Consider the following 144,179-nt stretch of genomic DNA (forward strand, 5'->3'; position numbering starts at 1 on the left):
AAAACCTAGCTTTGGGCCCAGACTGTTGGCTTCAGATTCTGTGTTTGCTGTTTCCCTCTATTCTCCTTTCCACATGCTCTGTGTTGGTTCTGGGGTTGAGTGAAAGGTCAACATTATTAGAGTAGAATGATCATTCAGAGATACCAACATAACAGCTCTTCCCTGAGAGCAACTAAGCCCTAGGATTTATCAAAAGTCTGTTGCTATCTTTATGAGTGATTTCATTTGTCTGCGTTAGCTAAATATTGCTAATTAGAAGTTGATACAGAAACTTATGAACTACTCCAGCCAATGAAGACAGACAATTTATTATATACAGCCATTTGTTTGTTTGTTTGTTTAACAAGGTTGTGGAAGTACTTGTTCAAATGCCCTCTCCATATCATGTGCTTTGTAAAGAGCACATATTTTGTTGGTGTCATGGGTGTGTGTGAAAGCTCAACTTGACATAAATGAACTGTGTTGCTGTCCGAGGACTGTACCACTGCTGGGGCCAAGCTGATTTGAATGCCCAGTGCTATCATTGAGGGCCATGGTGTCCTCCAGTCCAGGGTTTCTACTAACCCTAGCCCATGGCCCTGCCATAGTTAGGGTCTGCATGGCTCCTGAGACCATTGAAGGCCATGCTGATGCTGGGGCCATGTTGATGGCCAAGGGTCACACTGCCAAGGTGGCCATTCTGATCTGAGTGACCTGTGCTGCATCCTGGGACCATGGTGATATCCTGGCTCAGTCTGCTGCCTAGGACCATGTCTGGGTATGTGATCCTATCAGAACCAGGGTCTATATTGATGTTTGTAGCCCATGTTGCCACCAAAACACACAGATGCATAGGGTCTGGGATATAACCTATGGCCATTAGGGTATCTGAGGGTGATGTCCAGGACATGGCTGCTGTTGAGGGACATGTCTGGGTCTGCGGCTCTGCTACAGCCAGGGTCTGAGTTGATATCTGTGTTCCCTGCTGCCACCAAGGGTCATGAGGATGTCAGGAGTCTGGCAAGCCACCTGAAACCATGTTGGAGTCTGAGGACCATGCTGCTTCAGGGGTCATACTGATCTTGGTGGTCAGTGCTGCCACCTGGAGCCATGGAGCTGCCAAGACCATATCTGGATCCTTGGCCCTGGGTAATGTGCATGGATGCTGTTACCACTGAGGACTCTGTAGATGCTCAGGGTCTGGTCAGACACCTAAGACCATGTTGGTGCCCAAGGCTCATGATGCCACTGGGGCTATAATAATCTGGGTAGCCTGTGCTACTTCTGGGGCCCTGGTGACACCTGGGCCTGAGATGCTGCTGAGGGCCATGTCTTAGTCCATGCTCCTGGTGCAACTGGAGCCTATGATGACATTTGTGACTGTGTTAGCACAGGGGCTCATTTGAACCACATTGTGTTGAGTCAGCCCCATACTTCACTGACCTTGGGATAGCTGATCCTTCTCCTTGCTGAATATTGTAGCAGGAGAGCTGGTTCCACCCCTTATGGGAGAGCTGGTCCCCCACACTCAGGAAAGATGTTTGCATCTCACTTGGGTAGCGCACTAGATCTGACCCTGTGGTCCAGGATGCAGGTGAGTCAATGCTGAGGGCATGAGAGCAGGAGAGCTGACCCTGCCCTCCATATCAGCCAGTGGTGGCATGGGTGAGAGAAAGATGCCCTCCCCTGTCCCCCATTACTACTTATAGCAGGTGAGGGAACTGTCCTGGGGTCACAAGCTTGTGAGAGTTAGCCCTGACCCTCACTGGCTGTAGCACACAAGAGGGCAGGCCCTGCACCCTGTCCGTGCAGAGGTGACTTTGTGTTCGGGGTTCAGGAGAGCCAGCCCTGAGGGTGTGAGAGCAACAGAGCTGATCCCACCCATTTTCATCTATCATGTGGTGGCACGGGTGAGGGAAAGATGCCCTCCCCACTCATTCCTTGCCATCTCTGGTAGGTGGGAGAGCTGACCTTGAGGTCACGAAAGTGAAAGAATTAGTGATGCCCCTCACCAGTTGCAGTGCACAGGAGAGAGGGCCCTTCACCCCACCCGGGGAAGCACACTAGAGCTGACCCTGTTGTCAGGGGCACAGGTGAGCTAACCCTGGGGACATGAGAGCTGACCCCAACCCACATTTGTATGCCCCCATACAGCAATCAGGAGAGAGGACCCTGCACCTTGCCTGGGCAAAAGAGTAGAGCTGGCCCTGGTGGTAAGATTGTGAGTGAACAGGATCTGAGGACCTGAGAACAGGTGAACTGACCCAGCTCCTTTCTGCAGGCTGCATTGGGTGAGCTAGCTGAGAGAGCTAGCCTGGGTAGTTTCAATGAGGGAAAGCTGGCAGGCTGACCCACCCAGCTACCACGCAGGCCCAGAACCAGTGCTATGAGTTGGCCCACCCCAACATCCACCTCATCTATGAACTGTTGGAGTCGGGGGAGGTGATGAACCTACAGATCCAACACAGCAGGATCTCTATGACACAGGACATCAACAGGATATCCAAGAGGACTCTCAGTGAGAGCCCATTATTGGGGGTATAGCAGAAGCCAGAGACCTAGAGCCAGACCAATGATTCAAGGGAATGAACATCTGCAAGGTAAGCTGTGAGACTCAATCTTTCCTTCGCTCCCTGCCTCCCTGCCTCCCTGCCTCCCTGCCTCCCTGCCTCCCTGCCTCCCTGCCTCCCTGCCTCCCTGCCTCCCTGCCTCCCTGCCTCCCTGCCTCCCTGCCTCCCTGCCTCCCTGCCTCCCTGCCTCTCTCCCTCTCTTGTTGTTTTGCTCTATTCTGTTCAGGTTTTCTTTTGAAATTCTTTGTTGTTGTTGGAGGTGGGGGAGGTTGCAAGGACAGAGGGCAGATGTGAGGGGAAGGGAAGATAACTGATTGAAATGTATGATGTGAAATCCACCAAGAATCAATAAAAGTTTTCAAAAAATGCATCAATGCATCTTCAGTGTTAAATACACATGATGATGTCCAGATAATTACTCTGCTTTGAGTGTGAGTAGTTAAATGTCTGTGTTTCATAGAGTTAAAATCACATACCACATCTGTTAGGTGGTTTTTATTGCTTCTGCTTCTACGGTAGATTTTCCAGCCCCTTGGATAAGTACAAGGAAACCTCATTCTGGCTTTTCTGTCCACCATGAAGCCTCTGCTTATTTGTAGACACTGGTGTCTAATAGGAAGTGGCAGATATTTTTTTAAGCTCAGTATTTTCCAGTCATTACAGTAAAACTGGCCTATTTAAACTTTTCCTGGTTGGTCTCTTTCTCTCTGCTTTAGGGTTTATTTTTTCTATATTGGATTATGTTTGTTTTTGGAGGCAATGATAATGTTACAATTCCGGCCTAAAGTAAAATTGTTCTTTATTGAGTTTGGATAGGATCTCTATTAAGCTAAAAACATGCTTGAAAATATTCATGATCAGTCTGCTTAAGAAAGCACACTCTCCTTCACATTTGGATATTCTTAGAGGCTCCAGTGCACTGTTGAAAAATCTCTGGGCTTAGGGGGACTTATCTTTCTCTTTAGGGATTTGCAGACAAGGTATTGAATTTACTTTAAATCCTGATAACTCACACATGATTCTATGGCTAGTGCATTTTAAGTTTGCTGACTTAGTACAAATAGGCTAGAGAAATTGAAATGAATATAATAATACTTTTACACATAATGAAAGTCTGGAGAATTCAAGGCAAAATGAGAAAATAATTTGGAAAGCAATAACTATTTTATGATAATTATTCATGCTCAAATCAAATTACTTCTGTGTAAGTTTAAAAATGAGATGTTCTATGTAGTTTCTCTTTACTTACCTACTGGGTATATTATTGTTTCCATTAATTAGAATATATTTAATATTGTAACAATTTCAATTTCCATTCAGTACCATCCTGTCTTTGAACATGGAGTGAAAATGACTATTTTTCCCCATTTGCAGAACACAAATTGCATTTAGGGTATTATCCCCTGAGCAGTGCCATTGACTGCAAACAGTCAGTACGTGACATGCTTTGGAGGAATATTGTTGTTTACTATATTAGACTCTTACAGATAAAGATTTTAAGAATTTGGGAACCCATCATTGCCAACACAGCTTTGCTGTAGAGGAACCCTGCTGAGAGAACAGTTATGAAATTTCTGCTGTATCTAGGACATGGACTTTTGTGGAATATCAGTGTGTCTATTTATTGTACCAAACTGATTATTAAGCTTTACTAAGTATCTAAATATTAAATACAACCTTGTCACAATGTAGAACAAGGAAATTCATGAGTATATTAGAGGATTTGGGCTTTATTCCTGGAAGCCAGAATTCTGATTGCAAAAAACTCCACTGCTTTATAACAGTAGCTCTGTCATATAGTATGAAACCTGGTGTGGTCGTTTCTCCAGGATTTTCCTTGTTTTCTCAGCATGATTTTGGCTAACCTGGTTTCTTTTGTGGTTCCATATTAATTTGAGAATTTTTTTTCTATTTTGTAAAGAAAGTCATAAAGATTTTGATTGGGATTGTATTGAATCAGTGAAATATTCTTGATAGAATGACAATTTTCACAATATTAATTCTATCAATCAACGAGAATGGTGGGTCTCTCTGTCTTCCAGTATCTTCCTTAATCGCTTTCATCATAGATTTAAAGACTACACTGCACAGGTCTTTTAGCTGCTTCTTAGGCTTTCTTATAATTTCATTTAGGTTAATGTGTACGGGAGTATTTCCATGATTGCTTCTTGGAGTGCTTGTTATTGGTCGAGAGAAGGCTTACTGATATTTTTTGTAAATTGATTTTATACTATGACAAAACATTTGTTTTTGCTAAAATAACTGATGATTCCTATAATATTTTGGTGGAAACAATGCCATTAAAACCAGAAAGAAGATTGTCCCTACTTCTATTCAACATAGTGCTTGAAACAATATCTGTAGCAGTAAGACAAGAGAGGGTTATTAAAAAGATACAAATAGGAATAGAAGTTAAATGATCATGATTGGTAGATATTGTATTATGCACATAAGATCAAAAAATCCACTAGAAAGCAAAGCCTATGTGCCTCCCAAGGGGTGTGGCATAGCTGAGATCCCTAAGATGGTAATTCCTTGGCTAAGAGGACAATCACTCATGACAATAAACATCATTTTATAAGCTTTCTTATGTACATACATACATACATACATACACACACATTTTAAATGAAATTGTACCATATATTGTACCATACATGTTTCTTCTAATAGTCATGGAATATCTAGCAAAATTCTCAGTGCCAGGCACGTGAAAACCCCCTTCAAATTATTGGTCATGGGATTCCAAGAAACTCCCAAAACAATAGATGCTATTGCCATTGTCTTTCATTACCTCTCAGAACTTGAAGACAAGTTTCTATTGCTGATGATACCATATACTTTTGATAAGGAACTTGGAGGAATTGAGCTGAAACTGACCTGAGAACTTGCTGTCATAGTACTGGAGGATGGCTTGCAAGCTTACAAGTGAGAAAAACAAGTGACAATGACTTTTCCAAAACATACACGTAATGGTGCAATTACATCATTTTTATATTGGGGGTAACTAAAAGCAATCAGGACTTCAAGACCTACTAATTAGGAAGGGAGTCATTCCTGATACTATAAACCAGCTACCCATGGAGGAGAAGACACATGGTAGGGGAGATCCTACTGTTGTCATTTCTTAAATCAACATATGTTCTTACTGTATTCTAAATATATATTCTTAGACCCACAGCTATATCTCTCACCCCTATTAAAGAAGCTTCGTTTTACAACAGATAGAGACTATTATAAACACCCACAAGTGATCAAATGCAGAGAACAAGTGATTGGGTTATCCCCAAACACAACAGATACATCTATAACACATACAACCTCCTATATCTAAGGCTCAAGGAAAAGAGTAGAGGAGGAGGCAGATAGATTGTAAGAAGCAGAGAATCAGGTGGCCTGGTTTGAGGACTGTCTGTCAGACATGACACAGATACTGTACCCAGGATATTTCAACAATATAGTTACCTAAAGAAGACCCACAAAATGACAACACCAGATGTTATGCCAATGTGTATGAAGTCTCATCCCTAGATAAAGAACTACAGGCAGTTCAATCAAAGTGGGGGGATATTAGAAGAGTTGGCATGGGGCGAGAAATGAAAATATCATAGTCATTTATGAAATTCTCAAAAATAAAAATATGAAGATATGCTATTTCCCCCATATGTCATGTATAATGCCAGAAAAGGTGAAAAGTTCCTTTTCTACACATTGTTCTGCTTTCCCTTTCTTTTGGGCATGTTTCCCTGTGAAACCCAACAAAGCCTTGTGGTTTCCTTTGAGACACTGTATGGTAGCAAACGTCAGGAAGGGAATATTGAATGATAGTATTTGTTTCTACACCCCATTTAGCTACTATGATCTTGACAGCACGAATGTAAAAAATGGAAATGCCAAAAGCTTGAAACATCAAGAAGCCTCTTTCTTCAGAGGCCACAGGCCCAGGAACTCTGCCTAGTCCTAAGCTGATGCCATGTGAATTAGAAGTGAGCTTTTATTTTGAGAAGCTACTGGGACCTGAGTGTTATTAGCAGTTGTGATAGATGCTCCACATAGTGCAATACTGGATAATGTGGCTGTGGAGAGCGTGTATAAAGTGTTTGTATGTGCCCCTGTGTAGGTTTAATAGCAGGTGCCACTCCACATGTTTACAGAAATTCAAAGAATAAAAAGATGTTGTTCTGATATTTAATTTTCCCAGTTCCCTGAACAACTACTGGGGAAATTAGTTGCAAAAATGACAACTAGTTTTCTTTCTGATAAGAGATACAGGGTGAAAAAGAACAACTGTGTCATGATGCCCTTCTAAGCATTATAATGTTCTAAATATTGTACTATAAAATCCTCTAAAAATCAGAAGCAATCTATTATCTTTTCTGATTCCCTAAATTTTCCATATTTATTGTTTATCTAAACAATCTGAAAAATTATTTGATAACGAAGATGGGTATTTGGGTAGGAAATCTTTGAGAGCTTTTAAATATTGCAGATTGGTGACTTACAAATAATTAACAAAATATGAAAAGTAAAAATCTCACTTTACGTGTGACTACCCCATTTAAGACTTGAATTTATAAGTGTGTCTTTGGTGTAGTGTAGGTAACAACAAAGTAGGTGGAAGTCCACTAACATATTCAGAGAATGTATTGGACCAGACAGTCATTTGGGGTTGTCAGATGTTGAGGTTGTCTGAACTTATGGGGGTCTTATCACCATCTTAATCTCTAGAGATATCTTCTGAATTATGATCCGTAAAAGAGACACAGCTTCACAGTCTATTTTAACCTGATTTCATGCTCATAATCTTCCCACCTGATCTCCCCAGTGCTGTATTTGTTTGCTTCTTTTTTTTTTTTACTTTTTTTATTTTAATTTTAACTAGCTTGTTTTACATGTCAATCCCAGTTCCCTCTCCCTCCCCTCCTCCCGCACCCCCCCCATCCTCCCACCCTATTGCCATTTCCTTCCACATAGGGGATATCTAGAGGCTGTCATTTCACTCAAGGTAGGGTATTTGTTTGCTTCTATATCAGCACTCAGCCTTCTTCATTAACTGATCTTCATTAGCGTTCAAGAATTTTTTGACTTCTCATACCTTATTATTCTTATTTTTTCCCTCACAAACTCCACAAACCCACATAGTAGCAAAGTAGTCTTCATTTTAATTATATGGGTAATAATAATAAAGTTGACATGATATTTTTTTACTCCTGATACCATTGTGTAGCTACTTCCTCTAAATTGGATACTCCCTCCTGGAGTGAGGAGGGAGACTCCTAAGACTTAGGAAATGAACAAAACCCTCCAAGCTCACCCAGCTCTTGAAATCAGATTTGCAAGTCCTCTCCCCAGGGCCCTGTGATCTATGCCAGCTGCTGAAGGAAGGAGAATCTCCAATTGGTCAAGTTTCTAAGAGCTCAGAGATAGCACATCCATGAGCCATCATCACCCGCACTGGGGTGAGCTTTATGATGATGTCTTTGAGTTACCATATTCCTATTAATACCCTCTCTCTCATACTTCTACAGCTAACCTTAGTAAACTAACTTTCTCATTAAGCTCTAGATCCAGATGAAACTGGTTTATGGGTCTTTTGTTTGTGTGCTATCTTTGAGTCTACACTTTGCTCATTTCTTCCCTGGAAGTCATACAATAGAGGTAACTCAGAAAACCCAGGCTAAAATCATTAAAATAACCTAGACCAATATTAGATTTCATACTCTTTAACCATGTGCTCGTTCTTCTTTCTTTTGCTCTCTCATTATTTGAAAATTAAGGTTGTTTCGCTATAGAAAGCAGAACATTGAAACAGAATTACCTCAGATTTAGTATCATGCTCTAAAACTTTGACATTGACAAAAATTTTGATAGACATAGTAAAGAGGATGTATAGTGAAAAATGGAGAGCACTGCCAAACAAGGTAATTTCCTCATTGATTTGACCACAGTTGAACAGTGGTAGCCTGGAGAAGTATCCTCTAATGAAATGGTGGGTAAGGTAAAATTGGAAGCTGTCTCTTATTTCATGAATGATTTCCTGACTTTTAGAAAATAGCTACTATTTTAATTTACTTGAAACATTTTCCTCAAGGTCTTTAATGTTAATTTGCAGGCTGCTAATTATGCTTTCTTAAGTTTTATCAGTAGGTAAAATCTTCAGAAGACTAAACATTGAGTTTTTTTGTTGTTTGTTTAGTTTCTTAGTAAGTTGTTTGTCCTCATATAAGGAGGCACAGAATAATTAAATATACCTAGCAATTTTAAACAATTTGTGAAAAGCTGTTACAATTTTGAACCTATAGGTGGGCATTACCATATGAATGTGGCTTAGGATGTCCTGGGAAAATGCTTGTGTCTTTTCCACTGAGATTTTACAATTCCTGTATCTCTTCCATTCTGGTCTCAACACATTCCCTCGAACAGTTTGTAAAATGCCTTGTCTCCTTGGCCAGCATGGCTTTCTGGAATGATTAAGAGGCGATATCTTTAAGTGTAACTTTATTATCTGTATGTGAATCAAGGAACAGTTATATTGAGAGATTTAAATGTTATGAAAAGATAAACTTTATGAAGCATACCTCATAAAAATGGATAAATTTTTGTGCTATCTAAAATGAAATGTACATAAACCTAAGGCTTTCTCTCCTTGATAGCTTCTTGAATATAAATGTGTAAGAAGTTAAAGCCTGGAATTCAGGAGCAAATATTCTGCTCTTCACAATTATATCATTCCTCTGAAAGCTAAAGTTATGTTTTCAGCATCTCTAAATAACTTACTTCCTTACTTTTTATCCTAGCTTCACATATTTTTAATATTTTTATTTCAAAATTACATCTGAGAGAGAGAGAGAGAAGAGAGAGAGAGAGAGAGAGAGAGAGAGAGAGAGAGAGAGAGAGAGAGAGAGAGAGAGAGAGAGAGAGAGAGAGTGCAGCTCAGAGGACAATTTGCAAGAGTTGGTTCGTTGGTTCTCTTCTTCCATTATATGAATCCTGGGAATCAAAATTGGATTCTCAGACTTAGTGACAAGTGCCTCTGACCACTGAGCAATCTTACTAAGCCAGCTATGTTCTGAATACCCTACAATTAATTGTTGCTGTGGAAAACTCATTGACTTATGTAATCTCAATTGAAGAAAATAATTTGCTGGGATATTTGGAAGTAAAGTTGGAGAAATGCCCCACTACAAATATTACTGTACTTAAATCTCATGGATTCTCTTTTTCCTTCATTATCATTCAACAAAAGGCCTAAGGAACATTTTGCTTAGTCTTTCCTAAAGACTTGCTAGGTTAAACAATAGTCATACCAATAGTGGAAAGCTGCAGCTGAAAGCAGCTGTTCACTGTCTTTTGTCATGTTCTACTTGATGTACAATGAGACACAATGGCCTTAAAAATGCTGAAGAAAAAAGGACAGTTGGCTCCAGAGCACCAATGGGGGAATACAATGTAGATGTTGATAGCAGACTAAAAGAATTAAGAAAGATGAAGATATCTTGGGAATTTGAAGGGTAAGAATTTGTTTAACATCTCTTGAATGATCCTGCAATAGACTGTGCTATGGAATAACCCTCTTGTACACTGTAAAGATTTGTCACTCGAATTGATTTAATAAAATGCTGATTGACCAGTAGCCAGGCAGGAAGTATAGGCAGGGAAACCAAACTAAGGATGATGGGAAAGGAAGGGCAGAATCAAGAGTCACTGACCAACACTGAGAAACAAGAGGAGAATACCATACTGAGGAAGGGTACCCAATCATGTAGTTAAACATAGATAAGAATTATGGCTTAAGTATGAGAGTTAGCTAGTGATAAGTCTGAGCTATCAGCTGAGCATTTATAAGTAATATTAGGCCTCTGAATCAATTATTTGGGAAGCAGCTACCTGGTATTTGGGAACAGGTGGGTAGGAGAGAAACATCCACTTGCCGGCTTAGTGAATAAGAATAGCAGAGGACCCCAGACTGATAGCTGGGAAACCAGCATAGGATGGATCCAGACCCCCAGAACCATGGGTGTCAGTTAGGAGGCATGGGCAATGTGTGGGGCCTCTGGTAGTGGATCAGTATTTATCCCTAGCATATGAATGGACTTTGGGAGTCCATTCCACATAGAAGGATACTCTCTCAGCCTAGACATATGAGGGAGGGTCTAGGACCTGTTCCAAATGATATGATAGACTTTGAAGATACCACATGAGAGGCCTCACCCTGCCTGGAGAACAGAAAGGGGATGGGATAGGAGGTTGATGAGGGGCAGGGGAGGAGGGGAGTGAGAGGGAACTGGGATTGACAGGTGAAACAAGCTTGTTTCTAATTTAAATGAAAAAAAGAAGAATAGAGTGAGACTATGAAAGGAATCTCTGATCCATGGTCCTGGGTAGAACTCAATTGCACAGCAGAGGCATAGCTACCCTGAGATTCCTCATCCAAAGCAGCACTCCATTTATTCTTTGTTGAACAATTACTTAATTACTCCCAATGCAAATATGCTCTATAATGAACCTAAGGTAGTAGTTGTCTTGGGCAAATGCCAGAAAGTGATGTTGCTTAAGCAAGTGTTTAACAGAGATCACAACTGAGAATTTCAAACTTCCATGAAATTTTTGCTTTGGACCTTTTATTTAGTTACTAAAGCAGAAGGATCAACAGGCAAGTACCAAACAGAATTCGTTACATTTTTTTTATCTAGAAGTAAGATTTATTTATTTGTTAGCTAGTTTGGCTGATAAGGCAAAGGAAAGAGGCATCTATAGCTAAAGTTAAATGGAGAACAATGAGAAATAGGCGTTATTCAAAACTGTCAAAAGAGGAAATTAAAAAACAAAACACAATTTAGTACAAGTGAAACAATTCATATTAAAGTTTTCCTGCTTTGATGACAGCACAAGTAAAAAAGTAAATACAATTAAAACTGATTTACATTTAATCTTTAAATTTAATTTCAGGTATCTACAACCTCAATATGGAATTTAAAACTTTCCAAGTGCCACTTATTTGCTCAGACAGAAGAAATATGAGATGTTAGAATGAGAGAAAAAGCAGGTCCACTGAGGGACCCATGGCTTAGGTGGGGAGAAAGGTGTCTGTATGTGATGAGGGATCCCAGAGAAAGGAAATGTGCTATGCTATTATATAATGAGTATATTTTGTGATAAATACTGAGCTATGTGTCTCTGGGAGCCATCCTCAGTCTATCCTTTCAATACTCCCTGGAAAATTTGTGTCATTTAGTAGTATTTTATTGGCTAGATTCATTGGTTCCTGCTAGGCAGTTAGAGTCTAAGATACTACATCTCTGATATTAACAAAACTCTTTATTGTGAGGCTTCAAATTATTTCTGTTTCCAAGTAACACTTCCTAGGAACCCTGGAAGGAACCTCTCTTCTAAGCCAAAGACACATATCTTTCTCCGTTACTCTTTTGAGAAAACAGAATGAAGGCAGATTCATTATTACATAACTGGAGGAAAGAAAAAACAATAATGTCCACTCTATGGAGCTGAAGTTACACAGAGGGGCCTAATTGAGTCATGGGAGCAGAGAGGACTCTTAAAGGGTTGAAAGGAGCTCAGCATAAAAGTTGTTTCTGCAAGACATTTCGCACTCCCTGCCTTCTCATTGACTTCTGTTTTTTGTTTCTGTTTTCCTTTGTGTCTGTATTTGGTAGCCAGGAGGAAGGATTTTATATTTTTTATGTTATTGAGAAAGTTGTATTATATGAGGTGCTTTTTGTAAGTAAAGAAAGGTAGACCTCCAGAGAAAATAACTACCAAATTTCCATTCCAAATTATGAGAAATTTACCAACACATATTCCTTCCCCAAGGGAAGAAGATGACTTCATATTTATTCTACCTTGTTCCATAGAGGATTAAGACAGTTGCATAATGACTTTAAAAGGGTTATTTTCTGCTGTGTTTTTGGTATTAGGTACTGGAAATATTTTTCTGTCCGTATTGCCAGTGTTCCTTTTTTCCAGCTGGTACCCAGAGTCTTCAGAGACGTGTGAACTAAAAGAGCTTCTAAGGATGGACAGCAGAGTTTCCAGTTACGGAAGTGGGGCAGAGGGGGAGGAGAGGTAGAGCAGATGGTGCTTAAACAGTAACCAATTGAATATGAAACTTATGTTTTCCATTTCAATGTATTTGGATAATACTACTCACGCCTTTGTAAAGCGTTCGGTAATTTACATCTGAACTAAAGGAAGTACCAAATAGACTTAAATTTTCCGAATCAGTCATTTGAAATGAAGCATACAGATAGAATGACATTTTCAAAGACATCACATGTGCTCATGGCTATACAAAGTTTTTGGTCTGGCATATCTGTCAAAACCTGTTTATTATGCTAATACTGTTTTGTTAAAGGTGAATTGCACAAACCTTCTGGGCAATTTACTGAAGGCAAAAACTTAAAGCTAAGTTGACTCATGCTGTAATATTTCACCTAGAAATTTTGCATTCTTTTGACTGCTATTTTAACCTAAAGATTAAGAGGTCATTTATATCTATCTGGATAATTCAATATATTTATAGAAAAAAGTAATGGTGGCATTAGAATTCTAATGAGTTCTCTAAAAGCAAGCCAGATAGCAAGAGGCATTTAACCATTTCATAAAATATAAAAATGTCTAAAATACATAAGTTGTGGCCAATAAGAAGTGAGAAGAGTGAGATTAATTATCGTGCAGATAGTTGGTTAGTATTTTCTAAGCTTTGAAACGCCTCTGTGTATGTGCCAAATAGAGATAGTAACAATTTAGTGGCTCAAGGATGGAACATGGGAAGGGAGAAACCTGGAAAGGCCAAGTGTCATTAAAGGACAACAATTCTGTACAGCTTCGAGACAGTCTTCAAATTAGAAGATAAGGGAAAAGTTTTGAAAACATAATACGGTGAGTTATAAGCCAGTTGTAACCTATATTTTTAAAAGCAGAATTGTATGTTCAGCGGGACTCAGATTTACTCAGTTAAGAGAATATCTGAGAAAAACCAATGTAATGGTTGTGCAGATTGGAGTAAAGAGGAGCAAGGAGAGTAACAAGGGTCCTGTGTGTGGCAGAGATGACGGTGAAATGGAAAGGGGTGTTAATGCAGATGGGGACGAAGACCAAAGAATGACAGACATGTGGTCTACATGTAATCATCAGGGCTTCAGGACATAAGAGGCATCTGAAAAAGTAGGTGTTTCGCAGAAGTGACCTTGTGTCTTTTGTCATTTTGCTGAAAGTAGCAGAATAAGCATCAGATCTGTGGTATATTAATGATTATATCAACTCTCAACTCACCATAGCAAACAATGCCAACAGCAAGAGCCGTGTTACTTAAATAAATTTCCCTCTCTTTCCTCCTCACCCTTCTTTGCGCTCTCCTTCTCTTTCTGAGACAGAGTCAAGCCTGCACTACAATGCTTGGCTTTATACCAAATCCAGAATACTTGGGTAAGCAATCTATCAAATGACCATTGCCTCAAGATTCTATTAAAACAAGCTTCCCTTTGTTAAGAACCTTCTGTTCCTGTGCCTATGAGGACCAGAATGTCAAGAATGTCCTTTTGCTTTGCCTTTACACATGAGGCCCAGTTCTTTTGGAAGTTTATTTTTATAAGTGAAAGAATGATGTACACACATATCTATTCTATGCAGAGAACATCTGTTCCACTTCAGAAAATTAAGACAGCTACATCAAATAACTAACATCTCATTTCCAAAGAACCAAGCATCTGACAAGGACTGCATTCTGCATTCTGTTACTTAAAATGAATAATTTCACAGAATGTCAGTTTTGAAGTAAAAATTTTTACATACTTAGGATGCCCGAGAGAATTATCATCCAATGACTATTCTAACGCTTGGTATATTGCAGCAACCTTCCTATAGATTCTTGGGGGCAGGGGGAAATCTTCTTAAAATACTGGAAAAGTTTGTATTAATATTTTTTGTCTAAGTATACAGTTTTGTTAATCATTTTAGATGATTCAATAGAAACTGTTAATTATTCACTATAGCTATGAGGCAGTTGAAGAGATATGAAAAATACATATTATTTTAAATAAAAATTGAGATGAAGATAGTAAGTACTTTCACCTAATTTTGAATTATATTAAAAGGAATTTAATAGTTTTAAAAAGCATATTGAACTGATAATTGCAACTGGTCATTTCATCTAGCCCTGTACTATCGTTTGGGGAGTTTTCCATTGCTGCCTATAGGTTGATTTCCAACCCACAGAAAACTTAAGGATGAAGGGTGAAATTTTATTATGAGGTTGTCAGAGACCTTCAAACTCTCCAGATATCGGCAGGCTGAAAAATGTCTGCATGTTCCCGGGGTGATTACTGAAGTGAGTTGGTCTTGGGAAATGGCACTGGTACATTTATTTAACTGGGAAGTTAGTACCAAAGTGAGGGGTGCTGGGAAGACAGTGTACACTGAGTTCTTAGTTATTTCTCATGTGTAAAACAAAGGGGGATCCAAACTGATTTTGCAGTCAACCTCTATAGGGAAAGGTCAAATGTCTTAGGAGAATAGTAAGATGACCATAGGTAAGATTTCTAGTACCCCTCCAACTTCATTCTCATTTTTCTTTTTCTTTTTCTTTCTTTTTTGTTTTTGTCTTTGTTTTGTTTTGTTTTGTTTTTTGAGACAGGGTTTCTTTGTATTGCTTTGGAGGCTGTCCTGGAACTCGCTCTTGTAGATCTTGTAGACCAGTCTAGCCTCGAACTCACAGAGATCTGCCTGCCTCTGCTTCCCAAGTGCTGGGATTAAAGGTGTGTGTCACCAGTGCCCGGCTTATTTTCATTTTTCATAGTTTCAATGATTTAGTCTTACATGTTTGCTGTTGTGTTAATTTATGTTGACAGCCATTTGATATAGGTGTTCAATCCATATACTTTAGTTATGAAATACTCATTTGCTTTCTCAAGGGAACCTGTTCTTTGTTCTGTGGCAAAGTTGGACACTCAGCTGGACAGGGACAGAGCAAACACCTTATTTTCCTGCTATAGAATTGTGAGGGAAATCCAAGTTGTTCTTGAAAATGGAAGCTAAGATGGTAGTTTAAAAAGGAAGTCATATTTTTTCCTTTAAATATTAGACAAACTACCCCAGTATTTTTGTGGACAGTTACCAGAAAGAATACAGAAAACAGTTTTAAGGTAGGTATTGAATGTTGAAAGGATTCTTGTCTAAAAATTTTTAAACAAACTAGAGGCATTCCTGTAATTCAGAATGGAAAAATAATGAGAAACAATCAGATATTTTTGAGGATTTTATACATGAGTGCTATAATTACATCATTTCCACCATCTCTCCCTCCCTGCAACTCCTTCCATGTTCTCAGCCCCACAACTACTTCTCAAATTCATGACCTCTTCTTCTCTAATTATTCTTCTCTATCTCTTTCTCTCTGCCTCTCCCCCTCCCTCTTTCCCCCTCTCGCACACTCATACCCTGCATCTTCTTTCCTCCATCCTTCTTTTTCTCCTATCTAGAAAAAAAGGGGATGTGGATATAGGCATAATAGAATAAAAGGATAGATTGTTAAATCTACTTTTAAATTAAAGAGCAACTACTAGTGTCTAATAATCTACATTGTTGTATATTATAGAGGTTCTTTTTCCAGCCTGGCCCTGTGGGCCCCTTTGCTCCAAATGAACACACAGAGACTTATATTGATTATTTAACTGTTGGAAAATGACTAGGGCTTCTTACTGGCTAGCTCTGTCTTAATTATTAACCCATTTCTATTAATTTAAGTATTTCCACATGGTCTTACCAGAGAAGGTTCTGGACCTGTTACTCTGTTTGGCAACTACATGTTTTCCTTTCTGGTGGGCTTTCTCTGCCTACCATTCACAGAATTCTCCTCATCTCCTCACCCCACCTATCCTCCTGCCTTACTGGCCAAGAGTGTTCTGTTCATCAATCAATAAGAGAAACATATATACAGAAGGACATCCCCCATCAATTATGGATTTTTGTATATTGATTCAAAGTTAAGGTTATTGTTGTTATAACATACTGCATACATATTTTTCTATTCTTGTTTAAGGTATTGTATCTAAAGTTTTGGTCCTTGAAAGATATTATTACAAACTGTTTATGATAATTAAGAAATGCAGATTAGTAGCTAGTCATCTTAACAATCAAACTTGTAGTCATGTTAGATATGTTTTCAATGTTGAATACATATATTTTAGGTAGATAAGATGGTCTTCAAACATTTCAGATATCTACAGAATATGGCATTTCAAAGCTTTTAATAGCATAAGGCTTTTCATGATAGTGAGATACTTCTGTTCTTGGAAAAACAAATCTACTTCAGAGAAGATGAAGGACATTGAAAACCCACTATAAGGAGTTTGCTTTATGTGTGGCAAAAAAGCCACTGGGTAAGAAACTGCTCTTGCCTCAACTGCTGACAATATGCTGTTCAAATCAGACAAGTAGGGCATACAAAAAAGTGACTACCGAATTTTGTCAAGATATGATAGGACATTTCTTCAAAATTCTTGCTTTACAGAAAAAAATTTCAGATATTCTACAACTATAGACTGAAGATGATGCCCGAGGTTACAGAGGAACCGTGGGTGACTGTCCTGGCAGCTAGCTGTCTCTTCATTTCTTTAATTTTGGAAGTTTTTACTCTGTACTTCTTCTTACTTAGACAAAATTTGGTCCTTCTTGGGTCTCTGATGGGGTTTCCAGACTAGACATTTATAGGTTTTTGTTTGTTACCAAATTCAGAAAAGAAACTTCCAAAAGAGATGTAAATTTTATAAGGTTGGCAGATATAAAACGTAATGTTCTTATCTAAGAAAATGTTTTAAGGCATAAAAAGATACTTTTGGTTGATAATAGAAAGTGGTTTATGTACAAAACTTTGGACTCACCAAGATAGGATAGATAATAAAATATTTTTCCAGATTTGCCAAATACAAATGGACTGTACAATGTGAATGTAATTCATACTTTACTTGATATAGTTCTTATTGTATACAGTTTTACTGTGTTAGAATTAAAACTTTCCTTTTTATGTAGACACCTGATAATTGCTCATATTGCATATAGTTTCACTGTGTTAGTGTTCAAACCTTTCCTTTTTATTTAGATAATAGTGGGGAATGTAGGATTTTGATCTCATTGTAATCCCTCACGACTATGTTAACAAAGTTAACCTTAAATCTGCTTATAGTTGACAATAATCAGCCATAGAGCACACAGAGGATCCACAATATGGATAGAGAAGCACAGGAATAGATTGGGAGGGTATTGGAAATTTGCAGACTTTCTAGAACTCCCTTTTTTGGTTAGAAAGTGTGGGAGAGAAGTTCAGCTGGTCACTCTCTGCTACTTCTTTGATCTATCAGATTTTCATTCCAATATCTGACACTTAAGTATTTATTGGTAATAGAACACCATGCATAAAAACAACACATGTTTAGAGTTGACCAACTGGAACTACATAACCTATCAAAGGATTCATTCCTGGGAAAGACTGATTCTCGCTCCCTCAGCAGCCAGTGAAGCATGTCTTGATACCCAAATGATAGAGAGAATGCACATCCCTATAACTATCAGTCAAATATCTTTGGAAAATAGGATAATGTCGTGGGTGAGAACAAAGAATCTGAATTTTGTTGTAGTTACCTGACTCCTTAGCTGAGCAGTGTAGTGAATGAACTCCTTAAGCCACACTTTTGTTCATCTAGTTAAATGCGATGAAAGGATGAGAGTGACTTGTATTCAGCAACAGCCATTAGATGTAGTGGTTTCATTGTACTGTTCACAGCCTCTTCAACTCTAAAGACCCATGCCATCTGATTCCAGGAGGCACATCTAAGCTTTCTTTGTCTTCCAAATTCTTGTATCATAAGAGATCTTATTAGGTTTACATGAGGTAAAAGTGCTAACATGTTTTTGTCTAACTATAAGATTTTTCATGTTTCCAAGTTTTAATTAGTCTTAGTCTTACTCTGAAATGTACCTGGACTGAATTTGCTCTGCTCACAGTTTATAGTGCCTGTTAAATCTTTGATTAGATAAGATGGCTATCTAGCCTTTTAATTAGCTCCACAATATTTGCTCATAATACCTAGAAATTAGAAAAGCAAAACAGAGAAAAACACACTAGGTCTTCAGATAATGGAATTCACTGACAAAAATATTTAAAATATTAGCATGTGCCTTAAAAGTGCAAGACAAGAACTTTAAGGGAGGGCCAAATGGTGTTTAAAAATTCAGATTTTTGAGACTTGAAAAATAAATGAATGTAATGAAGAATGGGGTAGTTGCAACACAAAACATCAAATTCATCATGGCTAGCATAGAAGCCCAAGAAACAGAGAAAGAAGTAGACAGGGAAACATTCATAGGACTACATGCCAGAACAGAGGACATAGCTCACTTATTTGATTTCTTCTCTCCTCCCCAAGGTCAAGACTACAACAATCTCATCTCTCACTGATGAACTCATTTAGCAATCTCGTTTATACTAATGTGCCCTTCAGCAGAGGTTAAGAGTGCTGGCTACTCTTCCAAAGGATCTGCGTTCGGTGCCCAGCATTCACATGGTAGCTCCGAGCTATCTGTAATTCCAGGCAATCCAACACTTTCTTCTGACCTCTGACACCAGGTATCAATGTTGTGCACAGACATGCACACTTACAAAGTAAAAATAAAATAATGAAAAGTGTTCTACAGTCATTCTCTGGTTGTCTACTTCTTACTGTCCATCCTTCTTTCTAGGGATAGACATTTGGCACTACAACCCTAATCTATAAACCACATTCTGGCTTTGAAACCTGGAGAAAGTTTTATTCTGTTTTCCAGGCAACTCTGCTAGAACTGCAGGCCTTTCTGGGAGGACTGAGCCCCAATCTGTCTCTATTACTTCAGGTTATCTTTTTCTCTTGCTTTTCCATCTCATTAACTCCCAGGTAACTTTAAGCATATTTTAAGTGTGTTGTTCATATTTGCTGGGTGTTCTCAGGCATATAATACATTTTTTCCAGCCCAGGTTCTTAAATTAGAACAATTCTGTGTTTTTAAATTTTGTTGGGAAAATGTATACAGAATAATTTGAAAGGGCTCTGTGGGCACTGTATATATTTTTTGCATGTCGGTCTCTAGCAATGGCCATAGCATCTTCTTAGCCTGTCCTGAGTTATGCAACTTTTTTTTCCATAGCTCCTGTTAGTTGCCTTCAATACCAATGTACTAAATACAAGAGTAAATCACAATCTCTGTTTCCAATATTTTAAAAGAACTACCTAAACACGTTTAGCCTAAATTTACTTAGTTTTAGCAGAAGTACCATATCACATAAACATGAGGATTCTTAGATAGTTAGCATGTAGCTTAAACTAAGTAAAGATAAATTAGAGGCCACCATTTTCTAACAGTTAAGAGTGGGAAAGAAAACAGCTTGTGTCCTGGTGACCCTGAATAGCTGACAAACTGATGAGTTACAAAGTACATGCAGGAGAGATAAAAAAGAAACCCAGAGGGCCCACAGTTTCTTCTTGATGTCTCTATCCATACTGTTGGGCAGAGTTGAGTGAAGGAATGCTTCAGACTGATTGATGCCTTTGAGAGAGCAAGTCAACCCTTGGGTGCAATTTTCCATTTTCATTCCAGCATTTTATTTCCTGTTTAATTCAAAATTCTCGAGAACTGATTCATGCTTACAGTCAGTTGTTTTTGCAAGCCCAGTGATTTTGAGAGTTTGACTTCTGCAGTGAAGGTTAAAATACAGGAAGGAAATGCAGATTGAAGATGAATACACTGCACGACTTGAGAAAACTGCTGAACATCTCACGCAGAGTCTGAGTTGGGATTTTATTTTTGTCCACATTTGCATTAGTGTCTGTTGCATAATGAATTGCAGAAGATACACTGTTGATATCTGAAAGACTGTCAGCAGCTTTGAACAGAGCCAAAAATTTCTAAATGTAATGTTGTCAGTAAAATAAACTTTCTGTATCAAACAAAATCTAGGCAAGTCTGGATTGTGACATTCGTTTGCCGCATTTGCTGTAACTAATGCATGATAAACATAAAAAGAGAATCCTCTGGGCCACCATGCCCTCAGCATTCCTGTGACATGCCCATTGCTGCATATACTCACATGTGTCTATCACTGTTGGAGTGTGTTGAATAATCTTTACTGTCAATTTGATCAAGTTTAGAATTATCAGGGTAACTAATCTTAGCAAGCCTAATCTTACCATGATCTAAACTGAGTTAACTAAAGAGGGCAATGCTATTCTGTATGCTGGGGTCCCAGACTGAGTAAAGAGGAGAGTGTACACCAGCACTCCCTTCTCTCTGACCATGGATGAAGCACGACCAGCTGCCTCCTGCTCCTGTTGCCATGGCTTTTCCCAGCACAATGGATAAGAATCTTGTTGTGTCTTGATCCAAAACAAACCCTTTCTTCTTTTAAGTTACTTCTTGTTGGATGTTTGTTACAGCAAGGAGACTAGGAACTAATACAGAGTCTCAGTCCAGAGTGTGAGCCTGTCAGCTACTTTTTTTTTGGTTTCCATTTCTGCCACCCATGAACTTTGAGATGGAAGGGTGGCAGGGTGACAGAGTAGTGTCTTACAGAGGCAATGGTCAATTAACTTGTTCCTCCCTCACTTAAAAGTTTTTCAGGTTCAGGAACTTGTTTGGCTTTATCATTAGGGTTTGTCATTTTCTTCTCTTCTTTCTTTGGTTGCTGTCATTCCTTATCTCCATCCTTTTTGTGCTCTTTATTCTGTCTCCACTTTTTTCTTTTTGTTTTCTCTTAGACATAATGAAACCTCTACTTTATACAACATGAATATTTTTTCATCTAGTTTTGGGGTTGGCCCAGATTTTCTAGGGAATTAGTGTTCTTAACTCCCCATTGCTTCATGTCTCTTTTGCAATTACCCTTTTTAAAAAAAATCATTCAGTTCCCATCCCCTTTTTGTCAAAATTGTAACTCTTGATTATGTCAGATAGACACCACATCTTCACCTTCTCAGTAGAAAATACTATTTAAAATAATCATATAATAAAACTTTGCATAGAAACTGTTATGATGGTAAGTCTGTTTTCTCTCGTTCATTTGCATGCAATATCAAAATTTTTAATTTAACATTTAAAGTCCCTTTTTTATAGCTACAGATGTAAGCTCAGCAGCACAGTGATTGCCTAGTATGCATGAGCTCATTTCCCAACAGTGAAAATCTGACGTTTAACACTCAAGGTTGAGCTTAGAGTAAATATGCTATACATGTTTCCTGTGTAGGCACCAGGAGTACATGATTTAAATTGACCATCTGTGGATGTGACCAGTTCTAATAAAGCCATTTCTACCCACTTCATGCCTAAACCTTAGATTTCATAAGTCTATTCTATGTAACAAAACCAAGGTTGCCTTCCAAGTATTCAGATTTCTTTAAGATGTTTGTTCCCTGCCCCTCTTTATGTCCTAATCAGATTTGCTTCATTGGAAAACCACACTCCTAACAGAGAACAACATGTTTCTACCAGCCAGTTTTGAATAACTACTTTCCCTGCTCTCATGACTTCATCGTTGGCCAAAATTTATGAAGTCAGTTGTTTTGGTTTCTGGTCTTTCTGCCTTTAAACAGTAACATACTGGGGATATGCTTTCCATTTTCTAAGGTAAATCATCTCCAGTATACTGCCCATCATCATAGAATATTTGATTTTGAGATATAAAGTAACAAGGCCTCTTTTGACTGTAAGTTATAAGCCATTTTGAAATCTGGATTTAGGTCAGAAGGTTGCTTCTTAACTCACACGACTGAGTGTTTTGCTCCTTAATAGTGTGAAAGTAGGAAGAAGTCAGTTTTCTGACAGCTGTTTCCATCTCTCTGTCCTGATTCCTGCCTTGTTAACTCTCATACAGATTCTGTGTTGGTGCCAAGTCTTTAGTAGCTGACATCCTCATTGCCTAGAAACTACCTCACAGAAGGAAATTGTCTCCAGCCAGCTTCTCTGACACCTTCCTGTACACACTGCCATCATGATCCTGCCTGTCTTTGAGTTCCTTGCTTGCTAAGTAGTTTATTATTTTACTCAGTCAGAACTGGTATCAGTACTAGCCCTGAAGACCTAATAAAAACACGATTCTCATTTGAACTCTCAGTCCTGGAAAGTTGTTTTCCAAGTTGACATTATGAAAAAAGGAACCTTGGTAGTTGATGTTATGAAAATATGAATATTAGTAGTTGATATTAGAAAAAAGGAATATTGATAGTTGATAGTAGGAAAAATGGAATGGCAAGAAAGTGTTTATTCTCTTCTAATTTTTAAAAATGTATACATTTCTTTAGGATAAAATCTGGCTTATTCTAATTAAAACCACACTCACTTTATTTCCTGAAAACTTTGGCTCAATTACTTTAATTTGTAATCAGCTCTGTTTTAACTAGAGAATTGTATTGTAATGGGCTTGCTTTTATTTTTAATATATCTCCCTATTATGTAAAATTTCTGCAAAACTTCAATCTTTCTATCAATGATTTTATGTTCTACAGTTTTTAAAAGACCTTCTTTGGTCACTCCAGTCCATGATCTTCTATTTTAATAGCAGTATACAAACTATTTTGTTGTTTATAAACTCTCTTCATTTTTGTTTGTGCTTTGTGTATTTACTTGCATGCCTTGCAAACTACTACTTGTCTTTACTCTTTTCTCAGGCTTCTGTGTGACATGATATCCTCTAAACATGGACCTATGACAGCATAGACAATAAAAGTAAAGGAAGTGATTATGGGCTGAAAGAAGATAAGTCACCTGCTTAGAAGTTCTGGAGGGGAAAAGCTAGAGCACAAAGACTAGTATACCTATCTAATTGTTTAATGTCTAGAATAGATGTTGTGACATACTAAAAAGCATTAAGAATTTTCAGAAAACATGACATTACCTAAAAGGTAGAACAGTGCCTTTAATTCCAGTACTTGGGAGGCAGAGGCAGGTGAATCCCTGTGAGTTCCAGGGCAGCCTGGTCTACAAAGCTCCACAGAGAAACCCTGTCTCAAAACAAAACAAACAAACAAACAAACAAAAGTTGTTGTTTTGGGTTCCTGTCTAGACTGTTTCTCTTTTGGGTGGGTTGCTTGTTGGGGTGGAGAAAGGTTGCCACAGAAGTCTTCTAAGTCTCCTATTCTCAACTGTGAGTCTGCAGGAGTGATTGACTGTTAATCAGGCAGGGCCTGCTATGTTTTGCTGAGTAGAAACTTCATGTTTAAGGGCACACATGGACTGCACATGAAAGTACAGACTATGATATTCATAGAAATAGAACTCAGTGTAAAACATGCTTACATCACAGCCTAGACTTCACAACAAACATCATAAAGGAAAACCATAGAGGCCATTAGATCATGATTAAAAGATCAAGTCAGCAAAAGGAAATAAAAATTATAAAATTAAGTAACATATACACATCCCATAAACTTTATACAGTATATACAGATCTCAAAACATCATATGGTTCTTCATTAGTTATCAATAAATTTAGGCTTTAATATATTACTTAAAAGATATTTAATAATGGTAAAAAAGAAAAATAATTTTCATAGATCCTCTTTTTTTCATTTTTACTTTTTCTTTCTTTTGCATCTTTAAAATAAGTCTATCATATTCTGCTACATACTTAAAATATGTCTCATACAAAACAATCACTAATTTGTAGCTATAATAAATTATATATTACTTAATGATAAAATCATTACAATAATCATTCACAAGTGGTTTTATGTAGTGATGACATTCCAATTACATAACACTATGTTACTATTCTATTCTCCATATTCAAAATAAGGCTAAAATAAGGTATGGATATATGAAGCAATAGTAAAAATATTACCTTTGATTTCAGATAAATTTTAAATGTCAGCAAGTTTAGTCTTAAAATTTCCTTTTATACAAGATTACTTGTTTTATTGTAGCCTTTGCCTATGTTCAGGTATAGTCTCATTATTGAAAACTGAGAGAAGAAACATTGTAAAAATATATTATAAAGTGAGTTCATTTAAAAAATGTTCTAGGATTGCTCTAAATGTCAGACAACTAATTGCATTGTCTAATATGTGTAGCAAAGAAAAATGTAGGGATTTATGCTAGTCCAATTAGAATAGGCTGACCAGAGTTTTGGAAAGCAATATGGCACTCTTGGATTTTCTTGGCCTGGAGAATGGTTTCTGAAAATTAGTATCTCCCAGCTCTGGACAGATAATTTATACTGGGTTTGTTCAATTGATCATGCTATTATACTTTTTTCAATGCATCAAATTCAATCAGAATATTGATTATGGAGAATGTGTATAAATGCTGAATCTGAGATAGTGGGGTTGGTCCTAATGTATTTTAATGCAGTGTTTAAAGGATGAATGCAAATCACACACAGAAGGTCCTTCAGTCTTATCAGAGCATCTTAATATCTTATATTCAAGGTGCATATTCAAACTGTGTACAGAAGACAAGGTCAGCAAGATGGTTAATGGGAAATGGGGGTGGCCTGACCAATGGAAAATGAAGGTATTTAAGGTGAAAACATGGCCAGTGAAGTCAAAAAGGTTCCCATGTTCTGTGTGCATGCTTCTTGCCATGACTTGGTAGAGAAGGCTACCATTAGGCACAAAGGACAAGAGAGAGTTGTCTGAGTCACAGAAGAGTGGGTTAACTGCTTTTATTCTGGAGACAAGATCTTCTCTATCATCATTTTGACTGGGTTGTTCTAGTGAACAGCATTTCTCTTCCTTTTTCTTCCTTTGGTGGAAAGACCAGCCCTTCACTCAGCCTGTATCAGTAGCTGCGCAACTGTTATCATCAGAAAATCAGATTCAACACACCTTTCTCTAGCATTGTAATTAGATGTCAGTTCTTAAGCATATGATGGTCAATTACCATCATTAAGCACATGATAGTAAATAATATAACATGAGACTTGCATATTATATAAATGTATCACAGAACAGTAGTCAGAAGGCATGAAGCACATGCTACAACATTGAGATCTGTAACACATTTTGTTGAAAGAAAAAGGGAGAGTGATTATTTTTTATAAATTTTTAAACCCAGGGTTATCTAACTGTATGAGATAATAACTATCAGTAAACAAAATTTCCCAAAATATCTTGAAGAAATGCACATTAAACAGATCAGTGTCGATTATGTGAGGTAACAGAACTAATATTTGAGGAAGAGAATAAAAGAATAAATAGTGTAGCATAAACAACGATGCATAGACTAGTAACGACACACCACAGTCTGAGAAATAAATGCCAAATCACCATATGACCTCTTCCAACTAAATAAATGAATGGAGGAAGTAAAGAATAAGGCTAAGTCTGATGAGTGAAAGTCCAAAGTCTCTGCTGTGTTCCCCACTAGGCTTTCAGTGATTAATAAACTTACTCAGATGAAACTCCTTTTGATTTGCAGACTTACAAGTTTCTGTCCCATAGAACAGTCAGAAATCACTTTGTACCCCAATGACTTTAGAATTTGTTGTGCGATTTCCCCTTAGCATCTGTCTGAGGGAGAGGAGACGCTGACCTGGTTTTCCTGTGATACAGGTGAGATCTTACTGATCACACAGCTCAAAAGTAACTCGCAGCTTCTGCACTCTGTTTGATTTGCTATTTGGCAACAGAAAATTACAATAGTGCTGAGAAGAGAAGAAATACAGACACCGTGTCTGCAGGTACCTCTTTATGCTCCATATCACTGTCAGCTGATGACATTGTTTCATTAGCATCTGTTAAGGGAGACTCATTATCCATATGACCTATGCAGAACAAAGAGCTTTGGTTCAACTGTAATTACAAACACTGAAAACCGGAGGCAATGCCCCACGGAGCTCAGGAAAGCAACTGTGCTATCAACTAACCAGGGCATCTGATGCTGTCTTCAAAGTTCTTTCACCGCTGAGTAGCATACAAAAAAAGGGCACTGGAATATAATAACAATTGTGGTGAAGCTTCCATTTGGAAATACGTGTCTTAGTTCACACTGTGACTGGAAAAACATACAGTGGATCTAATTTTTGACCGCACTACATGAGAAAACAACTAACAAATTAATATTAATAGAGTAAGTAAATTACATTTTAGAAATGGATAGCTCCACAAAATCTTAGAATGTTTATGCTAAAGAAACATAGACTTAAATTGTGTTTGATGAAGCTGTTAGATAACACATTTATCACAGTTAACATGACTTTATACTACCAAGGCTACAAATACTGGCTCCATTGTGCATATTCATGTGTTTTAGAGAGTTTGTTTACTTATATTATTTTAACCTTACAGTTTATTGAACAGGAGATATTTGCTCTCAAATCATTTGGAGTTTAGAATATTAAGACTCTGAGCTCACAGGGTTCAGAATATTTTCAGACTACTGAGTTGCTTGAGTGTTTCTTTCGGCTTCTTGTGCTGTGAAATCATGGGCTTCATGGTAAATTTCAGCTATGACCTGGTATAAATCTCTGTTGCTTATACTTGCCTAAAAATAAAATGACCAGGTCTGTTTATACAGACCAAGTCTTTGGAAGACAGGCATACTATGAGGTGATAAATAAATGCCTAATTTGTGACAGTAGGACTAAGACTTTCCTAACAGCAGTGCACTATTGTGCAATTCCAAAAAATAGGGGCCCGTTGTAGGTTTTATAGAATTTGGAGGGCAATAACTACATGAGTCAATGGGAGGGGATACTACACATATGCGTAGACTAAGAGTCCTTTCTCTACTTAATGTGTTGGCTACTCAAGCTACTCACTGTATCATTTGAGGGAATCTGGAAGTTGCATGAAGTGTTTAATATGACTTGGACATATTAATATTTTTCACTCCATGTAAACCGTGATGTGTTTCCCAAGTGTGAAGTCTACCCCACAGCACTGTATTTATGAAGTGCAAAAAGATCCCCCGATGCCAAGTGGTCAGCTTTCATTTAACAGGAGTCTCTGCTTCCCCTTGGCTTCAAGTCCTCAGACTGCACCAGCAAGAAGAGCAGTTCTGTTTCTGCCAAAGCTCTCATTAGGCGACCTCAGCCTTGACCTTCTGGACCTCTGTTGCCAATCAGATATCCTTCAGCAGACAGGCTCAGGAGGCAGGAATTTGGGAGTTGAAATAATCTGTAGTGATATCATCCTCTGCTTCCACTTTCCCTCTATAGAATCCTAGATTCCTTGGTTCACCCACTCACTTCTGTGCTCTGTGACTGACTATCTTGCTTCTCTGTTAGAATATTGATTATTGCTCTTATTTTTTGAACTGAAGCCAGCTCATCAACCCTGTTTTGAGACTCAATTTACATGCTCTTTGTACATACCCTCAGCCATCTTTGAACTGCGTGCCTCTCAGAGGTGAAATGGAGCAGCACGCTTGGAAGGAGTAGTGAAACGAAGGAAATAAACGGCTTAAACAAAATATGCTGCACTGGAGAGATAAGAGAATGTATGGAGACTATTCCGCCAGTCAAGTCTACAGCCTTTAAACTGAGTTCTATAGGGAAAAAAAGCAGAATGAACATGGAGACAAGAACTGCCAAATATGTGTGTTGCAGTGCCCAGGAAATGGAAAGCCCTTGTTAGGGTATGATAGAAATATTACTGCGAAGCTGGGCATAGAAATCCTGTTGAATGAGAATTGTGGAAAGCTGGAAGCCTAACCACTGCAGCCCAGCAGCTCCCTTTAATTGGAAGTGGAGAAGCTTGCTGGCCTGGGTCCTGGAGTTCTGATCTTGGTGGGCAGCCTCCCAAAGGCTGGAGGCAGAAACAGATCTATGCTCCTCCTATGCTGCACACTTAGAGCTTGTCTTTGTCACTTGCTGCTGCACTTGCAAAGCACAGAGTGTAATTGGGGGAGTGCTGCACTGAGAGGACAAACAGGTGGACAGTGATAACCATAGATCAGAACAATTGATCCAGAGCGGTCGTTAGGCTCATGCTCAATGGCAAATTCATTTTCAGCAACACAATGTAACAAGCGTTTGCAGCAAATAGTGAGGAAAGAGTGAGGGAATGCTTAGTTCTAATGAGGAAAATGGCTTTCACATTATGGGAGAGTAAACAAGAGGTAATTAGGTTGCTAATTCATTATGGATGAGAATGGGTGGGCGAACTCATTCCCAGGTCTTACAGTTATATTTAAAAAAATGATAATAGTGAGTAGTCACAGGTGATAGTCTACTACTGTACCTGTAACTGAATTGTGACACAAATCTACAAATTTGGCAATATTGTTCACCCATTTTAAACCCAATAAGTTCTAAGTGTTGTGATGGAGCCAGCAGTGAAATTCACATGCACTATGCCTGCACACTTATCTCATAACCACCATATAATAGAGAATGCATTTATGCATTTACTTACGATTGAAATATTTCAACCCATTTTTGTGGCTCCAGAGTGAGATGTGTCCCATAGGCTCCTGGGTTTAAATACTTGGTTTCTAGCTGCTGGTGGTGGTACAGACAGTTATGAATCCTTCAGGAGGTGGGTCTGGCCAGACAACATGGGTTTAGATATTTTAGAGCCTGACTCTGCTCCCTATCTGCTCTCAACTTTCTGGCTTTGGCAGTAATGTGTCCAGCTGTGTCACACTCCTGCTGCATGTCTTCCCTGCTGTGATGGTCCTTCTATTCCAATGAGCCTAAATAAACCCTGTGTCCCTTGAGTTGCTTTTTATCTATATATGGTCACACTAAGAAGGCAACTAATACATTTATGTACACACATAAGAAAAAAATGATAGTAGAAAATATGAATTGGGTTAGCTTTTTCTAGGAGAATGCCATAGTTTGTATGCTTAGAAGTAAAATGGATGTCAATTTTCACTGAAAGATGGTTCTATTTATAAAACAGGACACTGTGATAGCTGCAGATCATTTGTTCCAATTTTATGCAAAGAACAAAATTCAAAGCTATGAAATATATGAGAACTGTCCTCATACTCGACCATACATTGGAATTTTAGTGGATTTTAAAAATGTATGCCTGGTGCTGCTGGCACACACCTTTAACCCCAGCACTTAAGAGGCAGAGGCAGGTGGATCTCTGTGAGTCTGAGGTGAGCCTGGTCTATAGCGTGAGTTCCAGAACAGCCTAGGCTACACAGAGAAACCCTATCTCTACACCCCCCAAATGTACGGCCTGGTCCCTACTCCAGAGACTGTTTTCAACTAGTGCTGGGTATGTCCTAAACATCTGATGCTTCACAAGCCACCCACGGGTGCCTAATGTTAGCATCTGCTGCACTATTGCAAGTGGGTAGCATCACTTCAAAGTCTAGACATCCATGCAGGAGTCAGGCTGATATACACATCAATATATCAGCAATGACTCATAGCTATGTAGTGACTACTTATAACCTTAAATGTGTTTTAATACTAATGACAGATCTTATGGGTGATTTTTCTCTAAATAATAAAATATGACATGTAAATCCTGTAGTGTTTTTACTCAGTTTAATATCTTCATTGATAATCTCTATGAATATTAAATGATATAATGTTGTCTAACCATCTATAGTTAGGTAACTATATAATACTTTCTATTATTTTCTTGAGCAAAAGAGCATTGCCTTTCACAATCTTACATTTGAGGGAAAAGTACAAAACAGAAAGGGCATGAAAAATTAGAGAATAACTTAATAGAATTGTTCTTTATCCTTTAAGTGAAAAATCAAGAAGCCCTTCTAAACCTCTTTTGCCCTCAGTGCCCTAGCCTTCCTGCACCTTGTCTACTTCCCTCAGTCTCCACGATCTAAACAGACTCTGGAAAATCTACAGCCTACATTCTGTTGACTGTTTTTGAGCTCTCATTTAATTTGGTGACATGTTAGTCACATTGGGTATCCCTCTAGAAAACTTAAAACTGAATCTTTCTTTCTGTGAGGTGTCATGGTTACTCCTGACAAGTCCAAATTCTGCTTTCTTGAAATTAGTCAGTTTTCCCTTTGATCACTTTCCATTATAGCTATGTGCAGGTTTTAGGTTTATGTTTTCTGCCAAGAGTTATTGTTGCTGATGAATGATATATGAACAACTTTTTCACCTAACAATATCACCCACCAATGCAATAATGAGCTGTCTTGAGTAACTGCAGATACGTTGGCTGCATTCTTCTTAGTCTACTTGCTGTTGTTATGATTTAAAAAAGCCACTTGAGGGAGAAAATGTTACTTCATCTCACAGTTCAAGGGCTTAGCATGCTACGGCAGCAAAGGCAAGGCAGCAGAGTCGTGAAGCATTTGGTCATGTGTATCCATGATTAGGAACTGGAGAGATGAAGAGTGATGAATGAGTGTGTGTGCTCATCTAGCTTTCTCCATTTTATACAGTGAGAGACCCCAAACCAGGAAATTATGTCACATGCTTTTAGTTTGAGTATTCTCTCCTCAATTTTCTTAACATGATCAGTTCATGGCCATGCCCAGAGTTGAAACAATCCCTTCACAGGTGTGCTGCAGGCTCTCTCCTACCTAATTCCAGACCCATCACAACCCTTCCTCAGTGGTCCAGAAACATTTATAAATGACTGATTTTTCTCACTGTTATGTAAGATTCATAAATGACTTGCTGTGCACATCCTTTCTTAAGAGGTGAAAATTGAATGGCCATATAGATAAACCAGTTTTAGATTATGAGCTATATTTATTTTCTTTTAAATGTAATATTTATTAATGTCATAGAACATTTTTTAACCTTCAGCCATTATTCACAGGGAAAATTCTTTCCATGCTTTTGTATGTGTGAATGAGTGTGTGTGCTATTTTCCTCTCCCTTCCTAAAAAAAGTTGTGAAATTAATGCTATTATTATCTTTAGGTTTTCAATAGGTTAACAAGAGCATAACTAGAAATTGGTAGAGATGAGGTGCAAATTCCATTAGTCTGACTCCCAAGAAGTAGGCTCTTTACCATTATATCTTATTAATTTGCACACATCGTATGCCCTAACTAATATATATTTCACACTTCACATTTATTCTTGTCCAGCATTTGAATTCTACCCCTGACATTATTGGATCCATTAGTAAGTAGATTGTTTACCTCAGTTAAGAGTTTCTTTCTGGGTGAGGGGTTACCTCATCTGGAAACGTATAAGTAAGGCTTTCTTTGTTCTTTCATTTTTTTAAACAGTCTATGTAAAACCTCATTCCTCTGATGCAATCTGTTTCTTTTGGAGCTCTGCTTCTCTTCTGAATTTTCTTCTCCTCAGCAGAAGTTTCCAAACAGAAAAGTGTCTCTAGAGCTATTTCCACCTCACACTTCCTCATTTTTTAGTAGCTAGTCAAAATCTGACATTTTTATGATTGCCTTTTTAAACATAAAAAATCAGGTTATTTTATTCTTTCAACTTGGTTAGAAATAAAGTACTAAAACTGGAACTATGGTGAAAATGTTTATGGAAAATTTTTTAAAACATTCAGACTAGTATTTATATACTATTAAAGTTATTCTTCCCCAAAGGGAAATTCTTTGTTTACAGTCGATTGTCACCTGTATATCATCTGCCCTGATCCATACGTGCATTTGAGGGAAATTATGTTACTTTCCATAACCACAGATTTCTGCATTACTTCAGCTGGAGATGGAAATTACAGATTGCTTTTCAGGTATTGCTGCAGATCCACAGGGGTTCATTATAGAGTTCTACACACTAGTCAACATGTCCAATTACATTTGGAATGTGCCCCAGTTTCTCCTTTTTTTCTGCCTACCATATGACACTGCTACAAGTGTGATGCCAACCTGAAAGGGGTTGGAGCTAATATTATACTGGGTATAGATATAAAATGTCAATGTCCAAGGCTGCATGCAAAATTTCTATCCCTGAAGGCTGGCTATGTGCTGTGTTCTTTGAAGATAAGGATCACCTTTATTAAACAGCCTTTACCTGTTTGCCTTAGTCTAGAGACAGCAATATTCTGCTGAGTTTATTAAAAATAGCAGCCTTGCCACCCTTACCTTCGCCAGTTGTATTCCCTAGCTATTGTAAGCAGAGCAACAATAATAGATGAACAAAGATCTCTATGATAGCAGTCCCTTGGCTATATACTCAGAAGTGGTACAACTGGATTATGTAAGAGACCTATCTCTCCTCCCCCCTCTTGGCAATCATTAATTGCCTATGGTTCATAATCTAGGGGTGAGGTCCTGTGTGAACTATCCTATTCATTTTGGCATGTTAACTGGTGGTGTCATTTTTTTCAGCCCTTGGTTAAATGGCCATATTGCTGAGATTTTCCTTTTGCAACTTCCCTGTCATATATAGTTTAATTCTTTGGGGCTTAAAATATTTCTGTTCTCTCTTCATAAATGTGTTCCCTGATCTTAGATGCAGGGACTGCATTGTAAGTACACCATCTAATACTAGGCATCCTATGGCCAAGTGTTCTCTGAATTTTGATCAGCTGTGGCATTCTGTAAAAGACTCCATATGTTAAAACAAGAAGCTATCCTTCCTCCTTCCCTTCCTTCCTTCGTTTTTCAGCATAATGATATGGGATTATCAAGGCAGCAGAACAGAGTTGCTTTGATGTCTTACAAGATATTTAAAATGAGGTTTCCTCTAAAACCATTTTGAATTTTACATCCGTTTTGAAACAAAGTCATACTACACAGTCTATCTGGAAAGTCTAGGTTGGTGTCTAACTCCACTCAAACTCATGGCCTCCCTGCTTATGTTTCATAAGTGCTTAGATTACAGGTGCATATGTCGTCTTTCTCTACAAGTCATAGTAGTTATATTGACACATAAACATAGATTTCCTTAGCTTAAATTGTATTAGAGTCTGTGAGGCATGAAAAGTTGTGACTGTATGTTAGCTAATTGTCCAACCTTTCTATTTATTTCTCTTTTTCTTTTATTGAAACTCCTCCCAGTTCCTCACCAGCTCCCCTTCCATCCTGGTCCATATCCTTTCTGCCTCTCATTAGTAAACAGATAGGCACCAAAGAAATAATACTAAAATAAGGTAAAACAAACAATTTGAAATAAGACAAACCAAACAATAGGAAAAGAGTCAAAGGAAAAGTATAAGAAATACATATAGATGTAACCACACATATTCATAGCAATCTCATAAAAACACAAAACTAGAAGACATAATACATACACAAAAGACTTGTAAGGTTAACAAAAATACCCTGATACATCAGTATGAGACAAAGAACCTACAAAGATGCTGTTGAGTTCATTTTGTGTTGGCTATTTACTTATAGGTATGGGACTAACACTCAAGATTGATTTGTTTCCTCAATGAAACTCCTTTACAGAAAACTAGGTTTTCATTTGCAAGTGGTTATCACTTGGAGCTAGCATTTATATGAGGGGTGTGAAAATGTGTTCACTTCTTCTCTATGTTCTAAGACTCCTGGTGAAAATCTATGCAGACTCTGTGAGTTCATTAATTCTTTGTGAATTAACATGTGCTTTGGTCCTCTTTTGACTTGGTATACATTACACTCAGGCATGAGTATTTCATGCTTTCTAAGTCTCTGCACATTGTGTGGATCGCTGCATCTGTTGCTATATGCTGCAGGAGAAACCTTCTCTGATGTTGATTGAGCAATACACTGATCTATGAGTATAGCATAATGTCATTAAGAGTCATTGTATTGCTACATTCTTTTAGCAGAATAACAGTATTTGGTTTTCTGCTAGGTCCTGAACTATGTAGTCTCAGGTTCAGGCTTATGTGAGCAGTGTCAGGCAAGGGTTCCATCTCATGGAGTAGACCTCAAGTCAAATCTGACTTTGCTTGGTTACTCCCACAGTTACACCAGTGTATTTTGCTAGCTTGTGACAATTATACATTAAAGTTTTGTGGCTAGGTTGGTGTTTACTTTTCTTCTTTGGTAGTGTGCTGAGTACCTTGTAGTACCATGAAGATTCCATATGGGTGAAGGATCTAGCTAAGCACGTTATCAACTTCTCTGGGTTCAAAATTGTGAAGGTTCTGTCATCAGTAATAGGGTTTTACTCTTATTTGTGAAAAGCAACCAATCAGTATTAACAATATCTTGGGTTATTTTGGGGTTCCAATTGGAGCACTTTAGCTAACAATTGACAAGATGTGATCCATTCTCAGTACTGGAAGCTACATTTGGTAATGAGAGATATCCAATTAGGGCTCTGTCTCTTCCCTTACTTGGCAAATTCATTTAGATTAACTTTATATATGCATATGTTTTGGGAAACTTCTACTGTTAGGTTTGCTTAGGACCCCTCAAATAATCCTTAGTTTTAGCTGCTCCTCTCTATATTCCCTCCCTTGGTCACAATTTTCCTCCCCTCCCTGTTTGATCCTCTGGTTCCAGCCCCTACTCCCTGTCCTTGATGTGGGTTGAGAGCTACAGTTTTCTTTGGATATAAGGGTAAACATTTAAAATACAGTTGGGAATTATACTGCTTAAAAAAGTGTCACTAGTACTTGCATGGAGAAGATGAGGTAGGCTCTATTATATAGCATGATTCAAAGATATGTTCATGGGGGAAAATAAGGTTTCCCAAATACTATTGTTCTTAAGGTCAGTGTACCCCATCTTTCATTGGCTTGAGTGTTTGAGATGGCTGCTTTTATGAATATATCAGAAAATGACTATATATGACTCTAGTAGCCTTGGGTCTTACATAGATACAAAATGAAGAAAAATTACCTTAATAGATATTCATCTTTCAGTGTTAGGATTATTGTTTCTAGAAAAACAAAAACAAGGTATTTTTCCTATCCTCACATGGCATCCACACAAGATCCTTTATGGAGCTATCTTTCTTCACACTGGCAGCTAGTGTGCATTGGCTGAGTCCTCTAACTCAGTTTAACTTTAGTGTCGTGTGATACACTACAAAACAGGAAGAGTATGAGAACAAATCTCCACCATTTGGAGGATCCATCTTCTGACAGTTCAGGTATTTTAAAGGAAGAAACCCGAAACTGAGGCATTCCTGCTTCTTGGAAGCCAATCCTTAGGGAAGTATTCTCCCAGGGTCAGCACGGAGACTGAGATAGCTGTAGTCCAAGCATATAAGGTTACGGTTTGGAAAGACAGCATTGACAATTGGCACCATTGTCAATGTGGTACTGATTTAGTAGGTGTGAAGGATACAAGGCTGAGGGAGTCTTGCATACTTAAGAGAAGGCAATATGTGGCCAGATTGGAACTCCTGCAAAGGGGCTCCAAAAGGCCATTGCGTAAAGGTGTGAATATGGAGGCTAAGTTGCAGGGGGGGGGTCCAGAATGTTGGAGATGTCAGAACCACAAGCTATCTGCCAAGGAAGGCAATGGTCATAGAATGGTTCTAACCTAAGAGAGGAGGTACGTGTACAGCAGGCTGCGGGGATGAAGGAACTGGGCTACCAAAGACTTTAGGAGCCCAGTTGATTACATTATGTGCCCCAAATGTTGGTCATAGAGCTAGCTGCAGGATTTGCTATTCGCCTTACTTGAGTATGGCTCTACTTAGATTTGACTGAGACTTGCTTTTTTCCAGTGTCTTCCCTTTTGCAATTGGAGTGTTTACCCTGTACCATTATGTGTTGGAAGTATGTAACCTGAATTTTATTTTATAAGATTCATATTTAAAAGAGTTGGGATAGCACAAGTGGGTGCGAGGGACTGGGGGATTACTGTGACTGGCCTGACTATGCTGTTTTGGGGAGGAATATTGACAATTTTGGGACTTCAGACCAGAAGAGTGATTGAACTCTGTGAGCAGGGCTAAATGGCCAATCCTACTAGGAAGTTGAAAGACAATAATATGGAGAGCAGTGTGTACTTTAACAGACCAGTCCAAGAAGCTTCAGAGGGAAAGAATATTAGAGACAATTCTTATGATATATTGACAAATAATATGACTGCTCTCTGTCCTTGTCCAAAAAAATCTGCTAGAGGCTAAATTGAAGAGTTTTAGATTAATGTCTTTAGCAGAGAAGATTTCAAGACAGCCTAATGTTGACTTTGTTCTATGGTTATTAGTGATCACTTTTATACAGATCTACAATGAAAAACAGCAAGCAAGACAATGGCCCTGTGTTTGCCTCTTTCTTCTCTCTGTCCAGAATTCATTCAGTAGAACATCATTTCATTCATGGACTTACAAAGGCTCCCACTCACCCTCACATCTGTCACTGAAATTCCATTGCATTTTAGTCATCTGCTTTATTAAGCCTTTGATTATCTTTTCCCCATATGTCAACACACTGGTGGGGGCAAAACTTTGTGTGTTTCCCAGCATAATGCCTTAAAAATAGAACTCGATAGTCTTTAAGAACACAGTTCTCACTTGTCTGTACCTCTTAACTGTACTCTGTTACTATGCATCTAGGCCCCTTGTACATCATGTCCCGATATCTGGAGGATTTTAGCACCTCATTTCAGACAGAATATGTGCTTCTGCTCTCAGGAGCTTTGTTCTGTACTAAATTGGCACCCTGTCTGCAGTCCCTAGCTCAGCTGCATGTGTAGGTGTGGATACATATGGATCTAATCTTTTTATAAGTGAATCAGAAATAAACCTCATGGTTAAGTGAGAAGCCAATTAAAATAATAGCACAAATTCACATTTGTGTACTTTGGAGATTGTAACCACTTGTATATATAGTTCCTCATTAAATTCTCATAGTTATGAAAAGATAATTATTACTTATCTGAGGGTAATGATTCCCAGAGAATCTAAATAAGTGGATGAAGTTATCCAATTCATAAAGCTTGGGTATTGTTTTCACATCATGTGAAGACTTCCAAGCCAATGCGATTCACACATGTGCTTGGTTCCCAGCACAAAAGGAGAAACGACTCTTAAGATGCTACAGGCATTTTGATGGAACATTCTGCTACACTGCGGTGAAAGAAGGAAAACACCTAGTTAGCTTTGCAAATTGCCTGGAAGCGCTTTAACTGGAAATATATCATTTGGATTATAAAATTACCCTCACCTCTGCCCATATTCACAAGTTTATCTCTTTCCCAGTTGCTCTTCTCAGTTTTCCCTCTTGTAATTTTCTCTTACAATTAAAAGAATACACACACACTGTCTATATATGGCACCCCCATGCACAAAAATTATTGTTAAAAAGAAAAGACAAGGTATATACACACTGCATTTCTATTAATTCCACTGTCAGATGTTTTCAGATCTACACTATACTTCTATACTTCCAAATATATTTATTTTCGTAAATTTTGTAAAATTTTTGTCATGCCAGACCCAGATCAGTTATTTTTATAACTGACTTAATAAAAAAGCTGAAATAGATCTTATGACTCTAAAATGTATTATGACTTTGTACATTCTTTTATAAGACTGGAGATCAATGACCAACCAAACTGACATTCAGGTTGTCAGGAAATTAGAAAAACTAGTCATAAAACAGAAATAAGCTGAGTTGTCCATGGCTAGCTGTATGTATGTATGTATGTATGTATGTATGTATGTATGTATGCATGTATGTATGTATATTCACAAATGGAAACAATTTCACTCAGTCACAGGTACAGGACGAAACTTTCATAAAGTTGAAATTTCTTAACTGAAACAGAGACTTTCCAGGGGACCACATTTTAAGCTTGATTATGGATGCTGGTATTCCCCAATCTGTAGTAGTTTCTCTAACTTCTTACAGAGATGGTGTGCTGTCCTCAATGTGCCTGATATACAGACGATGTGCTGTGCTCCATGTGAGTGATAGAGTGCTATCCTCCATGTGACGAATGGCTGTGAGATTGAGGACCACTCTCCCCTTAGCTTCAAGAACCCTAGATGCAAACAATCTTTACTTCCAGAGTAAGTCTCATTTCTGTTGGTTGGTTACTCCTCAACATGAAACCCTACCTGGAGTATGGTTAATACAATCAATGTCACTGATTTTCTTCTCTCTGCAGGTATCAGTTGTAAATAGCTTCCTGGGTAGAGGTGGGAGTTTATGTCCACTTCTTTACTGTGCTGGATTTTTTGTCTGAGTTGAACTTGTGCGAGTTTTATAGATGCTGTCAGAAATACTCTGTGTGTTCATGTGTACATAAGTCCTATTTGGTATGGAAAACACCGTTTCCTTGAAGTTGTCCACTGTCTGAAGCTCTCACAATTTTTCTGCCTCCTCTTCAGCATAGGACTATGAGTATTGAGGGGAGACATATGATAAACATATCTCACTTATGGCAGGGTACTTCAAATCTCTCAACCTGTACACGCTGTCCAGTAGTGGATATCTATATTGATTACCATCTATTGCAAAAAGAAGCTTCTTGGATGAGGGCTGAGTGATGCAATAATCTATCGGTATTAGGAGTTGTTTCATTGCCACATTCATTTGGTAGAAAGACTATAGCAGGTTTTCTGCTAGCCTATCCTTAGCTGTCAGAGGAATACATGTAAACTACTTTGAGAGTTCTTTTTAACTTAGATAAATGGCCAAAATTAATTAAACAAATGAAACAGATGCCAGCAAGGATTCAAGGAAAGGAGGCACATTTTCTTGGCTGGCGTGGATGCAAACTGGTACATCCTTTATGGAAATGAGTCTGGATAACCATCAACTAATGAATGGAAAAATGAAAACCAGGCACATTTAAACAATAGAATATTATTCAGCTGGTAAGAAAACATGAAATTTACAGGTTAATAAATAGAGATAGAAACAATCACCCTGAGTGAGATAACGCAGACCCAGAACAAAACATTGCCCATTTTCTTTTATATGTGGATATCAGCTTTTATTCTTTGATGTGTGTTCCATTTAAAGTATCCATAAAGGTTAGGTAGCTAGTAAGGGAACAAGGAAGAGTGGAGGATCTTCTAAGGAAGGGGAAATAGGGCATAGGGCTATATATGAGGAGACACAGGGAAAATCAGAACAGGAATATTTTATATAATGTTATTGCTTTTTTATTACTTTTTTTATAAAAAAAAGTTTGCTTCACATGTCAATCCCAGCTTCTTCTCCCTCCCTTCCTCCTGCACCACCTACCAGCCCCCCAGCCTCCCACCCTATCCCTACTCCCTTCCGCATAGGGGATAGCCAGAGTCTGTCATTTCGTTCAGGGCAGGGTCTAGGCCCTTCCCCAAGAGTCCATGCTGAGAGAGCATCCCTGTTTGTGGTATGGACACACAAAGTCCATTTGTATGCTAGGGATAAATACTGATCTACTGCCCAGAACCCCATAGATTGTCCAGGCCTCCTTATTGACACCCAAATTCAGGGAGACTGATCAGTCCCACACTGGTCTCCCAGCTGCAGAACAGGAATATTAAATGAAGAGGGCACTAGATGATCATTTGGAGCACGTGTATGGATCTTAAAAGCTATGACACTGTGTTGCCATCATGAGAGAAAAAGAAAAGTACAATCAACAAAAAGTAACTTTAGCCGGGCGGTGGTGGCGCACGCCTTTAATCCCAGCACTCGGGAGGTAGAGGCAGGCGGATCTCTGTGAGTTCGAGGCTGGGCTGGACCGACAGCCTCCAAAACAATACAGAGAAACCCTGTCTCGTAGAAACCAAAAAAAAAAAAAAAAAACCAAGTAACTTTACTCCCCCCCCCCCCTTTTTCTTACTTTGCCTTGCATCTTTTGAGAGACAGATTATGTTCTGTAATAAGGAATAAACATGTTAAAATTCATCAAACTATTTGTTAATTTTTTAATTATTCAATCTGTTTTTTAAAATTAATATTTATCGTAGTTCATCAAATTGAGAAGACATGTGTATTCCCATATGGTGAAAAGACAAAGTAAAATATGAGATTATGGGCAAATAATTAAGGACTTAATAAAGCAGGTGCCTAAAACACAATGGGAGTTGAGAGAAGTGAGTTGGATCACAGTGAGTCAGGTTAGAAAAGAGAAGGTCATCGTTGCCTTGGATTGAGTAACATCTAGAAAGATGGAGAAGGAGACATGAAGAAGCAACTTCTGTGTGTCCTGCACTGGGCATGGACTGGGTGAGAGATGCTGGGTGACATCTCTCCTTAAATCTAAGAACCTGTCAGTAACAAAGCACCTTTTCTTGGGATGTTTGGATAAAAAAATGTAAATTCATAAAATTATGGATAATATTTGGCTCACCATTGTAAGCCAACTATTTATATTTGGCTTATAATATGATATATATGGTAGCACGTTCACTTCTTCTTCTGGGAAGAGGAAGTAAACTGAAGAAGGGGCAGTGTCATTGACCCTCATCAGCAAAGGTGCCTTGTCAGTTCTAGAGATGAGGATCTCAAATTGGTGGAGAAGCCTGATCCCAGTAGGCACTTGCAGAGGGACCCAGCATCTGAGAGTCCTTGGTAGTGTGTTTACCAGAGCTTAACTGTGACATCTTTCTTCTTTTTTAAAATTTATTTTTCTCACATGTATTACCTCCCCACTCCTTTACTCCCTGTACCCCTGCTACCACCCATAGATGCACTACTCCTCCATTTCCCTTCAGAAAAGAGCAGGCCTCCCAGGGATGCCCATATATGATATGTTTGTGTAGTTGAGTGTTCCTGTAGGACTTCTAACAGTGGGAACAGGGGCTGTCTCTGACTCTTTTGCCTGGTTTTGCGACCATTTTCCTACCACTGAACTGCCTTGTTCAACCTTGATATGGGGTATGTGGCTACTATTATTGTAACTTGCTATAACTGTGACATCTTTCAGCCTAAGGTCTTCTGTGGTTTTTATGTATATTGATGTAAGATTTAAAATATGGCCTGGCTTAAAAAGAGGAACTGTCTTAAAATTTCAGACCCAAAGTAATTAGTTGTAGAGGTTAGTGGAAAACTTTAGGGAGTTGTTTCTCTCCCTCTACCACCTGAGTCTCAGGGGCTGAATCCAGGTCATCAGACTTGGCAACAAGTATCTTTACCTGCTGAGCTATCTTGTTGGTACTTTATACTCTATAAAAATATTATTCAAGACATTTATATTACTGTCTATGACATTTCTGCAAACTCTATTAGAATGCACAAATTAACACTTTGTAATTTAAGGTTACTTTATGTGAATTATGACTAACAGGTTTCATTTACGGCATTTTCATAGATACATGCAAGACATTTTGACTGAGCTCAACTTTGCCTCCATTAGCCTCTCATGTCCTCTTTCTTTCTTCCATTTGTCCATTTCTTATCCTTTAAATCACCCCTTTTCATTTTCCAGTCATTTAAAAATGTTTCCCATGTGAGAGAAGAGGTGATGCTTGTTCTTTTGAGGTTCACTTATTTCATTTGGAATGTTCACTTCTAGTTCCATCATTTTCCAGCAAAAGGCATCTCTGTAACAATAAACAGCACACTTGAAGAGGGTATAGGTAACTATTTATTGTAGAAATTACTTACAAGAGAAAACAGGCAACCAAGGTGAGTCCCCAGCTTTCCCCACAGAACCAGAAGCCAAAAAGAGAGCATGAGTCTCTCCTGCATTGCTTTTTATTATCTCCTCCATATGCACCTCTAGCCATGCCTTGGGCATGGCTAGCAGCACAGTCCTACAGTCTCTTCCTAAAGGCATCTGTTTTTATTAATGGCTGAATCATATATACATATGTAACACATAGTATTATATGCATGTTATCTATTAAATATAAAGTTAAGAATTTAGACTGACACAGATAGAATAGATGATAAAATACTTTCTTTAGATCTTACTAAACGTTAATGGACAAAATATTGTAACGATAGTTCTTACTTGATAATTGTTCTGTTACATGTAATTTGAGTACGTTAAAGTTAAAACCTTTCTTTTTATTTAGATAGAAAAGAGGAGATGATGGGGGAAGTCATTCTGTGTATATGTGAATAAAGCACTGTTGGCCAATAGGAAAGCAAGATAGATGGGACTAGGACTCTAGGAGGATTCTGGGAAATGTAGTGAGGAGAGTCATTGCTATGTGATCTCAGGAAGAGGACTCTGCATCCTTGGAAAGATAAATCCTTATAGAAATATATATTAGTAATTATGGGTTAATAATTAAGCCAGAGATAGACAATAAAAAATAAAGCAAATGGTCAACAGCTTTATAATATAGCGTCCTGTGGTTATTTGGGAGCTGAGACAGCAGCGGCAGGGCCCAAGCGGCTGGTGGGAAGAATACACATTGCATAAAGTAATATATAATTTTAAAATAAAGTTATATATATGAAATCACATTTTTATTATCCATTCCACCTTAGATAAACACTGAATCTGATCCTTTGTGTGAATCTGTGCTTGCTTTATGAAATGGGAACATCAATGTTCTGTTTATGTTTAATTACAATGTCAAGTGAATAAAATCAAAATATTACTAAAATATATTAGGTATAAAAAATCAAGAACTGGAAGCCAGAAAACAATGGGAAATCAATCATGAAAAAAATCAAGAAGAACAAAGATTGCCTCAAAAACTCCATGTGCAAAAATTAATGTGGGAGTGGCTAAGATGGGTTTTAATATGTGAAAATATTACTAACATACAGAAAAAAGAAAAAGAGTAAATATAAGACAATGAACAATAATAAAACAAACAAAAAAGGGGAAAAGGTGTTGGAGTATCTTTTAGGTCTTTGAGAACTGGAGATTTTGCAGGTGTGTGCAGGGGAAGAGGGAACTGAATTTGTAGGTTCCTGTTCTCCTCTCCCTTGCAGCTTTCTCTGCACACAGAGGAACCCTTTCTGACCTCATTTAGCCTTGCTATTCGTTGCCAGGTGGGTTCTTGCATCCCTCTCCTGTGACTCTCAGTTGCTAATACCAAGCCGACTCCCAAGTGCACTGAAGAGGTTTGTGCTGGGGAGAGGGAGCAAGAACAGCATTGAGCACTGAACAGGTAGACGGCCTGTCTTTGCATGTTCAATACCCCCTAAGCATTAAGGACTCAGAAGAAGAGAAGAAGCTGTCTGTGTCAAGTAGTCCACATCAGCTTCATGTCTGGAGACTCTAGCAATGAGTCTCATGACAAGTTAATGGCTTCAGAGGTTTTTACCTCAGTGACATTAGGTTCCACATTCTGAGTGATTGGTCTTCTCACAGGGACAGAGGGCATTACTAACTCTCCATATACACTTCACTGCCTCGGTTGAGCCTCTTGCTACCTATATTTTATAGCTTGTCCAACTCTCCTGTTATCTGCAAACAACCTCCCTGGGCTGTCTCACATACTGGGGCTGCAGAAGGTTGAATTTGGGATTCCTGGATTAAAACTGTTTTCTGTTCCTAGGCTTCAAGGGCAGCTCAGGTTTTGAACAGTGAGTTTCCTCTTGGTATGGTGCCTGACCAGAGCCCCATGGTCTGTAGGAACCCCACTCCATTACTCATTCATCCTGCTGGAGAAGTCAGTATCTGAGAAACACCTGCAACTAAATATGAATCATTGGGACACCCCTGGGATTGCCCCTGTGGGGAGGACTGCCAGTCTCTTTTCATCGGGGCTGCCTGCTTGACCTTTAGTGTGAGGTCTGTTTCTCCCACCTGGCCAGGGAACTGTGTGGCTAGAGCTATTTGCTTTGACTTTCTTTTCACAGCTTTGTCCTGCTGGTTTTTTTTTTTTTGCATTTCCAGCCATCTGTCACTTCTCTCGTGGATTTTTGTGGCTTCTCTTCTCTCTACAATAAAGGTATTTTTTTATCCTAACACATCTTCTTAAACAGATCCTCTGTAGTTAGTGCTCAGTGTTCCATCTTTCTCAGAAGTACCAACATTACTTCTTAAAGAGAGTATTTTTCTACAATTGTAAATTTTTATATTTTGTAAGGAAAAATGATCACTATATCTAAGTTGGTTTACTTCTGGGTCATTTATTGTATTCCATTGCTCTGTGTTTGTTTGTGGCATGCTACTTTTTCCCCTTATGACTTTGCAGTAATCTTGAAATCAGGTATTGTGATCTTTGGAGTTCCTTATGAATTTATACATTTTTCTCTAGCTCATTGAAGAATGTCATTAGAATTTTGATGTCAAACTGTGGATTTCTTTCAGTAATAGTGAATATGGTTGTTTTCACAGTACTAATTCTTCTAATCCTTAAACATGAGACATTATCTTTCTGCTTATAATGTGTTCTTCAGTTTCTTCAGTGTTGGGTAATTTTCATCATAGATATTTTTCACATCTTATGTTTATTCCTAGGTTATCTCAAGATCCTGTGCTACAAAAAAAGATGTCAGTATAACGAACATTGAGGAAGAGAGGAGCTAGAGTTGTCAGGCTAGCTCTGGTCCTTTGGCAATTTTAGTACAGGTATGATGACAACCGGAAGAATAATTAGAAAGTAGGTTAGCCCAGAATATCGATATTGAGCCTTGTCTAGAATCAGATAGTTAGCTCCTTAACTGGCTGTAATCAATGCTTATATTACAGGCTTGGGGAGAGGAGATAAAAGTGGATGTTATATATGGAAAAGATTGATAGGAAACAAAATAGTGTGATGCAGAGCTTCTGGAAGTCTTTAAGGCCCGAGGAGCAGTTCACTGAGGACAAGTGAAGAAGAGCACATGAAATAGCACGAGTAAAGAAGAGCAAGCCTGTCCCAGGGGTGGTCAGTTGTCCCCCATAGATTAAGGAGGGTGCGTTTTCCTCTAACAAAATCTCATGCAAGTGGTAAAGATGGTTTGCCCAGTCAAGACTCTTCCACCTGATACTCCCAACAGAGGTCAGGTGTTGTGAATAGAGAGGCAATAGCTACAGTTACAGCCACAGTGCCAGCCCAGAAGCACTCTGACCCTAGGAGCCAGCAGTTCCAGCAAGGAGAGCAGGGCCAAATCCACCTTTGTCCTTGTATAGATCTGAACTGATTATGATAGACCCACTGAGCTCACAGGGTATGGGGAAATGAAGGGATCTCCATGGGTGCCAAGGATGTACACCTATAGTCAGTTCTTCCAGAGCTCAGGGATTGTTGTATAGCAGTTTCCTCCCCAATAGAAATATTCCATCCTGCTGAGAAACTCCTTAAACTAGAAGTTAACAACTCAAAAGGGCTTCAGGGAGTCCCTGAAACTGACCAGATTCACTAGGAGTTTCCCTGCCAAGAATAAATGATAAAGACTGCTGAGAGTCACTCTCCAACAAGCCATGCTGCAAAGAAGATTCTGAGGCTAGGTAGCTGCCTGGAAGAGGTTTAGACCAACTAAGACACTTAGAAAGGGCATTCTCCAACATGTTGAGCTGCTTTCACGCTGTACAGTGTGCTCCAGGCTCCCAGCCTTATAAATTGCCACCTATGTTGTGGTGGACTTTGGTCCTTGAGTCATTTTTGCTTCTTTTTCTAACCCATCACCCATATTCCTGTTAAGTAACCCCAATAATCTTCATTGATTCACCAAGTTGGGCTTTGGTGTGTCATGAGCTTCCTAGATGGGGGTGAATAGATGTGTGTATTTTGTCTCCCAGGAAAAGTCTTGTCATACAACAGTGGACCTATGCAATTCTGAAAGGATGAGATCATGCTAAATTAATTTTTTATGCTCATGTTGGAAAGGTCATATAGTTTTTTCAGTTAAATATTAGCCTATGAATTGATGATGACTTTGTCTTTGTGTGATCGTGGAGCGCATGTGAATGTGTGTGCATGCATTTGCAAGAGGCTGATATGGGGAGGATTTCCCAGCAAATTTGATTAGGATTAAAGATTTCTTAAGATACAAATCCAGAAAGAGAGGCAAAGTCTAGATTTTGTTTTGGTTTTGTCTTGAAAAAAGTCAAAGGGAAAAACATGTATTTGGATGAATGATGTTACTAATTTATTAAATAGTTATTTAGTTATGAATGGTATCAAAACATATAAATGTTTTCATTAATTTTAGTAAGCTATGGTGTGATTTTTTTATTTGATAAACATGCAAGACAAATTTTATATTGAAAAATAAATTAAGCTGTTCAAGTTAAGTTGAAAGGAAAATAGCACAAGCAATATATCTATGTAATAGAAAGGCATTTTAAGAGTCAATTTTTACAACATAAAATTTACCTGGGTGCTGATGAGATGGCTCAGTGGTTAAGAGAACGTCTTGCTCTCCCAGACAACCTGGTTTAAATTTCTTGCATCCACATGAACTCACAGTCATCTATAACTACAGCTTTATGATATACTGGATCCCTCTCTGGTTCTCTGTGGGAAACTATACATATATATATGTCATACACTCACATATATAGATACATACGTTCATACCAACTAACAAACCTTAAAAATGAAGAAGAAACATTTTTTTGGTTTTTCAAGACAGGGTTTCTCTGTATTGCTTTGGAGGTTGTCCCGGAACTCGCTCTGTAGACCAGGCTGAGATTCACCTGTCTTTGCCTCCGGAGTGCTGCGATTAAAGGCATGTGCCACCAATGCTTGACTGAAGAAGAACCATCTTAAAAATTAAGAATGAAAATTATGTTAAATGCTATTTTCTAGAGTCTTTTACTCACTTTTTAAAACTTAAATCATGCCACATGTGGCTTCGATGCATACTCGATAAACTTGAAGACTATGTAAATTTGAATTTTCACATGATTCTCTCTGCCAAGATTTAGACATGACCCTCAAGATCTCTTTCTTCATATAAGTATGTTTGCGAACCTACTAGAAACACACAGGGAATCACTATAAAAGCTAATATCTTTAAAGCATCTTACTTTTTAGTTCGTGGTACTATTGTGACACCATGTCCTGTTTTAAAAAACCAGGTAAAGTGCTGGAGAGATGACTCAGGGTTTAAGAGCACAAACTGCTCTTCCAGAAGACCTGGGTTCAATTCCCAGCACCTACATGGCAGCTCACTTCTGTCTGTAACTCCAGTTTCAGGGTACCTAGAACTATGGCCAATGCCCCAGGCTGCAGGGTCACTTAACGGGGACCCTGGGGGAAGGAGTGAGAATGCGGGGACAAGAGATGCAAGAGACAGAGATAAGACAGGATTCTGATCAAGTCTCATTTATTAAAAGTATCAACAGGGCTTAGGTAGGGCAGGTGGCAGAAGGGTGGGAGAGCAGAAGTTCTCCTGGGCAGGATATGTTTCAAGGACACAAGTCTGCAGCTGGGGGAGTCTGCACTACAGGCCTTGAAAATATGCTGTACAGGAAGATAAGCAGACACAGAGACATAGAAACTTAACTAAGTGCTAGTCTCTAAGAATACAGTGGGAATATTAAGATGACTTATATTATGCTATCCTTAATTAGGGCCCTCCACAGATCAAAACATGAATGCACATAAAAACAAAATAAAATATTTGGTGAAAAAAGAACCAGGGCTAGATGTGGAGGCACATGCCTTTAATACCAGCACTTGGGAGGCAGAAACAGGAGGATCTCTGTGAGTTCAAAGCCAGCCTGGTCTGCAGAGTAAGTTCCAGAACAGCCAGGACTGTTTCACAGAGAAACCTTGTCTAGAAAAACAAAAAAAACGGACAAACAAACAAAAACCCAGGTAAATAGCAACGTTTCATAATTTTCCAAATAATTTATTACAAACTTGATGTTGCCCCCTTTCCTAATAAACATATTACAATTAAAGAACATTGCATATAATTAGTAAGAACATTTTCTTCACAGAAAAGCAGATGGCAAGAAAGAACATCACCATCGGTTTCCCACTTCTATGTCTGTCAAGAATCTTCTCTCAAATTAATTTTTATGCAGTTCTCTCTTTTAAAAATTAACAGCATGTATCCTAAGTGTAAATAAATTAAATAAAAGTATATTCATTTTTATGAAGTTATAGTGTGGATGTTTTCTAAAATTCTTACATTAGAATAATATTCTTGTAACTGCTACATATCATTTTGTTATATAGCAGCTTTTGGTCACATAAGTTAATTTACCTTGTAGATTTATAAATGGACATTTAGATGTTTTCAGATTATTTTAGGTAAAATGTACACTTTGGATTAAAGGAAACCACCTTTACCTAGGGCACTGGAGAAAGAATGGGTATATTTAAAACACTGTTAAATACTGGTAAACCTCTGCAAATGTTAGACCTTTAATACAAACATCCATTTTTAAAGTATTGGAAGTCAGGTCTGCTTACTTTCTAATTGAGAGTTAAAAGGCAATTCCTTGGTACTCTTGGTGCCTTCAGGTACAGTCAGCCAAATGGCAAGGCAGACTACTGACATGCTGGCATTGTTCTTTTTAAACAGTCCACTAAAGCCATGAAAAACATAGCTGCTTGCTGCCAAAATATGACTCTAGTTCCTAAATGTAGTCCTCCCTTCATGGCTACCTCAAAAATTGTTTTACTTCTAAAAATCTCTGTAGATTTTTCTACTTAGGGCAGAGGAAAGCACATCTCTTCAGAGCACAACAAAACAGGTTCTCATTTTCAGAAAGGAGTGAGGTGTTTGGAAAGAGCTCAGCTTTGCATTTGCATAAGGGAATGTTGCCATGATTGGTTCAAACAGTATTTATATGCAAGAGAGTCATTTATGATTCAGGCAAATTCCCTTAGCATACTCCCTTTCCAGCTACATAAGGAGGGTGTTTGGGTCACTGCTTTAAATTTTAGGAAGGTAATTTTTCTGTTTGCCATTTGGAATCAAAACATTAGGCCCACTAAAAGGCTTTTGTAATGTGTACTCTTCCTGACAGCCTGGTGCCAGAGCCTTGTCAGTCCCAAATGAACATGCAGAACACTATATTAATTATGAAGCTGTTGGCCATTTGCTATGGTTTCTTAATTGCTAGTTTTGACTTAATTATTAGCCCATAATTACTAATATATATTTTTATAAGGACTTATCTTTTCAAGGATGCCAGACTTGTGCCCTTTCCTCCCAGGATGACATGGCGACCCCTACTCTTGACTACATTTCCCAGAATCCTCCTTCTCTCTTAGTGCCGCCTATCTTGCTTCCCTATTGGCCAACAGTGTTTTATTCATTAACCAATAAGAGAGACATATTTCCAGAATGACATCTCCCATCAGGCTTTTCTTTCGTATTCTTGCTTCTTTTTTTTAAAATCTCTATTACAGGTGGTGCAGGCTGTACTATCAGCACAAAGAAAGGAGACTGGAGGTGGCGATATCCCTGAGATCAGCAGTGAGGAAAGGAGTCAACTGAGAAGTCCAAAGAGCAGCTGGTACACAAATGGTGGAGAATGGAGGTGATGGATACAAGTAAGGCTATCAAGGGCCAAAGACGGAAACCTAAAGAACCTAGATATGGATATGCAAGCTTCCAGAGAGCAGACAGGCTTTACACACCGAAGGTCTCAGACACCCTAGGCCTGAGAACTGTAACACCAGCCACTGTCAAGAACTGAGAAACTATTGTGTAGTAATTTTGTCACCCACTGGGGAGGTTTGAATGAGAATGTCCCCACAGGCTCAGATTCTTGAATGCTTGCTCCCCATTTGAGGGTGCCCTTGGGTAGGTTTCAGGACATATGGCCTTGTTGGAGGAAATGGGTCCCTGGAGGCAGACTCTGAGGTTTCAAAGGCAGGTGCATTCCCACCGTGCTCTCTGCTTGTGATTTGAAGTGTGAGCTCACAGCTGTTCCTACTTTCATGTTTGCTGCTTGCTGCCATGCTTCCCCACCAAGACGCACCCTTATCCCTCTGAAGCTGTAAGCCCGAATCAACGTTTTCTCATTTAAGTTGCTTTGCTCATGGTGTTTCATCACAACAACAGGGAAGAAAGGAATACACCTATTGCCCATGAGTAACCCAACAGAACTTACTGGTTCCCCAAGTGGGATTTTGGCGGTATCTTTGCTTTGATTTGTCTTCTCTTCCCTATTTGGGGTAGGTAGATGTTTGAGTCTCTCCAAGAATATAGTCACATAATAGTACCTCACTTTCTTGACCTCCATAAGAGATTTAATATTTCTCACACTGAAGTTAATGATCCCAGCGCCAGAGGCCTGGACAAATAGTGTACAGTACAGGAGGCTGTATGATGCTTCTTTTGGTTGTTGCTGCTGTTGCTCGCTGCTGCCTCAAGTGGAAGATTCCAGAACTGTCTGGTACCTGCACTGAACAAGCTTCCCATCTAACCCATCATTCCTAACTATGTAAAGCAAAAGGCACCAGTCAGCTGACTAGTAACACGATCCACCAGGGCACTGAGAGCTTTCTGTTCTCGTTATTTATGAAGATGTGTAAATTAGTAGTACTTTCTATGCCTAAAAATGGAAACTTATTAAAAGAGATTGCTCAAACCGTTGACTTTACCCCCAAATTGATATCAGTAACTAAGAATGATTTAAGAAGTAATTGAACAAACTGTGAAAACCAAAAGTCAATATCTTGAGCAGATAAAGAGTTCCTCCATTCCAGCCAGGTGTGCTGGTAGCCCTGAATTTGTTTAATAAGCCAACTCTTAGAGCTTTTAAGTTTCCTGTTTTACTGCACTTCTCATGTGCCTTCTTCTGTGTGTCAACTGACACACTAAAAACCCTCAAAGGATGTCTAAGACATAAGGCCTCAATGTGTAGTCCATCAACATGTCTCACGCCAGGCTCTGCTTCCTGTTGGTTGATGTTGTCTGAAGGTAGGTGGTTGACTCCTAGAAATGCCCTCTAGGCTGTTCAGTTATTATCTGTCAGAGCACTGATTCCTTTTTTTTTTTTAACGAGACAGGGTTTCTCTGTATTGTTTTGGAGGCTATCGGTCCAGCCCGGCCTCAAACTCACAGAGATCCACCTGCCTCTGTCTCCCGAGTGCTGGGATTAAAGGCGTGCGCCACCACCGCCCGGCTGAGCACTGATTCCTAAATGGTTCTTAAAACCTTTCTTTCTAAACTCACTGAAGAAGCCGCGAGTTTCATGCTAATGCCACTACATCAACAAAAATGAAAATAGTAACCGAATGGTATTTTCCATCTTTGTATAAAGAATACGAGTAAAGATTTATCTTGTGTAGTTCAAGAGTAGTGAAAACAAACCACAAACAAACATTTCAGAGAAATAGTGCCTGGAAGGGACAAGGTGGGCATGAGCAGGTTGCTTAGGAAATGGGGAGGCATCTCCTGAAGGGGGAGGGAGGAAATAGGAGACCTGTTACCAAATAAATTCATCTAGATAACTAAAAAGCCTGTTGTAGTTCTTAAATGTTCTGCTCACCATTAAAATTACATTCTCAGCTTAAGAAAGGCCGACACCAATGGCAGATGACCTGTGGGGAATAAATGCATACTAAATGACAGACTCACATGGAAAACTGCTCAAAAGCACACCTGCACAATAGTATCTTGCAGTAATTATAACAATAAAACATATGAGATGTAGATCAATGATGCAGTAGTATAACACTTCAGATCCACACTGGCCACATCGTAATGACCAATGGGAAAGCAACATTACTGGGTCACAGGCACAAAGGAATTATTTCTTGGTCTTTATTTTAGTTTTGTATCCCCCAACTCCTTTAGGGCTGAACAATGTTGCCTTAGCAACTGAAGAAAAATATATATTGGACACATCTGTTGTTTATCCTCTATCATCTCAAAACACAATTTGGCTGTGCTGGCATGCAGAGTGATCCTTAATTTAATGAATGTACACAGTTTTCACAGATTTGCTATAAAAAGATCTATCTAAATTAGTTTTCAGGATTTTAGATTAGATGGAGAAAATAAATATCCAGTGCTAATGGAATACATTACCATCATAACTGCCTGATTAAAATTGAGATGTTTACATAGTGAAACCCGATCCAGAAAGCTGCCAAAATGTGCTTTCCATATACAGTAAACAATAGCAACAAGCGCTAAGAAACATGCATTAGCATTAGGGCATAGCTACCCTGGCTGTTCGTCAGATTTCACACAGACTTCTTCTCTTGTCCAATTAATAGATCATGATCGTTCCATTGCCCATCCATTAAGCCCAGCTCAAATATCACTACAGCTCACTTAAGTGATCTGATTGCAACCAAGTCTACTGTTCCCTAACACGTTTATCTTAGAGAGGAAGGAAAAGAAAGTGGGAATTTATCTGAATGTCCACACTGCTGCACTGTCGTTGGACATGTAGGTCAAATAGCCTCCTTACAGTTTTACACATAGGAAAGAGAGACTGAGAGGTGACATAATTCTTACAGGATTCTGTGAGTATCAGTAAGTAGTGCACAAAAGCTACGTACAAGATCACAAACCTGTGATCCAAGCACTTAGGAAGTTGAGTCAGCTGGGTAGTAGTTTCAAGACCAATCTTTGCTACTTAATGCATTCCAGATCAGGATGATGCACAAGCCTTATAAAGGGGGGGGGGAGCAGTAATAAAACAATCAAAAGCAAAAACCAGTATTATGGATTTTTGAGACTGGGCTTCATACACATCATTCTGGCCTCAGATTTCTTAATTCAAGGATGATTCTGAACTCTGGAAGCCTCCCATCTCCACCTCCTAAGTACTGGAATTTGCAGGCTGGGCCAACCAATGTCAGATAATGCTTGTGTTTTACCATGGGAATTCTGCTCTGCACGTCTGTTCTGTGTAAATAATGCACTTTTTGACATCTACTCATTTTGACAAGCTTTGTGTTTTATATGGATACTTAGTTCATTGATTGTTATTGATTTTTTTATCTATTTTATTTGGGGTATATTTTTCTACTATTGTTTTCTTTGTTTTTTAAAGATGTATTTGCTGTTTTGTCCCTCTAGACTTCCTTTGAGTTGGATTTATTATGATATATTTTTGTATTATCTCAAAATTAAGTGCTATATTACAAGTGTATATGCATGTGCTCATGTGTGTCTGTGCTTTCATATGCACACACGCATGTATACAGGTGTATTGCACATATGTGTTCAATACATGAAGGTCAAACTACAGACAACCTTAGGTGTCATTTCTAAGTGTCATCAATCTAGTTTCTTGTTTTTTCATGTTGTTCAAAGACAGGTCTCTCACTAGCCTGGAACTTGCCAGGTAATCTAAGCTGCTGGCCAGGGAGACCTTCTGTCTGACCCTGTAGATTATGATTACACAGATCACCACACCCAACTGTTTTAATGTGGGTGCTAGGGATCAAACTCAGGTCTCCATACTTGTACAGCAAGCACTTTGTTGACTGAACTATCTCCCCAGATCCTCCTATTTTTTTAATAATAGAAAATGTAACATTTTTCTCTTCATTATCCAAATTGAATGTATTAGAGTCTTTACTTGGTTACTATGCAAACAATCTTTTTCTTTTGTTTGTTACTTCATGAGATCTTTATCAACATGTCTGATTTTTATTAGATCTGATTGAGTTTCACTGTATATTATACGTGGCATTTATAAAATGACAAGAGCTGTCTAAGGCTTACGATCCTTGAGAAAGGGCTTCTGTTTTCTTCTGCTGAAAAAAATAGGTTGCTGGTGTATTAATTACTTTTCTGTTTCTGTAATAAAAATGCCATGACCCAAAAAGAGTTACAGAAGTAAGCATTTATATGGTCTATGGTTTCAGAGGGAGAAAAACTTTTTCACGGGTGGTGGAGAGGCATAGCAGTAAGCTGAACTGATTTGCACAATGCTTAGACTTAGTAAAAGAAAAATTCTCAAACATTGATGTGCATTGTCTATGACTTCCCATGTGTGCTGTTATGCTTGATTCCTTCTGGATGAACAGTTTCAGAATGAGTTATTCTGACTCCCAAAGTTACTCAGCAGGGAGACTCCACAGGCCTCTGAAGCCCAGGGTTTCCCTCCTTCTCTGAGGTATTTTCAATGCATGCTGATTGACCATTTGTTTTCCCCGGGTCTTCTCCAGGTTCTTTCTGCTTTTTTCTGCTGTTCACTACATTTTTTTCTGAAGAACGATATGAGCATGCTCAATGGTGGATGGTGTAGGGAGCTGTGTATATTCTGTGCTGTGCTGTCTATAAGACTTAAGAAATCCCCAAAGCCTGGTGTCAGCTTTTGTAGGGTTTATGAGGATGAGTACAGTCTGGCCTGCCTTGTGTGCTTGAGACTCAGGAACTGTGAACTTTTGTGCCATTCTGGTTATTTTGCTGTGCTGGGGGAAATGTTTGAAAGTCAAAATGAGTTCTATTCTGACAGGATTCTCATTCCATGTAATTAGTATACTTTCTTTTGTTTTGTTTCAGAAAAAAATATTATCATTCTTCCTCAAATTGAAGGCCTAATGATAATAATTTTCTTGTCTGCTAGTGTTAATATAATGGCCAGTCTCCTCGGAAAACTCATTGATACTGACTTTCCAAATTTTAAGATGTGTGTTTATAAGTGTCAACTGATGTCACCATCATGAAAACACTTGCCAGACTGGGCCAGGTCACAGGGTCAGGACCTCTAGGAGTCCTTTAGTACAGAAAAATAAGACTCCGTGAAAGCCTGAAAAACAAGCTTTGACTGGAGACTTCATCATTTCCCATCCACTGGAACTGATGTTAAATAAACTAAGAGCTACTGATGTTCTCTGATGGATATGTTACAAAGCAGTATTTTTTTTCATTGGCCCATTGACACACCTGAGTTTAGCAGGCTACACTTAAGAAAATCCAAATAAAAAGTGACTTTAAATGGTATCCAGCCTTGATTTCTTAGAATTTGTGGAAAAGGGTTTTTAAAAAATCATTTCTAAGACAATCGTTGTGAAAACTTAAAACTAGTTAACCCATATAAAATAATCATTGTATATTGATTCACTTTGTTCGCAAAACTAATCTCATAAATGGTTAAATGTTTCTTTCATGACAAAGTACATGAATGACTAGATTTGACAATATAATATTTTTATGGCAGAATTTAATTCGATAAATCAACTCTGTAAACAAGGCCATTGTAGAAAAGCCACAACTGAAAAGAGATTAGAAATTCCACAAGCCTGGAAAGATCAGAGACTGAACGTTTTAGCTGAATAGACAGAGATCCTTCAGCAGCCAGGAACATGAAGTGAAGACCGATGGTAGTGATTTTAGGAAACACTGCACAAGTGACTAATGCCCCAGAATTACACGGGAAATCCTGATGAAGCAGAGTGAAGAATAGTGTTCCCTAGAGACTAGGGGAAAAATAGAATGAATAACTGTTCTCAATAGGTAGACATTTTTCAGCTACAGTAAAGTTTAGAGTTTGGATATGCAGTAGCCAGATGACTAACACTGTACTGTGTATTCACAATGAGGTAGGGTAGCCCATCTCACACCAAACAATCCTACCAAAGCTCTAGAAATAGCAAAACTTACATTATACATTACTATAGAGCTGTTTTTCATGGTCTTTAAATCATTTATTAATTCGTGTGCATTCATTATCTGCATGTATGTCTGTAAACTAAGCATGTCTAGTGTTCGCAATGTCTAGAGAGGGCATTGGGTTCTTTGGCACTGGAATCATAGCTTGTTTGGAGCTACTATGTGGGTTTTGGGAATTGAATCCTGATCTCATGGAAGAACAACCAGTGTGAAACTGCTGAGCCATCTTCCCAATCACCTAGCTCACATTTTTAAGGTTCAGTTGCTTGTCATCAGCTACAGTCTAATAATGTTAAATGGGAAATTTCAGAAACAAGGATTGTATGAACTTTGAACTGTGGGATATTCTGTGTAGCTTTTTGGGTACCTTCACTGGTGTCCTTACTAAGTTGTCTGTAGTAGTATTGATGAAGGGACTTGAAAGTCACAGGACCTTTCATAGCCCAGTTTTGCATGATCCAAAAACAGAAAGATACTGAACTCTGGATAGAGGCTCCGAGTTTGTTGTTTCATATCAGTGAAACTTAGAAGATGCAGATTCTTGTAGGAGAAAGTATTGTAGAAGTCAGCATTATTAAGTGTGGCTACAGAAAAGTGATCAGCTTTAACCCCTTTGCTCATCAGTTCTCCTTTTCTGTCACTGGGTTAAGACTGGGATGGTTTAACACACAGAAACAGTTGACCTGAACAAGGGGGAGCTCTTGGACCCCAGACTAATGGCTTGGAGGACAGCATGGGACTGATCCAGACCCCCTGAATGTGGGTCTTAATGAGGAGGCCTAGGCAATCTATGAGGCCTTGGGTAGTAGATCAGTATTTATCCCTGGCGTACAAATGGACTTTGGCTGCACATCCCACAATGAGGGACTCTTGGGGGAGGGCCTAGGCCCTGCCCTGAATGAAATGATAGACTCTGGAGATCCTCCATGGAGGGCCTCACCCTCCCTGGAGATCGGAGTGGAGATTGGGTGGGGACTGGGGCACCTAGTGGGGGAAGCAGGGGAGGAGGGGAGGGAGAGGAGCTGGGTTTCACATGTGAAGCAAGCTTGTTTCTAATTTAAATAAAAAGAAGAAAAGTGATCAGCTGACAACAAGAGAGAGAATCTCCCAAGGTGGGACATATTTCTGATATAGAAATGTCTGTTGAATTTCCTTTGTCTAGGGGTTTCATAAAGCAATGGAAAAACTGAGATTATCTGAGTTAACACTGGTTAATTCTCCATGTTATCACAGGTCAATCCAGTCGAGAACCCACAGGCTCTGTGTACATACCTATATCCTAAGCAAGGAAGTGATCATGTGCTACAAAACATGTGAGCAACTTTCAGTTGTCATTACAGACCCTTTTCCCCCACAGAAACTTAATAACTGCATCAGTTTTACAGAGCATGTATTCAAAGAAGCTTCTATTTACTTAAAATTGCCTGCAAAATACAAGAGTAATAAATGTGGTAACTCAGGCAGACCAAAAATAAACTGTAAAGTGCATCATTTAAGAGACTTGTTAATTTAACAAGACAAAATTCCATGTTGAGGCTGATAAGATCTGTGGTTAGAGGAGTGCTTTCTTAGTTAATATAGAAAATGCCTTGCAGTATAAAGTTTAGCCATCTATCAGGTATCTTAGACTTGTTCCCTCAGAAACAGAGGTTAGTGTATGCATTTTATTCTAATAAAACTTTATTTGTAAAAGGCAAATTTAGTTGAATCTTTTATAAGACCGTGTTATAAAGGAGCAAACAGTTTTCTACATGGGAAAAATGTTTTACATCTCCTCCATGTCATGATTTTTAGGATTCCAGCAGTTGTAGAATTCCAGACTTACAAATGGTAAAGCTGTCACTTCCTGGAAGACCAGTCACAATGAAGCTGGAGTTCACAAAGAAAGGAGTTGGTAGAAGCAAATGGGGTGCCAACACCAGCACCATTGTGTAGTGGCATCTTGCCTTGCCAGTGAACTTGTAGTAGTGGCCACACACTCTGGGCATGGTTTCAGGTGCAGACATGACCCCTTTAACGTCTTAGGTCGTGGAAAGCATCAGAAGGGCAGAGACTGCATTTTCTGGAGTAGGAAGGCTGCAGTGGTTACTTACTCTCATCTTTGTAAGTTCTTCCCTAATAAAACAGATATTTATCATTTATCTTGGGTCTGGTGAACTCATTTAAACCCTGCCTTCAGCACTGGATGACTAATCAGCAATGTTCTTGACAGATGGTCCCTTCCTAAACATTACATCTAGTTATTTTATGTTTAATTAAACATAGAATACATGATGTGAATTATCTATTCATGTTGCCTCTGAAAATTTGTTCTCAAGATAGATCTGAGCATCTTCAAATTAATTACATAATAATCAGGCTATAGCATGCACTTAGGTGCTAAGTAAGAATCAAGTTATGGTGTAGTATTGAGGAACAAATTTTAACAGTGAAAGTCATCTTCCCCTGTACTTGGGGCACAAGGCAGGTCATGAAAAAGACATCTATAGTCTTCTCACTTCCAAGGTTAATCTGTGACTCAAAGATTCATTCTAAATTCTGAAGTTCCAGGGATTTTCTGTTGTTCAAAATTAGAGGCTTTAGTTTTGCCAAAATTCTGGTTACTATTGTGTATTTTAAGTTATCAAAACATTCTTCATTTATTATCCAAGGATCTTTTAAGAAGAGAATTCCTTGCATAAGGCTATATTGAAAATAAATCATAACTAGGCGTGTACACCACACACCACACACAGTGGTCAAAATGACTACACATTTCCCCTTTTCCTTTAGCTCTAGAACAACATATGTTTTCAGTTAATAGAAAGCTGGTTAAGTTCTTACCTAAGGAAGCACATTTTGGTGATGTGCACTTTCTGAGGCTTCCAAGTCATTAGATCTGCATAAATACAACTTCACTCCAGGCTACTTAGCAGCTGGCAGTGGATTCTGTCACCCAGATTTACTTTCTGATTCTGCTCAGACTTGATGGTTTCTTTTATATGAGGTGAGATTTTGGCTTTAGTCTTGCCATGACTTTGATCTTGCATTTTTCTTTCTAAAAGAGTCCAGTCCACTTGGAATTTAAATGTTTCAAAGACTCTGGATTTCCATAAATACCTTTCTTTTGATTTCAGTTTCAGATTTTGAACTTACTTTTCTACCTAGATGGATTAAATTTTATAGAGAAATAATCAGAATAGAAATACTTGAATTGCTATAATTTTTTTCAGATAATCAGTCTAAATGACAATGAATACTATTGAATTTAACATTTATGGATCAGGTTCTTCAGGGCCACAAACACAGTAGAGTATTCATAGTATTTCACCGAACACATATTTAACTCATGCATAGCCTTCATCTAAGGGAAATTGTTAGGTTGGCTGGAAGTTCTCCCATGTAAGCATTCAGGGGGTTCACAGATTGCTTAGCTTGGGAATCCAGAAGCCCCAGAACAAGATGCCAATGATTTAGCATCAGTTAGAGCCTGAAGGAGGAACAAGACCCAAACAGTGAATAGTTCAGTCTGTGTGCAAAGGTTAAAAAGTCTAGAGTTTGTCAGGCGCTGGTGGTGCATACCTTTAACCCCAGCACTAGGGAGACAGAGGCAGGCAGATCTCCATGAATTCCAGGCTTGAGCAGGGTCTACAAAGCAAGTTCCAGGACAGCCAGGACTGTTACACAGAGAAACTCTGTCTTGAAACACACAGACACACACACACACACACACACACACACACACACACACACCACCACCACCACCACCACCACCACCACCACCACCACCAACAACAACAACAACAACAACAACAACAAAAAACCAACCAGAATCTGAAGCTTGATATCCAAGAGCAATGGACTTAGAAAATGTACTTACTAGCATAATTCCCTCCAACTCCTCCTTCTGCTTCTTCTGGACTCCCAGTCTATTAGATGTTGCTGTCCACACTCAGAGTGGCTCTCCTCCCCAGTATGCCAACCCACATGCCCATCTTCTCTGGAAGAATCTCACAGAGCATCAGGAGTACTTATCAATGTTCTAGGAATGTCTCAGCACAGTCAACCTAACAGCACAGATCAACCATCATACGAGGAGGCAGGTTGAAATACTAAATATAAAATAATGTAGAAATGGTGATATTTAGCAGATTAAAAGTGTCTTTATTGAAAATATGCCATGCACTATAATTATGTTATTTGTTAGAATTCTCTCCTGATCTAAAGATTTTTTGTAATGTTTTTATATAAATTAGAAACATGAATGCTACACATGTCAATCCCACCCCTCCTCCCTTGCCCCTTCACCAATCCCCCAACCCCCCACCCAATCCCCACATCATTCCCCACGGAGGGTGAGATCCTCTTTTTCTAAAGTCTGTCATTTCATCCAGGGCAGGACCTAGGCCCTTCCCCATGTGTCCAGGCTGAGAGAGCATCCCTCTATTTGGAATGGGCTCCCAAAGATCATTCATAAACCATGTTAAACATTGATCTAAGGCCCCAGTGATTTCTGTGGCCTCCTCACTGAAACTACATTCATGGAGTCTGGGTCAGTCCCCTGTTGGCCTCTCAGGCATCAGTCTGGGACTGATCTAAAGAATTTTAAAAATAATCTCCTGGTCACTTCCACAGTAATTTAAATTTTAGTGGATGGCATTTCTAACATGCCTGGAAAACTCTTTTACTTAAGAAATTAAAATCTTCCAAGAGAATGTAAGCCACAGTCAACACTGTGACCCTGGAGGCAACTTATAAAAATGTACCATAAATGGACTTTTGAGTTCACTAGACTGGGGTAGGGTTAGCTCTGTCCACTGGGCCTGCACCAATTGGATTTTCTAAAGGTCAACATTGTTTTTCTCAGCTTCCAAGTTTAACTTCTGCATTTTAGGTATGTTTTTGGTCACCTTGACTTCTAGGAGCTCACTGAAGCATGTCAGCCGGATTGCAGTCTTCTAAAGAATATGCTAGCTGGGCGTGGGTGACACACGCCTTTAATCCCAGCACTCAGGAGGCAGAGGCAGGCAGATGGGATCTCTGTGAGTTCGAGACCTGCCTGGTCTACAGAGTGAGTTCCAGGACAGCCTCCAAAACAATACAGAGAAACCCTGTCTCGAAAAACCAAAAAGAATATGCTTTATATAGCTCACCAAATCAGCACTATCTAACTGTGGTTAAAATCTGGTTATTCTCTTCTCAAACTCTGTCTTGCAACCTGTGGAATTTCTCTGTCCATAGGACATGCCACACTAAGATGGTGACTGAGTATTTCCCTAAACCAAATACAACTGTTTCTGTATGTAGTTGATTCATAATTAAGAATTCAGTGCTTGGATCCTAATATTGTATAATGTGTAAATTGTTCAAGGGCAATGCTGCATTCCTTCACAGAAACATCAGCATTGTGTTCTACTCCACAAGCAGCCCTTAGATCTTTTGCAATATCTCAATAGTGAGAGTGACAAATCTGCATTTAACATGGATTGCTACTCTTTCTGTTGCTACTATAGACTGCTTAAGGTTAGGCAATTTACTAAATAAAAAGTTTATTTGGCTCAAAGTCCTAGAGGTCAAGAAGGCACCCCCATCTTCCATCCCTCCCAAGTTAGATATTTCGCCATCATAAGGCAGCCTTATATCCCTCAGTTTTCAGGACTTCGACCCTGGAATGTGATTACACACTCTCTCCTCTGTGGTCAGTTACTCATATCACTGGACCCCTCCCAACACTTTGTATGTAAGTGAAAAATCTGAAGATTATGAGAGATCACTTTTTAAGACCATATGAGACATTATCAATGAAGGGACCTTAGAGAAAAGATCAGAAAAGGGTTTCCATAAGGATGTAAAGGGGGTCCTCAAACGAAAATTTTATGAGTTAGTGCAGACCGGAGGAGCAAATAAGAAATACAGAACTAAGGGAAACTAAGGGGATGCTAGAGTTTAAACTGTATTGAAAGGGTGAAACAAATGCAGAAATAGAGTTAATGAAAATGAAAAACAAAACAAAACAATGCCTGATTTAAACTGATTCTGTAACAGCCACCGTATCAAAGGATGTCAGAATGAAGGTAGCTATAAGACAAAAGTCGGACTTCCCTGAGAGATCTGTGCTGTGGTGTGTTTGACTTACAGGTTTGGGGAGAAATGCTGAAAAGTAACTGGGGAAAAAATTCTACTAATTGAACACACAATTGTAACTTACACATTTTAAAAACTTTTTTCAGAGTGTTTTTATATATTAAATAAATATTTTCCCCTAAAATGTAGAGTGCCATTCATTATAATATTTGGTAATACGCTAAAAATGACCGTTAAATGTACAGAAATTAAAGAGGGCAAGGATGGATGATAATTTGTGCTTACCTGGTGTAGTTAATGTTAACGCACCACTGGCCTAACTTCAGCAGCTGCACCGCCCCTCACCTGGGGGTCATTGTGGCCACTACATGATCCTACCTTGGGTTCACTATAGCTGCTACACTGCCATTCCTGGGGTTCACTGTAGCTGTTTTACTACCCCTCACCTGGGGTTCACTGTAGCTGCTGCAATGCCCCTTATCTGGGGTTCAATGTGGCCACTGTACTATCCCAGCCTGGTCTTCACTGTAGTTATTTAACTTTCCTCGATGTTGACTCATAGCTGGTTGTAATTAGAATGAAATCTAAATTTATATGTGTACAGGAATTTTTTACTAAAACTTCAGATTATTCTTTCATTGTTTTTATTTCAGATTAATCTTTCAGATACATTTTGGAAATGGAATAATTAGGTTGAAGAGTCTGTTGCCATGTGTCTCCCTAGAAGAATTTGTAAGTTTGTGACAAAAGTCTATGAGAGACTTTTTCCCATTTCAATTTTCTCCTGAATTATTTAGAGAACTTACTAGCAGGACATGGCATATTGATGCTTCAGGAACTCCACTTTGTAGTTCAAAAAGCATAAACTTGTAAGGTCAAAGTTATGTCCTATTTTTATCACTTACCTAAACTTGAAAATATTTTTTCCAGTTCCTCCATCTATATTATAGAAATAATGTCTACTTTTCTTCTTTGTTCATAGCATATAGTATTAATCAAACATTAAAAAGGGTTTTGGAAAGTGTAAAAAACAGCAATCATCTTTAATTTCATTAGAATAAAACTAAAGAAGTTATGCTGTTCTAAGCCAGGTGAATTGGGGCTGTATATATTAAATATATGTAAGTAGATATTTGAATTATAACAGGAGAAAATTGATCTTTGCTCCCATAGAACTTTGGGCTAATTCAATTTTCTTGCATACTGTAGTATTTTCTCATATTTATCTTTTATGTCGTAGTATTTTTAGCAACTTCATCTTTTCAGGACAGCTTATATTTGTACTGAGGAATCTATTGGTGTAACAATTTGAAAGAGGGGAATACTAACTTATCCAGTTGCCAGGAAGTTTTGGTTTTTATTTTTGACTAGGAAAGTCCCGCATAAACGAAGCATATGGATTGAAAGAAATGAACATGATTTTTGACAAAAAGATATTTTTTCCACTCTATAAAAATGAAAAGGATATCAGCAGAACCTTTTAAATTGAGCTTTCTGTTTGGTTAGGAAAAACTTGTTTCCTAAATTATTAATATTAAATAAATAATTATGTGAATGCTATGTGTGATGCGAAGCAGAATAGCAAATTGAATGCTGGAGCTTTTATGACTAGTGAGGATATGTATGAAATCAATAAAGAGATGAGGTAAAGTGTTCCAGGGCTGTGTGCTGCAGGGAATAAGAAGCTAGTCTAAAAAGTGTTCTGGAGAAAGCTTTAAGTATTAAGGAGAAGGGCGATCCTTCTGCAGTGAGGACAAAGTGCTAAATCTATAAAGTTCCATCCTGAACCCACAGGAGAAGGAATGAAATGTAGCCAAGGGCTTCAGCTGTGTTAATAGGAGATTAATCACACTAGATTAGCAGGCTCATAAAGAGTAGAACTTAAGCAGAGCAAACAAAACAATAGAACAGAAAAATCCAAAATCTAACTTGGAAACAAAATCAAATTACATAATTTAGAGTGATTAAAATGCCATAAAACCAGTGTAAGAACTCAAAAGACTGGAAATTTCATTGTTAGTCTTAGAGGTAAAAAATTTCAAATTGTTTTGATGTAAAATAAACAAAGCAAATGATGGGTAAATGCAAAGAAGAAAATTTATTTTTCTGTGTAGAGACAAGCTTATGTGATCATGTATTTATTCTTCAGGGAAGGGCTCAGAAGAAGCTAGATAGAAATTTTGCCAACATGTTCTGTGAATATTTAAAAGATGCATAACGTTGATGGTGGATAATGTGTGTTCATGAAGATAGATCAGGAAATATATAGATGTATGAGTATCCATGTAACCCCGGGGGAATGTAGAGGCACATTTCTCAAAGAAAGTGAATCAACAAAGCAAGCCTTCTCTGTGCAATTAGTTAGGACCCACCGGGTCTCTGACCCTCATTTGAGCATGGGCAGAGAGCACCATGTTAGGCTCCAAATCCGTTCAGGGGGGGCCTTGTGCGTTAAATAATGAGGTCACTAGAAAGTAATCCATTATAAGTCATAAAGACATGTAAATAAGTAGCATATTTAATCAAATACAAATGTCTGGCATGAATATCTCAGAGAGAAACTGTGCTGTTTTAGGCTATCATCTGGGCGTTAGCTTCTGGGCTGGGACACTCACACATCCACAAGCAGTTTGTGAGATGGGGTCATCCACGCTTCTACACTCAGCTCTGGCCTCCGCAGGGCCACATTGCCTCCTTGACATCTGCTTTGTGTTACACCTGGCAAGCTGGATGGCACAAGATTTAGAAGGATGAAGAAGGAAGGGTCTTCTGCTGTGTAAGGCTGTGTTCCTATCTCCTGCTTCAATGGGTATACTTTGAGACACACCCTTGACCCAGGCAGAGGTCAACCCTTCCTGAAGCCCATGAGTCTACTGTAGGTTCTTCATATGCAGTCTCAACTAACTAGCTCACAGGCACCAGGCCGCTTCATTCCTGTCTCAGAAATTCAACTGCTAGTGTTACAAACTACCAAGCTTCTAGATCACCAAGTCCCCATGCTTCTCCATCTGTTTTTCTAGCTATAGGCCTTGGCCTTTGTCCTCCAGTTGGGCTTGTGACCTTTTACATATGAATTTGACTCTTTCTCAGTTATTGGTTTTGTGCTGGCTAACAATTCCTAGGTATCTAAGGAAAGGACAGAATAAAAAGTTACCATACTATAATACTAGTATGGGCTTGAAAGGAAAAAGATAAGAATTTAATAACCATTGAAAGGGGAAAGTAAGGTATTAACTGAAATGTAGGACAGAAATATGTGAGGATGTGAGTTTAGTAAAACCTGCAAATCAAGGTTACCTTGGCTGTCTTTCCCTCCAAATTATATGGTATATGTGATTCATAAACACATGAAAAATTCAAAAGGAAAAAAATGTGTGGACAATGACACAGACACTATATAAACTGTGAAGGAAGTTGCTTTGAGCAAGTCTCCACCCAAACCTTTGTGACGAATGGGAGGAACGTATGTGAATGACTGTCCCACAGGCTAGTAATGTACAGGATGTTTATTTAGCATGACCAAAGTTACTGATTCAAGGATCAAAGAGAATAAACAGTGAAGCACCCAGTGTGCCTCACAGGATCAATCCTTAGCTTTCTCCTGCCTCCCTCTTATTTAAAATCAGGATGTAAATGGCTAAGAAAAAAAACACAAATAGCATTATGCTAGAGAGGATGTGGAGCAAGAGAACACTCCCTTCATTGCTGGTGGGAGTACAAACTTGTACAGTCACTTTGAAAATCAATATGGCCATTTCTCAGAAAACTGGGAATCAATTTATCTCAAGACCCAGCAATACCACTTTTGGCCATATATCAAAGAATGTTCAATCATACAGCCATGACCCTTGCTCAGCTACATTCATAGCAGATTTGTTCATAATAGGCAGAAAATGGAAGCAAACTAGATGCCTGTCAACCAAAGAAAGTAAATTTACACAGTAGAATATTACTCAGCTGTTTTAAAACAATAACATAGGGAATTTGAAGACAAATAAAATGAACTAGGAAAAAAATCATCCTGAGTAAGGTAACCCAGACACAAAAAGAAAAACATGGTATGTACACACTTATAACTGAATATTAACTAAAGTAAAGGATAATCATGCTATAATCCACAGATCTAGAGAGGCTAGGTAACTAGGAGGGCTAGGGATGGGGGGTGGACATGGATCTCCCAAGAAAGAGGAAATAGAGAAGATCTCCTGGTTGGACTAGAGATGGATAGGCCTGAGAACTTGAGGGATCAAGTTGTGGGAATGGTTGAAGGGGAGAGAGATGAGAAAGATGACTGGAAAAGGGGCTTTATAGAGTCAGGTGAAAAATCTATTGCAAGGGAAAATTCCATGAGTTTACAATAATGGCCCAAGCTAAGACTTCTGTGATTAGACTGGTGTCAATCGAAAAACCTTCATCCAGTGACTGATGGAGACAGGTTCAGAGGCCCAAGGCTAAACATTGGGCCTAGCTCAGGGAGTCCTGCTGAGGAGAGGAAGGAGGGATTATGGAGCCAGGGGGGTCAAGAACATTGGAGAAAAATCTGCAGAAATGGTTAGCCTGGCTCAAAGAGTCTAAACCAACCACCAGGGAATCTGCTTAGGACTGACGTAGGTCCTCTGAATATATGTGACAGTTGTGTAGCTTGGTCTATTTGTAGGACTCCTTGCAATGGGAGTGAGGGCTCTCCCTGGTGTTCTGGCTGACTCTTGGGAACCTCTTTCTCATGTTGGTTTGCTTTGCCCAGCCTAAATACAGGGGGAAGTGCTTGATCTTTTGGCACTTGATATGGCAGCTTTGCTGATGCCCATGGAGGCCTGCCCCTTTCTGAGCAAATATGGAGGAGTGGGTGGATTGAGAAGGGTGCAGAGGGAAGGTATGGAGAAGGAGCAGGAGGAAAGGAGGGAGGGGAGGCTACAGTCAGGATGTAAGATTAAATGAAATCATGTTAATGACTTTGTAATAATCTAACTGAATTAAAAATATCAAACTTGTTTTGTTTTGTTGTTGCTGTTCTGAGGAATACTATTTCTGAGGAATTCTATCACATAATTTAGGATTGGGGTTTGTGCTTTGGGTTAGGTTAAAGGACATGACTTTGCTCCAGATTGGATGCCATCATGGAGTGGTTCTAGGATTGGGTGCCAAAAGAGAAGGGTACTATGAAGTCATAATTGACAACTACTCAGCCTTTATTCCTATTATTCGAATTCAACTTTTTTCTTAAAGTCAACATTTTGTTTGTTGCACAGTGACCATGCTTTGGATTGCTTATAGTGTTTTAAATATGACCTTCTCTGATGTGGCTTTTCTGTGAGGTCACTATGTTTAGTGGGGGAACAGAGATGTAAACATCGAGACAGTCATAATTTTAAAAAATGAAGAGGAATACTGGGAAGCTGGACGATGTGTCAATGGGTAAAAGTGCTCAGAAGCATGGTAACCTGAACTCAGTGCCTTGGATTCACACAGGGGAAGATGAGAACAAACTCCTGAAAATTGTCCATTAACTTCTACACACCCATGTCAACTTCAAATAAATAGCCACAAAGTAAATTAAGATAATAAAACAAGGGAGGAGGTATAGAGAAGAATCTTTAATCTACAGTGTCCCCCAACACATAGTTGGGTGGAGAGAGGAATGGGAGAACAGGGCAGAGGAGGTAAAGCAGGGATAATGAATACTAACGATTTGATTTTTTTTATTTTTCGAGACATGGTTTCTCTTTATTGTTTTGGAGCCTGTCCTGGAACTCTTTCTGTAGACCAGGCTGGCCTTGAACTCACAGAGATCCGCCTTCCTCCCGAGTACTGGGATTAAAGGCATGCACCACCAACACCCGGCAACTAAGGATGTTTTAAAAAGCTATATGGGAACTCTTAATTTAACTCTTTTTAAAACTTAAGCACACACACACACACACACACACACACAGAGAGAGAGAGAGAGAGAAAGAGAGAGGGGGGGAGGGAGGGAGGCGGGGGAGACAGTTTAATTGGAATTTCCCTGCCTAGGGATTATGCTCATTTTAGAAGCCATAGGTTGTCAAATTAAAAAAAAGAAAAAGAAAAGAACAGCAACAACAAAAAGCAGTTTTAGGTGTTGGAAACTGTCTCTCAAGCTGGTGTTCATAGATCTTCCAAAGATCTCCCTAAACACAGAATGTTGATATTGCTTTTGTTTGTCCACCAAAACTTGATGGTAAGACCTTGTAACTGAAAACAGTGCATGCTTTTGTCATAGGTCATGGAGAAAGCAAGTTGGGATTGACCCAGAAACTTCTACCTTACTGGCTAGATCACATTAATGCTGGACGTGATATGGAGGCTTCTGGAGAGAAAAGCCATTAACTGTCAGCCATCTGGGAACCCTATGAGAACAATAATGACAGGCATGACAAGATATGCTAATGAATAGAAAAAGTGACAAGGGTGTTACAGGGGTTAGTATCCATGTTCTCATAGGATTTAAGACCCAATTGACAGGAGGAAAGACCTGTCTAGGTACTACGTTTCTTGTCACAAACCCAGGGTTACAGAGCTCATGGACTCTAGGGATGACCCTACTACCGTTATTTTGATAAAGGAATATAGAATCAAACTGCCTTTTAAATTTCAATCTTTCTAGATTAATGCAACTTTCAGACTTCACCAAAGCAGTTTCTATGTGCAGTGAAGAGTAGTTGATACAGAACCTCTCAGTTGGTTAAGCATTGGAGGAAAAGTTTCAGTAAAGCACTTGGCCACAAATGGGATATTCATTCTACACATGTGTCCCTAAGGCTCAGGGACAATTTCAGAAGAGGAGGTAGAAAAAATAAAGATTTTAATAGCCAGAGATCATGGAAGTCTGGAGCCAGTGTCCTGGTCCTGGTAGGATTGCTGTACTCACAAACTCACAACTGTGGTCGCCGTCACAAGATCAAACCAGTCAATCTTACAGTATGGAGTGAGCAGGGTCTTATTAGCCCCTATTCTTAGCTGAAGTGCTATTGGCAGTTGATGGCTTCTAGTGAAGGAACATCCAGTTTTTGTTAATAGTGTGAATTCTAATAGGTTGACCACACTCAAGTGGAAGATCCTACCACCAGGTATGTATGAACAGCACAGATTGAACTCAATGGGTTATTAACAACAACAACAAAAATGATAACAGGAAGTTGAGAAAGTTAAGGATAGGTGAGGATGTGAGAGACATCAGTGGGGAAAGTGAGGGTGAATATGAACAAATACATTGTATATAATATAAAAATGTCTAAAAATCACTAAAATATTATATTAAGTTTTTTAGGAGAAAACACACACACACACACACACACACACACAACATAGATCAAGATGGTCAGGGAGTACTCTTAAAATGAAAACTTCTTTTCTACATGAAGAAATAGTGTCTACAGAAAATAAAAAAGGCTCAAGAATAAATAGATACAAAACAATAGTAGACGTCAGGCAAGAGACATAGTCACATCTTGGTGAATTTACTATATAAGACTTATAAATTCATTATTTGTAAAAGACATGGGAATCATTTTGAAATGCTAAATGACTCCTTTATCATTTCACTGATCCAGGCGCCATCTCTGGGAGGAACAGTCATCATGGAGGAAGATGCCGTCTCCTCTCTTTGGTAACCTTCATGCTGGGTGCCTCACACAAGTAGCAAAACTTCTTCCTGTCATAAAGACACGAGAAACTTAATATTACTCAAGAAGAAATCAATTAACTATGACTGATTACTAGGTCACCCCAATTAATAGGTGAATCTGGGATGAACTTTATGACGAATGACACTGTCAAGTCCTGCCACTAGAGGACTAATTACTGTTTATCTGGAGAACATGTGGGTAATGGGTTGTGTCTACTTGGCCACAAAAAAAGAGTGTTCCTTTATGTCTTAGCGTCTTTTTCAGATTGTCTCTATAATATATCGATATTCTAGTTTAATATTTACTCAAAATTAACGCATTTTTTACTACTTGGTTGTAAGATCAAGACATAGTGTGGTCCACATGGTAATATTCAATCTGTCTATCAACTGTCTGTCTGCCTGTCTTTTTGAATAAGTAATTTACTTTCTTTTCTTTACCTTTCTGGAGAAGACATCTGGGTTGGGAGGAGAGGGAATTTTATTTCTAGTTATATTTTCAGGCCCAAACCTCACACAGGAGCCAAAATGTGTAGGAGTTACACTGTCATCCAGGTCTCACTTTAGAATTCCTTCATGAAATCACCCTTTGCCATCTAAAGAATGTCTATTTAGATACTCATGCTCACACTTTGAAAAAAGACTGCAACTAGGAATATTAAGTAAGGTGATGCTGTTCTTTGGTTCTTTTGCTGTACGTGCAACCTGAAAAGAGCTGTTCTCTGTGTGATAGGTACATCATGGTTGCTGGTACCTTTTGGGATCTTCCCATCACAACTGCTCTGCAGTCAGATGAACACTGTCTTTTGATTTGATAAAACATATTAACCAAAAGCAATTCAAAGATTAAAGGGTTTATTTCATCTTATAACTTTTGGTCCATCATCAGGGGAAGCCAGGTTAGGAACTTAAAGTGGGAACCTGGAGGTAGGAACAGAAGCAGAGGCTGTGGAGTTCTGCTTACTAGCTTACTCCTGGAGGTATGTTCACCCTGCATTCCTACACAACTTAAGACCACTTTCCCAGGGGTGGTGCCACCACAGTAAACTGGACCTTCCCACATTAAAAGAAAATTTAATCAAGTTAGTACCCCATAGACTTATCTACAGGTCAAACTTTCAGAGGCATTTCTCAATTTAGATGTTCTCTTTATCCCCATTCTTGTTTTTTTTGGGGGGGACGGGGAAAATGGCAAATCATATTCAAGTGGCAAGAAATAGAATTGTTAATAAAATCATCAATGGTTATATTTAGAAGGTTAAAATTCTAGCCTCTAAAGACATGGAATCCCAGGTGCATTTTTTCCTGCAAAATAAATAAAAACATTCTGCAACTTTTCTGTGGGGAAAATAAAAGATTATCTCATCCTGTACATGTATAAATTTGTGTCAGATTAACAGCAGCAACAACAACAAAAAGCCCAACAAGCACAAACATATCATAAAATCAGATCAGTATGTTCCCATTTGAAATTGTGATAGGAAAGTGCTGGAAGGTGAATTTACAGTTTAGGCATGGGTTATGACAATTCATGACCTTCACAACGTTCTACATGACTTTGTATTATACAGCTTCCAAATTGAAGCGTTCCTTTCTACAATAAGGAGGGAGACTTTTGAAATTCAGGAAGTGAACAAAACTTACAAGCCTCAGAAAGTAAATGAAATTTATAAGGGCTATATACAGACTCACAAGGCCCCTCTGTAAAATTATAAGAGTAAACAGTTGCTGAGGAGAATAAGAAGTGATTGAATGAAGTGTCTGCAAGTTTGCTGTGTGCCCCCCGGATATAGCTTTCATTGGTCATCATCACCCATGTTGGGTGGATTTTTTGATGATGCAGATGCCTTACAGTCACTGATGTCCCTGTAAGTATCTCTTCACCCATACTCCTAATAAACTGTCTTACTTAACTAGACATATGTGAAATTATTTTTTCAATCTGTTACTGATGCCCTATGTAGAGTGAGCAGATGCTTATTTATGCTTCTCTACAAAAAGTCACACAAACTCCAATGGTGGTAGCCACAGAGGCTGGTAGGTACAGAACTGGTACAATTTTCTGTGCCATACTGAAATGTGTTCATATAGAAGCTATCTATTTTGGATCTTGCTAAATATAAACAAAAACCAAGAGACTCAATTCCTCATGTTTGAAATAAGAGAAGCGCTGTCTTGTGTGTGGTACAATATTGTCACTGGCACTTTCATGGACCTTCCTACACCAGCTGTTCTGTAGTCATATGAACACTTGTAACATGTATTTTTCCTGCCAGCCGCCTGGGTCCCATTGTTGCTTTAGCTCCCAAATAACACACAAGACACTATATTAATTATGAAGCTGTTGGCCATTTGTTATGGTATCCTAGGGTAAGCTTACATTTTCCTCAAACTTCAAATAACTGTGAATTAGAAAAAGAAAGTCTGTTTTGAGTTAAAATGGTAAAGAATTGGAAATCTATCTTTATGAGTTGTATATAAAGAAAGAAGAAAAAATGACGTTGTCCCATCTCTAATATAGAATAAATGGTGTGGGTGGAGGGACAGGCAGATAATGGGACTATGAGAGAGGGTAAGTTTGCAGTGCTGGTGACTTGTCTGTGCACCCAGCTACAGACATAGATCTTACAAAAAAGGTTTAGTGAGAGAAAATAATATTGGAGTATTATTTTTGAGAGATTATGTAAGTGTATCTAAATATTAGGTAATGTCGGAGTTATTAGAACTGGAGGGTATCCGTCAAAATGAGAGTTTAGGTTTAAATACTTATATTAAAAATTTCCAAGCTAAGTCTGAAATAAGAGGAAAACAAATAATTGGTAATAAAGCAGGTGACAAATCAGAAAGCAAATAGATACAGACAGTGAGCACATTAATCACCAGTTTAATTCTGCAGATGATGCCGGGTAAAGTCAAAATTCAGAGCAATTGATTCTTGGGAATCCTTCAACTTTGTAGCTCCAATTCCTTCACTATGAAATATATGCAGATTCATATTGCCTTTGGCCTGCAACTAGCATCCCCTCACCCACAACTGTTTATTCCTACAGCCCCTAGAACTCTCCTGCTTTCCTAGTTAAGCCCTCCACTCCTGCTTGGGTATACAGAAGCTCATTGTCTCGTTTAGTTACCTTTTTCTTTCCTGTGCCACACCAAATCCTCCTCCTCATATACACGATCCCAGTGGATTCTAAGGTAATTGTACTATTTATCATCCTTTGTCCCATTAAATACATATATACTCTTATTCTAATGTCATGATTACAATTTCTGACACTCTGAAACAGAAAGAAATTGGTTAGGGCAAACCTGACTAGTGTTCCTTAAAATTTGAAAGCAGGAAAAATGTGGAAGTGTGTTTAAATGGAAAGAAAAAGGTGAGTACAGGTTAGAAGAAGGGGTGGGTGAGCAATATAACAAAGACATATGGGAATCTATTATTTTATATATTTTCTCTATATATATTCATATACACATTTAATTTGAAAATCCTACATAGGAGTCATAGGTTGCCAAAGCACACAACAATGAAACAATTCTATGTGTAGGATACCTCGTCTAAAGTTGATGGTCACATTCTTTATAGAGACCACAAAACAAACAGGCTATTTCTGTTGCTTTTGATTGTCCACTAAAACTTGATGGTAAGAACACATTGGTGAAGACATCACATACGTTGGTCCCAAGTTAGTAGTGATCATAAAACTTCCTCATTGCTAGGGTATTTTTCATAGTAACAGAAGGTACTATATTAGAAGCTGGGGTGGGGGGTTATCAATAGTCTTACACAGATATGAACCTTGTGAGCTTCAGTAATGATGGTCATAAGTGGATATGCCCAGAGGTGCCATAATGGCATGAGTGTTATAGGGATAGCAAACCATGTTCTTAATAGATATCTGCAGGAGAAAACATGTGTCTAATACTGTACATATGGTCAAGAATCACTAGTTGAGGAGCTCATAGGCCCAAAGAGTGAATATAGTGCTATCATCCTATTAAATGAATGTAGAATCTATCTGCCTCTAAATTTTTTATCTCCACCCATAGCTAAGTGAAGATATCAGACTTCATTCGAGAAGGTCGTGCAGTGGATGGTGGCTAATGAAGAAATTCAGAATTGGCTAGGTTCAGAGAATTGTATTGTATCAGTGGAATACTCAGCCAATGAAATATTTAAATGTGTGCCTTCCAAGGTGCAGATACCATCACAGAACAGGGAGTAGAAAGACTGTAAGAAGTAGAGGTTGGGAAGACCAGAAACAAATAGTGTCTTCCAGATAAGACAGGAATGCTGCAGTCATGATCTCACAGTGCCTCTGATTGCCTATATAGGATCAGGCTGGTGGGCATTTCACTATGGAGGAAGAAGAGTTCACAAGTTCCAATACAACTGAGGAGCTTTTGAAATTTGATGACTTCTTTGGGTTGGAGAATCAGTTTAACGATGTTGGTCCACTGGATGTACATATACCCGAAATATATATGCAGTAATAATTTGATTCAATGAGTTATATAAAGTGAATACGACATGAAATTGGGGTATTGTAAGGAGGTGGGGGTAGATTGGTAGGAGTTGGTTAGAAAGGACTAGTGAAATATCAAAATAAAACTATGAAATTCTCAAAAATTAAGAAAAATTATATTAAAAATAATTCACTGAGGAGGAGGCCTCAGAAATCTCTGGGGCCTTAGGTAGTAGATCAGTGTTTACCATGGCGCATGAATGAACTCTGGGAGCCCGTTTCACATGGAGGGATTCTCTTTCAGCCTGGACACATGGGGAAGGGCCTAGGTCCTGCCCTGGATGAAATGACAGACTCTGGCGATCCCCGCAAAGAGGGCCTCACCCTCCCTGGAGAATGATTTGGGGATTGGGTGGGGGGCTGGAAGGGGACTAGTGGAGGGACAAGGGAGGAGGGGTAGGAGAGGGAGCTGGGATTGACATGTGAAGCACGCATGTTTCTAATTTAAATAAAAACATATATTGAGGGAAAAATAATAATTCACTGACAATTGCTCTGACCAAAGCCTTAGACTATCTAGCATGTTCCTCTCCAGTTCCAGACAAAAGACCTCAACTGGTATTGTTGATCAGGGGAGTCCAGGTAACCTCTCCAGTATAGGTTATTGGCTTTACCCTTGGTTATCTCTCAGAGGTTGAAGACAAGTTCCCTGTTTCTTAAGACACCCTGTACTTTGTACACAGGACTCAAAAGATTCAAGCTGGATTTAACTTGAATAGCAACAGACATGCTAACATAGAAGGGGTAAATCTCATGGGCTCCCCTGGCTAGACAAAGAACTGCAGACAACTAATGACTCCTGAGAGAGGAGAATTCTCAGGGATGAGTACCCTAATTCATTTTTTTGTTTGTTTGTTTTACAAGACAGGGTTTCTCTGTATTGTTTTGGAGGCTGTCGGTCCAGCCCGGCCTCGAGATCCACCTGCCTCTGCCTCCCGAGTGCTGGGATTAAAGGCGTGCGCCACCACCGCCAGGCCCTAATTCTTTTTTTTATTTTAATTTTTTATTTAAATTAGAAACAAGCTTGCTTCTCATGTTAATCCCAGCTCCCTCTCCCTTCCTTCCTCCCCTGTCACCAACCAGCCCCCCACCCAATCCCCACTCTATTCCCCAGGGAGAGTGAGGTCCTCCATGGGGGATCTCCAGAGTCTGTCATTTCATTTCAACCAGGGCAGGGCCTAGGCCCTCCCCCAAGAGTCCAGGTTGAGAGAGCATTCCCTCATTGTGTGATGGGCACCCAAAGTCCATTTGTATGCCAGAGATAAATACTAATCTACTACCCAAGGCCCCATAGATTGCCTAGGTCTCCTCACTGACACCCACATTCAGGGGGTATGGATCAGTCCCATGCTGACCTCTCAGCTATCAGCCTGGGGTCCAAGAGCTCTCCCTTGTTCAAGTCAGCTGTTTCTCTGGGTTTCACCAGGCCAGTCTTGACCCCTTTGCTCATCAGTCCTCCCTCTCTGTCACTTGGTTCCAGGTGTTTAGTTCAGTGTTTAGCTGTGGGTGTCTGCCTCTGCTTCTATCAGTTACTGGATGAAGGTTCTAGGATTGCATATAAGGTAGTTGTCAAACTCATTATCAGGGAGGGGCATTTAAGGAAGTCTCTCCACTATTGCTTAGCAGTTGGTGTCATCCTTGTAGATCTCTGGAAATCTCACTAGTTCCAGATCTCTCCTCAAACCAATAATGACTCCCTCTATTATGGTATCTCTCATCCTGTTCTCCTCTATTCTTCCCCCAACTCAACCTTCCTGCTTCCCCATGTCCTTCTCTCCCCTCCTCTTCTCACCCTCTCTTTCCCCTCTCCGTCTCCCCTACCCCTCATGCTCCCAGTCTGCTCAGGAGATCTTGCTTCATCCCCCTTCTGTGGGGTACCATGCATATCTCTCTTAGGGTGAGTACCCTAATTCTTATCCAATAAAAAGTGGTTGGTCCTGAAAACATATACATATAAGCAACACTACATGGATATAGTAAGTTGAATTTGTATATACTGAATATTCACATACACATATGAACTTACATATATACATACATGCATATTTACATTAAATAAAAAAGAGGTCATCAATCTGAGATAAAGTTATGGAAAGGATATAGGATTAGAGGGACAAAAGGGAAGGAGGAAGTGATGTAATTATATTGTAATTAAAAACTTTTAAATTATTTAAGGAAGAAGATATCAAAGACCATTTTAAAATTGCACTCTCTGATTATCATCAATTAAATATAGCTTTTCTTAATTATAAAATGACATAAGTTTAGAAAAACTATTGAACAAAAGAAAAAACCAAGTCTTCTAGAGACAGTATCTGACTGCATCATTTCTTTGATTCTGTGTGTGTGTGTGTGTATGTGTGTGTGTGTACTTACCTTTAGTGTCACATAGCCTAGTTTATCCTTTAATGGTTTCTTCCTGTGTTGGTATCATTACTAGAAATGACTGAGGACAAGCATTTTAGTTCTAGTTCAGTGTTTTACATGGAACATTTCACTTAATTCTTAAGATAAACTAATGCATGAATATCAGTATTTTTTATTTTGCAGAGAAGAAATGCAGACTGTGAAATTGGGGAATTTATGCAGAGACAAAGAGCTTTAGAAGAAGTGGGCTGTAAATCTGGGCAGTCTGAATCTGAGAGTGTACTTTAGATGACAGATTATATAATTACATGTTATTTAAAATCCTAAAAGTTGTCTCAGAGAGAAATATATTTCATTCTAAGTTACATACATGTCATTTTAGTTCCAAAGAAAACTTATTTCTCATCTTTCAGATGGGAGTTGTGGTGAGGTTTGCCTGGAAGATACTTGGGACCATATTTACCCCATAGTTAGAGTAGGCCCTCTATCCATCCATCATTTGGAAAAGCTATAGTTTTGCTAGTCATGTGCCTTGCACTTTGCCTTGTATAAAATAATGGTGTAATTGTGTAATTAGTAACTACATCTAATTATACAATATTTTTAGAATGACTATGCCCTGAATTGAGTTGTTTGTCAGCAAAATTTTCTATGGATGCCACACAGCAAAGCGAAAGAGGAGGCTTTCAGGCAGTGCCGTATAAATCAAGTTGGCTGTGTCAAACATATCGATGTGATGTTCACAATTAAATCAATACAATACACAGCTAGTCTTGAATTAGTGAACTCCTGATCAACTCTTCCACTCCCTCTGGTATTACTGTTCTCAGCTTTTGCAGATGAAAATATAGGATGCTGAGTTACATTTGACTCTCAGGTTAATAGCCATGTACTTTAGGATAAATGTACTCGAAGAACTGCATGAAACAGGATTATGGTAAATAAAAATAATTATTGTCTATCTGAAATTTAGATTAATTTGGGCCACCAGTGTTTTACCTTACTAATATGGTTAGTGTATCTCCCACTTGAATAAACTCAAGTAGAGTGGTGAGGTTTTAGAGCTTCCCTTTTGACAAAAATGTCAATCTCTCAATTTATTTGTGGCTTAAATTAATTTTAACAATGTTAGGGATTGAACCTATAGCCTAGAGCAAGCTCAGGACCTTGGAATTATATCCCCATTCTTCATTTTCTAAACTTATAAAAAAATGGGTCCCTGTAGACCTTCACTTTGCTCTGACATAGTTTCCTAATACCTCAAATGATCACAAGAGAGGTACAATGTGATTTTTTTTTATTTTACTAACAACTCAGTAATATCTTTCAAAGTGCTCAATAATACTTATAATACAATATTTAGGAAGACAGTGTTAAGGTCAATACTCCATCTTTCACAAAAACTGGAATGTATCCTGCTGAATGTAGAATCTGATGGTGTGGTAATAATACTGAGTATGTCATAGCATTATGTACTGATTTTTTCTAAAGTGTATTTTCATTTATCTTTAGTATTTCACTCCTTACCTTATTTTAGGCCATGCTCATTGAATTTGTCCCTGTGGAAGCAATGTCCTTACCTGAAAATTAGCTCTAAAGTCCTGATTAGATTCAATAGTTTTAGACAAGAATCTATCCTAGTGAGGCTGTATCTCACATGATGAAATCTTAGAAGGTATACAGAACCATATATGGCTTAAGAAACCTTTGTAAGCACCTTGAGGTATACAAGTGACTAGACACTACCCCGAGGAGCTCCAACTCCCAGGCTCCACCTACAGACCATTCTCATGGCCGTACAAGCTTGACACAGTCCCTCTAGATGCAAGCTCCACCCTACAGAGTAAAAAACCCAACTTTACAATTTAAAATCCCACCAATCCGTGGACTTGCCCTAAATTCAGGATGTAACATAGTACCTGTCTCCACCTTGGAAAGCTCTGCCAACCCACCCCCCTCAGCAAACCCTATGTAAACCCTGTCTTCTGCTCAGTTCTCTTCAGTTTCTCACTCAAGCAAAAGGCAGCCACCCTCCTGGGGTTTTCCCTCCCAATAAATCCTTGTGTGAGGTTTATTTGCAGTATGACTTTGTTGTATTCTTTGCCTCTTGTCTTCCGGGTTACCTTTCCCTTCAGTGTTGTAACACTTGCAATGAGGAGGCCTTCCCCCTCAGAAAAAGAATATTTACAATCTCACTTTATACTCTTCCTTTCTAGAACCTAGCTGTTATGTTGTAGGAAGCTCAAAACCTTCAGAAATGTAACATGATCTACAGCCAACACAGGGATGTGGAGAAGCAAGGATGGCATTTATCACATCAAGTCCTCTGACCCTACCCTAAATCCAGATTGCAGACTCTTAGCAAGAACCTTAAGACTGAATCCAGACACTCTGTGTGGCATTGTAATTATCTGTTGTTTCTTTGAAATAATATGTTCTTTTTGACACATATATCAAATTTTGGTGGACTTTGCCATGCAGATCTGTTTATGGCACTCTCATCTGTTCAGCATGTATGTTTCTGTTGGCAGCACTATGATTCCTTTGTCATTATAGCTTTGTGTTATAAACTTAGGCCGAGTGTTGTGGTAGCCCCAACACTGGTAATTCTCTGCTAAGGACAGTTTTAGCTGTGATGGGGGAAGTCCTGTGTATATGTCAATAAAGCACTGTTGGCCAATAAGGAACCAAGATAGGTGGAACTAGGAGTCCAGGAGGACTCTGGGTAGGAGAAACACAGGGAATCAAGATGTAACCTCCATAGGGGTAAGAAGACCGGAAACTTCTCCGGTAAGAGAAATACTTAGATTAACAATTATAGGATAAATACTTAAGTCAAGCAAGGCCAACAGCTTCATAATTAATACAGTGTCTTGTGTGTTTTTTGGGGATTACAACACTGCAGAGCCCAGGCGACTGGTGGGGAAAAACCAAGCTGCTAGCAAGAAAAAGGTTCTCTCTGCAAATGGTTGTCAGGAGCGGGATTGAATTTCGACGTAGAATGACAAAAGCTTTAAAGGAGTTTTAGAAACAAAAGAAAAGAAAAAAGCATGGGTTCTTGGTAGCAGCATTTTTCTCAGGTGGACTCTGTTTCGCTAGCAACAAGCAGTGACTCACACGGCTTACTTAAGGGAGTCTTCCTGACTCAGCATAAGAAAAAAAAAAAAAAAGAAAGCAAGGTTCTTTTAAGAGGCTCTGCTAATGATTGAAAGGTGTGTATGTATAGCTGGAAGTGGCAGTGACTACATCTCTAGGCCGGCAGCTTTTGCTGGATGTCAGCATAGACTGAGACAGTGAGCTGGAATCACGATTACACCCCCCCATCTTGGAAAAACTTCAGTTTAAACAGCCACGGTTTTAGCAGATTAGACACATGGCCAGAAAAACATCAAGATTTATAGTTAAGTCAGACTTGGATAAATAAAAACCTCTAAACATTTACAGTGTGTTTGAAAATATATGTAAAATTGAGAGAGAAAAAGAAACAGCATAGTGGTAAATAGAGAAGCTGGCTGTGGTGGCGCATGCCGGTAGGATTTGCTGCAGAGGCAGAGGCAGGCAGATTTCCAGAGAGACCCTGTCTCAGAGAAATAAATAAAGAAATAAAAGTAAAAGAAATAGAGTGATAGTAATAGATAAATAAATAAGCCACGTAAAGATGGAAAATACACAGAAAGTCCGGAAACTGTATACTATTGTGTTTTTCAGTTTTTTGATTGCTAAGGAAGGAAAAACTACTAAAGTACACTTGATTATAAATGCCGCTGAATTAATTCAACTTATATCTTTTGAAAATGCCTTGACTTCAAAATTTAAGTATAAGGATATGTTACTTTGGAAAAGAGTTTTTGTTTATATTTCTACAGAAAATGAAAAGCTGAGGATTCCTTCCAAACTTCTGTGGTTTGATGAACCATGACCCCCGGAAGCAATGGCCCAAGTGATTCAATATCTGAAACAGCTAAGATAATGGAGCCTTACAGACCCTGAAAATAAGGACATATACATGTTTCTGAGTTTTGTCATGATCCCCATGGTATGAACAGCGCCCCCTTCCAGCACGAAGCAGCTTGGAATGAGCAATGTCCAGATCCCCATATTGTCTATAAATCTTTGTTTTCATTTGAATGGGTTGTTTATAATTGGTTAATAATCACAACCAATCTCTTTTTAAAGGAAAAATGTGATTATGGTATGGAAATGAATACTTTGTATTGGTATGGTTTTTCATTTATTGATACAAATTTAAGGTCAATTTTGTGGCGTGTATATTTCTCCTCTTGATTAAGTATTGTGCTTATACTGATCTTTTAAAACATAATGCATAATTGAATACAGATTATAGATAGTTACTTACAATGGTAAGAACGTATAGTTAGGTAAGTTAGGTTTTCTAGATATACAGAAATATATTTGAGATAGATACTCTTCAAACCTTTCAAAGAACTTCAGAAAATGGCATTTAAAATGGTTTAGGGTTTTTCTTGATAATGAGAAATGTCTGCTCCTGGCACATCAATTACTTCTGAGAGGAAGATGGGCATCGAAAAAACTTGTTATGGAGTTTGCTTTCAACATGGCAAGATTAGGCTTTTGGGCAAGAAACTGCTCTTGCCCAGACTGCTTGACTGTTGCTTTATAAACTGGACATGCAGGATCCACAGGAAAGTGACTGCTGAACTCAAACAATCCTTCAGGGTTCCTGATTCATGGAAGAGTCTGCCGGATACATGAAAATGAAAGACAGACTGCCAATATAGATGGACAGTTTAAAATTTCCTGCTTTGCTGAGAAGTGTTCCAGACACACTGTGGCCTATGGGCTGAAGATGGATCCACCAACATTACAGAGGAACTTCGGGTGACTGTCCAGGTAGCAAGATGTCTCTGTCAATCCTGGTGTTTATATATTATCCTTCTGTGGTCTTTGATGGAGTTGAAGACAGATAGTTATAATTATAGTTTACCTTAGTTGTGATAAAAGATAAGCTACATACAGAACTTTGGACTCACAAGGATGGGATGGATGATATTTTCTTTAAATCTTGCTAAATGTTGATAGACAAAATATTGTAACTGTGTTCTTACTTGATAACTGTTCTGTTATATATAATTTGATTATTTTAAAGTTAAGACCTTTCTTTTTGTTTAGACAGAAAAGAGGAGATGATAGGGAAGCCCTATGTATATGTCAATAAAGCACTGTTGGCCAATAGGGAACCAAGATAGGTGGGACTAGGAGTCCAGGAGGACTCTGGGAAGGAGAAACACAGGGAGTCAAGATGTAACCTCCATAGGGGTAAGAAGACCGGAAACTTCTCCGGTAAGAGAAATACTTAGATTAACAATTATGGGATAAATACTTAAGTCAGAGCTAGCCAGAAAGAAACAAGCAAGGTCAACAGCTTCATAATTAATACAGTGTCTTGTGTGTTATTTGGGGATTACAACACGGCAGAGCCCAGATGACTGGTGGGGAAAAACCAAGCAGCAGACAAGAAAAAAGCATCTCTTTACAAGTCTGGGGTCCATGTGCTCCCCCTTGTTCAGGTCAGCTGCCTCTGCGGGTTTCACCAACGGGTTCTTGAATCATTTGCTTGTCACTCTTGTTTTTAACTGGGTTGCAGAATTTCGGTTTGGTTTTTAGCTGTGGGTGTCTGCCTCTGCTTCCATCAGCCACTGGATGAGGGTTCTAGGATGGCATATAAGGTAGTCATCAATCTCATTATCAGGGGAGGGCATCTAAAGTAGTCTTAATGCCAGTTGGTATCATCCTTGTAGATGTCTGGAAATCTCACTAGTGCCAGATTTCTCCTCGAACCTATAATGACTCCCTCTATTATGATATCTCTCATTCTGCTCTCCTCTATTCTTACCCTGACTCAACCTTCCTGCTCACCCATGTCCTCGTCTCCCCTCTTTCTCCCATCTCCCTCTGCCTTCACCTACCCCCATGTTCCCAATCTCCTCAGGAAATTTCATCCCATTGCCCTTCTCCTGGTTACCATGCATATCTCTCTTAGGGTCCTCCCTGTTTCCCAGACTCTCTGGAGGTGGGATTGTAGGCTGGCAATCCTCTGCTCCATGTCTGAAATCCATATATGAGTGAGTACATACCATGTTTGTCTTTTTGTGACTGGGTTGCCTCACTCCGAATGGTTTCTTCTAATGCCATCCATTTGCCTGCAAATTTCAAGATTCTATTTTTTTTCCTGTGAGTAGTACTCCATTGTGTAAATGTACCACATTTTCTCTATCCACTCTTCAGTAAAGGGGCATCTAGGTTGCTTCCAGGTTCTCACTATTGCAAATAATGCTGCTATGAACATAGTTGAGAAGATGTCCTTACTGTATTAATGTACATATTTTGGGTATGTGCCTAAGAGTAGAATTGCTGAATCTTGTGGTAGACTGATTTCTATTTTCCTGAGGAATCTCCATACCAATCTCCAGCTCTGCATTATGATTGAAAAAGCATTTTTAAACAAAATAAATGTGTCTTCTTTCATGGACTAGCAAGAAGAGAAAGTCTCACCCATCATTTGTTTGTGTCAGTGTTAAATGTCACCAAGATATGTAATAACTTATTTGAAATCAGTGAATAAGTTGCTCTTATTCTTTTGGCATCACGTAAGATTTTTTCTTATGACAAAATTATCATTGTATTGAAAAGACATAGGAATCAAGGGTCCTGTGAAAAAGCTATGATAAAACCTCAAAATATAGCTCAATGGTTTATTTCACACTTTACATACGCAGAAGAGTCACTACTTATTAGAGCCAATTAGAATGGTAGAGTTGTTAGGCAAGCTTCAATTCACATTATGAATGCTATAAGAATTATACAGTACTATAAAGCTGCCCACCTCATTTGGAAACCAATTTTCATTAGATATTTTAAGATTCTTACACTTTAATTTTGTGATTTAAAAGGATGAACTTAATTTGAGGATCTCAGACTCCCTCCAGGATTATAAAAAGACCTTTCCTTAGGAAAAATGTGTGCCATATTATATTAATCCAATATAATTTCAATTGAAAATGAAAGGCTCCAAAATACTTTATGGGTCTTTAAAACTCGTAATTTTGGGCCATTTTTAACATATTTAGTATAATGATCTTTCTCCTCATTGACAATAAATCTTTGAAAGGAGAGTGGTATTCTGACTCCCATACAAAATTCTATTATCTAAGTTTATTGAAACAAAACAAGCAAACAAACAAACCAAAACGGAAGGACTTCTCCCAACAAACAAGGAATACCAAATCATTTTAATTAATTAATTTTTAAATTAGCACACAATATTAGGATTCATTATGGCATTTCAACCAAAGTTTTATTTTGTTCATTCTCCCCATCCCCATGGCCTTATCTCCTATTCCTCTGACTACTCCCATTGTAACCCTCCAGACACTCTTCAACAGCCTTCCACTCTCATGTCTCAGGTGTTCAATACTCCCTTTTCTCTTCTTGCCATCTTCTTTCTGGTTTCATAGTCTATAGCTTTACTCATCCCCCCTTGCCTATATTTCTTATAAACACTGCTTTCTAGGATGTGTGAATTTTGTTTAAGCTATCCTACTTACTATTAAAATTTTCAAGATCCATCCATTTTCTAGAAATTTCACTTTTCCTTTTAGCCAAAGAAAATTCTACTGTGTGTATGTGCTACATTTTCATCATACTTTTGTTGGTAGATATCAACATATATATATATATATATATGTATTTGAAGGTATTAGGGGAATCGTTTGTAGATTTAGCCTTTCTGAACATTCAAGGATTAATATTTTTTTCAGAAAATAAAGTCTCTGACTTATTGCTCCTTTAACTATGTAAAAAAAATAGAGGATCAAAAGAAAGATGTTACAATTTGCAGACTGAATTAATTTTAAAAACACTATGGGAAGAAATATACCTTCATGTATACTAAATAGAGTTTTGTATTCTATGGACCCATTTTGAACTGTTAAAGGAGGGGATCACAAATGTCTATAACTTAGAGTTGATTATAAATGTACTCAACACATAAATAAATTTAGTAACAGAGTAGTAAGTTTCCAGGCAAGTGCAGGGTATTATTTTGTGAAAATTAATTTCATAATAAAATACAAATTCAAAATTATTCTATGCATTATGAATGCTAGTAATGAGGTTCTTGTGTTCTTGGGCTCTACTTCACATTTTATCTTTGCTAATACAGCATCAGTAACAGAAATTATGGTGCTGGGCTCTGGTGAGGTTGCTGCACCACCTTCCTCTGGCTTTTATATGGTGAGGACACAGAATATAAATGCTGGATGACTGTGACTCAGACGTGTGGTCCTTGGATTTAGGCTTGTGATAGCTAGAGCTAGAGCGCCTCATGGTAAGTCCTACTTATCTTCCGTGCTGTGCTCCTCAGTCCTTGTTCAGCTTAGTCAGTCCATCCCAACAAGCTAGCAGCCCAGAGAGTCGCCTCTGAAGTCTACAACACCCCTGGGAAAATGGTGAAATAGTGGAAAACATTTCAGACTTGGGATTTTAATATGAGATATTATGCTTTTGTATCTGGAGTGGGTCAAATGATCTTTAATTTTATGAACTTCTTTAGTTTAGAATGTTACTTTTACATGCAATGGTACTGAGTTCATTCATGACTTCTAATATTTTTATGTAACTTACTTGGGGTTTTGAGATGCATAACTAACCAATTATGTGGATCATGTTGCCTTGTTGTCTTCAAAGATTTCCTTTCTACTTACTTTCCAATTTATATTCTGTTTTTCTTAATTGTCTAAGTCACTGAATAAGTCTGATGCAAATACTTGGAAGACTAGGCTTGGAGAAACTGAATCTGAAAAGTGAGTTACTCACACATGCAGAGATCCCAAGCCTGTAAAGCATACAGTCAAGTAGCATATGGTGGTATGTGTCTACTTGCTCATAGTCCCTGGGAAAGATAACTGAGTACCATAGTGAGTTCATCAGTAGCACTTTAGGGAACTACAAAGAAGATATAATTTGAAAAACAGTGACAACTTATGCATCTACAGTACAAATATACTGTTTCCTCAACCTAAAGATCAATAGTAGAAATGGGAAAATATTTGCTCTTTGGGGATAAGTTGATTGCTTAATAGTTTCATGACCTACAGAGAATAAAAACTCCTAGTAATTTCATTTTACCGATTTAAAATAAGACAGATAACAGTGATGCTCTCTGATAAAAATCCTCACTGGTGTCTAGCACTATGAGGGTGCCAAGTACTTCTAAACACAAGACAAATGCATCCATTTTGCATCCTAGTATCATGTGTTTCAAATCAAAACAGTAACATCTGTGGTTACTCTGGAGGCGGAGGCAGGGCAATCACTTGAGCTCATGCATTCCAGGTTATCCTGGACAACTAGTGAGACACCGTCTAAAACTGCCCTTAAAATACTGGGTTCACTCTTCCTTTGTAGCCCACATTTAAAATCTTTTAAATGCCAGATGTTAAAAATAGGGACTTAATAGGTTTAAACATAACATCAGAATCTAGAATTTTACTTATGGTATTAGTCATATTCATTCACGAAGGGATTGTGTATATTTTAGAAGACTCTAATTTAAGTTCGTGAAACCGACGTTATTTCACAGTAAATTCTTACCACAAAGTTGTTTGTTGCCACTAATGTTTTAAGTGGCAAGTTCAACACAAATAATATGGATTCTTTGGCAGAAATATTTCTTTTCCACTCATTTTTTTCTGGCATTCATTTAACATGCACAGCAAAAGAAGCAAATTAGGTCAACATATATTCTCAGCTTCTCTAAGCACACTGGAGAGCAATAAAATTAACAGAACAGCCATTTCTGTTTACGTTGTCCAGAAGACTTTTTTTTACCAAGGGGAAGGACATTTCAGATGTGCTTAGCAAGAAGAGCTAGACCTTAATAGAGTCATTTTGGGGAATTAAATTCTTTTGAGTTCAGATAATGCCACTATTACTTTGTAACTAAGGGTCATTATGACTCAGGAGGGATTTAGACAGTTGGCTGTTTCTGACTTAGTCACATGATGCCTCAAGATGAAGTGCAAAGGTCAACACACCAGCTGCCGTCTAATTCTTTTCCTTGGAACTTCCCTTTAGGCTCTGTCAAAAGACATTAATGAAATGGGTGAGCTCACCCTGAACTTGACCACTAACTGTACTTGCATAGTAGGTAGGAATTTAAGCAAGACAGTAAAGAATTCTGGGAGCTGCAAACTCTGGGGGGGGCGGGGGAGGAGCAGGAATAGTGTTCCTGTGGGAGGCAGAGAGTTGACAGACTGAGCTGGTGACCGTCCTTGATCATGTCACCTTTTGCTGGCCTGTTCTGGGTTTCAGTGGCGGATTTTGATCACATGGTGGTGCTCTCCAGTTCTTCTGGGACCCACCAGCACACAGCTGCCTTAACTTAAACAGGAAGCACAGCCAGGAGAGTATGGGCAGACAGTAGAAAGATTCCAGAGTTGAGTAATGGTTTTTTAGAGCCTAAAATGTTTACAACAGTTTAAGTATTCTCTCAAGAAAAATTTCTATAAAATTATACATAGAAATCTGATATAAATGGGGATGTTAGCTTAGGAGGAAGTACATGACTATTGAGTTAATATATTAACTGTTGGCAAGTGGCACAAACTTCCCAAAACAAGATAAACAGCATGTATATTTCATCAACTGACTGATGTGTTGCATAACATTTTCTTTTCCCATCAACTACATGCTCTATAATCATATATTAATAGAACAGTGACTTTATTGTATATCATTTATCTAAAAGAGTACGAGAATGTTCAGACTTCCAGAATGGTTTGTTAGAACTAGTTTTTCTATCATTTGCGGTTCTGATGTATAAAACATGATCTGTATATAGACGCCTCAGCTGTCACATGGCTGTGGATTTCTCTGTGAAAATAAAGTAATTCTCATTCCCTTTTGAAAGATTTTTTTCTGACAATTATATTGTATCTGACAATTTGTACTTGTTATAGAATGTAGCCTATCCCTGAAGAAAAAGAGAGTCCTGTTTTTAATTTTTATTCTATTTTATTTTATATGTGGGCGTTTTGTCTGTGAGTCTGGCACCACTTTCGTGTCTGGTGCCTGCAGAGGACAGAAGAGGGCATCAGATGTTCTAGAACTGGAAGAGCAGACGGTTGTGAGTTGCCAGGCAGGTGCTAATAATCAAAACCAGGTCTCCTGGAAGAGCAGCCAGTGCTATTAATTGTTGAGTCATCTGTCCAATCAGGAAATTGTATTTTGACAGTAGCAGTCTAACTTTATGCTTATATTTTTACGTGATTATTCCACAGCCTTACCAAGTTTTCATGACACAGTAGGTCTAGTTCCCATCAGGATATTGGGTATTTTAGTTACTTGTGTCATTGCTGTAATAACAGCAACAACAATAACAACAACTAAGATGACAAAACCAACTTTTGAAGGAAAGGATATGTTTTTGGCTCCCATTTTTAAGGTATGTTCCATTGTGGGGCAGAGGTCATGGTGGCAGGAGCTTGGGGCAGCTGGTCACATAGTACTCACAGGTGTGAAGCAGCTGGGCACACTTCACTCATACTTGTAAAGCAGAGAAGGTTAAACCAATATTCATATTCAGCTAGAATTTCCTTTATGTTGTGCAGGTCCAGCACAAGGAATGAACCAATCACATTCAGGGTCCTGTTTGTTTGTTTGTTTTGGTTTTTATCTCAATTAACCTAAACTAGACTTGTCTCCTAGGTAATTGTAGACTCTGCCAAGTTGACATTCAGTGTTAACCATCACACCAGGTAAATCAGCATAGTGGGCAATGGAATGTTCCTAGAGGCTAGTTACATACTAGGATAGACAAGGATGGATGCTTGTAGAAAGGACTGTATTATACCCTGAAGCCTCACTTGTATTTTTTCCTTAGATGAATATAAATTCTACCAACCACTGCTATACCAGCTGGCATGAAGAAAATGTGGTACCAGAAAGCTTGAAGTGGAACCATATCATAATCTTATCCAACTGTAGTTAATATATCCAACTCAAGTTATTTTTCTTAAGAGTTTTAAAAATTAGTACTGGGCCTAGAGAGAACAAGTGAAAGCACTTATAACTAAAACTTTGACAACCTGAATTTGATCTCCAGAACCCATGTAAGGTAGCAGGAGAGAATCAACCTCACAAAATTTCCTTCTGACTTCCTCATGTACGTCCTGGCTACACACACACACACACACACACACACACACACACACACACACACACACACCCTCTCCCAGCAATAATCCCTTTGGGATCAGTTCTGGTCCAGAAGTCCTGAAGATTTTCAGTTGCTTCGTAGCAGACCTGTGTTTGTTGCTTGTTTAGGCATCTGTGATGGCTTTCCCATTTCTGCTAGGTTCTGACTCCCTGAAGGAACTGCAGCTTCTGTTCTCCTAGGGTTTGTCCTCATGTTCTCTGTGTAGTTCCAACCCTGGATTCACCCACCAACTGTAGATGGGATCCCAGAGGTTCCAGGTCTTTGAACTCTTCATTTATATTAGTTTTCCATTTTGAGCTAGTAGATGGGGCTTTTGTTTTCCTGACACAGCAGATAATAAGGGCTTCTCTAAGCCTTTGATTCAGGGAAGGAAGAAATAAGCAGCAGTCGACAGGCGTAATGGGTGCTGCCAATCAGAGTGAAGGGCTGCTACTGCTACTGGGAACTTAAGAGGAGAGCAGAGCTTGTGAAATAAACCTTGAGATTTGTAAGCTAAAGTCTACTGAGCCTCACCCTTCCCTGCCCCCATTCAGCCAGCAGGTCAGCACACTGGTAAGGAGGCCCACACACCCACTCCCTTGGTGCAGGAAGAAAGTCAGACCGTGAGTTAGAGAAGGTTTTTTTCAGAGCGCGAATCTCAAAATTCTTCATGTTTTACATCAGTGTTGTCACTATTTGAATCATGGCTTTTCGTGTCCATTGCCAAGGATAAATTCACTGAAATCTGTTACCTACTTCATAAGAAACTGTGAGCACATCCACCATCGAGCCGATCCTCAGAAAGTTTTCTTGGGGAACTTCTTTGGGGCTGACAGATTGAGATGGTTCTGGCATTCAAATACAAAAGCATTTTCTCGGGATTTTAAGGCTACTGTGAAGCCAAATCTCCTTCTTATCACAGGCAGAAAAAAGCTCTATAAAAAGCCAAAGGATACCATTGCTGAACCTGGATGAACAGGAGAGTTGATAGGCTTATGACTTCCATTAATGGAGCGTTTCTGCAAGTTTTGAGTGTAGTTGAGAGATACAGGCCTCTTTCTTATTTCTAGTTGAGTCAGAATATTTTATTCTCATCTTCCAAAGGCAATACTTCATTGGCATGGGTAAAGAAATGTATATGTGTACTTTGGAAAAGAGCTCTTCTAAACATTAGAAAATATTTCAGGGTGAATTTGTCTGAAAAACAGAATATGAGGCTTCTGCTCAACAAATAGTAAATAATTCACTGCTGATGGACATGAGGGGTTGGTTTCTTATGGGGGATGTTTAAGTAAGAGTGAAATGATTCCTTGGCAGATGTTCCTTGCCTTGTTGGCTTTTAATACCATCTGACAACCAATTTATTTTTCTGGCAATCCTAGTACAATATACCCAACAATTTTCTTTTCTTCTTCAAAATAATAGTTATTAGCCATAGCTTTTCCTTATCCTCACACATTTTGCCAATTAGGAATATGGATAGGTTTTTTGTTTTTGTTATTCTTAAGAACCAAGAATCTAGAAAAGCAGTGTTCCAGTTTGCAAGACAATGCCAAACATATAAAGTAATGTTTTATATTTGCAAATGTCACAGTTCATTCAAGTGACTAGTTCATTCAAGGTATCATCAATTCATCAGACACATGATAGTGCTAAAGATTGTTGGTCCTGTGCAGAAAAATATTTCATTGTGATAGAGAGGTAGGTCAAATCATGTAGTGATTGATAATTTGCATCATGTGTGTTAAGAAAGTAAGTTGGATGTTGCCAGTTAAACTGTGAAGTATGCTTTTCTTTTGGTGTATTTCAAATAATTTTTCTATACACTTGTATGTTATCCTAAAAAGTATTTGTCTTAAAAAGGTATTTCCTAAAAGAATATTCAATCTTGTTATCGTGGGCATTTTCAGCATGTGGTATTCTTTCTAAAATTGTAATGTTGGCATTTTCTTAAGCATCATAGATGGCATAAAAGTAAAGCTTTTAAACAATAACCAGAAAGTCCTTGTAAATGGCAATTGAAGCCATTGCATAAAAGTGAATTGAAATAATAAAGTTATGAACAAGTTTGAATGTAAAGGATACCCACATCATCACCCTTCAGTAATAATTGTGAGAGGCCGCCATCAAAAGATAAGATGATCTCAGACACATAAAAATGTTCAAAAGCTTGCAACTCAACATTGCAGAAGTTGGTCAGCTCTTACCCGTGGATGTGTCACCTGCTTCTCAGAAAGGTGTCTGAATCTTCCCTTCTAGGTAGGAAAGTAGACTGCTTATGCTTCTGAAGAACACTGGACTTCCTAGACCTAAGGTGCACCTTTATTTTGCTCTTGATCAAGACCTGCCTGTGGCAGTATGCAAGATGGTTTTCCAAAATAGATACAAACATTTCTTCCCTTTTCTCTCATGGGAATCATATCATGCTGGAAGGAAATTCTGAAGGAAGACCCCCAGACTCAAATGATTTGTAAGAGTAAAGAGCATTTATTTACTAGCATATGAGTGCCATTCATCTGTATAAAATGGTGATGACCCCAAGAGGAGCTCACAGGCTCCTTTTAAGAATAACTATATTCTTATAATATAGTTATAAGTTAAAATTCTATAATTTTAAGAACAGTTATGTCATCTGAAACATAACTGATTAAGCAAGCAGCAGTAACATTAGTATACTTTTAATTGGCTAATGTTATGCCTTTGGACATATCTGGATAAGTTTCAAGGGGTTGCAGGAACTGTGGGGGTGACTTAGGCCTTGTTCCTGGTCTCTCCTTCTCTATGAATGCAATTTGTTAATAAATGGTCTTTTGTAGGGAGAGACATCTGTTTGTCTCTCTCAGAGAACTGAAACCTAAATTCAGTTGTGAGAGTGGGGGAGATTAATCCCTTCAGTGTGTTCACTCAACCTCCACAGGTAACCTTTCAGATCTGCAGTGTTGGTAACTGTGAAAAGTCCCATTTTATTCTTATAGGGGCATGATACTTCCATCAAACACAGACTTGGTATTTTGCTTTTTTTTAAGTGCGGAGAATTGATCCCAATGGCTTTGTATGTTTTAAGGAAGCATTCTCTACTGAATGATAACTCCTGGCACCCCTCCTTTAAAAAACATACAAAACAAAACTTTTGAGACAGAAACTTACTAATGTGCTCAGACAGGGAATTTAGGATCCTCCTGCCTCAGGGTCCAAGTAGCCTGAATTATAGGTGTGTCTGACCAGGTCTGGGTAGACTTCGTATTTTCTTTTTTTTTTTTTTGTTTTTTTAATTTTTATTTTTAAATTTAAATTAGAAACAAGGTTGCTTCACATATCAATTCCAGGTCCTTCTCCCTTTCTCTCCCCTCCTTCCACAATCCCTCCAATATCCCCTCATTTCCCCAGGGAGGGTGAGGCCCTCCATGGGAGTGTCCATAGTCTGTCATTTCATCCAGGGCAGGGCCTAGACACTCCCCCCCCGGGAGTACAGGGTGAGAGTGCATATCTCATTGTTGGATGGGCACCCAAAGTCCATTTGTATACCCGGGATAAATACTGATCTACTACCCAAGGCCCAACAGATTACCTAGGCCTCCTCACTGACACCCACTTTCAGGGGGTCTTGATCAGTCCCATGCTGGAATCCCAGCCATCAGTCTGGGATTCAAGAGCTAACTCTTGTCAGGTCAGCTGTTTCTGGAAGTTAAACCAGCCCAGTCTTAACCCCTTTGCTTATCAGTCTTCCCTCTCTGTCACTGGATTCCTTGAGTTCAGCTCAGTGTTTAGCTGTGGGAGTCTGCTTCTGCTTCCATCAGCCATTGAATGAAGGTTCTGTTTCTCAGACTCTCTGGTCCTGGGATTGTAGGGTGGCACTCCCCAGATCTATATCTAAGTCACAAAAAGAGAAAAATGGCATGTACTCTTTCATATGTGGATTTTAGACATAGACTTGGTATTTTCATCTTTTCTGAACAACAATCATTTACTGTACTTCTTTCTTCCTTTCTCTTATTCTGGAGAGGGAATGGAGTCAAAAATGTGATTTTCTTTAAGCAAAAAAAAGTATTTTCCTTGAAAACAATCATCAATGTCTATTTATTGAAAAAGATAAATCCAGGTCAAAGACAGTAAATTTCTCTTTTCATGTAAATATTCACACTAATGATATAGCTTATTTCATTTAAAAGAGTTGTATTTATATATTTTTTCATAGATTGAAAACCAATGGGTGTCTCATGACAGTTGAAATGCTAACCAGATTTTCATTTAATAAATAATATTGTATGTAAAAGATATGAGTTTTGTTGTACATAGGATGATATGTAAGGGCAATGTGTTTCCTTGGCTCAGTATTCAGCACAGTATTTGTAATATTTTTAAAATAGGAAAAGTTAATAAACAACATATTTGAACTAACAATTTTCCAAATGTTTAAAACATCAACAGATCTAAATTTGTATAGTCTCACAGTAATATTTAATTTTTTAAAAGTTGCAGGATAATCAGCTTATCAAAAGGATAAAAGTCTAATTATTAGTTTTTATACACTTTTCCTGTTACTCTGCACAAGTACTTGGCAAAAGCAACTTAGTGAAAGAAGGCTCACAATCTGATGGTTCATTGCATCAGGGCTGAGAAGGTATAGTACCAAGATCTGCTCTAGCTGTAACTGGTCATTTTAAGCCCAGCATCAGGACACACAAAGAGAGAAGAATGTTGGTGTTCAGTATACTTTTTCTTCTTCTCCGTGGAAATGCCCTCACAAATGCCCCCAGAACTTTGTTTCCTAGATTCTAAATTTTGTCCAGCTGATAACCAAGATAACTATCAAAAGTCTACCCCTCTTCAACCTAGTCCTAAACATGTCAAGTTTACATCATAGCATTCCTCCTCTTACTTCCATAGGCTTCTTCTTATTTCATAGTACAAAATTCATTCCTTACAACTTCAAAAGTCCCCATGATCTTAGCAACACCAAAACTGTTCAAAAGTGCAAAGTCTCTTTTATTTACTGTGAGCTCTCATATAATAAAAAAGTTGCACATGTTGAATAGGATAGAAACCAAGCAAAGAAAACATCAAATCCTGGGGCACCATGTCTGGGAGCTCATGATGGAATCATCTGGGCTCCAAAAGGTTTGGGTAATGTAATCTCATCCCTCCAGCTTGATACCTAAAGTACAAACAGCATCTCTCTCAGGCTAGCTCCACTCTGCCTGCTGCTCTTCTTTTGTTTTTCAATTTAAATTAGAGACAACCTTGCTTCACATGTCAATCCCAGCTCCCTCTCTCTCCCCTCCTCTCCTGCTCTGCACCAGCACCCCAACCCCCCACCCAATCCCCACTCCATTCTCCAGTGAGTGTGAGGCCCTCCATGGTAGATCTCCAAAGTCTGTCATATCATACAGGGCAGGGCCTAGGCCCTCCCCCATGTGTCCAGGCCGAGAGAGCATCCCTCCATGTAGAATGGGCTCCCAAAGTCCATTTGGATGCCAGGGATAAATGCTGACCTACTACCAGAGTCCCCAAAGATTGCCAAGGCCTCCTCACTGACATTCAAATTTACTGGGTCTGGATGGGTCCCATGCTGACCACTCAGCCATTAGTCTGGAGTCCATGAGCTACCCCTTGTTCAGGTCAGCTGTTTCTGTGGGTTTCACCTACCCGGTTTTGACCCCTTTACTCATCACTTCTCAATCTCTGTCACTGGTTTCCAGGAGTTCAGTTCAGTGTTTAGCTGTGGGTGTCTGCCTCTGCTTCATCAGCCACTGAATGAAGGCTCTAGGATGGCATATAAGGTAGTTATCAATCTCATTATCGGGGAGGGCATTTAAGGTAGCCTCTCCACTATTGCTTAAATTGCCTGTTGATGTCATCCTTGTAGATCTCTGGAGATCTCACTAGTGCCATATCTCTCCTCATACATATGACTCCCTATATTATAGTATTTCTCATCCTGCTCTCCTCTATTCTTCCCCTGACTCAACCTTCCTGCTCCCTCATGTCCTCCTCTCCTCTTCTTTTCTCCCCCTCACTTTTCCCCAGCTCCCTCTCCCCACCCCTATGCTCCCAGTCCACTCAGGAGATCCTGTCCCATTCCCCTTTTCTGGGGTACCATGCATATCTCTCTTAGGGTCTTCCCTGTTTCCCAGACTCTCTGGCGGTGGGATTGTAGGCTGTTGTTCCCCTGCTTCATATCTGGTCTTGGAATCTTCACCTTCTGGTTTCTAACGAAACTTAGGCTTCTCTTCCCGGCCTCATGTGATAAACCTCTAGGATTCCTTGTAGTAAATTTGACCTTGGCCCATATTTCCTGGCATTAGAGGCTTTCTGAAACCTTGGCATAAATTGCTATGTTCCCCCCACTCACATTGTTCATGCCTCTGTGTTTTGTACCATGGAGATGAGGGTGTCAGGTTCTGCACTCCCAGCTGTAATGTAGGTCTCTGTGTGTCTTGGTAGATAAGTCTAACACTTTTCTTTCTTTTTCTGTTTGTTTTTGTTTTTATCTTGTGTTCTTGTTTTGTGTTCTTTTTATTTAAGTTAGAAACTAGCTTGTTCCTTCTCCCTCCCCTCCTCCCCTACCCCCCACAAACCCCTTATCCTATCCCCCTTTTCAGAGAGGGTGAGCCCTTCTACAGGGGATCTTCAAAGTCTGTCACATCATTTGGAGCAGGGCCTACATTCTCCCACTTGTTTCTAGGCTGAGAGAGTATCCCTCCATGTGGAGTGGGCTCCCAAAGTCCATTGATATACTAGGGATAAATACTGATCCACTACCAGAGGCCCCATAGGTTGCCCACGCCTCCTAACTGATACCCACTTTCAGGGGGTCTGGAAGCTATCAGTCTGGAATCCATCAGCTCCCCCTTGTTCAGGTCAGCTGTTTCTGTGGATTTCTCCAGCCTGGTCTTGACCCCTTTGCTCATCACTCCTCTCTCTCTGCAACTGGATTCCAGGAGTTCTAAACAGTTATTTTTAAGCAGAAACCTCTTCAGCTGCATTTTCAGTTCTGGTTCTTTTCATTTTAATAATGGAACCTTTCATGGGTGGGATCTGGCCGTCAGGATATTTTTCATATTGTCTTCATCTAGAATATGTGCTTTTCCTTAATATGGTTCATCTCTATAATAATTACAATTTTTTTAGCCTCCTTGTCTGGAATGACACCAAATAATATTTTTTCTGTGTCTTCTTTGCTGTCTCTCTTTGTGGAGCTAGCTGTAGTCAGTAGTCATGTCACAGCTTGAATGCTAGTTCATCTTGGTATATTCCTCACCAAATAAATTAGTCTGTTACTTTTGAATTTGGCTTAACTTGAGTTTCCAAGACTTGGGCAGAAAATAGTAAGATATTTTCCATATAATAACAGGGACAACCTTTAGCCTGGTTCCTCTCTGTCCTCTGAGTCAGATGGTCTGGTTTGAATGAGCATGGCCTCCACAGATTCATATATTTGAATACTTCTTCCCCATTTGGTGGAACTCGTTGGGAACAGTTAGAAGGCATGATCTTATGATAGGACGTGTGTTACTGAGTGTGGATTTTGTGATTTCAAGACTTACTCCATTCCCAGCATGCTTTCTCTGCCACTTTCTTACAGATCCAGATTTGAACCGTCAGCTGCTCCTTCCACCATGCCTATGCTCAAGCATCATGGACTCTAATTAAATGATTTATTTTATAAGTTTCCTTGGTATGGTGTTTTGTCACAGCAAAAGAAAAGTCATATTGTAGTTATGCTATCTTGGGAAGACTGTGTCAGCACAGATTCAAACAGAGATCATTAAGCGAGGTTTTGCTTAGGATGGTCACAGGGGCATAGTGAAAAAGTTTTTTATGGAATAATCGATTAGAAGCATGTTTAATAGTAGAGTAAACTAAGCATGCTCTAAAGAGGTAAATCTATGATGCAGTTCCTCCTATAAGAAATTGTCAGAGCCAGGCATTTGTGGTGCATGCCTTTAATCCCACCACTCAGGCGTCAGAGGCAGGTGGATCTCTGTGAGTTAGTGGCCAGCCTGATCTACAGATCAAGTTCTTGGGGTTCCAGGACAGCCTCCAAAACAATACAGAGAAACCCTGTGTCAAAACTCCCCTCGCAAAAAAAGAAAGAAATTGTCAGTGACTTTGAAAAAGTGTGAACTGATATACTTTTAGGAATCTATTAGTAATTTAATGGGGGAAAAAAGGGAAACATAGGAAGTCATTTCCATTAATAGTGAAGCAGCTACTCAGTTCTTGTCTCCAAGTTCCTACCTTGACTTCCTGCCCTCATGTCCCTTTGTTATTTAGTGCATTCACAGAAGTCTTTCTCGCTCTCCCTTCCTTCCTCCTTTCTTATAGTCAAAAAACTTTGAACATTTAAAAACAAAGTAATTTTTCTACAGAATACCAGGAAGTCTGCTGTGAAACCATTTCTCCTAGAAAGGGCTAGACAAAGAACCATAGACAAAAGAACTACAAGCAGCTAATGACTTCTGGAAAAAGGAAAATTAGCCTCTCCCAGGGATGAGTTCCTAACTGGTTGTCCAACATGCAGTGGTCAGTCATGAAACCATATCATATGCACACAAACAGCAAAACTCAACTCACCAAGGTGTATGTGTGTGTGTGTGTATGTGTGTATGTGTGTATGTGTGTGTGTGTGTGTGTGTGTGTGTGTGTGTGTGATAATAAAGGGAAAAGGAGTTACCAACGGGGGGCGGATGTGAGAGGCTGGCTGGAAGGTTCTGGAAGGAGGGGAAATAATGTAATTCTATTTCAATTAAAAACACTGTTTCAAAATAAAAATCTCTAATAACTTGACAAGCCTATTGAAATACACCTCCTTCTAATCTCTTCATTGGAGATATACTTTTTTCTAGCTTCCTGCTGTCTCTCAATTTTAATTATCGTAAAGATTTCTTAAAGTTGTGTCCTAAGTGTTTACCTCAAATGCCTTGTTTTGAACAGAAAGCGGAAAGCAATGTGGTTGTGGATGAGCAAGGCTTACACACTTAGTAAGAGGAAAAGCTGTGAAGAAGGATTTAAGCTGAACTCTGTCTTCTATAAGTAGATCCTACACTCCATGTACCCATTGCCTCCTGTTACCTGTGGAGGTATCTATGCTCAGAAGACACAAGTACAACCGGTTCAGGTTATGCCATATGGTCCTGCTGCATGAAAAACTCTGTTCAGTGTTCAAGGTCAGGCTTCTCCAAATGACTTTTATTTTTGTTGGCATTATACTCTACATTTCTGAATGGGATGTAGACAATGGAAATAATGTCCTCCCAGAAAGACTTCTCCTGGAGTGGTTTCCTGACAGCTAATATCATTGCCCACCTACCTGTATCACAGGTTTTGCCTTTCCATTCCTTTCTTTGTGAGGAAGAGTTTCTTACTGTACTTAAATCAGAACAAGTTTAGGAAAAGATTGATGGTAGAAAGAGCAAGGTAAGTTAGCTGTTTTCCTATATACCCTGAGTTTAGAGGCATTTACAAAGCTTTAACACAGTCTAATCAGTCCACTTTCATAACTATATAATTCATGTGAATTAATTTTGAGCTAGTTGATATTAGTGTTTCTTTGTGACAGAGTCTTTCTCTGTGCCTAAGCTGATTTGGAAGTTGGTACAACCCAGGCTTCTTCTTCTTCTTTTTAAAAATAACTTGTCATCTTCTTTCCTAAGCCTCCTAGATCATGGGGTTGCAGGTATGGACAGCATTGCCAGCCTGTATTAATCTTATCCTTAAATAAATGTTTACTCTCAGTCACTCAATGGATTATTCCATAGATGTATTCATAGTTTGATGGGATTCCTGAGGAGCAACAGAAACCAGGAGGCAGGGCCTATATAGATGGAGGAACAAATCACTGGGGCAGGGAAGGGGTGGGGGAGGGGCAGGGGAGGAGTATGTTCTGCATGTTTACCTTGCTCTTGTCCATCTTTTAGAACCATGAATCCTCTGCAGCTAAGAGGCAAATAAAATATTTCCTCATTTTAAACTGTTTTGGTCTGTGTTTTGGCACAGTGATCAAAAGTGACTGACACTGTTGTGTTCTCTTTCTCCCTCCCTGCCTCACTAGACTAGACACACACACACACACACACACACACACACACACACACACACACACACACACACTCTTCAATCACTCAGATGAGGTTTGAGCACCAGATGAAAGCTATGCTTTCCCTATTGTCCCTTTATAAATGGAGAGTGAAAGCAATTTCTAAAAGAGGCTGAATGCATTGTCTGTTATTATATCAGTCACCTTCAGCAAGTGATCCAAAGTTACCATTTCAAATATGTATCTGAGGTCAGTCTTGCAGTCACAAATCAATTACTGACCTCACTTTTTGTCCTGGTGATTCCAAATCCAACTTTGAGAATAAACATCAGAAAATACTAACCTTTTAAAAAGAAACAGATATACTTATCAACCACAAGGATTACTGAGAACATTTTTGATCCTGAAGATATTTCCTATGTTATGAAATTAATGACAAATCGTAATAAAATTTGGGGAAACACAAAGCTACTTTTCTGAGTTTTACATGGCTAAAAGTATCTTTAACTTTTGAGAAGCATGGTTTTAGTAAAATAAATCATATTGAGGACAATGTCAATTTCACACAACTCTTCAAACTGCCACTTTAAAGGTCATTAGAAGAAAACAAGACCATTTAACACGACGTGACAAATATTTATTATTACAGGAATAAGTGGATCATTCATGTAAAATTCTTGCCTCCTAACAAACTGTTGCAAGGAAAACTCAATGTATTTTCCATTCCTACCTTTATTAGAAAACCTTCATAAAATTGTGGCCAACTATATAGTCGCATCTTTATACAAAAACGTCCATGTATTTGTCATCGGATTGTCTTAAGAAGCTAAACAAGAAAGAGAGTTAGAAGGAAGGAGACTCAGGTCAGACTCTGCACATTGGGAGATGGAGAAAATTAGAAGGGGCTGAGGCACACAGCTCATTTGATCATATTTCAACAATGCCAACATAGAGAAAAGCTATTTTCATGAGGTCAGGGACTGAATTCATTAACTATTTATCAGATGCTTCAGCTGAGCAGCATTAAGCTCCAACAGATGGCTTGGGACCTGAAATTTCCCATTACAACTATATCTTGCATTCGGGTCAGTTTTATGTTGTACAAAAATACTCACTGAATCTTCTCTGTGGCTTCTAAGTCTGTACATGCCTCCAACTATATCAACCATTTAGTTTTTCTCTCCTTCTGTATTCATCCAAATTACCTACTTTGAGATTTCCAAATTAGGATAATTTCATAATTTTGTATTATTCTTTCCCAATAGCTCCACCTATTTCTTTAAAATGAAGGGAAAGTAGAAAATCAAACACTACCTAATTTAAAAAAAAACAGTGTCCACTTTGTTTTTAATCATCACAAAACTCTTTATTTTCACAACTGTTGAGTATTAGAGAGGTGAACTGACATCGCAGAACACATACCGCTGATAGCAGTGGTAAATTTCATTTTCAGACAAATTTTAACATAATAGTCTTTATTAAATAAAATTTCCTTACTGATTCTTTGGGAGATGCAAATCATGCACCCCAGTTCTGCTCATCTCCCAGTTCCCTCATATTGACCCCTCACTCTTGCAGTGTTCCTCCAAAGGAAAATTTTTAAAAAAAGAAAAAGAAATTAAAACCAAAACAAATCAACCGACCAGCCAACCAAAGATGCAAAGCCTCTTTGGACCTCTATCTTTCTCCCTTCTCCAGCACTTCTTCATTCTTCTTAGTGGCATTTTGAGCATGTCATACAATATACCCTTTTGTCCAATCACTTGCAAATGTCATTGCAATGATTCATTGGTCTGGTTCAAAGCCTCTTGCCTTTGGCACACCATCATTACTGACCCCAAATGAAACGCCTCTTGGATATCCCACAACAACCCAGAGTTGTAGAGATCCTGTGGGTATAGTTCCACAGGACCAGTCCTTTCACCTGCTCCAAAAGACATAGATAGGATAGACGTTAGGATGGACCAACTCAAGTCACTGGATGTGGGTCTGGGTGGTAGCTGAGTTATGTATACTAAAACTTTGTAGTTCTCAGTGAAGCACTCAGGTCACACCCTTAAAGGCAGAAACTACCTTGTTTTTTGTACTTTCCTTATTATCTAACTAAAAAGGGAATCCTTTTTAGTGGAAATTAATTGACTGATTGGTTGGTTGGTTGATTGATTGATTCTTCGAGACAGGGTTTCTCTGTATTGTTTTTGGAGGCTGTTGTCCTGGAACTCACTCTGTAGACCACGCTGGCCTTGAACTCACAGATATCGGCCTGCCTCTGCCTCCCGAGTGCTGGAATTAAAGGTGTGAGCCACCAATGACCAGCTTTGGAAATTCATTTTATTATAGGTGCTTCATGTAGCATTTCCAGTGTCTTTTTTTGTAGCGATTTGCTTTAAAAATGGTACTTGGATTGTGATTTTATAACTGAGGAGGAAATAATTAAACTATAAAATTAACACAAATCATGGGGCATATTATGACTACAGCCTTTATATTTCACAGACTGAGCACAGATTGGAGCAATGATTCCTCACTAGTGTTCAGACAGGCCACTCTTTTTCTTATATCCTAGTTACCTCTGCCTGCTGTGATTTCGGCAACTGCAGTGCACGGTCATTCTGCAGTTGCTTGTATTTACATTAACTCTACAAGTTTTCAGCTTTAGACTGAAGTAGCTTGGGGATACTTAAAATTCCCTATGAGATATGCTAAGGATTGGTTGCCAAGAGGCAGGAATGACCGTGGGATGGAATGGATGCATTACTATCATTCATCATAGAAAACCAAATTGAGTTTCAAGTTTGTTCATGAGTCTGGCCACAAATGATAACCCCTAAAGAGCCCAGAGCTTTGTACCAAGAATTAGCAAGTACCAGAGATAAATAACATTTCTGTTGCCAAGTAGCAGCCCATTTGATAACTGCATATGTGACTATAATGCTAAGTATAGCTGCATAAAAAGCTATCTGTCCCCAGAGGAAAACTTATTTCCACTCTTAACTCTTGAGAATGCCCATAAACCTGTTAGGATTGCCTGATAAAGAAATGGTATTTAAGGGTTATATGTATTTCAAACACATCATCCAAAAGTCTTAGAAATTTTATCTTTGTCAAAACAATAGCTTTGTGTTTGTTTGTTTTGAGATATGGTTTTTCTGTATAGCCTAGACTCTCTTGGAACTCTCTCTCTATAGACCAGACTAGCCTCAAAATCAGAGATCCACCTACCTGAGAATCCTGCTACAACCTACAGACCAAGAGAGGCTTAGTAACAAGGAGGGCTTAAGAGGGGAGATACATGGATCTCCCTTGGAAAGGTAAATAGAATACATTTTGCAGAAGAACTGTGAGCAGATGTGAATGAGAGCAAGTGATGCAACAATGTTAAGAAGTGATTAAACCAGGAGAACTCTGTCGTCTTGAATAGATCAACCTTATGTGTGCAAGTGGCCTAGCATAAGAACAAGTTTGGCCTCAACTTCCTCCCAATTCTGGAAGTTCCCAGCCATTCTACTATAGCTCTCCTCACACATCCATAATTTGGGCCATAGTGATTGTAGCCTCGGAGCCCTGAGTGGTGTGTCTCAATAGTGGTAGTGGTTGAAGTGTCAAGGCACATGATTACAGTGGGAAGTCTTCAGGTCTTGAAATGAATACTAGGGACAGAAGATGTGGTGGTAAGAATTGAAAGAGTCATAGGGCAAATGACTTGATTCTTTGGGCTTGGGGGTAGGCACCACTGGGCTGAACCAGTGTCATCTATAGTGCGGAATTCACAGTCACAGAGTTGGATCTAGTTGGTTTTTCATAGAAGCAGCTTTTTTGTATCCATGTGAGGGAATGTTGGCAAGACACTAGGGATGGACAAATGTACAAGCCTCTGTCTAAAAGCTTGAACACTGGCTCTTCTCTCAAGATGGTTTTGTGCTTCAGCACTAGAAGGCCTGGGGACTTCAGGGAAGCAACAGAAGTTCCTTCCCTGAAACAAAGCTGTGGATGACCAAACAGTTCTCACAACTGACTTCTAAGCATCTGATGAGATAATGGAAGCTCTGTGTCCACTCAAATAGCTTTCTTCAATACTCTGCCTGTGCTGGTTTACATGGGATGCCTTCTGTAATTCTCAGACATTTGAATACTTGATGCCCAGTTGTCAGCTGTTTGAGAGGACTAGGAGTTCTGACCTTGATGGAAGATTTCACTGGGGACAGGCTCTGATGTTTCAAATGATTTGCTTTCGAGTTAGCTCTCTCTGGTTCTTCTTTATAGATTGAGATATGCGCATTTAGCTGCTTCTCTAGCATCATGCCCATTTTATTTTTTTCCTGCATGCTCCACCAGCATGATGAACTCTCATACAGATGGACTATATGCCTGAAATAAACTCTTCCTCCTATAAGTTAGATGCCTTGATCTTGGCATTTTGTCACAGCAATAGAAAAGTAACTCATACACTTCTGCTCACCTTTTACCCCACAGTGGCAAGTTCCCAGTTCTGAGTTGGTAGAACAGCATCTGTGAGTTTTGTTCTTTTCTATGCTGCTATCTTGGGTCTCTTAGTTGGATACAGCCCCCGCTTATCTTAGAATGATTTCAGATCTCTACCTTACTACTCACCTTCACATGCAGTTATTCATTTGTTTCTCAGCATCTTCTTGGTGCGACAAAGTGGACCACTTACCTGACTCAGAATCTCTGTTTATATTCCAAGAATTGTATGCTGTCTGGGGTACTACAATCACAAATGTGTTAGTTTTGACACATGCACTTTTATAAGAAACTAGGATATAGTCTCTACTTTGATTTTGAAATTTCCATAAGTAAAGCTTAATACAGGGACTTGAGAGCAAAGAGATTTGGTGGCGGGTGGTAGAAGATGATTCTAGGAAGTATGTTAAGGACTTGGGAAGTCAGACAGACATAGTGTAGAAGAAATAATGCATTGATTTGCAGCATAACCTGGTTTGATCTTGTTGGGTAGTTTCTGAGAAATCAGTAAACAACCCACCCAAGTTTCTTGTGGAATACAGAGCTCAGGTAGCTAACTATTTTCAGAGTTTCTCCTGTTGCTGAGGGACAGGATGAGCAATAGGTTAGGAACAGTATTTCATCCTACGCATGTTCTTGGTAACACCCCAAAATCAACTCGAATATCAGGCAGCCCACCTTACCAAAGTCATAGTTCCTGGTTCATGAATCTTTCCCTTGGGGCTACCAAAGAAAACACTAAGCAAACCCCATTATTCACAGTTTTTAAGTGACTTAAAAGTTTCCAGTTTTGGAGATCATCCTGTGGAGACAAAGAGTTATTAGTTTCTTGTTGTCTTGATGGTATGTAACACCTCTGCTATAGGCTGTTGCAACTGCCTAAGCTACTTTTCAGGGACCCAAGGCTGTTTCTGCTGAGCATACACACTCTTTGTTTGGTTCTGCATATATCCAGTGGGTTACTGAAAGGGGATGAAAAAAGCTTAGTCTCTGTCTTCTTATGGTATCTACCATTATTGCCTTCACCTTTGTGTCAGAGTCTACTCACCTTTGCATTCAGATGTGTTGATTCCTTGACAAATAATTTGTCCCAAACTATCATACAGTATTAATTTGAACAAAGCTTGTTATCTCACCTCCACCCTACCCAAGGGTTTAAAGATACTTACTGGCCACTGTAATCAGAATCACAAGACCATGAAGGAGTGAAAAAAGGAGGGACTTGGAAGAGCAATAATTGCTTGATAATCATATTTACAAAGCATCCCTGGGGGTTAAAGAGACAGCTCAGAACTGAGTGTTCTTTCAGAGGATCTGGATTCAGCAACTGTATGATGATTCACAACTATCTGTCACTTCATTTTCAGGAGATCTTACACCTGAGATGTCCTCTGAGGGCACTGTGCTCATGTGGTACACATACACTCACACAAGCTAAGCACTTATACTTGTAAAATAAAGGAGTTAAGAAGAGCACTGGTTATTTGCCTTGTATACTTAATTCTCATCTATATGACATCACTGAACATTAAGTTGGAAATAAATGTTTGGTTCCGTAGTGCTACATGATACACCTCCCCTGCAACTGAACATGTGTTAGAATGTGCTGTGAAGGAGGAATGATCAAAACTTGGAAACTTTAAATAAAGTGACAGGTAGTGCTGAAGGAGGGAGCAGAGATAAACATCACAAGGATGACTGAAAAGGACAAAGGAAAACAACATTTAATGTTCACTTAAAAACATATGTTACACACCAGGTGGTGGTGGCACATGCCTTTAATCTCAGCACTCGGAGGCAGAGGCAGAGGCAGGCAGATGTCTGTGAGTTTGAGGCCAGTCTGGTGTACAGAATGAGTTCCAGGAAAGCCAAGGCTACCCAGAGAAATCCTGTCTTGAAAAATCTAAACACACACACACACACACACACACACACTACATGTAAGTTCACAAACATATGTATATAGTTACGTTGTGCCTTGGGGTGATAATGCTCGTCCACAAGTCATAGACTAACAAGAACCCCAGCACCAAGTATGGGAAACTTCTCTTCAAATTGTTGGTCAGAGATGTCCAAAAGGCTCCCAAAACAGCATAGTTTTGGTTTCCTTCCATAATTTGAAGGTAAGACCCTACTTATGAAGATACCATACACTTCAAATATAGGACTTGAAGGAATCACACTAGAAGCAATTGGTAATCCTACTGAACTATAAAGTTTGTTCACCACAACAAGGACCAGCCCAAACAGGTATCCTCAGTGATGTCAACTGATATGGCAACATGGATGGAGGAAATACCACAAGGGCCCTCTCCTAGATGAAGAGATATAGGTAATAATTGGTTTTGAAGAAAGGGAGAAATTATCCAATCTGAAGTGGTCAGTCCTAAATACATGTACATAGGAGTAGCACTAAATGGATTGAGCAAGTTGTATGTATGTATATGAGTGTGTCTGCGTGCATAACAATACTAATTAAAGATAGAGTTTTTACTCTGAGAAGAACCGAGGAGTTGGAGATTGGAAAGAGAAGGGTAGAATGATGTAAATACAGTAATCCTGTATAAGATTCTCAGAATATTAAATGTTTAAAAGACGTGAGTAAAAGTGAGATAGTGTATGGTAATTTTGAAATGACTTTTGAATTTTAACTGCATTTTATCAGATTAATTTTTATTATAAACTTAGGAAACTCAATTTTAAGGTTTTAATTGTATTATGTGCTTGAATATCCATTGAAATACATTGCTGACTTGTTACAGGTCAAAGTCACCATTGCTAAAATTACCAACAATCATGTCATGGTTCTTTACCAGACTCTGGACCTTTCTAACACAGGCAACAGGTTCCTCAGGACTTGCAATAATAACACCTTTCCATTTTAAAATAAAACAGGGAGGTCATGTTGGAATACATTGCTAGCTGTCTAGAGGTTGCAGTCTGCCATACATAGCCTAGGATCTTTTCCTCTAAGCTTGGCAATATGGAACACCCTCCCCAGCAAAGTTTCCTGCTCTCTACTTGCCCTTACTGGAGAATGTCCCTGGGCCTGTAGGACTGACCTTAACTAAAAGCTGTCTCCAAAACCAGATACCTGGTTGTCTTCAGCTTGACCCTTGGTGCAGATCCCTGCTAAAACGACTTGTGTTAGGAACTCTGCTATAGACCCTACTGACACACACTAAGCCGTGTGATAGGAGTGTGCCAATTAATGCAAACTAGGGTTTATGCCCAGGTTCCCCAATCCTATATGTTCCTTATATTCTGGAATAAAGTAGAGCTGATTCACCAAAGTCTGTCTTCCAGAGGTCTGTCTCTGTTCGTGCTCTTGGGCCACATACAAAGTTTTCTCTCTCTCCTCCTGCCTCTTTCCCCTCTCAGATGGATGGCTGACAGGTATCTTGCCTGTATGTATGTCTGTGTAATGCCAGCATGTTTGGTACCTACAGAGAAAAGAAAAGGGTGTGTGTCAGGTTCCTGAACTGGAATTATAGAGTTGTGAACCACAGAGTGGGTGTTTGGAATTAGACCCATGTCCCAGTAGAGCCAGTGCTCCTAACTGCTAAGTCATTACTCCAGGCTTTGACAATTTCATTTTAATTATTAAAGTATTCAATAACTGCCTCAGAAAATCCCTATAAAGTCAGTGCCCTTGAGGAAGCCAGTGAGTTGTTACCGACACACCTGCACTGGGAGACAGTACATTTTAAACCTCCCTCGTCAAAGCTGCTTCCTTTTGCTACGTCAGCATCATTTCTGAGAACTGCTACAATTGCCACTACTTACCCTGTTCTCAGTCTAGCTCAGGGAAGATTTATATATTTAATAGTCAGTGTTTGTGTGATTCTGTTTGTCGATTACTGTGTTCATTCTCTGATTACTTCTATATTACTTTTCCTCTTTGAACATCTAGTGTAGAGAGAAACACATACCTTTATCTAATAGCTGTACTTTACCAAAAAACCTCATGCATAAAGTATTATTTCAATAAATTATGTCAATTCACCTAAAGATAATGGCAAAGAATTTTATACTTGGAATTGAATGGGTGTATGTAGGATAATGCTGTGAAGTTAGTTCTCCTCTGTATGCATTGTCGGCTAAGTCTATCTGGTTTCTGGTGGTCATGCCTGCTATAGTCAGTGGACAATTCTTTTGTAGGAGCCTCTGAACCCCCTTGGCCACCAGAACAGATTGTACAACTGTTAGCATAAGGACCTCTTGGAAGACATTTTGATGATAACTTAATCTTATCTTCTATGTTTCTACTTTTGAAAATATTAGTGTGTGGGGGTGATAATTTATGCCTTTTGAAATTATCTCAGGAAGATAACCATCCTTGGTTTAGCTATAACTTTACATGTGGCTTAATTTACATTCTATTTACATGTACAAGGGGAAAATGATGGAAGATTGAATGTCTGGTTATCTCTAATTTCTGTGGCCAACTTTAAGTCATTCATTTTTATTTTTATTTTTGCTTGGGGCAGCCTTTCATATCATTTACAGCTACTTTTGCAACACTTATATTCTTCAAAGACTGAAGAAACCTGGCTGTAGCCGGGCAACTTTAGTAACTACAGAGAACACCATAGTGGCCTATGTAGTTAATCACATTTGGTTTCTGGTCTTCCTGGTTCTCATCTTTTTTTTTTGCTTTATTTTAAAATTAAAATCCATCACATTTGCAAATCTATTTCTATTGAGATACAGTAGGAATGCTAGATTGAAAATGCATTGGTGTGCTGGGTGGTCTCTGACATTAAGCTTTTAAAATTGAAAAAGAACCCAAGTCCTAGAGGCTATTTTACTTTAATACAGTAGTGACAGTCCTCTTGATGCCTTGCCCTTTCAGTGTCATTTCTCATTGGGTCTTGCTCAGCAGCATGGAAATGAAATGACATTCAGGAGCAAACTCTTGCACGGCTGGGTGAATGAGGTTTGCTGCTGTTCTGAGATCTCAGTTTCTTTGCTTTGCTCTTTGGTCCCACTACTTGCTGTATTTAGATTAAGCTTAAAGCTTACTTATTTTGAAACTGAGGTCATTGTAAATGAGAATTGGGTAAACTGTCCTGATAAATATCATTCAACATGATTGATACAGAGTTTTGTTTTAGTCTTTAAAATATTTAAGAATCTGAAACAGTCTTGCCCCAGCTTATAATGAAGATAATTATAATCAATGGTGGTATTTATAGATAGCTTTTATTATAGATAATTATAAATAATATAAAAGTATCCAAAAGTAGAGAACTCTAATACACACTAAAGCTATAAACCATGTTCAATAGCTGTCATTACTGGTAACTCCTCTGGCTTTATTTCCTCGATAATCTTCATTTACGTTTTTTCTGGAAATGTTTGAAAGCTAAATTCAGTCCTCATTTATATAATCTGCAAACATTGACTCCAGGAAATTGTACAATGATAGTCATCCTCATCAGATGAATTGGTTTGCCCCTTAAGTGTCAGTGTCACATCTGTGTAAGTAGAGATGTTTTCTTGTGAAAGTTGTCAGTCTTGCATTTCATCAGATCCCTTTCCCTACTGGGGATTCAGTCCTTTCCTACTCAGTTAGCAAACTCAAGGTAGGGAATAAAAAGTAGTATAAAAAAACAAGGTATAGTACATAATATAGGCACATTTCTACAAATCAGTGGTAAGTGGCCACTTAAGGAAATAAACCAAGAGAAATTACACTCTAGGAGGATCCTACTCAAGAGTGCTGTGGAATAGTATGAAGAGGTGGGATTGAAGGAGTATACTATTAGTGGGGAAAGGGTGTTTTTAAAGAGCCCTTTTTTCTGTACTTAATATTGATCTAGAAATACTTATAACTTTATAGTATAAACACAAAACTCTGCAAGTTTCTTTTTATTGTTATGTATTTTTAATTTTTTTCTATTTTTCTCTTTTTAAAACAGAAATTGTATTTCTTTCTATAGTAAACTCAGAAAAAAGGAAAAACTAGTTAGAGTCTTAGAAGTGGCCAGTAACTATCTCTTTCCCCCTCGCTTAAATTTTGCTTTAAGTAGTTGGATACTACAGGCTCCCTGAGTCTGGCTTACTGAGTTTGTGTTTAACTTTTGCTAATCGAGGTATTCTGCTACAGTGTATACGTTAAAAAAAAAACTTTCTGAAAAATTCAGACACTTACACTAATGGCTCATGGAGGAAATTGTAACATCTGTGGACAAGTCAAACTCCATGCCTTCAAATCCAGAGCCCTTATATACACAACAATTGGGGCTATGGAGAGAATATGGAACACATAGATAGCAGGACACCTTGGGGGTAGGGAGAGGATACAGATACAAATATAATGGCCTGAATGATGAATACTGAAAGCAGAAATGAGCAAAGTTAAGAACAGAAATGTCCCACAAGGGTGTCGGTAAGAACCTGGGATGGGGTGTTTTAAAGAAGAGATGAGTAAACTCCTTTTCCATACACAAGCCTAGGGACATTTTTTATTCTCATAAAGAGAACAACTGAACTGCATGCCTTCTCTTCTGACCTCTCTTGCCTAGGAAAAAGAACTCAGAGGACCCAACACAACAACCCTGTACTTCTTCTGTATTCACTCATTTTGTCAGCATAAATTGAAGTTAATTGAATTTACAGTCCCTCACTGATGGTGAGACATTTATTAAATGGTATATAGTTATTTCTACAAAAAGTTTTAAATAGATTAAAGTTCATTCTTAATCACGAAAACAATGATTCTCTTTCTTAAGAAAAAACACACATTTGCCATTCATTGTCCTCAAATACATTAATCAATCAAAAATCCAAGCTAAAAGATGATATGCATTTAAATAGGTCATCCAAAATGCTAAAGCAGGTAAAAAAGACATAGTGCTCAAGTTAGAAAAACATGTACAAAAATACAGGGGGGAGTTGCTGTATTTTTGTACATGGAAGGATGGATTGGGGGGCAAAGGTACTTGCCACTAAGCCTGACAGTTTGGGGTACAACCTTGGGAAGAACATGGTAGAAAGAGAAAACTGACACTTGAAAGTTTGTGTCGTATACACTGGCATGAGAGTGTGAGCATTCATACTCTCGTGTGACTGTACACCCCACACACAGAAGAAGTAAATAAATGTTTTAAAATATCTCTTCAAGATAAACTTGTAGAGAAAAATACCATTTTGTAAGAAGTCAGGTAGTTTTCATGATTTGTTTATTTGTTCACAGTTCACATTATTCCACAGGATTACTGATTCTGTAAAAAAGATCTTAAAATAATACTTCTAAGGTATTTTTACATTAACAATGTCAAAGAGCCTTCCTTTTGTTGTCCTGTTTAGTCTTTGGTTGTGCCTTTAGACTTTTCTGCTTGGTGAGTTGGTGGTGAAACTTGTTTGTAAGAAGTACATCACACATAAAACCCTGGCTTCTTTGTTTACAGTGTCCAGATAAATTTCCTATGATTCTGGAATCTATACTGAGAACTGTTAGTTCTCATTCTTTATCTGTTTGACATGAATGTAGTACATGCTGAAGTACTCACAGTTCTTTTCAGGCATCCTCTGGTTTTTCCTATTTTCAATACATGTCTTACAAATGTGTCCAAATTCTTCTGTCTATGTTCTGTATTTTCCATGGAAGTCATATATAGATGCAAAGACCACCATTGAAGACTTATCTAATATATCTCAGGATGCTTAAAGCATTCTTTCTCATATTTTTATTTGTAGAACACTAGGTACAATAAGAGCCAGCAAGAGAGGAGGTTTGGGAGACCTTCTGCTTGCATATAAATACTACCGCTATTTTTTCCTAGTTATATGATCTTGAGTAAGCAAGGAAGTGGCACTTCAATGTAATGTGAAAATATAGAAAAAAATAAATAAACACATGTTGTGCTGACTAGCATTTATGTCAGTTTGACACAAGCTAGAGTCATCTGAAAGGAGGGAACCTCAATTGAGAAAATGCCTCCATAAGTTGGAGATGTAGGAAAGCATGCAGGGCATTTTCTGAATTAGTGATTGATGGCAGAGGACTCACCCCATTACAGGTGGTGAACTACCTGGGCTGATGGTCTTGGGATCTAAGAAAGCAGAGCGAGCAAGTCAGGGCAAACAAGACAGTAAACAGTTTCCTCCATAGCTTCTGCATAAACTCCTGCCTCCAGGGCCCCACAAAGTTTGAGTTCCTGCCTTGGTTTCTCTCAATAAACTATAATTGAGGATATGCAAGCTAAATAAACTTCTCCTCAAGTTGCTTTTGGTCATGATGTTTCATCACAGCAATAGAAAGTATAATACACACACATGCACACAAGGACACACACTCACACACACACACATGCACACAAGGACACACACACTCACACACACAAGGACACACACACTCACACACACACACATGCACACAAGGACACACACACACACTCACACACACACATGCACACAAGGACACACACACACACATGCACACAAGGACACACACACACTCACACACACACACATGCACACAAGGACACACACACACACATGCACACAAGGACACACACACACACACATGCACACAAGGACACACACACACATGCACACAAGGACACACACACACACTCACACACACACATGCACACAAGGACACACACACACACACATGCACACAAGGACACACACACACACACAAGGCAAGCAAAAAGTAATCATAGTATTAATAGCTACTCTTACTGAATTCTAATACTATTAGAAATTTTCAAACTGCAACCGTAGTTAGGTTATTTGTAAACAATCAAAAGAACTAAATGTTAAGAAAAAAGCTATTCCTTTTTATTATTTATGTCATATAAGTAGACATCTTTATTTTTAAATGTAGTATCTTATATTTAAATCTCTTATTCTGACATGAAGTGAATAAATAACTAATAACCATCATTATTTGTTGTGGCACTGGATTTTAAACTCAGGACCTAAGTTAACATTGGATGACTGAACTGAGTCCCCAGCTTAGTCTTGGAAGTTGAGTAAATGTTTCCCTTATGTGATTATTAGGATTAAAACTACATGTCAGCTTGCCAGTTGGTGTCATCCTTGTAGATCTCTGGAAATCTCACTAGTTCCAGATCTCCCTTCAAACCTATAATGACTCCCCCTATTATGGTATCTCTCATCTGCTCTCCTCTATTTTTCCCCCAACTCAACTTTCCTGCTCCCCCATGTCCTCCTCTCCTCTCTTCTCCCCGTCTCTAAGCAATAGTGGAGAGACTACCTTAAATGTCCCTCCCTGATAATGAGTTTGACGACTACCTTATATGCTGTCCTAGAACTTTCATCCAGTGACTGATGGAAGCAGAGGCAGACACCCACAGCTAAACACTGAACTTAACTCCTGGAATCCAGTGACAGAGAGGGAGGAGTGACGAGCAAAGGGGTCAAGACTGGGCAGCTCTTAAGAATGCAGTATTATCTTTGCAGAGCTTATTAAATATCCCTCTCCCAGAATGCCTTGTTCCTGTCCTGCATATGTGGAAATGGTGGCGTCATTTGTCAAATCTTTTAAACCAGAAATTGGCAAATGATGTGTCATATTCTCTTCTCTCATGCTCAGTCAGTGAAGCATTCCTGAATGTTCCTGTGGCATTGCCTTTTGTTATTTTCCAGTTGAAAGACTCCAGTGGTTTTGTAACCTGAATATATGAATCCCCTTTTGCCATGTTCTTATTTATCTTCATCTGTTAAGTTGAATGGCAGCTGCTGCAGAAACTAAAAGGAAGGACACAGAGAAGATGGATAGTTTTGAAGTTGAAGATCAGAAGCATAAGTTTCCTTGAAAGGTAGCATTTGAGTCCAGAAGAAATGCTCATTGTGCCATGGGCATTTCCAGGGAATGTTTGGAATGGAGGAACGTGCAACTGCCCAACCACTGGGATAGATGCTTGGAGAACCTTCCATTAGCATAGTGTGAACTAAGAAGAAGGAAATAACAAGTTGGATCAGCAAATAATTGAGTGATTTGTTAAGGAAAGGCCCTGAAAGAAGTTGCACTTTACACCGACCTTTCTCCTAGGTAGACTAATTGATTAGGACTTTAATGACTGTAAAGAGGTTGGGATGTTGCAGGTCTAATTGAAATTGTGTATCAAGGGGGCATATAGTTACCTACCTTAAAATGCTTTCTTTGACCACCTCTGTTTCTTATCTAGCATCCTTTTGGCTAAGAGACAAAATCTCTTGAAATGTATTAACTTAGCAAAATGGAAGTTGTCATTGACCAAAAGCTGAGTGCAATTAGGCAGCATCTGATACCTAAGAGCTGAGATTTCCTTGCTCTGTTGTAACATGCCTACCTGGTATTTCCATTAATATATTTGAAATGTGTCTTGATTTGTAAATCAGTTAAAGAGGTGCATGCCTTTGTGTGTGTACTAAGAGAATGCATACCTAATAAAATGACATATCAACAAGCATTGGAATACTTCAAGAGGGCCTGGACAGACTGCTTATCAGTTAGGAATAAGTACTTACTGTGCTTGTAGAGTTTAGTTCCTAGTACATATCTCAGGCAACTCAGAACTGTGTCAGCAACTTCATGGGATCCTATACTTCCTTCTGGCATCTGTGGACACTGTACTCACGTGCTTAAACCAACACTCAAACACAAATATATAACATGTAAAATGACTTTTGCAATTTGCAGCAATGCTACTATAATCATCATTTACTCCATTTCTCATGCACTCTGCAGTTTGTTAGGAACAGGTGACTGCTATAAAAACGCCACCATCTAAGCAAGAGTCTAAAATTTCCCACAAGCTTCTGCTTTCCATGAAGGACTTAAGAACTGTTCCCTCCTTCATAGCTGTTCCATAATCGTATCTGTCCATGCTGGAGCTTATAGAGGACCCATCACTATCACAAAAACAATTTCACTTTGTTTGACTGTCTCAAGCACCTATCTCAAATTACTTCATGAATCAGCTCTGTCATCTTGCCATAGTGATTCTATCGTACTGATCAAGGATGCCAAAAGCAATGGCACAACATTCTCACCCGAGCCCAGGTAAATAGAGGTGCCTACAAGCTCCTGAGAATGAGGTGGGGCAGAGTAAGGGAACTCTTGACAGCACCAATAATTTTTGAGTTCTGACTAGTTATCCCAAGCAACCTTTTATTTATATTGAGAAGTCACTGATAAGCTGGCTTTAAACCTACTAAACTCAGTTACCAGGAGGGGCAAAGCAATGTTATCTACAAAGACCACAGGGGTGAAATTGTGGACAGTTATTTTCTAAAACAAAAAATTAATATTTTAATATTGACTTCTAGAAATACATTTGTTTCAAAAACAGTGATTTTTATATTTTTAGGATTGTATTCTAAATTTAACTCAATACATAAGAAAAACTAATAGATATATGCCTTTAAAATATTCCAGCCGGGTGTTGGTGGTGCACACCTTTAATCTCAGCACTCGGGAGGCAGAGGCAGGCGGATCTTTGTGAGTTCAAGACCAGCCTGTTCTACAAGAGCTAGTTCCAGGAGAGCCCCCAAAGCCACAGAGAAACCCTGTCTCAAAAAAACAAACAAACAAAAAAGATATATTCCAGCACCCCTGTCACCAGGTTGACATATTTAGAAGGTTAGGCAGCTCCCATTATTTTCTACATCCTGATTTCTAGGTCACAGATGCAATTTGATTTTCAATAAACATGTCATTGTTTGTTTTCCATAAATTAAAAATTGACAACTGTGAAAAACTACTGTGTAATTAATAACTAATTATGTAGAGTCACTTAGTAATAAGGAATGATTAATAAATATAAATTACTTGGGCATGGGATTATTATAAAATTATCAAAAAATCTCTATCAATATGTAACTATAAATAGATAAATGTTTTTAGGACACATAATGATAGAAAAGTATATAGAGCTTGAAGATTTATGCTTTGGCGACTTTTTTCTTAGTATTTTTATATGATTACAAAATTTTGAATTCATGACATATGAACAAAGTATATGAAGACAACTTGAGTGTTAATCCAAATCTGATATCATATTTCATTTTTGATCTTTGGAGTCCCACAAGACAGTGACATGTCACTTACAAACTTTCTGTACTCTTTTACATCAATATACATGTTTATGACCACATAGAATATGTGCCATTGTGACCTACTGTTGACATCTGAATATGCACTTTGTAAAGAATGTCCACCTTCTCTTTTCAGCTGATTATGCCTGTGTTCAGCTTTGGCAAGACCTTCTGTTAGCCAAGGGCTAGTCAGTGAAAAAGCACCAAGTTTGTTAGACCATCCAATGCCACACTCAGTGACAGGGCAGGTACTGAATTTTGTTCATGTCTTTTCTTAAGAATACTCAAACACACCAGGCAGTAGTGGAACACGCCTTTAACTCCTTGTACTTGGGAGGCAGAGGCAGGAGATCTCTGTGAGTTCAAGGCCAGCCTGGTCTACAAAGCCTGTTCTAGGACAGGCTCCAAAGCCACACAGAGAAACCCTGTCTCAACACTAAATTTGTAGAAAATAGATTGCCAATAGGAATGTGAAAAGAGTTGTCATCAGCTCAATAACTTTAAGTAAGGTTATTTGTGCTAACTTATGGTTACAAAATTCTAAGGAATAATACACAGGTTGGCATTGTAGTTAGTGGGAGACTAAGTCACATTGTAATACTAATATAAATATGTGGTGATATCTTACTTGAACAAATAAAGCCTGTCTGAGGTCTGGAGGTCTGTACAGACAGACAGGAAGTGAGGTAGCTGGGCAGAAACAGGATATAAGCAGGAAGAAACAGGAAATCATTCTCTTCTCTGCTGAGACGCTTAGGAGATAAGGTTTGCTGTGGCTTGCTCCTTCTCGCTGATCTCTCAGCTTTTTATTATCTAGACCAATTAAGAGCTCCATTTACATAAATATTGTTGTGTCATAAAATTTGTAATTCCACCAAATGGAAACTCTAGGATTCTTATTTTATCAGTTCAGCTCAAACATTTTTAACAAGGAACTTACATTTCACTTTCTTGCCTATTGTGAAGATGAAGTAATTGTGGAATTTAAACTCTGCAAATTCAAAAGTACATAGGAAGAAAAAAACACAAAAAGCACATCGATACTTAATCATTTCTGACACAGATTTTTAAGAACATAATATGCAGAGGAGAAAGAGGCTAATGGAGTGTTAGGAATAAATGACTTGCTTCCAAACAGTTTGCTTCTTCATTGACTTCATTTGAAATCGAACATCTGTCTTCTATTGTTGGTGTGCATTCTCCTGACTACAGCAAACCTGCAGCCACAGTGACAGGATTTCACAGTTTCAACTACTACTTTTTGGTAACTCAGTTGTACCTATAATTCACCACTTTGGAAAATTTTCAGATTTATCTATTATTCAAGAATATGATTAGAGTAGGCCCATATTCTATGTTAGGCAGACTTATTATAGCTATCTTTAAATTTTGTCTGTCTTACATGAAATGTATTATTAGAGCATGATGGAGTAACATGCACACACTAAACAACATGTGAAAATTAGGGAAACATTAATAAATCATGAGATTTATTGGAAACAGAAATATCACTTTGATGATTTCATGATACTCTCATCTCCAAATTTATTAGCTCTGGATCTTTGGGTGCCTCTTGCTTCTTATGTACTTTGGGCCTTCAGAATTTTGATTAGCACATTTAACTCTGTTGAGAGTGATAGTGATTAGGAAAAGAATAGAGTTTTGGAACATGGAAATATCTGTTTTATAGACTTGCTGAGATTTGACTGTATTGTGACTCATGTCGACAATACCAAATATAACTATGTTGAGAAGAAATTTTGTATAAAATAATTTCAATGTGCACATTATTTTATGCCACCATGACATTTATAAAAAAGTTATCAAAACTGCATTTATGTGTACATTAAAATGATACGGTAACTGCCATGTGAGATACTATGGAAAAGGAAGCAAGGAGTAGTACTAATAGTTACTACAGTAACTACCAATTGTCCATTCTCAGCATGAACTAGGCTCTGTGTAAACATAGTATTCCATTTTGATGGTCACAAGAACAGCATGTCATGTTATAGCTAAGAAAATAGAACTGAATGGACACTGTGTCCAAGGCCATTATACTATGAGAAGTACAGATTACTTCTATCTATGTAAACCAACAACAGTGCTCCCCACAAAAGTGGACACCATGAATGGATGCTTTGTGGGAGGCGGGAAAACCTAGCACATATCAAATAACTTATGAACAAAACAGATTTATGTAGAATGACAAATGAGAGATAGAAATGACCAAACAGGCTTTAGGGATGCAGAGGACTTTATCTGAAGAAGAAAAGAGAAAAAATACTAGGTAGATGAACACTATAAGCAAAGAAAGGGGAAAAGGTTGATTTCTCTACAGAAATAGGAAATAACTTTTGTTGGGTGTGATGAATCTGCCATTCACATTATTTCCTTGAGCATATTTTCAAATTGTAAATGTGATAGCTTGGATTTTGCCTAGATGAAGACATTTCATAATAAATAAGAAAAACATAGCATTGAAACTGATGACTGAGATCATTTTAAAGTCAGTAAAGTGTGAAATGTAATGAAAGCAATACATTCTTAGTATCTGAACATAGCTTCTTTTCTAGTTTTCAAATGGTAGCAATGAGGTAGGTTAACTGAAGGGAATTTTTATTTAAAGAGAGAGAAGGAAGAAAGGAAAGGAAATGAAGATATATCGGGAGGAGAGGGAGAAAGAGAGTGAAAAGGAAGTCGAGGAGAGTTTTGTTCGGGTCCTAAAGTGATTTATCAGAAAAGAAGGGAATCTGAGCCTGTGAGTTGAAAGACAACACAAGCTAGATATTTCCAGAGGCTTATACATGCCACTTACATCTTCTTCACCCATCAGACTTTTTACTTTCCACAATAAAAATTATTATATTCAATTGCAAATGTACTTTTACTTAAAAATTATCTACAGATTTGCTAGTTTTAAAATTCGACTTTTGAGACTAACACAATAGAAGCTCCATATTGTATTCATATTATTTGTGATTGGATCTGTTATTACATTAGAAATCATCACTGTTGTATGTCTGGCATTAAGACCTATTCATTGATTGACAGGCTGAAAACATTTCAGAGAAGGTCACTGATATGCTATGTCACTACATAACTGAATACTACTAGGTGTTTTTAGTCCATAATCCCTTTTAATCAAGAAAAATATATATATTACCATATAAATATATAATGTATTTGTGTATAACTATATATAATTATATATAATATATAATGTGTAATGTATGTTTTATATATACATATATATAGAGAGGCAGCTCTATGTTATAGTTAGACTGCATGTCTGATAGTATTCAATTATGCAGTTTTGCCTAGAAAGTTTGTGAGAATTACATATATTGCTTCTCTAAAATGCATGATAAAAGTTATAGTTTCTGAGGGAAAATATTACACACTTGGATACAGCCGTAAACATTAGAAACCAGACATGGCACTGAGAAACTCCTGATTCTTCTACTTCAACTATTAAACATTCTCACAAAAGCTCAAAGTGAACAAGTACCCCCACAACACACACATATCCAATGTATTTGGTGGGGGAGCATAGAAAATTGCTAGAATGAGGTTATTTAATTCTGACTACTTAGTCTGCTACTACGAACCAAAACCCAATTATTAGGAAACACCCCTTTGCACAGAGTTCTGGAGAAGAGGAAAGAGAGTGATCGGGCCACCTTAGTCTGTTCCTAGATTATATAGCCTCAGGCAGGAGAACAAATTTCCTTCCTATAAACTGCTCAGTGTCAGTGGACACATGATGGGAAGTTTTTATTAATTAATTGCAAAAGTTTTGAGAGTGCTATTCTCTAGAGGGCTGTGAAATATGTCTTATCATTATGAAGCTAATATAGTTCATAGAATCATTTTTTGTTTCATTGTCTACCTTTTCAGGATATTAAAAAAACTTTTATTCACCACTCAAGATGCTTCTGGATTATCCAAATAATTAATTCTCTGCTATTTTTTATGTGAAATTTGTTCCTGGGAGTTCAGCCAAAATTCCATCAGGACTGCACAGAAGTTAATGTGTTGAACAAATATGATAAATGCGTGGAAAAGAAATAAGCTGTGATAAAAATATAGTTGCATGAATGAATATGTTTCAATAAAAATAAAATGCCACTTACAAATGTTGCATAATAAAAAATTTTAAGGTTCTGATTAACTTAAATTATGGGAGAAAAATATCCTCTCTTTAAAAATCCTTTAAAGCATGTCAGGCATGCCCGTGAGAGTTTTGCTAATAGTGAAATATTCAATTATGCCAACTGTATGGTTTTTCCTTTTATGTATTTAGCATTCACAGCACTATGGAAACATTTTAGATAGTAAACAATATGTAAGGCATTAAGGAAAACCAGGTGGTTTCATTGTCATTCTCCTGGTACATATATGTATTGCTACAAATGTACTTTCAGTTTAATACTAATTATGAAAATATTATTAGCTTCACAATTGAATTTACTTCTACTTCCAAGGTTTAAAAGTGGTTTCCACAAGGGGTCAGTTATGCTTATAAACTTCTGTAACTTTAAAGAGGGAAGGTTCACATTTATTGTCCAGAAAACAAGGGGACTAAAACTTCTGTTCCATTCTTGCTGATTTACTGTCACTTAAGCAGTGCTGTTGGAGCCTCCTTTGCTTTCACAGTCAGGGTAGCTCTAGGTTAATGCACATTTAATGAAAAGTGAAGTGGATGGTACTCGATATATAGAAATATAAGTGCTGCCACCCGAGCAAATGGTCTCTCAATATTATTCATGGAAATGTTTAAAGCACAGCCCTCTGTTAGAACCGAAAAGAATTGTAAACACTTGATAGGTTTGAGATGAGATACAGAGCACATTTGTTTGATGCTTGAAGCCTTGTTTAAAGGCAGCCTTGCCTTTCCAAAGGAACAAAGCAGAGCTGGCAAGGCAGGGGTGGATAAATATTCTCCTTTTCTTTGGATCAAAACCATTTTCCTCTGCTATTGAGAGAAGAAAGAGGGTGTTTTTTAGGCTTTTTTTTCTGGAGGGAGTGAAGGATGAGCGTCACACTGTTATACAACAATGTCTTATTATCTAATGGATACAACAATGTCTTATTATCTAATGGAAAGTGTGGGTGACTTTTTATAAAACTACTCGCTGATGTGAGACCCCCCCTCTAAAGTTTCTTTCCCTCTTTTAATCTTTCAATCTCTCTAATAAACATGTGTGACATTGAAGAACTAATAAGACTTCCTTCATAGGATTTCACTCATGTAAGTATAAGAAGTGAGCATTTACATTGCTTTAAAGATAAATGAAGGTTGTAGAATCTGAGACCTAGGTTTCTATGTCTTTCACACACTTCCCTAGAGGAAACTTCATCTGAGCAAGACTATGTTGCTAAATTTTACGTAAAGTCTTTCATTAAAAAATTCATCCAAAAACATTTTAGAGTCAGACTCAGAGTTTAAGTATAGGCCTATAAATCCTAATGTTTACAAGGTTCAGATTAATTTTCTAGAATGTCCTCATTATCTTTCACAAAATGAGGGCTACATTTTTTCAAAGATGGCATCAGCAGAATGAACAGCCCCCCCCCCAAAAAACAGGAAGACACTAGGATTATGTATGTCCTCATGTGTTAGCAGCCGGACAAGTACATAAATAGCTTTCAATTTTTATTTATCAGTACTTGCTGAAGGAAATTCACTCTACTTGTGCATTGCTATGACTTGAATGTGAAATGCATGCCACAGCCCCATGTGCATTAGCTCAGAGCTGTGAACTGATGTACAGCTGTGAACCTCCAGCATGTGGGTCCTAACTGGAGACAGTGATTTCACTGAGAGGTGAGTCTTTGGGACCAACCCAGCTGCCTGACCATTCTCTCTCCGCTGTCTAATTAGTGGCGAGAAGAGCAATCCTCATAGGAAATGCCTGCCTCCTATGTGCTACCAAGGTAGACTGTATCTTCTCAACTTTGAGCCCAAATAAATTGATAACTATATTTTTTTTCTGTTGGTCTTTTGTCAGAGAGACAAGGAAAGTGGTGGATATGGTGTCATTCCTTTCTTTGGATTGTACTTAAACGATGGTTGTGATTGGTGGAGTACAGAATTACAGTTGGAGCTGTAAAAGTATTATTATCCTCTAGCCATGTGTCTCTGTGCCTGGGTTGGAGTGGTGTGCTATGTGGGAAAGCACATTCCATCCCAGAATTTTTCATTGATGTTGGAAGATAAAAGACAAGGAAGAAGGTGGATCAAACCTCTCTAGACGTTTCCACTGTAGATGGGACGGAGTTCCCTTTTGGCAAATCACTAATAGGCTACTTGGTTGTGCCAAAGTGGACCAGTATCTCCTCAAAAGAAGTGTGTGATGTTCAAGACTGGAGCCTGATTAGGACATAAACTTAACTTTTGGATTTGGTTGGGGCCTGAAGATGTTCCATTTTATGTAACCATGCTATACTTATCCTGTGTATTAACTTGGCTGTATCTTTTAGAGAGTCTTGTGTTTCTACAGTAACGCACTTTTGAAATGTTAATAACCTAAGAATATAAACAATGTGATATTTGTTGTAGGTGTGGGGAAACATGTACCATGACACTCCTTCAGTGGTCAGAAGACAATTTTAAGGAGATAATTCTTTCCTCCATGAAGGTCCAGAATTTAAACTCACTTCTTAAGACTTGGAGGCAATCACCCTTACCCATTGACCCATCTCACTAGCCCCTAGAAAAATATTTTTTAGGAGAAAAAAATGTCAGGCAGGGTTTTGTGAGGAAAAGAAGTTGTAAAACACAATATACATATGAGTTGGCACCTCAGAACAAAGTTAGCCAGCTTCAGGTGGAACTCCACAGAAGTTACCTGCAGCCAGGAGCACTCAATAGTGAAGCAAATCGACTGTGAAGTTTGCACCTGGCCTCTGCCACCACTACAAATGTTGAGCTGACAAGGTGGTACTGGAGTTAAGCTCCTAGAGTCACATGGCTATTGCACAATGAGCCTAGGTAACAAAGCCTCAGTGCTCAGATGTCTCTTCTGAAATCTGTCACCTGGGGCTGTCAGACTGTTGTGAGCTAGCTGAGTACATGCAACCTTATATCCTGTATACTTTCCTCTGGTTCTAACTCTGCAGACCTCCAGTGAGCCTGGCACAGCCCTTGTTTGTACTGTGCTCTACATTTCATGTTATGGTGTGGCTCAAGAAACCCATGCCATATGTGCCTCAGTACACTTCCACTCTGATGATTTTATATACAGTTCAGTATTATATATATGTGTGTGTGTGTGTGTGTGTGTGTGTGTGTTTAACTGAGAAACACCTCCCATAATCTCTAACATTTAAGCGCTTGTTCCCTCCTTGGTCTTGCTATTTGAGGCAGTTTGGGGAGTGTGACCTTGCTGGGGGAAGTATTTCACTGAAGTTGAACTTTTAGATCCTAAGACCTCACCCTACTGCCATTCATGCTTATGGATAAAGATATGAGCTCTCAGCATGCTGCTTCAGCCCCCATGCCTCCCTGCTCCCTTGTCTTCCACCTCTATGATGATGGGTTCTTATTCATTAGTAATCACAAGCCTGGTAAAGCCTTCCTTCTACAAGTTCTGCATGGATAGAAACATAACTAGTATAGCATACTATTGCATTGTTAAAAAATTTATAGCTGAAAGTAAACCACATAAAGTTCTTTCTAACCATTTTAATTAAAAATGATAGCTTCAAACTGCCATTTAGGATATTCTTTTATCTAGGTCTAGTGAGTTTCAAATAGTCACAGCTATTCTTTTTAGTTAAGCAGATATTTTGATATTACACTATTATGAGAAAAATAAATGTCTTCATAACAATAGCAAATGCCATTATTCAAATTTATTAAATCCTATAATTTTTCTATGTTTTTAAAATTATTTTAGGAAAAAGAAACTACATATGCAACAAAAGAAATCTTCCCTTCCCAATTCCTCTCCTGTTTCTTTTCTGTTGGTAGCTCAGAGAGGCAAACCCTGAGAGTGTTATAGAAATAAAAACAAATTCCTTTTTTCTATTTTCATGGACACTACATAATATTATTTTATATTTGTCCAAGTCTTCAGATCTATGTTAAATTCACTTGGTGTAACACAAAGACATGATGCTATCATTCCCACTCTCAACAGCGTTTAGAATTGTTGTTCCTTTTAAATAATGGCATAGGCATCCTTGTGTTGTGTCCTTGATGCAACAATAGTGCAATTATTTCTGTATGTGCTAGAGAAACATTGCATGTAAGATACATTCATATTTGCTGTTGTTTCCAAGGCAAATGTGGAAGTGTATGCTATCTTACACTGAAGATGGTTGCTGAGCTTGGAAGTCACACAGATGTCATGGAGCTGCAACTCAGCAGGATGTATCTAAGATGTAGAATGAATGCTCACTGGGCATGGAAGGTGACTGAACACTCTCCCACTTGGCCAGATGTCATGATGCTGTGGGTCTACTGGGAATATCTAAGATGTAGAAGGCATGCTCACTGGACATGTAAGGTAACTGGATGCTCTTGCACTTGACCAGGAATCTTAGATGGTACTTAACCACTTCTTTGCTCCATCTGAATCTCTCTTCCTTCTATGCTCTTATTCCAAGAATATAATCTCAAATTGAAGGGCAGACAGGAAATTCCATGCTCATAAAGTAGCATACTCTCTTGCTAAACACTCAGATACTTTCTGGGTTGAAGTGTATCCAGTTTTCACTAAATTTATTGGGACCAGTACCCTTTATTCTTCTCCAACTTAACCTGGATACTTCAGAACAGACTGATACAGCTATCAGAATTCACACTTTAACATTCTTCCCTGAGAATGGAATATTTCCCAGGCAAAGGAGTGTGTCTAATTTTGAAAACCAGCTTCACACTTCCTTAAACTGTTGTTTGGGGAAAATATGTGACCCAGAAATACTAACTTTATGTAAATTCTCAAGAGAAATAACATATCAAAACACAAACTTGAATGTGAATCCAAATAGTTGAATTTTTAAAAAGAGCCCCAAAGTGGAAATTTCAAATATGTGCATTAAGTACTAAATGATAGAAACATTATGATATATCTTTTGAATGAAATATAAATCAGTAATAAAAAGGACACTATTCTGATACTTGGTACACTGGAAAAAAACTGAGAAGATTGCAACAGTTGATAGAAGTCAATTATAAAAGATCCTCATGTTGTATAATTCCATTTTAATGAAAATTCCACAATATGCAAATCTATATAGATAGGAAATACATTAGTGGTTGCTTACAACTATATGACAAATGACAATTAATGAGATTGTATTTCTTTTCAGAATGATGAAAATGTTCCCAATTAGATTATGGCAGTGATTATGCAACTTTATGGTTACAATAAAACTCACTACAGTATGCATGTTGAACAGATGAATTTTATGAAATATAAATTGTATCTCAATAAAGCTGTTCAATATATACATTTTCATGGATATACAAAACAAGGCATTTTAAGGGTGAACATAAACATGAAACCTTAAATGACATATTCTTTTTCTTATAAAATGTAAATTTAATGTATTACAAGATGAGGAATCATATTGATCATAAAATAGGATATTAAAATAGACATTGCAGATTTGTCTGACAATGTGGCATTCCCTCATTGATTAATACAATGTTTATCTACTCATTGCTGGAGCATTACAGTTTTTAAAGATACTGGACATTCTTAAGAAATGACTTTTTCTCATGGCTTGCTTTTATTTCACTGGAAGTTAAGATGGAAAAATATGATATATCTAGATAGATAGAGAGACAGAGAGATAGAGATAGATGGTTAGTTATTTCTTTAAGGTAATGTATATTTTAGATATATACTGATGTTTATAATGAACTGGATGTCTCCCAATGCATACATGCCCCATCTTAACAGGCACTAAGACTTAAGGTGATTCAAATTTGAATGCTGCAAAACAGGATCACTAAGCATGGGTTTTAATGAAACTCACTTCTTAGCAGTATAACAAGTAAATGACCTGCCCAATAAGCTAGAAAAGCACATCAGGGCTGAAAAGGAAAAGTTGAAAGCAAAAAAAGATACAGAATGCAGAGGGAAAAGTTAACAGCTGTGTCTGCCAGGGAAGCAGGGGAGGCTACATAAGAATAGAAAATTAAGAACTGAATTCTAATATGTTGCTTTTGAAGTAGTTAGTAGACATCTAAGAACAGAGCTGTATTGAAAAACCACAGAAAAATCTAGGCTTCAGGGACATGAATTAGTGTGGGTTATTATATGTGTGGAAACTATGTCATTTCTTTTTTTTTAAAGGAAACTATGTCATTTCTACACACGTAACTAGCTGAAATCACCAACAGAGTGTAGATAGCAGAGAAAGTTCACAATATTAAGAGGCCAATGGAACAGAAGGGAACCGTTGAAAAGACAGAGAATAACTGTGGCTATAATCTTAGTCCCAGACCAAGGATGTGCCTGCAGTGTCTTGTGCAAAAAGTGTGCCACTGAAACATGGGCATCGAATATAAGGCAAGTATCACCTGACTGCAGTAGCTACAGTGTAGAAATAGCAGCATCTAGAGAATTAGCTTCTTTGGGTTTAATTTGCTTTCACTCTAGAACCTTCTTGCTTAAAGGCACCATCAGCTTCATTTGAGAGGGAAGAGTATTTCACTAAGTCTTTAATCTAGGAAATCAGGAGCAGAAAATTGCCATATTAGGTGAGAAAACATTGTGGAGGAAAGAGGAATACATGCTTAAATTTGTCAGCTGTAGACTAGAAGTCATATTAATTTAATGATTAAAATGCAGTTTTATGATGGAGAATTTTGCTTGCTGGTCAAACTAAAATTTCACCTAATAAAAATACTTCATGTAAAATAATTTGACATTGCCTTCTTATTTTCTACAATGTCAAAATATTCGTTGTTTTTGGAATAGTAATGTCAAGGCTATAAAAACATTTAAATTAATAAAGTTATATTGCTCAACTACTTAATATAGTGAAGGTAGGCAATAGATATAGTACTTTCTGCATGTATGTGTAGCAAAATATAAAATAGTGATCAAAACACATAAAAATGATTCAACTGTAGGTTGTAAAAAGGTTTCTATTTCTTTTTTGTTTTGTTTTGTTTTTTCAGACAGATTCTTTGTAGCTTTGGAGGCTGTCCTGGAACTTGCTTTGTAGACCAGGCTGGCCTCGAACTCACAGAGATCCACCTGCCTCTGCCTCCTGAGTGCTGGGATTAAATACATGCACTACCATCACCTGGCAAAGGTTTCTATTTCTTTTAACTACTTGATAATCAAGACTGAAGAAACTACTAACAACTTAGGATACATTTATCTCAACTTGTGGCTTCCGTGTTCTGCTAGCCTACAATCCAGCATGTAGAATGGAGATTGGATATTCAGTGTTCTGTCTCATGGTGTCACATCATTAGAGCACATGGTTTCCCTACTTCTCTCAGTGCTAACTATTATAACTTTTCATCGCTGGGGTTCAATGCAAATCAGACATTTTGGTTGAAACCAATGGTGAGTCTGAGACTAGGTAGAATCACTAAGTCTGCACCTGACCATTTCAGTAGTCCAGTCCTTGGTATCTATTCTGTCTTTGCCACAATTGTTAGAAAAACCTCTCATCTTGTCTACATGGAAATCCTTCAAAGAATGTAAAATTACTAATGTCTCTAATAATTTATCACATCAAAATTTCTCTTTTTTATAGACTTTTATCATATTCCACAATCATCACCCAATAAATCTTTGATTGTTTGCACCAAATTCAATTAAACATCATATTTTAGAATATTGCCTTTTATTTGTCCTTCCTTGATAATTCTCTTTTGAAAATAATATTGCTACAATTTATTCTGAAATATGGAGGAATAACAATAATTTTTATCTATTAATAACACAATATAAACCATTGTACATAAAAATAATCCAAAAATTGCTAATTGATTACTTAGAAATTAGTAAAAAAATAGCTAGCTAAGTTTAAAATTTGAATATTATTAATTCCTTATTGTAGAAATAAAATTGAAATCAAAATATTTTGTTTCAAAATAATTTCTCCCCACATAGCAAAGATACTTTGTTCCTGAAAGTATCCAGCTACAATCTGCATAACATACACATCTCCCTATTACATACAGGTCTTCAAGATATACAATTAAACATAAAACAAGGAGATCTGGCAAGAATAGGCATTTTTGCTGGGTTCATCTGTATTTGCCTGCAATTTGGTGGCCATCTGTGTTAGTTTGTTTTGTACCAAGCAAAGAAACAAAACAAAAACAAACTCACAGCCTTTGTGAGAGAGGTCCTGTCACTGAGCAAAATTACTACTCTCATCTCACAACTTAAAGATGGGAGTGCTTTTCCCTTGATAACTCTTCATAGAAATGACATTTAGGTCCTGGAAAAGAACATTCCTGGGTCACTGTACTAGCAAGACCCTTGTGCAACTTCTGAAAAGATTCAGAGATAGAAAAATTGTGTTCTTTTAGGACAAACTCTGTAAGAAAGGGAAGACATCGTTTAATCTTACTAGAAAATAATTAATGAAGCATATTTAACTTTTGTTTTTCCTTGAATCCTATAATCCACAGATATATCTGCTAGGGAATGGACATGAGAGGTTAGACATTCCGGAGTGTCTGAGGATTCTTCTTGGCACAGGAAAGACAGAAATGTTCTGTGGTGCCAAAGTGAGATGGGTTCTTTCCAATCTGACCCTTGTGAGAACACCCAAGGGCCACTCCCACTCAGACTCCTCAGGTATCAACAGAGCACTGACACTCTCAAGACTGTTTTTGCAGGGATTTGCTCAGGATGGGATCATAGATTTTGTGGGTCGCTGATAGGGGAGGTTGGCTTGGAAGTTACCGGCTTGACAAGGGGCTGTTTAATAACTCATGTCCCTTGGAAAAGAACACGTAACATCAACTTCCTAGGCTTAGTGTGCAAGGACCTGAATGGGGCTCCTAGAAGAACCACTGAAACTAGTGACGCTGAAACCCATAATAAGATGGAAACTTGAACAGCAGATTCCCAGCATGCCTTGCATTTAACAGAGGGAAGCCCATGAAACTGAGAGTGTATGACAGCAGCCATCTTGTTGTGATCTTGAATGAGGTCTTCAGCCTCTTGTGATCTCAAGTTTCTCACCTCTACAATGGGAAGCTTGCCTTCATCTCATTGTGTAAAGGAGTGGCTTGTGTGTTTTGTGTCCTTGAATTCCAGCAGTTATGAACCGTTAGTAGGCTTCTTTGGCTTACACTCCACTCATACTCCCACTGGCTAGGTTTTTATTTTTTAAGACATAGCAATCCACTTGCAGTACATTGGGTGTTCCATATAAAAAGTACTCTGCATAATGGCAGAGATTTGATGACTGAATTACAAATGGTAGCTATAATACACAAGAACAGAGTTGGCTTGGCTCACCTCATGACTGCTTCTGTTTCTAGTCATCTGATAGACAAGATCAGCTTTCCAATATGCCATATTAACCTGCCACTACTATTTTACTACCCCATACGTACCTACCCAATTAAAGTGGACTGAAAATACTGAAATGGGCATTCCCTACATTGGGGGTTATATCCAGAATTTGTTATATGAAGACAATTTTATTAAACCTCAGAATTGACCAGAAATGTTTATAAATGATTCTAAGACAGTCCTAATTTTTGTGATCCAGACAACTCACAGGCTCATGGTTTTCATAATTTCTTGATCCTTGATCTGCAGCATTTGAAATGCTCTACAACAAGAATTTTTAGCTTCACAAGGCCATTATCACAAGCTCCTGTCATATGCTCAGAGGCCGCTCTTCATTTAGAGTGCTTCAGACCAGATTTGTACTGCTTGGCTGAGCAGACATTACTGAGTTCAGTCCCTGAGGCAAGTCACAGTTCTCTGAAGCAATCTGGCTCACTATGTCCCCTGCCACAGAGATTTTGATTTATAGGAAGACAGAGCCAAAGTCATAAGAATTAACATTTGACTGTTTTCTAACTCATATATTTTAACATTAGATTGTAGCACAGCATTATAAAATAATCCATGTTTATTGAATTTATTAGCTAGCCAATGAAATATTCACTTTCTATTTTTATTTTGTTTACTTGCCATGAGTTTTCCAGGAGACAGTGATTATATAAAACCTCAGATATGGATTCTGTTTCATCATAGTGCAAACTGCCCTTAAAAATATCATGTTACTTCCTATTTTAGTGGGATAGGTTTGAACTTGAATTCCATTAAAAATATTTATCTAGCGACTAAAATGCTCTAACCTTTCTTTCTTTTAAGAAAAATTCCTAGCTGATTATTTTGCTGTCAGTCTGTATGACCTTTAATTTTCACTTTGGCTGAATGAAATCTAAACATCCACTTTGTTTTCTTAAGAATAAATATGAATAGTCTATTGTATTTCCAAGCATCATTCATTTGTTTTGTTAGCAGTTTTAAGAACTGAGACATATACTTGAACTTTTACAAAAACGCAAACTGACCTACAACACAGGAGTGTATGAACATACCCCCCCCACACACATATACATACACACACACTAAGTTTCACAAGCAGGGGAAATACTGAGGTAAAGAGAGAGAGGGAAGAAATAATCCTTCCCATGGGGGATCATCAAAGTTTGTCGCATCATGTTGGGGCAGCCCTCCTCTGTGTATCCAGGCTGAGATAAAATCCCTCCATAGGGAATTGGCCTCCCAAAGCCTATTCATGCACTAGGGATAAATACTGGTCCCACTGCCAGAGGCCCCATAGACTGCCCAGGTTCCCTAACTGATATCCATGTTCGGGGGCCTGGTTCAGTCTTAATATAGGGAACCATTATGAACTTAACGAGAAATTTGACACTAGGGATCCACAAGGATGACCCCAACTGAGAATTTAAGCAATATTCGACAGGTTACCTTAAATGCCTTTCCTCCATAATGAGATTGATGACTACTTTAAGTGTTATCTTAGAGAACTCCTGGAACACAGTTGTAGAGAGGGAGGAGTGATGAGCAAAGGACTCAAGACCATCCTAGGGAAACCCACAGAAACAACTGACCTGAGCAAGTGGGAGCTCATAGAACCCAGTCTGACAGTTAGGGAACCAGCATATGATCACTTTGTTTTTTATAAGTGTTTTTGGTAAGAGTGTCTCATTGAAGAAATAGAATAATGACTAAGGTATTTTCCTCCAGCCTATTAGCTTTAAAGGACAAAATATTTTCCATGACGTGTCATCACCATTGAGATTAATCTCTTCAATGTTCTTTGAAACATGCTTCTAGAAATACTTATTTTGTCCATGTATGCCCAAAGTAGATTTACATTCACAGTGCCAACACTCAATAATTTTTCTTTTTTTTAAATGAAAGTTTCAACTGAAAATTTGAACTATTTAACTGTTTAATGCATCACTGTTGTGAGTATTGTATCTTCACATAATTTTGTCCCGTTTGCTTCAATAAAACAATAACTTTGGCAAATCACTATTTGTATCTAGAAGTCATTCTCTCCCATGCAGTCAGGCAACTAACTCTGTTACTGATGAGGTGATTGATTTTACATGGCCCCAAGGTGTATCCACCTTGGAAGGCCCTTTACACTGGAATTCTTTATTGACACCTACACCTGAAACTGATAGCAAAGAAGATCCTGCACAGAGTACCTGTTCCAACAATATATATCTTTTTGTGGACATTCCATCATTATTTAGGAATGTTGATGATCACTTGAGACAAGGAGCAAATGCTCTTGATGTCTGCCTCAAAATATCTGTCTCAACTTGAGTGAAAAGCCTGAACCAAACACTATGAGATTAGGCAGAAATATCTTTTAAAGGCAAAGTGTATTTTAGAATATTTCAGGAAGTGTTTGGAAAGATGATTTGATGTGACATCATTCTGTACATTTAGTAATGACTCAGGAAATTTAGCAATGTGAGACTAAGTAAATCACAGTGTTCCATATTTGGAGAATACTGTGAGGCATTCAAGTTGAGTTATGTACATAGCGGAGGCTATTTGACTCATTAAAGTTAAACTCTGCATAAAAATAAAGAACAAAAACAGGAATAGCTCAGTTACTGATGCTACCACAAATAGATAAGATAAAAAGATACATTTATTAAAATCCATAACACTTATCTATTTTTCAAAGTGACATTATATTTTAAGTAAACTTTGAGAGTAATTTGGAAAAGCATACAAAAGAACTTTTAAATACAAGCTAAATTGCTTGCTACTATAACATATTAATATATTAATGCTGTTTGTTTGGGGTACAGATTCATGGAGCTAGTTTAGCAGTGCAGCAATTGCATCCACTTTCCTTATACTTTCTTGTTTGTTTCCTTTCAGCTCCCTAGTGCAAACCGATTAGAATGGCAGGAGATATTGAAAAGGTGACGTTATCATCCATTATTTTATGTCTATTGTCTAATTTGTCTATTGTCTTTTAGTTTGTCTATTATGTGATAGCCATGGCTTATCAAAGACTGGGGTACAAAGACTTCAGGAGTGATTTTTATATCAGTGAATTCTCCCCTGACTTCAACAACTAAACTTAATGTCCCATTATGTTATTCATGTCATCATTTGCTTTCTTATTTTCATCCAAAAGAAGGAAGGGTTTGACTATGCTTAGAGAATTGTAAAGTACTAGTAGCAGGTGGGGGCATGAACCTGAGTCTAAAGAAAAATCAGAAAATAAGTGATACACACAAAAGAGAAGCACCATAATCAATTTTTTTAATTTTATAAATACAATGACAAAACAGGAAGTGTGCATAGTTAGCTTCCTAGGAAAATCAGCATCCTAGTACATTCTCCTCTATGCACATTCCCCTCCACGAATTTATTCTCAAGGGTTATTGTGTGCTTTCTTGCCTGGTAGTGAGTGAACATTTCTCTTCTCTAACTTATTTCCCTAGACCACAGAAAGGTAAATGAAACACGTTATTTTCTTGCTTATTTTTTTTTTATGTTTCTGTGTGCATCTGTCTATGGGTGCAGGTTCATGAAGGTGCAGATGTAAGGCCAAATGACAACTGCCACTCCTATGCGTCAGGAGTTATTAGCCTGCTTCTTTGAGATACAGTCATTCCCTCAATCTGGAGCTTGCCCTTTTCTCAAGACTGACTGGCTAGGAAGCAATAGGAATTTGTCTCACTAGTGTTAGGTTATGAGTGTGTGTTACTGTGTACCTATTTGATTTTTGTTTGTTTGGTTTTTTACCTGTGAGTTTTAAGGATCAAACTCAGATCCTTTTGCTTGTATATAAAGCACACACTTCATTAATCAACTGTCTCCCAAACCTTATTTATTTGCATAAAAGTAAGGCAAGTTAGTCGTCATTCCTTAAACAAGAAGAAATGTCTTTATGTGGATATTGCAGACAACTCTTAGGAGAGTTTGTGTTTAAAATACTAGTTCTGAATATTTGCAAAGCTTGATATTAAGTACATCATACAATCATACAGCTGATTAACGTACAGTTTATTAAATAAACATTTGACCCTACAATTATCTTTATTTCTGTCCACACCATTATGTAATTTCTAATGAATATAATTTATTACAGATATTTCATTTGTCCCTTAAAAGTGACAATCATTCTGTTACTGTTGGAAGGGTAAACATTTCTTATCAGGACAAATACAGGTCAGTGATAAAATTTCCTTTGGGAGGAAATTTGGGAGTAATATCTAACATTTTGCTCCTTGATATTATGCTTAAGTATTTAGTATAGTCAGGAACCCAAGGCATACATTTATAGCTGCCATAATTAGTGCCATGGCCTTGATATTATTTAAATCCACAAAGAGAATAGTATGACTCTCCGTGGCAGAAACTTCAAGAATTAAATCTTATTCAAGGATTCATTTGATTTTCATTATTAGTCTTAAGGTTTTAAGGTTATAAGCCTCTTTTCTACTCAAATTGCCTCTGAGACTGTGTGAAGCTCACATATCTTTGGAGATTCCTGAAGGAGGGGCCAGTTTATTCTATGGCTAAATAAGGATTATACAGTAATGTGTATTTCTGTTTCAACCTGTAGAATTAAAATCACTTAAACGTACTATATATATTTCACATAATGATGACTATTTATCCTTACTCATTAGGGGTAAATTATGTACCACAAAATATTTAAGGATTCATTATTTAATCTTATTCCATATTTGAAGCAACTGAACTTTTTAATTATATTTATGTATATGTGTGTGGGTGTATTCTTTGTTCATATATATGTATGTATGCATTTGTAATATATGATATAAATATATGATTTTTATACTGCATAATATGTATACATATATATATAACAAATGATCACACATACCTATATAAACAAGTGGAAATGTTAGATTTTCCTTAAAAATATTCTAAAGAAGAGTATTTGTATGCAAGGAATCATTCAAAGCCCAGTTAATGAGAGCAAGACCAAGCTACACATCCCTATACAGGATTCAGCATTGTCTGTATTATATACACACTGAATTTATATAAAAACAAGATGGAAATTTTTCACAGTATCAGTTTCATGGGTTCTGTTTGTTTTAATGAAAGTTATACATACCTATAGCTTAAGAGTTCAGACGTCCTGTAGTTTCTTTAAAGTAATCACAACTCCACTTGCACCCTCATCTCCTCAGAGCTGTGAGTGTCTGCTGTTTGAAGTCTCCCTGCACTTACCTGCAGTCAGCTGCTGTCTTATCCTCCTCATTCTCCACTGCTGCTCTCTCTGCTTCTTCCTCGGGATACTTGGTGCATTGGTCCATGAAGATGGGAGGGAGCAGAAGCAGGAAACAGTTCAAATAGCTGTGGGTGTGACAAAAACACCTCTCCAGGATACAGACTTCAGTGAATCAACTTTATTCCAGAGTATGAGGAATATGTAGGATTGGGGAGCCTAAGGACAAATCCTAATTTGCATTAAGTGCCACACTTCTATCTATATGGCAGCAGAGTCCTATAGCAGAGCTCCTGGTTTAAGTCTTAGTTACCATATGAGCAGTAGGAGAGGTTTCAAGCAGGAAACTGTGGCAAGGGTCACCATAGAGATAAATCAGGCGTCCAAGCTTAGAAACAGCTTTCAGATAAGGTCAATCCTCTGGTCCGGGGACATTCTCCAGATAAGGGCAGGTGGAGAGCAGGAACTTTCACTGGGGAGGGAGTCCCCATGTCATCGAACTTTGGAAAAAAAGGTGCAAGGCCACAAGGACCTCTGAGCAGCAAAGACTTCCTAAACTCTGCTTTGCAGTTTAGGCTTCTCCTCTGTCATTCTCCAGCAGACACAAAAATCATGGTGATTTATGGTGGTCAGGGCTACAGAAGTTTTTATTGTGCCAATTGTATTGTACTGTAAACATCACTATCATTCGAACTTTATAAAACATTGTGTTTTTTTGCTTCACAATGTTTTCCTTTCTTGGGAATTATTGATGTCCTTCCTCTTTATTGTCAGCTACCTGTGTTCTCTAGACATGCAAGCATCCAATGGATGTTGCAACATCTACAGTGTTGTAACAACATCAATGCTGCTGTTCTCCTTTTTGGAATGATTGTCTCTCCACCACCATTTTCAATGTGCTGATAGAATAGCTGTTTCGTTTTTACGATATCCAATCTCTTGTCATGTATGTTTCCCCCTTTCCTTGGCCTATTCTTTCCTTTTAAACTGAACATTCTCTTTAAAGCCAGCCTGGGAATAGATGGATGCTACAGCTGCTCCTGTACCCCTCATGTGCATGTTGTCGGTGGGGGAATGAGAATTCTGCAGCAGAACTTTCTGCCTTGCCTGACACTGTCAGGACTGGTAAATTCTAGCTTTTCAGCTGAGTTCAGGAGACATAGTGTCTTCTGACTTTGATTTAATTTGTCTCGTTTTTCTTCCCTCTAACTGTCTGAGAGCTGTTAGGGTCATATATAGACTATTCTTAAACTATGCACATGTAACTGTCTCTAATCCATTATGTGACCATTATATTTCTTTTTTCATTGGATGATTTATTTTGCTCAACTGCTTATGATCTATTTCTTCCAGGAATCTTATTTCTCAAGATTTAGGCTCATTGGCATTGGTCTCATTTTCTTGTCTTTTCTATCACAACTATAAATCTTGTAGACATTTTTGGGGAGACTTTCAAAACTCTGACTAATTTGTAAAACTTCTATAAACAATTTAAATTTTCAGGAGTTCTTTTTTCTTAACGTTCATGTTAGCACTCTGCCTTCTCTTTCGTTAGCTGTCATGTTTCTCACTGAGAACCTGATAGGCAGGTCAAACTTCCCTCTTTCTCTCCCACCTTCCTTTTCTCTTCCCCTCTTTATCCTATGCATTTCCATTCCTTTGCCTTTTATTTTCGCCTAGTCTTTATTTGTCCTAGTAGTTGAATTTTCTTTGATCCATTACCATTTGTCTATTTCCAATTCATTGATTTTAAAAAAATAAATCCCATTTTTGTGGATTTGTTTAATTTTTTCATGGTTGTTTTATTGGATTGGGGAAAGAAACATGAATTTGTTTGGTCATGTGTATAGAAAACAAATGTTCTTCCTGCTTCTCCTCTTCCTCTTCCTCCTCCTCCTCCTCTTCCTCCTTCTTCAAGATGGGGCTTAACTTTATAGCCCAGACTGGCCTCACAGATGTGTGTTTGTCTGTCCCCATGATGAAAAGTGTTTTTATGACGTCAATATTCTGGTTTTGAGGTAGTAATATGTATCTGTTACGTTACTTAAATAGTAGGCCCAGGATAGCTTATTAAATATTTTATCTAAGATAAGTTAACTAATGCTTTTATCACATGACCAATTCTCAGAGATGTTGGCTTGGGACCCAACGTTTATCTTCTCGAAATGCATTTGTTTTCATCTGTTATACATACATGTGGTCTGGAATGTTGTTCATGAATTTATTAACATAGTATGTTCATGCCTGCTTTTCTAAAATTGTGCTTTGATTCACAGTTCTGTGTTACTTGTACAAATAAAGAAGTCAATCTATAAAGATTGGAATTTTATTTATTATAAGAAATATACTTGGGCTCAGTGTGCCTCAGTTTGCTTCTGTGTAAAGTGGAGCTGCTAACTGTTCACCCAGTTATTGTGAAGGACATTTGAGTTGATAACTGGCAACAGGAAATACTGTTCAGATGTGAGCTGGTGCTAAGTGTTGCTGCACCCTCCATTCCCTAAGGTGAAGCTAACCTCTATCATAACTAGACTTGAGGCTGGGGCCTTTGCAAGGAGACTAGAGATAAACGATGTCATAACTCAGAAGGAATGGTGTCCTTAAAAGAAAATGTGCGGGAGGCTACTTCCTTTTCTTCTCTCTCACTGGGAAGGAACCCTCACTGAAAACCAGGGTGACAGCTTGGTCACCAACTTCCATTTTCCAAAACAATGAGAAAACAGATGTCAGTTGTATAAACCATAATCATGCAGCCTTGGAGCTCATCACTGTGGTAATTTGAAAGAAAATGGCCACCAAAGGAAGTGGCACTATTAGGGGGTATGGCCTTGTTGAAGTTGGTATGACCTTGTTTGAGGAAGTGTGTCACTGTGTGTGTGGGCTGCACTCAGTGTGACACTCAAGCCATTTCCTGTTACCTGCAGAATGTAGGACTCTCAGATACCATTCCAGCACCATGTCTGCCTGCAAGCTGCCAGGTCATACCATGATGATAATGGACTGAACCTCTGAACTGTAAGCGAGCTACCCCAGTTCAATGTTCTTCTTTATTAAAAGTTGGCATGGTCATAGTGTCTCTTCACAGCAGCAGAATCCCTAACTAAGACATCACCTCTCCCATGTCAGTCAGTGATCCTTAAGTAACTCTCAGGCCATGGATGATTCCCTTCAATGGTAACACTTTCCTCTGTGTAATAGTCTAGATTTTTATTATTCAGAGTTTCACTAAAATTGCCTTAATTCATACATGTAATAAACGAAGAATTATTGACTAGAAACTTTAGGTGTATATAGTGTAGGCTTCACAAATATTGAAAGGGATGGTGGAGTTTGAATCAAGCATTACAGCATGGTAGAAATGCAGAATAATTATGCTCGATGTAGCAGAAGTGGGGAAATCCGGTGAGTTAGGGATATCTTTCCAGTTACGGGCCATCCAGCAAACCATTTAATTTTTCTAGGCATTAATATTGCACCTTTGGGCCAAAAATATGAATATTTTAGTTGCACTTGCTTAATTGTCAAAACTTTCAAATAACTAAATTATTAAGAATAATATAAAAACTTAATAGCTATTTTCAAATAGTTTAGGGTAAAATAAAGAAAGAAAAATTGTGTGAGACAGTTGGGCATGTAAAAGAACAACAATGGGGCCAGCGTTTCAAGACCCACATGCTTTTCATTCCATTCTACATGTGTCAAGGAAGACCTGTGTCAGAAAACATGAAAATAGCATTGTTTTAGAACTTGTGGGAAAATGTTTTACTATGTTGAGAAAGTAAGCATATGAGTGGGCAGTGTCATATAATATTTTAAGAGAGAAGTAAGGTTAGCTTTGGGGTACTAAATAGCACTATGAATATTTAAAAAGTTAGAACTATCATAAGAAAATGAGTAGAGACTCTATACTGATGAATGACAGGGGAGCATTGGAGCGTGTTCAAAATCAAGCATGATTATGAGATTTTTGAGCCCACCTAGTGTTTAAGCAAGCAAACGATAAGTGGTAGTATAGAAATGGGTGTTATTGCCTTTAATCCCAGCACTCAGTAGACAGAGGCAAATAGATCTTTGTGAGTTTGAGGCTAGTTTGTCCTACACTGTGAATTCCAGTCAAGTCTCCATAGTGAACCTTGTCTCAAAAAAATAAATCTGTAAAAGGTAAAAAAAAAAGAAATGGGTGTTATTTTTGTTTTAATGTATACATATGCATGTTGCATGCATGTATGTGAATAGAGGTATGTATTTGTATATGTGATATGTGGTATGTGTGAGTGCATGCGTGCATGTATGGGAGGGGTGGTATGAGATACCTTGGCTTGGTCAAAGCCATTTTTGACTTGCAGTGAACTATGAGTGTTTCTAACTGCCTATAATGACACATGTTTGGTAACAGGAAAAAATTAGAGTCTTGTGTATTATTATGAAAGATAAGTAAAATAAAGGCTCAATGCTATTTTAGATAACCAGTTTTTCTGATTGTATTGGGTGGTAACTTTGAACATTTTCTCTTTATCTTACAACATGGCTAGACTTTAGAATTGTAATTTGATTTAAACATCAATAATGAGGAAAATAAGACTTTTTAAAATATCAAACTATCAAATATAAAGCCTGAAAAGACTATATCAAATCCTTGGAGTGTTTTAGGAAAATTGAAAATATACCCATAGGGCTTGACTGAGCAAAGGTCAGCACTTGCCATTTTAGATAACCAGTTTTTCCGATTGTATTGGGTGGTAGGTAACTTTGAACATTTTCTCTTTATCTTACAACATGGCTTATGTTCTATAGCATCAGTTCTTAAACTGTGGGTTGAGATCCTTTGGGGGTCACAGATCAGATATCCTGCATATCAGATATTTACATTACAATTCATAACAGTAGCAAAATTACAATTATGAAGTAGCAACAAAATAATTCTATGTTTGGTGGTCACCACAACATGAGGAACTGTATTAAAAGGTTGCAACATTAGAAAGGTTGAGTACCACTGTTCTAAAACAATCAGCCAATTGCAGAGACAATGGGAAACTTTGCATCTTTTATAATTGAGGAATAGTAAAGCAAATTTTTTCTCACTTAAATAATATCATATGAAAATAGAATTTAACTCAAAGTTATGGTTATAAAGAAAGATGAAGCTAGGGAAGAAAATTTCAATATATCCAACAGGAAGGAAAACACTATTTTTAATAGAGTAAAACTGAAGCCTCTCTGCATTATGAGACTATAAATATATAATCTTTTTTCCTTATCTTTAGTCATTTTTAAGTAGGCTCCCAAGACATATTAACCCACACAGACTTTATTGTTATGATAGCTTCAGAGAGAACTAGGCTAAAAACCAAATGAACAAAAAATCTCTGTTGTCAATTCAAACCTTAATTCTCACATAAAAAAGAAAATCTAGTATTTGGGGAAAGCAAATATTTCCTCCACTTCCTGAAGTTCAGGAGAGTAAATGCTTGCCCTACCAGTACATGTATATTTTACGTGAAAATCTGCCCAGTGCCTTGTGAACTGATTATAGCTAGAATGTTTGAGTTTATAATCCTAGACAATGGGTTCACAAATATCTAGTCTTTTAACTGCCATGCCATCAGTGGGTAGCATCTTTGCTTTTGCAGTTGAGGACGATTGTCTTACTGCTAAAAATCACAGTTTTCAGTTGATGGTACATAGACCTCTCAACATTTCTATCTTCACAGCATTCCCTGGGTGTCTTAAAGCCACCAAAGTTACAGAACTAGGGAATAGAATGATGCACAAAGATAACCAGTGACAAAGCTGATGTTTCAACATAGCTGCTGACATGCTTCCAACTGTCATGCTACATGGGCTCCAGCTGCTCAAGCCACCATTCGCAGGACTGGCATGTCTGCATAGAATATGTGACATGTATTTGTATCAGTCATCTTTAGAACCAACACTCTACCACGACACTTGTATATAAATAGCTTTCATGAAGAGACATGTTGCTGATACAAACACGTGTACAACAAATATCTATTGTGTTTTAGTGATGTCACTACAGATTTTCTAGCAAAAACTGAATGAAGGCATTGTAGAGGTAGGGATTTATGGATAGCCACTTGCCTGGTAACAGCCACAGCTGCTGCCCTAGAAGAATGAACATGGCTACTCCACAGCTTGCACTACACGAAAATTAACTTCTAACAGTGTGCTGCCTAAACAACTGGATGCTCAAATAGCTTGGACTGACAAGTGTGTAATGTGAGTAATAACACATATTTCATGGTTTGACCATAGCTGAACTCTGAAATTCAAAGGTAAAATTAACTTCATCATATCACAGGTTCATCCCTCAACCTCAGGCTTGCTATCTTCCCTGCTGAGAACCACAACTGCAAATATTATTCACATCTTATTCTGCACTTCATAGATGTTTCTCATATTTTGAATTGGAAAGGACATTCAGTTTGTAGAGCCTTAAAGTTCCAAGTTCAGGACACATGGTTGTAGCACCCCCTGCTGGTATGAGAGTCTTGAGATGCAGCCTTTGCGATTTCCCTGGTAATGCAGAAATACCATCCTTCCCCTACTTGCTTTTTCCATCAGGATTCCTGTTCACACTTAGTCCTCAGCTTTCCTTACATTCTTGGTCACTACATGATCTGCTGGCAATGTGTTCATTCTGTTTATATGTTTAACAAATGTTTCCTGGGTTTCCATTCTGTACCTGAAGAAACTATAACCATGTGAGCTACAGATCTGAACAAGAAAGTTAAGTCCCTTTGAGAAAGGGACGGGAGGAGACAAAGAGGGAAGAGGGTGGTTATAAAAATTGAAGCAAGGTAAGAGGTACTGAAACATGAGAGATGCCTTTCTTTTAAAGCTTGGTCTGTGATTTATGGAATTCTGTATCTCCTCTCTCAGAGTGCAGTGCAGATAGCCAAGAAGGAAGAGTATTTGCTTCATAACACTTATCTCAGAAGTCCACTGTGATATCCACAAAGTCTAGTATGTAGACTACCTCATTCTCCCACCCATAGCAAGTGTCAAGCAGAAGTCAGACACGCAGGGGATGCAGTGTCAATCAAGTCATATGTAAGAGGAGGGATTGAAGATGTTTCTGCATATGATTTGGAGTAGGGGATGCTTTTATACTGAAATAGGTACAGAAGTCTTTGCCTAGCATCAGAGAGATTATTCCTCCAGTACTATTTGAGACCATGCTTCTTCGATCTATGTAAGCATCTTTGGGATGTGACTCAGTGCAAGAGAATCAGAGTCTAATTATAAAGCTGCCAGCCGTAGCTGTTTCACGTTCAGTTTCGAAGTCTGAAAGTATGCTAGCAATCCCATCTTGTCCCGCGCTACCGTCTCGCCAGCAAGAACGACGCAGAACACTCGGATCCTTCTGCAGTAAAGCTTTAATGCATCTTGAGAGATAGATGATCAGCTTCTTAGAGGGAGACCCCAAGCTAAGAAACCCAGCCCCTTATATAAGCCTAGGAGCTCCGAGTGAGATGTGTAGAGCCGGGATTGGTGGTTTGCACATCACCCCAGATGACGTCACGGGAGAGGCACAGTTTAAACGGTTAACTCCAACTGACAGCGACAGTTAACTCCAACTGACAGTGGATGTCAGCGCCATCTTCTAACGGCAATAGCGATAGCGAGGGCGGCTCCTCACATCTCCCCCTATTCATTTATTTTTGAAGCAATAGGACACCCACAACTTTGGAGTGGAGATAGAGGTCAAATCCCCATGTGCAAATTCGGAACATGTACAAAGCTCCTCTCCAGGGTCTTATCCCCAGAGGAAGTCCTGACCAGTCCGATGTCTTTTTTCTGGGGGAAGGAGATCATGACATAGAACCTTCATGCAAGATGACTTATCTCCCAGGAGAAAGTCGTTATACCGCAGACCTCTCCTGTGCAGTGCTTAGCCTTGCAACTCCTTGGGCTGCTGAAGCCTACCCACTCTATCCCGTGCAATGAGACTAGCCTCGTGGGGTGCAAGAGCTGGGAGGCCAGCGACCTATTGCTTTAACATGGTTAACCAAATGTCAGGGGATGCTCCGTGTTCTAAGGCAGCAAGTGCTTGTGCCACCACCACTTTCTCCTTTTGTTTGGGCTCTGAGCGTACACACCATCCAAAGCATCAACACTATTCCACAGCAGAGAACTAGGCTAAATGATCCTACCCCCACCCATTCCTTAAAATAAGAAAATGCAGATGAAATCCAGGGGGAGAGGTCTTCCATCAGAGAAAGATCCAGATGCGTCGAATTCACTTGCAGGATCGCCATTCTCAACTCACGGAGTGTCTGCTCAAACTCAAAAGTCCAATTCTGTAATAAATGTTGAGACAGAGCTTTTGACAGGTTAGCTGCTCTTGTAAAATTCTCATATTGTACTAAGTGACACAAAGGCCAGGCAACTTTGTTCACATCCCAATTTGGCCATCTGCCACAATATATCCAATTGTTCCTGAACCAAATTAATCTGTTGGTTTACCAACATCAGGCCTCCTTGTATCTGAGAATTGGCAGTGGCCTGTTTATCTAGGACCATGGTCACAGTGGCCTATAGTTCATTAATGGTTTGAGTTGTCTGCACAGTGGCAGAAAGTGCAAGGGCCGAGGCGGTAACCGAAGCAGTAACCGCGGCGGTGGCTATCAGGCCCACAATAATAGCAGAGATCCCAAAAATCTCGCTTTTCCCTAAACAAACTCAAATTACTTGGCGCCTCAACAGGAGCTGGAATAAATCGAGGCATGCGCATTACCAAAGCAAAAGGGTGCTTAATAGCATCCCAGCATAATGCATAAAAACAATTCTAAGCAGAACAATTTATTTCTTTCTGATTCTTACCTAAGGTATCATTACTCACAACCCAAATAAAGGGCAGCTGAATAATTAGTTCTCTTAAAAGGGGTATACTTAACATTGGAGGAGGACCAATCAGATGATCCAGAGCTCTGTCCCTCACTCAGACTGTTGCCTAATGCCCCTTTCCAATCAAAAGTAATCTGTCCCTTCTCACTATCATAGGAGAAAGATCAGTACAGCTTCCATTAATTCAAAAGGATTAGCATTAGATCTTTCTGGATCCATATGAATAAAATTATCCTTTAATGAAGAAATCACAGTAAAGCACAAGCTTCCTACTAATGACAAGGTTCTCTCATCCTGAAAACTCTGTATCTGAGGATCTAAAGGCAAAAAGGCAAGCCCCAACTCTCTATTATTTGTGAAAAATCTAGGGAACACCTGGGCATTCTGCATCACTGGCATCGGTAGGGGAAGGTAGACATGATGGCCCACCGTAACTCTCCCATCATACTAGGAACCATCATCCCGAGTAGGAGAGTCTTCATCACCCACTTGGCCTCCATCCTTCTTATTCTGGAGTTGTGAAGGAGCTCTTCGAGTGAGTCTTTCAGGGATCCACAGGGGGTTTTCTTCCTCCTGTGGAAAAACACACACAGCTCCCCTGGATCTTATAAGAATAGGATCCGGGCCTTTCCAGAGATCAGTCAAGACATCTTTCCATTTTACCATTTCTTTTGGCCTATCAGGCTCTAAACTGTGGCGATCAGCCGCAGTGTGGCCTTGGGCATCACAGTTCAAGAAATTAAGGGTAAAAAGTGCCATGGATACAGCAACTCTTGGTACCGAGGGTAGAACATCCTCAATACTCCCCTTTTGTTTAATCAGATATGATTTGAGTGTACGATGGGCACGTTCCACAATGCCCTGTCCTTGAGGGTTATAAGGTAGGCCAGTTAGATGGGTAACATCCATTTGCCGACAAAACTGTCGGAATTTTTGAGAGGTATATGCTGGTCCATTGTCTGTTTTTAAAATTCTGGGTTTTCCCCAAGCACTCCAGGCCTCAAGGCAATGTTGAATCACATATGAGGCCTTTTCCCCTGTTAGGGGTGTGGCAAACATTACGCCAGAACAGGTGTCAACAGAAACATGAACATATTGAAGCCTTCCAAAAGAGGGAATATGAGTAACATCCATCTGCCACATCTGCAATGGTCTAATGCCACGTGGGTTTATTCCCATGTGGGGAGTAGGTAAGAATTCGCAGCAATTCTGGCATTGAGTAACAATTTCCCTAGCCTCTTTCCTGGATAGAGCAAAACGACGGCGCAAGGTCTCAGCCGTCACATGAAAGCGCTTATGGAATTCTTTTGCTGCTTGTGCATGGGTAGACAAGGCAGCGGCCACCAGCTTTGTAGCCTTGTCCGCTAAGTCATTCCCTAAGGACATGGGACCTGGGAGTCCAGAATGTGCTCGGACATGGGTAATGAAAACAGGAAATCTCCTATTTAACAAGGCAGCTTGTATCTTCTGAAAGATGTTAGCAACTCTGCTGGAGGA

Source organism: Mesocricetus auratus, unplaced genomic scaffold (assembly GCF_017639785.1).
Source record: "Mesocricetus auratus isolate SY011 unplaced genomic scaffold, BCM_Maur_2.0 Super-Scaffold_100691, whole genome shotgun sequence".
Taxonomy (NCBI): domain Eukaryota; kingdom Metazoa; phylum Chordata; class Mammalia; order Rodentia; family Cricetidae; genus Mesocricetus; species Mesocricetus auratus.